General features: G+C 37.7%; 7 protein-coding genes across 8 annotated transcripts; 5 read left to right on the top strand and 2 right to left on the bottom strand.

Moving 5' to 3' along the window:
* The first annotated feature begins 17,230 nt into the window (after positions 1-17,230).
* On the top strand, positions 17,231-34,193 carry SNX16 (sorting nexin 16). Of its 2 annotated transcripts, none has more exons than XM_058176477.1 (8): positions 17,231-17,509; positions 22,040-22,487; positions 23,341-23,427; positions 25,080-25,228; positions 28,403-28,472; positions 31,097-31,233; positions 32,129-32,248; positions 32,747-34,193. In XM_058176477.1, exons 2-8 carry the CDS (start codon positions 22,119-22,121, stop codon positions 32,853-32,855), a joined length of 1,041 nt encoding a protein of 346 aa, XP_058032460.1. In that variant the 5' UTR covers positions 17,231-17,509; positions 22,040-22,118; the 3' UTR covers positions 32,856-34,193. The 2 variants fall into 2 exon arrangements, with proteins under 2 accessions (XP_058032460.1, XP_058032461.1); XM_058176478.1 differs by lacking the exon at positions 17,231-17,509 and adding an exon at positions 17,521-17,910.
* Positions 34,194-49,563: 15,370 nt separating this feature from the next.
* Positions 49,564-77,629, bottom strand: CHMP4C (charged multivesicular body protein 4C). The gene is made up of 5 exons (XM_058176481.1): positions 77,072-77,629; positions 62,180-62,357; positions 60,897-61,005; positions 59,505-59,613; positions 49,564-58,702 (listed from the first exon to the last, which is right to left on the bottom strand). The coding sequence occupies exons 1-5, from the start codon at positions 77,274-77,276 to the stop codon at positions 58,635-58,637; spliced, it is 669 nt and encodes a 222-aa protein (XP_058032464.1). The 5' UTR covers positions 77,277-77,629; the 3' UTR covers positions 49,564-58,634.
* A 1,824-nt stretch (positions 77,630-79,453) lies between these two features.
* ZFAND1 (zinc finger AN1-type containing 1) lies at positions 79,454-86,787 on the top strand. The gene is made up of 8 exons (XM_058176479.1): positions 79,454-79,571; positions 81,067-81,109; positions 81,356-81,395; positions 83,311-83,438; positions 83,523-83,614; positions 84,430-84,551; positions 84,823-84,978; positions 85,061-86,787. Exons 1-8 carry the CDS (start codon positions 79,517-79,519, stop codon positions 85,223-85,225), a joined length of 801 nt encoding a protein of 266 aa, XP_058032462.1. The 5' UTR covers positions 79,454-79,516; the 3' UTR covers positions 85,226-86,787.
* A 419-nt stretch (positions 86,788-87,206) lies between these two features.
* IMPA1 (inositol monophosphatase 1) lies at positions 87,207-101,785 on the top strand. Its single transcript, XM_058176480.1, has 9 exons — positions 87,207-87,349; positions 91,337-91,409; positions 92,144-92,277; positions 93,472-93,576; positions 93,778-93,823; positions 93,946-94,054; positions 96,073-96,181; positions 97,536-97,687; positions 99,246-101,785. Exons 2-9 carry the CDS (start codon positions 91,347-91,349, stop codon positions 99,362-99,364), a joined length of 837 nt encoding a protein of 278 aa, XP_058032463.1. The 5' UTR covers positions 87,207-87,349; positions 91,337-91,346; the 3' UTR covers positions 99,365-101,785.
* A 1,532-nt stretch (positions 101,786-103,317) lies between these two features.
* LOC131194906 (myelin P2 protein-like) lies at positions 103,318-107,957 on the bottom strand. Its single transcript, XM_058176488.1, has 4 exons — positions 107,842-107,957; positions 106,414-106,586; positions 105,896-105,997; positions 103,318-103,440 (listed from the first exon to the last, which is right to left on the bottom strand). Exons 1-4 carry the CDS (start codon positions 107,915-107,917, stop codon positions 103,390-103,392), a joined length of 402 nt encoding a protein of 133 aa, XP_058032471.1. The 5' UTR covers positions 107,918-107,957; the 3' UTR covers positions 103,318-103,389.
* A 14,953-nt stretch (positions 107,958-122,910) lies between these two features.
* Positions 122,911-131,053, top strand: LOC131194903 (fatty acid-binding protein, adipocyte-like). The gene is made up of 4 exons (XM_058176484.1): positions 122,911-123,062; positions 125,765-125,937; positions 129,022-129,123; positions 130,827-131,053. Exons 1-4 carry the CDS (start codon positions 122,990-122,992, stop codon positions 130,875-130,877), a joined length of 399 nt encoding a protein of 132 aa, XP_058032467.1. The 5' UTR covers positions 122,911-122,989; the 3' UTR covers positions 130,878-131,053.
* Positions 131,054-134,785: 3,732 nt separating this feature from the next.
* On the top strand, positions 134,786-140,413 carry LOC131194904 (myelin P2 protein-like). The gene is made up of 4 exons (XM_058176485.1): positions 134,786-135,330; positions 137,403-137,575; positions 138,865-138,966; positions 140,142-140,413. The coding sequence occupies exons 1-4, from the start codon at positions 135,258-135,260 to the stop codon at positions 140,190-140,192; spliced, it is 399 nt and encodes a 132-aa protein (XP_058032468.1). The 5' UTR covers positions 134,786-135,257; the 3' UTR covers positions 140,193-140,413.
* Positions 140,414-144,179: the final 3,766 nt, after the last annotated feature.

Raw genomic sequence — 144,179 nt, forward strand, 5'->3', positions numbered from 1 at the left:
TGTCTACCTGGTGCTACTGCCAGCAGAGACAAGAGGCGTATTCTTAAGATAGTCAAGAATGCCAGTAAGGATTCTGATGTTGATGCTATTATACATCTTGGCACAAATGATCTGTCCCAAAAGGATGTGCTTTCTGTGCAGAATGATTTCCAGAGCTTGGGGTATGAACTTAATAGCATAGGTTGTAGGCTTAACTTTTCAGAGGTTTTACCAGTACATAAGGAACAAAAAGGTAAAGGCCAGCGTGTAGTGGAGTTTAATGTGTGGCTAAAGGAGTGGTGTAAAAGGGAAGGCTTTGGTTTTATTAGTCATGATATCTGCAACTGGTCCAATGAAAAATTGTACAAAAGAGATGGATTGCATCCATCAAAGAAAGGGACTGAGTTACTTAGCAATACATTCACAGATTTTCTGGATAAACATTTAAACTGAACAGTGGGGACAGAGAATTAACTGATACAGAAAATTTCTGTCTCCAGCAATCCAAAACTAAAAGGGTTATCAGTGCATGTAACATAGATGTCTGTATGGGTAAGACTTGCTGCTATCAAGCAAAACCAAACATTTAACAGTGAGTGCCATACCATGTGCACTAAACCAACAGGTGGCAAGAAAGTAAGGGCAGTCAACACAGGTTATGTAGACAGTAAACACAAGGTCAATCCAAATGGACTCAAATGTCTATACACCAATGCACAGAGTATAAGGAATAAACAGGGTGAATTACAAATTCAAGTAAATGAGGGCAGATATGAAATTGTTGCCATTACGAAAACTTGGTGGGATGAAACCCACAAATGGAACATATAGCTAGAGGGATATAAATTATTTAAAAGAAATAGACCAAATAAAAGAGGAGGTGGAGTTGCACTATATATAAGAAATAACTACATCTCTACAGAAATAGAGCACAACAATGATGAAAATCATCTTGAATGTATTTGGGTCAATATAAAAGGGGTGAAAAACGATATTGCCAAAGGTCTATGCTATAGGCCACCCAACCAAACAGAGAAAGTAGATGAACTTTTTGCTAGTCAACTAGCTAAGGTATGTAGGAAGCACATCACAGTAGTAATGGGGGATTTTAACTACCCTGACATCAACTGGGAAACAAACTCTGCACCAAGTGGAAGATCTAACAGGTTCCTAACAAACCTAGCAGACAACTTTGTTTCCCAAAAAGTAGAGAAGGCAACAAGGGGATCAGCCATACTGGACTTAATTCTCACTAACAGAGATGAAATGATAGAAGGTGTTGAAGCTACAGGAATCTTGGGGGCAAGTGACCATGCAATATTGGAATTCGACATTAAGCAAACACAAGTAGTAGAACAAAGTCAAACTAGAGTCTTGGACTTTAAGAGAGCTAATTTCAATAAACTTAGAGAGAGCTTGAGAAGGATTCCATGGATGAGAATCCTCAGGAGGGAAACAACTCAAGAAGCTTGGGAAATTTTGAAAAGTGAGATTATAAAAGCGCAGTCTAACACAATACCAATGAAGAAGAAAAATAATAGATCTCAAAAGAAACCAGCATGGGTGCATAAAGAACTATCTGACAAATTGAAAGACAAAAGGACAAATATAAAAAGTGGAAAGAGGGGCAAATAACTAAGGCAGAATATCAGCAAATAGCCCGAGCCTGTAAAGATGAAGTGAGGAAAGCTAAGGCTCACAATGAACAAAGGCTAGCGACAAAAGTAAAAAATAACAAAAAAAGCTTCTTCCAACATGTTAAAAACAAGAAAAAAGTCAAGGAAACAATTGGCCCATTGCTGGGAGAAAGTGGCAAGAAGATGACAAGCAACAGGGAGAAAGCAGGTCTACTTAACTCATATTTTGCATCTGTCTTTACACAAAAGGAAAAAACAATCCAACCTATCAAAAACAGCACTACAAAAAACAGATTAGAAACACAAGTTAAAATAGTGAAGAAAATGGTAAGTGAACACCTGTCTACCCTAGATGAGTTCAAATCACCAGGACTGGATGGATTACACCCCAAGGTTCTGAAGGAACTGGCAGACGTGATTTCAGAACCACTGAACTATATCTTTCAAAGATCCTGGAGCACAGGGGAGCTGCCAGAGGACTGGAAAAGAGCTGATGTAGTTCCCATCTTCAAAAAAAGAAAAAAAACAGACCCAGGAAACTACAGACCTATCAGCCTGACCTCAATACCAGGGAAGATTCTGGAAAAGATAATCAAGCAACGAATCACAGAATACCTAGAAGCAAACAAAGTAATAACCAAAAGCCAACATGGGTTTGTCAAAAACAGATCATGCCAGACTAATCTTATCGCATTCTTTGACAAAATGACAAAATTAGTAGACCAGAGGAATGCTGTCGATATAATTTACTTGGACTTCAGTAAAGCATTTGATAAAGTAGACCATAACCTACTACTAGATAAAGTAGAAAAATGTGGGTTAGACAGCACCACCACCAGATGGATTCATAACTGGCTGACCAACCGCACTCAATGTGTAGTCCTCAATGGAACTGCATCCACATGGAGGGAAGTATGCAGTGGAGTACCTCAAGGCTCTGTTTTAGGCCCAGTACTCTTCAACATCTTCATCAATGACTTGGACGAGGGGATAGATGGGGAACTCATCAAATTTGCAGATGACACCAAGGGAATAGCCAACACTCCAGAAGATAGGCTCAAGTTACAGAAAGATCTTGACAGACTTGAACATTGGGTGCTATCTAACAAAATGAAATTCAACAGTGAAAAAAGTAAGGTTCTACATTTAGGCCAAAAAAACAAAATGCACCGGTACCGTATATGTGATACCTTGCTCAATAGTAGTACTGTGAGAGGGATCTTGGAGTCCTAGTGGATAACCATTTAGATATGAGCCAGCAGAAGTTGTGAATGCTCCAACACTGGGAATTTTTAAGAAAATGTTGGCTAACCATCTGACTGAGATGGTGTAGGGTTTCCTGCCTGGACAGGGGGTTGGACTAGAAGGCCTCCAAGGTCCCTTCCAACTCTGTTGTTATGTTATGTTAAGGTAAATTGCTGGGAGCAGATTTTTTTTTCTTGTGCTAATCAAACTATGCTGAAAACGAAAATGAAAGTAAAGCAGGCTATTCGCTGTTTGCTGCAATGAGACAAAATTTATTTATTTATTTATTTTATTTTGTTGAATACATACTATTTATTTATTTTATTTATTTATTAATTAAACTTTTATACCGCCCTTCTCCCGAAGGACTCAGGGCGGTGTACAGCCTTCATTTAAAACAGTTAATATACATATTAAAATAACAATTAAAAAACTTATTCAATAAAAGGCCAAGATTAAAACCGTACAATTGACCATATAAAATACCGGCTTCTGGGTGGCGCCACCTTTCTCGTTGGGTGCTAATTTATGGCACTCCGCATTGAATATGGTAAAAGCCGGATTTAACAACTGATCCCGGCTTCATTTCTCTCTCTGGTTGAAAGAGAGAGACAGAGCAAGGGGGAGGAATTGGGTAGATTCCCCTAGGGGCTTTGTTTTTGTAATACAAAGTCCTGAACGGTCGAATCCCCTTATTTACCCCTCCCCCACCTCCAGTATTCTCTGCGCTCCTGAAAAAGCAGGAAAAGAGGAAGGTGTCCACTTCTGCTAGCAATTGATTTCTTTTTGTGGATACGAAAAGCAGGCGGAACGAGTGTGAGGAACAATTATTGGTTTGCAAGTATTTTTGATTTTCTGACTTCCGCCCCCCCTTCAGTTTCGTTTTAGAGAAACTGAAAGCAGAGCGATACATCAAAGGGAGCTTTGCTGTTGAATCGAAACTGAATGGAGATTTTATCTTATTGTGTTTGACTGTGGACTGTTGGATTATATTACGCTGTTTAAGTACTTTATAAGGGGATTCTCAGCAGGAATTTTGTTATGGAGGTTCTTTCAGAAGAATGGATTCGTGACTTTATACAGGACTACACAGAAAGTATGTATTTAATTATTCAAAAATACGAATTGATAAAAAATGGGGACGTTTTGGATGAGAGTTTGGAGCAAATTAACCAGTGCAATTATTCGGAAAATGGAATGGAGGACATACAAATAAAAGTGGATAAATATGAAGATTTGATCGTGAAGAAACAAGGTGATCTAAAGAAGTTTTCTTTAAATAGTTTGGATGAGCTGCCTGAATTTGTGCTACAGGAGATTGTCCCTCAAATGGAAAAGACTCACAAGCTTAATGTTTCCCAAGAGTTCTCTTTTTGGACTGATGGAATATACGGCAGTAATTTTTGGATTTCTGGACATAAGGAATTACTAGGAAATATTGTGATTGACTTTTTAAAAGGAGCAACGAAGGAAAGACAGAGATTAATGTACCAAAAAAAATGGCAAGAGACAAAAGTATTATTTTTGAAACAAGGTTTTTTTAAAATATTAATAGACAAAAATATTAGTGTCCCCGAAAGGCAATTTGTGATTATAAGAGACTAGATATTTGGATATACTGGATTTTGATGAGGAAGGACTAAATTTGAATAGATATTGTAATTAATTAAATAATATTGTAATTTTCTCTATTGAAATTTTATAAATTTTATAATCTGTTGTATTGAATTATAAATAGAATATTCTTGAAAGATCTTATGTAAGAAAGACTTGGGGGGGAAATTATATGGTTATATGGTTATAGAAGCTATAAGAGATATTCTCTGAACTGGATTGGATTTTTATGCTTTAGCTGGTTTTAAATATTTTAGGATTAATTTGTTCTACTGATTTATATATTTTATTACTGTTTATTGTTAATTTTTTGAAGGATTTGGTTATGTAAGGAGGAAGTCAGAGCTAGAGAGGGAGAATTGGTATAATAGTTTTGGGAAAAAAATTTTTTAGCATATGTTTGTTTTATTTTTAACTATACCTTGTGTTTGTTCCGGGAAGCCAGGGGGGGAGGGGGAGGGGGTTTGTGAAGGGAGAGGGGTTGGGGGGAAAGGGGGGGAAAAATTTTCTTTGTAAAACTTTTTGAATAAAAAAAAAATACCCAGTAAAATTACCATTAAAATTTAAAATTTAAAATTTAGAATTTAAAAATCAGGCCAGTCCCGCTTGTATAAATAAATAAGTTTTCAGTTCCCGGCGGAAGGTCCGAAGGTCAGGCAATTGGCGTAAACCGGGGGGAAGTTCGTTCCAGAGAGTAGGTGCTCCCACAGAGAAGGACCTTCCCCTGGGGGCCGCCAGCCGACACTGCTTGGCGGACGGCACCCTGAGAAGACCCTCTCTGTGAGAGCGTACGAGTCGGTGGGAGGCATGTGGAAACAGCAGGTGGTCCCGTAAGTACCCGGGCCCTAAGCCATGGAGCGCTTTGAAGGTGGTAACCAAAACCTTGAAGTGCACCCGGAAGACCACAGGCAGCCAGTGCAGACTGCGCAGGAGTGGTGTTACCCGGGAGCAACGTGGTGCTCCCTCAATCACCCGCGCAGCTGCATTCTGGACTAACTGAAGTCTCCGGGTACACTTCAGGGGTAGCCCCATGTAGAGAGCATTGCAATAATCCAGTCGAGAAGTGACGAGAGCATGAGTGACCGTGCATAAGGCATCCCGGTCAAGAAAGGGGCGCAACTGGCGGACCAGGCGAACCTGGTAAAAAGCTCTCCTGGAGACGGCCGTCAAGTGATCTTCAGCCGTCCATCCAGGAGAACGCCCAAGTTGCGCACCCTTTCCGTTGGGGCCAATGACTCGCCCCCAACAGTCAGCCACGGTTGCAGCTGACTGTACCGGGATGCCGGCATCCACAGCCACTCCGTCTTGGATGGATTGAGTCTGAGTCTGTTTCTCCCCATCCAGACCCGTACGGCCTCCAAACTATATTCAACAAAATAAGTATAAGCATGAATTGAATACATAAAATGAATACAATTAAAGGGAACATTAGGACAGGGATGGTAGGCACACTGGTGCTCTTATGCACGCCCCTTACAAACCTCTTAGGAATGGGGTGAGGTCAACAGTAGGCAGTCTTAGGTTAAAGTTTTGGGGATTTTGGGATGAGACCACAGAGTCTGGTAGTGCATTCCAGGCATCAGCAACTCTGTTACTGAATTCATATTTTCTGCAATCGAGATTGGAGCGGTTCACTTTAAGTTTGAATCTATTGTGTGCTTGTGTATTGTTGTGGTTGAAGCTGAAATAGTCATTGATAGGAAGGACATTGCAGCAGATGATTTTATGAGCTATGCTCAGGTCATACCGAAGGCGGCGTAGTTCTAAATTTTCTAAATCCAGAATTTTAAGTCTGGTGGCATAAGGTATTTTGTTGCGAGCAGAGGAGTGGAGGACTTTTCTTGTGAAATATTTCTGGACGCGCTCAATTGTATTAATGTCCGATATGCAGTGTGGGTTCCAGACAGATGAGCTGGGAGGCAGAGGCAGATTTATTTATTTTTTTCCTCACAAAAATGGGAAGGTAGTATAGTCTGGAACGTCTTATACTTCAAAAAATACAATAGGTCTCCCTGGACCTATCCAGCACCATAATGATCACACACCTTATCTGCCAAGAATTCTCATATGTACCAAATACACATGAAGTTGACTTAATCAACAGAAGCTCATATTTTATTTGAAAGATGAAAGTCTCAGCTACCATCAAAACAATGGTAGTTATTTCATAGATATAGTCCCATATAAATCCCATATGATCTGTTAGTTCTGTGGAAAAGTCTCCACATTCAAAGACAAGCTTTTTCAGGTTAGATCAGAAAAATCTTTATCTAAAACCTTGAGGAAATTCTGAATGACAGGCATGTTTCACACATCATGGTTCATTTAATTTATCAGACTGTAAATTTTAAAGTGTGGTTCACAGTTTACTGTGATATGTAAACAAAGCCAGTTATGGGTTATTGAAGGAAACAGTTAAATAAAACATGGATTAAAATGTATTAATCCATTGTAAACAATTATACTGATTCAGTTGGAATGCTATCGGACTTGGAATAAAGTAAATTCTTCCTATGGAAACACAGAATGGTATTTCTTTTTCCCAGTGGCAATTTGAGCAAAGTTCATTGCAAATAGTCTGAACAATGGATAGATCTTATATTTTTCTTGATGGCATTCTATTTTTATCTCTCTATTTAAAGAAAGAAATATTTATGCTAAGTGACAGGTTTTTGTTTTGTTTTTTGTCTGACAGCCAGAAACAGAAGCTGATTGACAGATTATTTTTAAAAAAATACAACCACATTTTTGTATAAAAGCCAGCAGCAGCCTTTTCATTGTTTGGAAGCTCAAGCTAAAGTCTATGAATAGTAAAATATTTAGAAAGATATATCACTTGTAGAGAACTCAACGTAAAATAATTCTATGGCTATGGAAAGAATGGTTCATACCCTGTTTTCCTCAATACACACAAGGTTTCCTCCAAATTATCAGAGACAAGCAGTAAAGCTATTGACTTTCTTCTGTGTAGATTGCAGAAGATTGCAGCAGATTGCAGTATCATCTTAATGTCTAAGGCCCCGAATAGATATTATGAGGACATGTACTAGTGTTCAGCATGCATATTCCAGTTAATGAATAATTTAAAAACATGGGGGTGGGTGTCATTTCCAAGTACACATGGTTACATGAGATTTCATGCCTTTCTTCTTTAATCTTTCCTCACTTTTACCAGTTCAACCCAACATACCTTAAAAAAAAACTGGTGAGATTTCCACAGCGTACTCAATAAGTAACCCCAGTTCTTCCTCCTGCACCTTCTCATGCATAGTAAACTTCAATACAAAAATCAATTGTTTTATGGTTAGTTACCTTTTATTTAATAGCTGCCATGCCTGTCAAGTGAACATCTGGCATACATCCACATAAGGAGTCTTAATAGTACAAAGTAATTTGTTTACTGATCTTCAGCAAGAAGTTCATCTGCCAGTAAGGAATATAATCAAAACCTTCTCATTGCCTTTTACAAAGTGCAGATGCTCAGGAACTTCCACTGGAAAGAGTGGCCACAAACCAGTAAACAGAAGTGTCCCAAAATCAATAATGCTTATTCTTGGAATTGCCTTCTCAATTGGAATTTGAAACCACCCAAATGCTACGGCTTCTTAAATCAGCAGTAGGTAAAATGAATGACATTTTGTAATTTGTCAGAACATAATGCATAATCTGTTCACAAGGCAATGGAAATAGTTTTTATATCAACTTGTGGCATAGTCGTAATGAATCCTTGTAACCAGCTCTGACGATATATATCCACCCTAATAGGTTACAATTACATACTGTAATAATATGTGAAAGTAATATTACCATATTAATATTTGGAGGAACCATCTTTGGCCTTATAGGATAGTATCAAGTTCTTCAAGACTGGCAAACTCAGGAAACAAGAGCCACTTGGACAGTAGTGGTTTTCACTTCGCTACTGGTTTGGAACTGTGAGCGCACGCTGCTTCTGCGCATGCGCAGAACCTTCTGCACATGTACAGAGCATCCATGATGACATCCGGGTGGGTGGGTGGAGCCTTCCACTGCCGCTGCTACTGGTTCTCCCAAACTGGGACAAACCGGTAGAAACCCACCACTGCACTTGGATTAATGGAAAGATTTTATTGGCATGCTGGAAAGATAATAAGATAATATACCAGAATACTGAAAGCCTACTGAAGTCATTCTCCTATATAAAGTTTGGGTGAAGTTATTCTCTTTCTAATTTTTCCTCTCTCTTCTGGACTCAAGAATCTCTTCTGCAATGGCTCTTTCCAGGTTTATGACAATTTGCCATGGCCACAACCAACTCGCCATGGCAACTCGCCATGGCAACTCACCACAGCCAATTCACCACGGGACATCTCGCCATGGCCAATTTGCCTCAGGACAACTTGTCACGGGACAAGAGTTACGCTAATATCAAAGAGATGGTGGAATACAAACATTAAAGAAAGGATGCAAAAGGAGGAACAAAATGAAATGTGACTGACAAAAATTTAAATTATTTTTAAATTATTTTAAATAATTAAATTGGATTGTTGAATTGTCCTGTGGCAAATTGTCCCCTGGCAAGTTGGCCAAGGCAAACTGGCCACAGCATTTGGTCATGGTGAATTGGCCGTGGTGAGTTGTTCCACTCCACTCTTTCCTCCATTAACTATTTTGCTGTCCCTCTGTGTTCTCATGAACTGTCAGGCATTCCATCATAAGTAGCAGGACAGGGAGACTCTTTAGCCGAGATGGGTAATCTATCAGTAATCTGTCAGTAATCTATTATTGAACTCTAACTTCCAGCAACCCAAGCTCCTCATCAATTATGAGATATGTGCAAAGTTCAGGATCAGCTACAGGGCCACAGATTGCCCATCTCTCCGAAAATAAGAATAAATAGTTCTATATTCACAATAAATAATTGGCGTTCTTTCTAATGAATTAATGATTGTCCTTTAGATAAAGCTATTAGTACATTTTGCAATTGACGGTCCTATGTTGGTTGCTAATGGATTCTGCTAAACAGTCCATTCTGAAGGAACTAAATGAAACTTGTTTTTTTTTTTGAAGGATAAATATTCTTATTTCATGTTTAGCATTAATCTGGTAATAGAAAATATAGGAGATTTTTAAAAATCAGAGATATTTCCTAATCATTTTTTCCTTCTCCTAATTTGATGTCATCTAAATACAGTAAACAAAAACTAGTTTTGATCGTAAAACAATGGTGATGTTAGAATTTTAGAAATATGAAGCTCAACAACTTTTTGAGAGTACTAGAATATGAATATTTTCATGGATATGCATTTTTATATCTGAAAATATAGAATAAGTATACCTGAATAAGTATACATGTCTAACTATGCAGGCAACAGAACAGACGATCAAAGTTGGATACTATAAAAAGACAAATTTTGTAATAAAATTGCATGCTCCAACCTCCATATAGTTACTATCCTTCATTGAAATGTTGTCAGTTCAATAAATTCAGAATTACAGTTCAAAGAGTAGCACTGTAGCTTCAATGCAAGATACATGTTCAAAAGAGAAAGCATATATAATTCCTTGCCATTTCTTTTTGACATGGAGCTCATCAAATCTAATTTAGGCACGATAGAGCAAAATGAAATTTCTCCCTTCTGCAACAAATTACTATACATCAAAGAAATGAATTCTGCCTCTAAAATAATGCTAAAAGTCATAAGCTGGAAAATAATAAAAAAAAATTCCATATCTGAAATTACTACAGACTTCTGAAGAAATAAGTTATTGCTCATCACTCTTTTCAAATTACTCAAACATCATACAGCAGGCCTCTCCAACCTGGGCAACTTTAAGCCTGGAGGACTTCAACTCCCAGAATTCTGGGAGTTGAAGTCCTCCAGGCTTAAATTTGCCCAGGTTGGAGACCCCTATCAAACCGAACAGTACTGAGAAATAAAGAATGGAAATGAGTACATGCCTACTGAGGCAAGGTTTTTTGATACAAGTTGATACAAGTTTTTTTTTTCTAAATGGGAAAAATTTTCCACCGAAAAATGAATTAGCCTACTGTATGAAGTTAGCACCCACCCTCCCCTAGAAAAATGAAATATTTTAGGAAATATTAGAAGGGCAGAATATGTCCCCAAAAAGGGAGGCAGAAATTCAGGCCTCCCATCTTTGTCAGTGGGCCATTAAGGCCTGAGTCAGTCCATTCTACATAACAAAGATAGGATTAACCAGTGGTGGGATTCAAGTAATTTAATAACCGGTTCTCTGCCCTAACGATTTATTCCAACAACCAGTTTGCCAAACTGCTCAGAAAGTTAACAACCGGTTCTCCCGAAGTGGTGCGAACTGGCTGAATCCCACCACTGGGATTAACCCTCTACCCATCTACCAAACTCACTACATGGCACCTGGGAAGATTACATCAGCCAACAAGGCTCAACCAAGCCTGGGAGACAGATAGCCTACAAAGTTAGCTAAGACCCCCGTCCCCTGGGAGTCTGGCCACCAATCAGAGTGCATTTCTTACACAGGAACAGGAAGCTCTATGGTGGGACCCAGAGACGGCATAAAACCAAGGCACTCTCAGCATCTCTGCCCTTTTCTGCTCCGGAATTCAGGCGCTCAGGAAGCCAGGTGATCCTGTTCACCAATAAACCTTCTTTCTAAGCAACTTCCATTAATCCAGTGTCTTTTTCCCCACTTGGAACTGAACCCAGAAGGATACTTCTTCCAATACTACATTTCTTTTTAAACTTCTTCTACTAGGTCATTGCACTGAGTTAGGTTCCAAGTACAGATAGCAGCATATTTGCAGCCAGAGCCATCCCAGTTGATATGTGAAATAAATATTCAGGAAATAGATAAAGATACTAGTAATTTTCCAATATGAAACCCTTTTGTTTTTATTTAATGGATGGATCTACTGTACTCTCATTCCTAATTTTGCAGCAAAATATAACAATTTTGGAAGGAATAGCCCTACCGTACTGTTGTCAACAAAAACAACAAAGAATCTGGTCTCAATTAAAAGCTAACATTTTTAAAATGAAATAAACTTCCATGGAATACAGCCACTTCATCAGTTCCACAGGATATATCCAAAGGGATTATAATATATTCATTCTTGGCTTTGGGAAAAGAAAAAAGAGGAAACGGAGAGGAGGCTTGAAAAGACATATACAAGGGGAAGTGAAATATAGAATATGAAAATTGCCTGTAGATTATGTCATATTATATAAGAAATTCATACAATTTTATTTCTTCTTCTTTGCTTCATGCTGTCCAATCTTATCTGCCACTCAGCCTGAATTCTCTACAGGATCGCTGCAATCATGTACTGCAGACAATCCTCTTATCTCTCCCCCTAACTTCTTCTATAAAGGCATCTTTGTATGTTTGTCAGATAACTATTTGCTTTTAATACAGTTGGATAGACACCAGCATCTTTATTTAAACACCAAAGAAAAAGTTCATACATCTATCGCTTTTTGTAAAAGACATTTGTAGCATGCAGCAATGAATTTAAATAGAGTATTTCTGGAGATAAAATGAATACGAAGACTTTCTCATCTGCATTTGAATATGCAACATATTCATTCAGTCCAGACTTACCTAATAAAAATACTGTTGTATGAACTCTGGAAATAAACCAAAGAGCTCAAATACCAGTTTTAAACAGTTTTCAAACAAAACTAATATCCAAAAGAATTGCATTCCTATTCAAGTTTTAATTCTCTGAATATAGTCATACTTCGTTTATATTATTTCTGATACTGCAAATATCAACATATGTCTGCTGTCTTTATAATTTAGTATGATTGTGCCTGTGGACCTCCTTATTCAATATTCCTATGTTGTAGGATAATGATTCCCTGTATTTGCTAAATATGTGTAGAGTTGTCCCAAGGTATTTTACTGCCTGACATGAACAAAATGATGCTTGCTGTTCATATTGAAAAGCTACTGGACTAATAACTGAATATTGTTTGCACAATGATGATGAGACTTATTTATCTATATAATATATAAGTTCCCATTTTCCAACAACTCTGGGTAAATTAAAATTTAAAAAAATGTAAAAGAAAAAAATGAGTTCATGAAAGCCCCCCCAATCCAAATTTAATTTTAATTTAACTAAAATTTAAAAAAAGTAAAAGAAAAGATGAGATCATGAAAGCCCCTCCCCCAAATCCACATATAATCAAAAAAATGGGAGAGGGGAAGCCGACCATCAGGGACTCAGTTTTCACCCTGCCCCAGAATTTGGGAAAATAGCCATGTCTTTAATAGCTTCGACAATTTGGGTTGTGCAAAATAGACCCTCTCTCAAACTTGCTATTGTGCCATCTTCTTCCAACATCTATAGAATACCTACTGCACATGGCTTGTTTTGGATAATGGTTGTTGTTGTTAGTTGCAAAGTCGTGTCCGACCCATCGCGACCCCATGGACAACATTCCTCCAGGCCTTCCTGTCCTCTACCATCCTCTGGAGTCCATTTAAACTCATGCCTACTGCTTCAGTGACTCGATCCAGCCACCTCGTTCTCTGTCGTCACCTTCTTCTTTTGCCCTCAATCTTTCCCAGCATTAGGCTCTTCTCCAGTGAGTCCTTCTTTCTCATTAGGTGGCCAAAGTATTTCAGTTTCATCTTCAGGATCTGGCCTTCTAAAGAGCAGTCAGGGTTGATCTCCTCTAGAACTGACTTGTTTGTTCGCCTTGCAGTCCAAGGGACTCGCAGGAGTCTTCTCCAGCATCAGAGTTCAAAGGCCTCAATTCTTTGGCGCTCAGCCTTTCTTATGGTCCAACCTTCAAAGCCATACATTGCAACTGGGAAAACCATAGCTTTGACTATATGCACTTTGGTTGGCAGGGTGATGTCTCTGTTTTTTAGTACGCTGTCTAGATTTGCCATAGCTTTCCTCCCCAGGAGCAAGCGTCTTTTAATTTCTTGGCTGCAGTCCCCATCTGCGGTAATCTTGGAGCCCAGGAAAATAAAATCTGTCACTACCTCTCATTTCTTCACCATCTATCTGCCAGGAATTGAAAAGGACGGATGCCATGATTTTAGTTTTCTTAATGTTGAGTTTCAAGCCAACTTTTGCACTCTCCTCCTTCACCCGCATCAAGAGACTCTTTAGTTCCTCTTCGCTTTCTGCCATTAGAGTGGTATCATCTGCATATCTGAGGTTGTTGATATTTCTTCCGGTAATCTTAATTCCAATTTTTGATTAATCTAGCCCCGCCTTTCTCATGATGTGTTCTGCATATAAGTTAAATAGGCAGGGTAATAGTATACAGCCTTGCCGGACTCCTTTCCCAATTTTGAACCAATCAGTGGTTCCGTGTCCAGTTCTCACTGTGGCTTCTTGACCCGCATACAGGTTTCTCAAGAGGCAAATAAGATGATCTGGTACTCCTATCTCTTTAAGAACTTGCACAATTTGTTGTGATCCACACAATCAAAGGCTTTAGCATAGTCAATGAAGCAGAAGTAGATGTTTTTCTGGAACTCCCTAGCTTTCTCCATGATCCAGCGTATGTTGGTAATTTGATCTCTAGTTCCTCTGCCTCTATGAAATCCTGCCTGTACTTCTGGTAGTTCTCGATCCACATATTGCTGGAGTCTAGCTTGTAAGATTTTAAGCATAACCTTACTAGCATGTGAAATGAGTGCAATGGTGTGAAAGTTTGAACATTCTTTGGCATTGCCTTTCTTTGGAATTGGAATGTAAACTGACCTTTTCCAATCCTGTGGCCATTGTTAAGTTTTCCAAATTTGCTGGCAAATTGGGTGTAGCACTTTTACTGCGTCGTCTTTTAAGATTTTGTGGATAATGGTAGGATTGTATAATTAAATAGTAAACATTATGAATGTGCATTCAAGTTAAGTCCTTTTGAAAGCAGATTGACATAAACAGAACATCTTTCTTCAAAGTATTAAAAGCTTCACATGATTGCTTCAAAAAATGTCCTGGGTTTCTCCATGTGCATGATCATACATGTATAGATGAGGACAGCCTCTGAAACAGAAACATGAGTCTTTCAAAGTAGACATCTGCTTTAATTTTTTAGATAGATGTGTTTTATCTAATATATAGTACTTTATGTAGAGGCCTATTATTTATGCTATACAGAGGTCTACTGTTTAACATTTTGGGAAACTTCTACAGGAAGTATCACAACGTAGTAACACAAAGTGAAAACTTCTTAATTCATCAAATGTCCACTTTGCTGAATGCAGCTCCTGTAAATACCCGTTTCTTATGGGTAGTGGTGAGGCCAGAAGAAAAATATCTCTACCTGTTCTCAACCAACTTCCTTTATACCTTGCATATTTTTAAAGGATGAAATTTTAAATCAAAATTTTCATGGGATGTGATTCTGAATTTAATTGGCATTTTGATTAGGATGATTATGTTCTACTCAGTGGTGGAATTCAATATTTTTTACTGCCGGTTCTGTGGGCATGGCTTGGTGGGCGTGGCATGGCTTGGTGGGCGTGGCATGGCTTGGTGGGCGTGGCATGGCTTGGTGGGCGTAGCTTGGTGGGCATGGCAGGGGAAGGATACTGTAAAATCTCCATTCCCTCCCCACTCCAGGGGAAGGTTACTGCAAAATCCCCATTTCCTCCTGATCAGCTGGGACTCGTGAGGCAGAGAATAGATGGGGGCAGGGCCAGTCAGAGGTGGTATTTACCAGTTTTCCGAACTACTCAAAATTTCCACTACCAGTTTCCAGAACTGGTCAGCCTGCTGAATACCGCCTCTGGGTCTACTGAACATTATGGATCTTATTTCTAAATATTTGTGTTTCCAAACAATGTATACATGATACAGTGATTCTGATTCATTCATTAAATTTTATGGAAGAGGTACAGTATGTCCACAATTTATTCCCTGCACAGCTCCTATGTTCCTCACTTCCTTTGCAGTTTCTTCACCACAGAAAATCTATTAAAAAGAAAAATATGTAACAGGAGCCATCAATCTAAATCTCTAAAATAGATGTAGACACTAGAAAAGCATTACCCATTTGTGGATAGAACTTGCAAATTATGAACATAATGTTCATAATAGTTGTAAAATATATTATATGGCCACCAGATGGCTTCATTTTGTTTTGTAGAAAAAGACTATTGCATTTAATCTTCCATTCCCTTTCTCTGCTTACTGTTTAGTAACAGCTCTAGCAAAACAGTTCTCAATGCAACTACTTATGAGCAAAACCACTGGCCAAAATACACGTGTTGTATTTTTTAATGAAGTTGAAGTTCATACATGTTAAAGTCAGTATGATTGAGAAACACTGCACTAGAGCATAGTCACCACACAGGAAAGCCTGCCTACGTTCCCTAGAAATATAACTGTGAAGCCGTATTCTCTGAGCTAGGTTATTTGCTTTTATTATCCAACTAGGTAACATCATCAGTTATCTAACACTGATGATGTTACCTCGTTGGGTAATGAAAAGTCTGCAACCAAACAACCAGGTTCAGAGAACATCTAGGACTATCCAGCTCTGAGCTATATATATTATTTTCTCTTGTTCAATCCAGAATTGAACAATAAATCAATAAACCCCTTTCTTCACAAAGTTAATATGCTTCCCCCCACTCCCTTACTTTGAATCAGAAGCAAAAACCATTGCTATAAAATATGCTGCTGCCCTGGCTTACCAAGAAGTCAAAGTCCTATGAAATGATTTCATAAATGTAGTCCTCAACTTACGATCACAATTGAGCTCAAAATTGCCATTGCTAAACAAGACAGTTGATAAGCGAGTTTTGCCCCATTTTACATCCTTTTTGCCACAGCTTTTAAGTGAATCTTTGCCGTTGTTAAATTAGTAACACAATTGTAAATTGAATCTGAGTTCCCCATTGACTTTGTCAAAAGGTGACTTATATGATCCTCGGACACTGCAACTGTCATAAATATGAACCAGTTGCCAAGCATCCGAATTTTGATCACACGACTATTGGGATGTGAAAAATGGTCATGTTACTTTTTTCAGTCTCTTTGTATATTTGAACAGTCGCTAATGATGATTTATGATTTATATTGATATATTGACCATCATTTGTGTTGTAAATGTTGTACCTTGATGAACGTATCTTTTCTTTTATGTACACTGAGAGCATATGCACCAAGACAAATTCCTTGTGTGTCCAATCACACTTGGCCAATAAAAAAATCTATTCTATTCTTGTAACAGTCGCTAAATGGATGGTTGTAGGTCTCGTACTGCTATTTAGATGCAAGACTATTGCATCTAGACTGGAATCAAAATTTGACATATTATATATTTGTCTCACACGCGTACATATCCCAAAATCTACCTGAATGATTGGAAGAACTGATTTGAGATGCAACTTTGTAAGCAAAATTTGTGTTTCAGATCAGAGACATCTCTGTTCTATTGTGCCTTGAGATCTTTATTTTCTTCCTCCTGAAATCTTTTTGTTAGGCAGAGTCTCTTTCTTCTCCCATCCTAACTCTCCAGCCCATATTTTGTGTTCCTGTGTAGATGTCTGTTTAATTTGCCTTCCCTGGCTAAACATTTCCCAGCAGAGGGCGGGGACATGAGACGCAAGAATTGGATTCCACCTGAACCCAACCTTACCTTTTAATACCTTTCACGCAAATTTTGCTCCGCCCACAGAACTGCAAATCCCAGCAGCCGGCTCTACCCGAAGGGAAAAAAAGTAGGAGGTGTGACTAGCTGTCCAGGCTTTAACTCGAATACGCCGACTCATGCCTTTCTTCGACCGCGATCCCTCTTGGGTTGTGTAGTTTCAAAAAGGCAGCGTTCTCGGATGGGAGCCGTGATGCATCTCGGGAGATGTAGTCGGGACGGCCTGAGAAACCAGTGGCGGCTTCGGGCGGTCAGGGATTGCGCCGCGTCCAAGCAGCCTCCCGCCCCTTGCAACAGGTTTGGCGCGGCCCCTTCCTCGTCGCCTCTTCGGGGGTGGGAAGCGAGCTGCTTCTGGGACTTGCCCGCGAAAGGCGAGACGAAGCAGGGCGAGGCGAGGCGAGCAAGCGGCCAGCTGCTGCCCGCAAGGTAAGGGTGAGCCAGCGTTCGGACGGAGAAGAGGACCTCGCACTGCGGCGGGAGGGTGCGCGTGCCTTTCCCCGCCAGGGATTGTGCGGGATTTTGCCCCGGTCCCTCGCGGTCGTCTGCTTTCGCTTGCTTGCTTTCTTTTTTCCACGGACTTCGCGCTCCCCTCCCAAGAGAGAAACAATTGCTTAACTTACTCAAGTATGGAAAGATTGTCCGGGCACCTTAAGACTGAAGAGCTGTGCGCTGCGGCATAAACTTTCGTGGTTTAGACCGAGCATCATGTGATGCGCTAATCCAGGTTGGAAAAGGTATTCAGGAGGGCTTGGAGTGAAAATCAAAAGTAAAACACCATTTCAACGGCTAAAGGTCTTTTCCGTCTCGTTATAAATGGGATATATATTGTACGTATATCTTTATGTTTTATATATTTATATTTTTCCGAACTAAATATATAAAATCGGATGTATCTGAGGAAATAGGCATTACTGCGGGATAGTCGTACCTGCGCAACTAATTACGGTGTTTGCCACTCTAATGTCACCTGTGGTTCTTTCACTTTTCATGGCTTCCTTGCCCAATTCCCAGTTGCCCATAAATTGCATCTGTTGATGTAATTTGATCTCCCACAGTATTTTGGGACCTTGTTGTCCAGCCTGGATTTGTCCAAAGACATGCATAGTCTTTTTTTAAAAAAAGGTTTTGTGAAACTTATCCAATATATTTATTGGTGAGACTGTCTATCTTTTCTTTCTTTTGACATCAGAGATTTCACTGGCTTCTTTAGACTGTCCCATATGAATTGATGGCTATTTAGTTTGAAGAGAGAAGGAATAAATAATCTTAAATTTTATTTTAAAAATCATGAAATAACTTCTAGGCTTCTAGGTTTTAATTCTATTTATAAACAATTATTTTGACAAGTGTTCTTCCCTTTGGTGTGTTGTATTTTCTGAATTTTCAGATTGAAATGTTCATTTCTCAGCTTAATCCTTTTGATATTTGAATATGTAAGTACTCAAAATTATAAAGCAGCTTGCCCGATTCAGATAATTTAGGAGAGTCTCCTAGCTGCATAGGAACATTTCATAGATAGCTTCTTTTCTTACAATCAATACATACCTTTTTCTCATCTTTCTCTTACAATTGATATTGTTATAACTTTTAGTGTCAGTTTGATAAAGTTATGTTTCATCTTGAAAATTTGAAACATTTTTCAACCTTTGCCACTTGAAGATGCATGGACTTCAACTCCCAGAATTGCTCAGCCAGTTTCTTCAAGTTGCTAAGGTTCGAAAACACTGGGTTGGAAACTCATAGGTAATTTGTGAAGTTCCTGTATTATTGCAATTGCTAACAGAGTACCCTCAGAAAATACTACTTTGGCAGCCACCAAGGCCTTTGATCCAGTTAGTTTTGTTTTTGTTATGGCTGATTCTTTCAGTTAAAAAAGAAGAGACCAAAATAGACATGCTGCAGAGTAAAATAGAATGTTTATTATAAAAGAGACTCTGGTCTTTTATGCATAGTCTTCAAAAACTAAACAATGAGTGCATACACTTGTTTATTTAGAAGACTGTCCACCTAATCAGTGAAAAAGACATACAAGCTAGGGTGGTAGATCACATTCTAAGAAACTGGATAGGGTGAAGAAAAATACAGTCACAAGTTTGCTTTCTCATACCTGGTATTTTGTAACAAGTCACACCCATAGTGACATCCTTCTATTGGCAGTCATTTTACTAATGTCAGCCATGCAAGAGCCTCATGATTGGAGTGACAAAGAAAATAAAGCAGTCACAAAGTGAATAGATAAATTTATTAGATTCCAAATATGTCCACTAGTTCAAAAAATTAAAAATTCACACTTTACTGATTCTAGCAGTTGTGAGCAAAATTCATTGCTTAGTTTTTCTAGGTCCAAGGTATCTTAAAAATAAGATGTATTTTAAAGTTGCCAAGGTGAGATTTTTTTTCCTTTACGGTATTTTTTTAATCTTTAACAGAACTGAAGATAAGGTGCTTTATACATATAATTCTACATTTGCTGAAGTTTGATTTATAACTTTCCTGTAGAAGCTTCTGCTGATTTTCTAGTAGCCTTCAACCCTTGAAATCTACTTCATCCTTGAAAATCTTTCAAGTGTTCAGTACTTTGAAATCAATTCCACAAGACAGTTTGATTCTATGTCCCCAGTTATTTATTGATTATTACATTTCTCTCTTGCCTTCATTTTGTATAAGTCAACGAGGCATACATAATGTTCTTCCTGTTTTTCTCACAAAAACAACCTATGAGGTGAGTTGGGATGAAAGTATACGAGTAGTATCAGCTTTTGTACTTCTAGTGTAATATTGGATAAGGTGAGATAATATGTAGTAAAGAGATGGATTTCCAGGAGGGAGGGGTGCATTCCAGAGGAGTAAAAGGCAGCTTAGTCCTGATATTATGTGTGATAAAAAGGTGAAAACAGCCCTTCTCCAGTATATCTTAAGAAAATATGGTAGATGCAGATACCAGAGTACTCAGTCCGGTAAGATTTTGCCTATAGGTATAAAACAATAAACAACTCAGCTTGAATAAAATTACCATGTGTCATTCTTGATTTTGGGCCAGACAAACACAACTGTACTTTTGGTCTTCTATTCAACAAATTTTATATATGAAGTTGACCACAATTATTATTTTACTCAGTCAGGGTTTTAAAAAGTCTAACCTCAGCATATTTTGTCAGCATTGTCTTCTTGATTGCTACACTGGAATTTAGAGGGGGGGGGTTGGGGGGGGATAAAATGACCAGCTCTGCATCCTCTGATTCTCTTTGCTCAGCATTGGTTTTAGGAGTGATCTATATAGAAGCATACCTGAATTCACTAAGTTCTATCAATAAATTTATCTGAAACATTCAGTACAGTGCTGGAACAATGCATAATCAACTGTAAGGCTTCTTAACAATGCAGTTCTCGTTTTCTATGTTCTTGGTGAATACTTTGGAAAGCAGTATAGGTAATCCACATTTACAACTGCATTTGGGACCAAAATTTCTGTTGCTAAGCAAGGCAGTTGTTTAGGGATTCACAACCATGACCTTTTTGCCATGGCTGTGAAGGAAATTATGGCAGTTGTTAAATGAATCATGGGGTTAAGTGAATCCAGCTTTCCCCATTAGCTTTGTTAGTCAAAGCTGGATGGAAAGATAACAAATGGTGATTACATGACCCCAAAACACTGCAACCATCATAAATACATGCCAGTTGCCAAGCACCTGAATTTTGATCACATGACCTGCAGCAGCCATAAATATGAGGGCCAATCATACGTCACCTCTCTCAATGCATTTTAACTTCGAAAGATTGCTAAATACATGGTTGTAAGTTGAGGACTACCTGTAGGTACACGTTGCAGAGACCAATTTCTTTCTTAAACTGTAACTTTCCTGGATAGCCAAACAGTCTACTCTAAATCAGGAAGCTGTCAAAAATGTATACTCTTATTGTTAGGTATATCCAAACACAGCTGAGAACAGCACATTCTCACTGCTGCATTCCCAGAGTTCCACTTGGTTCTCTTGAAGGAGGCAGACATATGATAGCAATTAAAATGGCAAAGTTAGCACAAATTACTTTTCACACAAAGAGTGAGGGTGCAGAAGAAAGAGGAAGAAGAAGTTAAAAGAAAAGGGAAAATTTATAAAGATCTGGTGCAGTAAAAAAACCTGCAAGATCTGCATTACAGTATGAGAAGGGAGAAGAGACTGAAATGACATGGTTCAAATTATTTTTTTTAATGAAATTTACTTTTAATGGTTTTATTCTCAACTTAGGGAAATATTATTATGTAATTTTGCCTGTAATTAAACAATAGGAGTATTATGAGCACTTCCAGTGTTAGGTGGAGGTGTAGAGTGATCCAGTTTAAAATATTGTTTATAATTTGATAATGCTGACATCCATCCCATATATGTTTCTGAGATGACAATCATGATGGAGAATGTGAGTTCTGAAGTTTTTGTTCTTTTAAAAATATTAGCGTAAGCTTAAAGCATAAAGACATATTAGATAATATTAAATTGTATTGTATTGATATTTTCAAAATCAAAACTTTCTTTTGTACTGGATAGAATAATAGTTCTTACAGTAAATTAGTTTTAGGCAATGGCATTCCATTTCAGATAGTTAATTTTTTTTTTAATGGAAAATTTCTGTATTCATCAGCTGGTTGAAATAACTCTTCTGTCGTTACTTTTTAATATGCTATGGGAATATATTTGGAAAGATAAAGGTATTACATTTTAATATCCCTGTCTGCTTCTCTTTAGATTAGTAAGCTTTGGTTTGAGGTTTCTAGTTTTGATACTTAATTATTAAAATACTTTATGATATTTAATAACCTTAAATTATACTCTGGATTTGTAGAATTATTATTTAATCATACATTTTTATATGTAAGGTTCCATACTTCTTTGTCATTTAATTTGAAATTTTGCTTGAAAGGACAATTGAAATACTTTTAAACTTTCTTCATCCTTCCAGATACCTGTGAAAAAAATTAAAACAAGAAAGAATCATTTAAGCTCAACAATTTGGACATATATAAACTTTCTAATGAAGGATGACTACTCCATATGTTCCTGTTCCAATTCCTATAGGAAGTTCTACTAGTTTTACCATAAATAGAAACCAAAGAAGATCATCTCTTGGGAGTATTTCAGCATGTTCAGATTCTCCAAAGGGACAGTTAGAAGAAGCATCTAAAAGTAACTTTAAAAAAATGAGTGTTCCCGATGAGATTGGTACTACTTCATGTCCTTGCAATAGTCCACTTGTTAGGACTAAAATGTTAGGCTTAAACACCTCTATGGAATATTATATTCAACCACTCGAAACAACTGAGCAAAATACCTTGGAGGACTGGGATGATCGCCCCGGTACTCCTACAATACTTGGTTATGAAGTAATGGAAGAGAGAGCAAAATTCACTGTAAGTTGTGATATTTGTCTTCTGAAAATTGTATTGCATTATTTCATTTAATCCTTCACCTTTTACAAATGTGAATACAGCTTCCCAGCTGTATGGGACAACAGTTTTTATTTTCTAGGGACTCTTAAATTGATTGCTAAACTTCTGCATTTGTATAAAATTTACTGAGTTCTTAAATATCATACATGCTTTAGCTTTGTATATTTTAATCCTGTTCAGTGTTACCTACATGGGTAATTTTATGCATATTTAGATTTACATTAAGTTATATTAATTTTTATAGTCTAAGGTTAAGCTGCTTTTGTAATGGAGATAGTACCTGATACATAGTTTTCATAATAATTTGCAACCTTATTCTCCTTGGAATCAGCCTCACTGAATGCATTTTTGAATAGGCAGAACTTTGCTTTTTTCTTGCCACCTTTATTCGCGAATATAATCAACAAAAGCTACATTTTGAAAAAAACATCTAATGCAAGTTGATGAAATATCCCAGGAAACAAGGGCTATAGTTAAATATCCTTCTGATTAAATATAATTTAAATAAATTGTACCTGTATATGATTTGCAGCAATCTGATGTGCTTATGAAATCAATGTTTAAACGTACTGGCTGAAACTATTAATTAGTTCATCTTTGCTAGTAGAAACCATATCTATCCTAAACTTGTATGAAAAAGTTCTTTTTAAAAGTTCTGTAAACTTCGCCACATCTGTTAATGGTTATTTGGTTCCGTAAACAAAGAACTGTTATGTGAACTATTCAATAATTAGAGTGAAATATGAGAAGCCTGCTACACATGCAGTTTCCTGAAGCTATTTTAATAGGGCTTTGTCTTTTTTGTTTTTAATAGGTTTACAAAATACTTGTGAAGAAAAATCCAGAAGAAAATTGGGTAGTTTTCAGAAGGTATACAGACTTCTCCAGGCTTAATGACAAGGTACATACATTTAAATAGGCCAATCAGTAATTAATATTACAAATTTAATATTATTCCTGTGTTTCATAATTTACTTTGAAAAGTTTAAAATAAAAATGAACACATATGAAAATCAACATAAAAGATGGCATGAAAGTACGTCTATTATTTGCCATAAAGACAATATATAAGTGATTTGAATGCTAATTTGTAAAGATATATTCTATATAATCTGATTGGATGAGAGACAAGCACATATGAATCCAACACTGTGTATTGGCACTTTCAGCTTTTGTACCTAACAGTAAGCAGTTGTTCAAAATTAAAGCAAAGATTCACAGTACCTGTTTAAAAATGTAGTATTTTACAGTTTTTCTAGAGACAGCTATGCAGCCCACTGCTCTTTTCAAATGTTTCCAGTTACAGAAAAGTGCTAACAATTGGTATTCCAGAAACTACAGATAACATTTTTGGTAATTGTCAACAATGCTTACATTTTGATTGCTAAATGATCATGTTTAGGTTATGTTTAAGTGATGCAAACTCCCAAGCACATTGCACTGACACAGAATGTATTTGTGGAAATGAGCTATGGCAATCCTGTGTAATGAGTTAAATGAAATTGAAGCTTGCAGCCTTCAAAGAAAATAAATGTGGATAGGAGTCCTAAATCATTTGCCTGACATGTTTACTGTTGAACCGAATGAATGAAAATTAAATGCCGTTTCTATTTCAATAGTTCACATATAATTATCAAAGTATGTGAAAAGGGTTTGAGAGAAAGTGACTGATTTATAATAGTTTCTATATATATTTTAAATAGGTGTACCACAGGTAGGCTGCAAATATGTGGAAACTACTACTATAGATGGTAAAAAGGAAAGTTTTTGCAGCTTAGATATGTAAAATAGAAGCTAGCCATACCATATCTAAAGATAGGTAACTTACTTGAATATGCATACAGTATTCATAAGATGAATCACTGAGTGTAATAAAGTAGAGCATGAAAAGTTGTCTAATTTGGAGACTGCAACTTCGGAAAATGTTACTAATCTAATGTTAATCCAAATCTGAAATGCAAAGTGCATTTTAGCACCATTGCTAAACTGCTGTAACTCTTTTTGTTTTTTGATGACTGCCTGGATTTTTTTTAAGAAAACCCTCCCCACAGTTTTTTTGGGCAAGATCTTTGAAAGTGGTTTGCCATTCTTCTTTTTCTAAGACTGAGAGAGTGACTAGCCCACAGTCACCTAGCTGACTTCACGTCTAAGACTAGACTAGAATTCATGGTCTCCCAGTTTTTACCATGCTTCCTGCCTGCCTCCTACCCTAGCCTACCTTACCCTACCTACCTATTTATATACTTACCTTACCTTACTTACTACAATACCACTTTTATTATTTTTATAACTAACTTGAGGCATCTAAAATAGTGAATGCTCCTTGCTTCTCCATAACAGTCTTGTGAGGTGGGTTGAGCTGAGAATAACCAGCCCAAAATCACCAGCTGACTTTCATGCCTAAGGCGGGACTAGAACTCACAGATTCCTGGTTTCTAGCCTGATGCCTTAGCCACTGACTTTTTATAACTCTGATAGTATAATGTTACTATTCCCTCTTATCTACAGAAATTATGATTCTGTATACCATAACCTTCTGATATATATTTTCAGCTGAAAGACATGTTTCCTGGTTTTCGACTGGCATTGCCCCCAAAGCGTTGGTTCAAGGATAATTACAATCCTGACTTCCTAGAAGATAGACAGCTAGGACTCCAAGCATTTCTACAGAATTTAGTAGCTCACAAAGACATTGCCAACTGGTATGTAATTTTTTTAAAACTATTCTCATTTTAGCAGATCTTGCAGCTCTCCTTTTCCTCATTTAAATGTCACTGTTACTTTTCCAGAGGGTGTAAATAATTTTCTTCTGTAAACGAAGTATTTAATAAGACAAGAAGAATTTGGCAATGCATTAAATTTTAAATAATTCTGAGACTGCAAAGGTTCAATTTCAGAGGTTTTATTCTTTTTTAATAGTAGAGATTCAGAATAGTGATTGTAACGTCTTGCCAGAGTAGAATGGATAAAAGATATAAGAGTTGAGAGTTGGTTGAGAAAAGTTGTACCTTATGTATTCTTATTGAATAATTCAATACAGAAGCAGGGAGTGTGTGAATGACTGAATGAGAGACAGAACAGTAGTGACAAAAATAGATACCACTTGGTAGACAACCATCAGCTCTGCTACATAAGCACTTGATTTGGATAAACTTAGAGCATATTTGTTGTCTATCCCAGATGTTTCAGCCTTTAATATTGCAGCTGCACAAAGTTCTTTCAGAATACTTTTGTAAAAAAAGTGGTTTGTAAAAAAAGGCTTTATTTTTGCTTAATCGTGGTTTGTTGAATATAAGACAGCGGCTGTGTTTTCAGTGTGCTAAAACGAAACAATAGCAGACAGACACTCTGTGACTTAAATCTAGGAACTTTGCTGCTTTTGTGGATATTAAATATTATTTTTCTTTTAATAATACCTCAAGTATCTGGGGGGAAGAATAATAATTAAAAGTTTGGATCTCACTTCTAAGGAGTAACAATACATGAAGGCATTGTTGATTAGTTATTTGTTTCCAATTGTATCAATTAAGACACTTCTTAATCCTTAAATATGCGTGAATGTTCCACTCTATATTTTTTCTGGTATGCATGAAATATAGTGAAACATACTGTAGTGATTCTATAGTGCTTTATGAGAAACATTTGTGGATGATAATGAATAGGTAGGATTTTATTAGTGAGTTTTGCCCATGTGTGAATATTCAAAACTGAAGAAAACTTAAAGCTATTTAGTTGTCTTCTTGCTTTTCCTTCATTTCCTCAGTCCATCTATATTATTTGCTTGATTCTGCAGGAAAATCTAAAAATGGGATTCAGTGGTTTTTTCCATTTTCAGCATAGTTAGTAAGCAAGATATGAGTACAGCATAAATGTTTTTTACTGCTATAACTACAACTTTTTGTAGAAGACACATAAGTAATATCTGATAATTGTTCTTACTATCTTGTTAATATAGCATATTGCTTATTTACTGTGATCCTTACAGGCTCAAGATTGACTCAGCCTTCCATCCTTCTGAGGTCAATAAAATGAGGACCCAGATTGTGGGGAGCAATATGCTGACATTGTAAACCGCCCAGAGAGGACTGTATATGTCTTAAGTGTAATTACTATTAAATTGTAATCTCAATACAGTAGTTTGTAACGGCTCTCAGGTGTCTTAAAATCTAAAACTAAAATGATCTTCCCTGAAATCCTGCTAACAAAAACCCAAATCAACCAGATTTTAGCCAATTTGCTGGCCAGGTCATATGTTTCTTAGCCAGTTTGCTGGCCACACACAATATATTTAATTAAAGTAGCTTGCTGCATTACATCTTGTTTCAAATAAGAGCTAGTTGGTTCTCTGTACTAAGACTTGAGGGCAAAAGTTCTGTCTGGGTTTCCCCCCCCCCCCATTTATCTAGCACCTCGAAGTATATTGCCATCTGAGGCTTATTTTCAAATGTACTTGTGAGAGAGTTACCAAATTGCACATTTAAGCTGCATTTTTTCTTAATGAAAGCTTTGCTTCTTGTATACATAGAGTGACTACTGTTATATAAGCTATAAGCTGCATCGCTAATGAAATTACCTCTTATTGTAAAGGCAACTGCCATGTTTAGATAACTGCATAGAAATGTACACTTTATTATCATGCTTTGATATTGGCTACTAAATATTCAGTTTTATAGTTATCTATTTTTGGAACTGTTCTTTTAACTTGACAGTTCATTCTGAATGGGTTACAGAACAAGTAAAGTCCAGGAGAAATTGGACAATAATAAGCAGCAGTACTTCATAAAAAAAAGCTTCTGAGATGGCCTTTTGCAGCCCCATCTCACTTCTGTTCAAAACAGCAGTTCAGCTACCGATAAAAATATCCACTGTAACATAGTTATATTTACAAAAGGTGACCTTTTCCAAACATATCAGATGAAGAAAAAGAGTATTGTTTCCATTTTTCTAGGTAGATTTTAGTACCATATTATTTCTCCTCCCCTCTGCCTTACCAAAGTGAAAATTGACAATCTACAGTAGGATCCTACAAATTGGTTAATTTTTTTTTAAAAATTGGGGTGGGTATAATATAAAGTTGCCTCTAGATGACTAAATCAGATGGATGGATGGATGATGGTAAAATAAAATAAAGTACTTTTGTAACTTCATGGTAGGAATTTTGTGTTGACAACCATCAATATTCAGGGTTTTGCTTTGCATTGTTGGAACTTTTCAGATACTATTACCTGTAGTGTATTTTTTTAAAATCAATTTTGATTTTTAAAAAACTTAAACAATTTATTTATAAAAACTATATAAGCTAATACATGGAATAGATATACTGAAATGAATGTCTTCATTCACATTTCTTATAATTTGTGGGGTTTCCCATTTTGATAGTATTTATGCTGTAGCCACAGCTATTTACAGCTTTGATTGGAATCTTAGGATAGACTTCTTAAAAGAAATAATTTTACAAATTAGGTTATATAGCAATCTGTTGGACTTATACTTATCTATAACTGCTGATACTTATATGGAACTTTTTTGGATAAATGTGCATAAATGGAACAAAAAGGCAAGAAGGAAAAGTTTGGTGTATTAAGTAAGCCATTTATGGCATACCAGTACCTTAAATGGTGTTGATTATTTAAAATTTCAATTACGTATGACTTGTTATAAGATTTTTTAATAAGATGTATGCTTACTACAGAGAAAATTATATTCAAACCTTTGTCTCTAATTATGTTTGCATCTGTCTTTATAAATTTTAATAATGCAGCTAATTCCTATTTGGGGAAGCATTACGGTACAACATTTGGCATATTCCCAGTATGCATTCCATATTGTCCTGTATTTTCATGGTCAATTGCTCTTTTTTTCCATTCTTTTCAAAGCCTTGCAGTAAGAGAGTTTCTTTGTTTGGATGACCCTCCAGGACCCTTTGATAGCCTTGAAGAAAGCAGGGTAAGTGCAATAGAGGAATTTGTTTTTACCGCAGAAGAGAAGATTTTAATTGCACAGTGACCTACATTTTATCACATAGTGCTTTTATGTGAATAGCGGCAACTTTTTGTTCTTTCTCTAACTATAAATTACCTGGTCATCATGTAGCAAAATAGATCAAATGAATAATCTATGAACTGTATGTGAACAGAGCTGGGAACCAAATGCAAAGAGATGGATCTAGTAAAAGAGTGAAATTGGAAAGAACAGGAGAATGGGGAAAAGAATTTGGGAAACATAATAATTAACAAATAGCATAAACAGCTTTGTTCATGCTATTTGTATGTTCTATTTTGTTATATCCCGTTTCCCCCAAAATAAAACATCCCCTGATAATAAGCCCAATCGGGCTTTTGAGCGCATGGAATAAGGCCAAGTGCTTATTTCAGGGTTCAAAAAAATATAAGACAGGGTCTTATTTTCAGGGAAAAAGAGAATTTATATTAAATGTGCTTTATTTGTATGTTTGTTTATAGGCATTTAAACCATTTCACTTATGATGTACAATTGAATGGGCCTTTTTTATTCTTTTTCTCTGTATAAATATTAAATATAATGTGTTTTCCTGCCCTGTATATAATTCTAGAATACTAAGCCAGGTACAAAATATTGTAAAAATCTATCACAGGTAGTTGATACATTTGCCTTATCAATAATTTCTTATTTAAATTATGTTACTGTTGTTATTGTAATAAGAGAAAAAAGTATTTGGTCAAATTTTTGTGAATATATTAGAGTCACTAATTTTTTTGACATGGTACAAATAGTATTTTGAAATCCATAAAATTGCTACCATTAAGCAGAAAGGATATAGAATAATGTATCATTTGGGATCATTTCCAGTAAATATGATTGAAACAGCTTAATGTTGACATTACAATGGATTTGTTAACAATCTTAAAAGAATAATAACTTTACATAAGGCTATTGATACTCATTTGGACTTTTCTAAATAAGATTGAATCTATTTTATATCCAATACCAACTTCCAAATATTTTTAACTGTAGCATATAAATAGTATTGTCATACAATTGAAGAATTGGGAGCATATATCTAACAACTTCAGTAGTTAACTGAAAAGGCTAAAATGAGATATCCTACCAAATTAATGATTTCTGGCACTGATAAATTATGAACTGCAAACTTCTCACTGTTAACTATAGATTTGCTTTTAAGAGAGCAATTGTTTATTGGTCAGTGCTCCATCATTCTCTAGTCTACACTAAACAGTTCTATACACATAATATTTTGCTGTAGGGGAAGAATGCTGTACTTCAGAGCTGTATTTACATACAATGAAAATGCAGAACTGCCTTACGATATTTGTCACATATGGATGATAATGGGAGTCTAAGAAAAATTATTTGGTTATCTTAACCAATGTGCATAATTTAAATATTTAATTTACTTCACAAAATGGTGGGTGTAAAAGAAAGGAAAAGGCATTCTCAAGTCTAACTTCATAAAAACACATCTATGCAGTTTTCTCTTTGTCATCTTGCATCTGGTGCATCTTTAATTTCCAACTCTAACTTCCTGATTCATACACTGATGATTTTTCATTGAAGGATTAATCAGACCAGCCCTAATTAGCAATTGAGTACAGACAAGATCATTTAGGTGCTATTATCTGCTAAGGCTACCAGTGCCTTAGCACAGGGGTCTCCAACCTTGGTCCCTTTAAGACTTGTGGACTTCAACTCCCAGAGTTCCTCAGCCAGCAAAGATGGCTGAGGGACTCTGGGAGTTGAAGTCCACAAGTCTTTAAGGGACCAGGGTTGGAGACCCCTGCCTTAGCATTCATGTCAGAGACATTTGTGCATCCTCCTGAATTGCTTTGTTTTTTTTATTGTGGTTAAGGTGTAACCAGGATACCATAATTAGTCTTTCAAAATCTGAATAGTGTGTACACATACATATACACATATATACCCTCTATTTATAAGTAATGTATAGCCCATCTCAGTTTTGATTTTTATCTTTAAATAGAGATGTGTGAGTCGGTTACACAATCTTGTCACCCATTTTTGATGAAGTTAACTGATCAAAACAAAGGTTTATCCAAAAGAAAAATTAATGATTTTGCAGGTTATTAGTTTTCTAGCACAGGAATATCAGTAGAACATTGAAGATAAGGCATGCTGTAGCAAGGTACTGTGTACCTTACTATACACAGTATAAAAAAATTACTTCATCAGATTTAAGTGAGATTCCATTAAAATCACTAATCGTATTAGTAAGAATAAATCTTGGTAGTCAGTGCTACAAGTGTATATCTTATTGTTATAATGGAAGCTTGAAATTCATAATTCAGCAATATGTGATCAGAAGCCAAAAGAAAATCTTGAAGGTGTTACATTTTCATTACAGACTTGTCCAGTAATTAGGGAATGATAGCTTAATCACATTATTACTATATCAGGATATTATTTTCAATAAAAGAAAACGAAATCCAAATGATGTTATTTGTGTACATGTAAAAATAATTCATAACAGTTTGTAGAAGAAGAGCAAGCCAATGTCTGTGTGTTGCTTTTTCCCAAAAAATAAAAACCTACTTTCAAAAATGTAAATTTCCTTTTAGGCTTTTTGTGAAACTTTGGAGGAAACAAACTACCGGCTTCAAAAGGAACTTAATGAAAAACAAAAAGAGATGGAAACTCTGAAAAAGTTATTAAATGAAAAAGAATTGTACATAAATGAAATGGAGAAAAGACTTGGGTAAGACCAAAACAGAGCTGCTCACCACAAAATATCACTCTCATAACTAGTGATATGAATCTATTATTTTAGGATTTCTGAATGCTTCCTTGTATGTATTTATTTTTCAAATTTCTATAGCTGCCCAATTCACAAAAGAAATGACTCTGGGAGGCCTATAACAAAGTTAAAAAAAATAGTTCACAAATAACAATTATAATTATTAAAAGCATTAAAAACTACAAAACACAGCTAAACAAAAATCTACAAAGGGATATTAATAATAACAGGGCCATCTTACTATTGACTAGTTCCCCAGGGGCCCCCAAAAGGCAGGAAATACTTGAGATTGTAATCAAAAAAGAAATTTTAAGTTCTGTCTCTCCACCAAGAACATGTGTGAGAGTTTGTGAGACAACCCATATCATGTCTTATGAAAAAATATGAAAAATATGAATAAATAAATGTCTTAACTTCTTTTTGAAAAGGAGAATAAGAAAATTGCAACACAGCTTGCAGTCTCTTGGGGAATGTTTTTCTGGCAAGAGTCTTTTTCAGAATTAAATATTCCGTTTATATTTAATAATTTCAGAAATGTTCTATTTTACAATCCCAGACACAAGATAAATAGTATCAGAGATGATTTTATTTTAAATGAACATTTTTCATCATACATTCAGAATATACATTCAGTAGAAAGCTGCGCTATAAAATAACAAGTGAAATGTAATTATTCCTAGAAAATTATTCTACGGCTGCAGTTTTATACCCAATTTCTAGGAGCAAACTCCACCGAATGCAATGACTCTTCTAAATACATGTGCATAGTTTTCCCCAATGAAGGAAGCTTTTCTCCAGAGACATTTTTATAATAATTTCCAGATGAAATAAAAGACCTGCCTTGATTTTGTTACAGGGACTTAAATTTAGTGGAAACAAAGTCTTGTAAATTGTCAGGAGAGGGAAGTGAATGCAGTGGAGAAGTGGAGTCATCCGCAACAGAGGCAGATCAAAGAACCTTGGAAGAAGACAGCCGGTAAATGATCATTGAGCAATTTTATTTAAAGTTAAGCTCTGAAATGCAAATCACCTGCAAGCTTAGAACAGTCCTTTGGGTTAACCCGCTACAGACATTTCAGGCATTTTGCTGGAGATACTTTCCATAGGATTGTGCCTTTATTATAATCCAATTTAGTAAATTTTATATTACTTGTCTTCAGGTTTCTATAAAGTATCCACATGTACTTGGGTTTTCCAATGCTTTTCTACCATTCAAAAAGTCATTGGATGAAATTGAAATTCAAAGTCAATTAATTGATGCCAGTAGCTCTCCAGTTGGATGTCTGCTGAAAAAATTGCATGGCATTTTAACTAGTAGGATATGAGTATTACACAAAATATGAGCCCATTAATTTGCAGATAGACAGTGTCCCCAAACTTGTAATTTTAAAACATAGCACATATAAGGACTGAGTGATAGAAAGAGCTTGTTGGCTTACATTTTTATAATAAATATATTGATCTGAATCTGCAGGTCTGAAAAAGAGGATTGGAAAACCTCTTGGAGTGGGTCACTGGTAGAAAACTTTGTGCCAGAAATTGAAGTAGCCGAAGTGGCATATACTGCTGATATAGATATGTAAGCATGACTTGTTTTGCTTTATTTTTTATTATTTTTTTAAGAAGATCTATCTGGAAGTTGTTGAACAAAAGCAGTAGAACAGAAGATGATAGGAATGTTTACATAAATCACTCCGAATACATTTTTGACACAAGAAGAATAATCAGTGCTGCCGCTTTAATTCATTTGTTATATAAGATATATAAATATGTGGAGAACTATATTAATATATAAAAAACTTTGGTTATGTTTATGTTATGCCTAGAATCCTAAGTAATGTGTATAATTTAGCAGTAGATAAAGGTTAAATGTCAATTATCATTTGGCTTGTCATACTTGTTTACTACTATGTGACTATTTTGTATGGGCAGCTTTTGGTATCTGATTTTGCAGATTCTTTATATAGGATATAGTTTTATGCTCTGGAAATGTAATTCTGCCATCAGGCTTCAGAAACAGTATATGATCTCTCATGTTTTTAAAGTGATAAATTTAAATATGTATGTTTTAATGCAATAAACTAGAAAAGCTTATAGTACCAAAATAATATTTCAGAAATAGGAATAAGTTTGGGAGGTTTTTATAATCGGAGAGGGAGAATAATAGCCTAGTTATACTGTAGATAGTCATATACACTTGAAAATAATGTAAAAACTGATTTAACATTGTACTTGTTTTTTCTTTAAATCTTATGATAATTTTGCTACATAATCAATGACTGCCTTATATATATATATATTAAAAAAAACACTACCTCCTACTTTGTTACTTATGCATAAGTGTGCTGTTTAATACCTATTCAATATGCATATGAATGATAATGGCCATTTGTTAAAGCCATACTTCTGCACCGTTAATGAAATCTAGTTGCAGTTTGTATGAAGATACCAGGGATTCTGTAGCTTACATACAAATTGTGTTATGCCCAACAATGCACTTTATTGTAAACAGACACCTTGTGTCAAAATCATTGACATATGCCTACACAGAGACACATATACACATACCCATGCACACCTTTTGATTAAGGAAAGGTGAAGTGATTTGCACAATCATGTCTCTTTCTATTAAGCTTGTTATACATGTTTGCTGTAGTGTGGGTCAGCTTTATGGAATCTTCAGAAACATTTTGCTGAGCGGCTGTTTGCTCAAAGTGCCTTTTGTCTCCTCTTCCTGTGAAAAGAATGCAAGCTTTGTTCTTCTTTCTGCCATTTACTCTTTGTTTGTCTTAATGTTGTTAGCACACGAGTCTCCATGTGCTTAGACTTTTCAATGTTCACTTTGTAATTTTGGGGTCTGAGGAAAACACTCTGTAGAATTGTATAAAGCTGTCTGAAGAAAATAAAGATTTGGGACATAAGATCTTTTGCCGTCTTTTGTGGGAAAAAGTTCAAAAGTCAAAGTAAAGGTAAAGGTTTCCTCATTTTAAAGTTGACTTCAGTGACACATGCACCCAAGTCACACTTGGACATCAAAGTTTCATCTGCATTTTATATATATATATATATTATGAAATATATTCATTGTATGAAAGTATAAGGTGTACTTTGGGTATCATACAGATTTCTCAATTAATGCTTATTCCTACAACTTATACTGCCATCTCCAAATTTATCCATAAAGTCTCTCAATATTTAAATCATTCTTCAGGAATCAAAGAGGTATAATGAATAGTTATTTTCCCCTCATTTATGAACTTTCACTGGACATAGTTCCTTCATGAAGACAGAAGGGCATGGCTGGATCTAGTCCTGTATTATATGTTATTACTTGGCATGTTGATATATTTTTAAATAATTCCTCTGAGTTTTTCTTAGCAAAATCCTACCAAAATCCTAAAACAGGCCTAACCGCAAAATATCTGATGCATCAGATATTTTGTTCATATGCAGATAAACATTTGGGTATGATATTTCCATATACTAGGTATGAAAACTTTAATTGATATTTATTCAGGCTTCCCTACACACACAAAGGCAAATACACAATGTTTAAATTCTTAAATCCCACTATTAAGTATAATCTAGTAGTTGTAAAATACAGTTTCCAGATTTGGAAAAAAAAATTTAAAGGTATATTTTGTACAACAGTTTATATGAGAATTTTATAGGGCTGGTCTTTTAGGTCAATGAAGTAATTATTGAAAAGTTTATTTCAGGCATCTCCACAAAGGAAAGATTCAAAATCATAGATATGAAACAGTGTTGTAGCTTTCACTATACAGTGTTGTTGCCTCCCAAGATGGGACCATTTGAAGAACAAAGTAAATGTCAGATCTTACATGAATCTCTACTCCCATGTTATAACTTAAGGTAAATAGACAGTTGGCGAAATTAACAGTGTATGCCGTACTCTCCTTACTTCTCTTAATCTTACTTTTTTCTTTTCTTGCTTCTTCAAACTACCACTTCCACCACTTCTTGATACTATTGGCTTATATCTAATGTTATTATTCTCAGCTGGGGGAAAAGACATGCAGGAAAAGAATGCAATCTCTTCTTATGTAGAAGAGAATGTAGAAACTAGGTGCAGCAAGTATGAAAAGGAAATGGAGTATAATTGAGCAGACTAGGAAATTATTTTGGAATTGCAATGTCAGGTGAACTGGGACAGGGATGCCAGAGGCAATTAATCTCAGAATTTAAAGGAACTTAAAGTTTCTCCTGTATAATAAAGAAATCTTGGCTGTTAAAATGAAAAAAATCAAATATTCTTTCTCTTAGTAGCCTTACATTAAAAATATCCTTTATTTGATTCCCTAAATAATTATCCAAAGACAGGAGACATTAAAGATCAGAATAGTATCACTCTGGAGAGATCTATTTTACATTCTGGTTTTTGCTGCTATCAATATTTTAAAATACAGAGCTTTTTATATGGATTGCCCTTCATGGTAATTGCACTGTGAGTTTAATTCTAAAAGCATACTATATGCATAGACCTGTTCTACTCTGTTTTGTATGTGCCCATTTGTTTCTGCGGTGTAGACAGAAAACAGGCCATCTTTTTCCCCACTCTGAACTGCATCAAGAACTTTAGCAGAGTAACTTTGTGTAATTTGCAGCAGAAAGCTACAGTACTTTAAAGCAGGGGTCTCCAATCTTGGCAACTTTAAGACTTGTGGACTTCAACTCCCAGAGTTGAAGTCCACAAGTCTTAAAGTTGCCAAGGTTGGAGACCCCTGCTTTAAACATACTTTGTTAAGCTTTAGTGACATATTGTCCATACATATGTATTAACATGCTTTTAATATTGCTGGAAAACTAAAGATAGGGTTACATGAGATTCTAATCCATGTTAATGACTACTCACTTAGAAGAAAGAAAGCCATTGTTTGTAGCCATTAAAAGGTTTTAGAAGTTTAATGTCCCAAAATTCTTAAAATCAACACATGCAGCACATTTGTTTCTGTGACCTCCCATCCTATCATAGAGTAGCAGACATGCAGGTAATTTCAGTACAGTGTGTGTTTTTTGCCCTCTTGATATGTTTGTACAAACAGTTGATAGAGCAATTTGAGAGTGTAAAGCAGTCCTATGCTATGTAATCATCACTACGTAACACTGCAATCATTATCTGTATACACTGTATTTGAATGATTAAAGAATAATAACAAAAACTCCTTTTCTTCATTGGATGTTATGAACAGGTGCTTAAAATCTATTTTTTAATGATTGAATCTGAAATTAAAGCAGTTTAATGGAATTGATCAATTATAAAAGCATGTGCGTTATGAATGTTAAAATATCATTTGTTCTTTGGTCTATCTGCTAATAATACAGAATTCCGATATTTTATTACCTGATTTCCTCTTCTCTGTTATCCAAGAATCCAAGCTCTGTATGTTTTAAGTATGTTTTAAAGAACTTTTCAGGTTTTTGTCTTTTGTAAAACTCAACTAAGTAGAATAACTGTCTTCATTAGAAAACTGCATGTTAGTTTATAAGATTACAGCCTATAAATGTATCAAAAATACATTCCCAAGCTACCATCAATCATTTTTACGAAACTTGCTTATGTTATCCAGGTTTACCAGATTGCTAGTGGGTTGCTTTTTTTTAATGTTTTGTAACTATTATTTTTAAAAGCTAATGTTTATTTTCTGGCAGACATTGTTTAAAGCTCCAAAATGATGTTATTAGTTGCCAGAAAGTTCTATTTTGTATGAAAAAAGAGGAGACGTAGCGGCTGAAAAAAGGAGTGCTGGGATATTAATATGGAAGAAAGGTAGAATCCAATAATTAAGATAGTCTAACGAATAGAAGATGATAAAGATGAGAATGTGGAAAGAGTTTTGAACTTTTGAACTTTGATGCTGGAGAAGACTCTTGGAAATGGCATGCATAATTCAGAAAACAAATCAATTCAGCATTATTGCTTGAGGTACAAATGACCAGACTCTCATATTTTGGAGAAATCATGAGAAGATCAGCTCCCTTGAAAAGTTTCTAATGTGAGAAACTGGAATGATTGAGTTGAATTGAATGACTAGTAGCAAGGTGGATGGACTTGACTGCAGTAGCAAGGAACATGTACAGAGAACAAAACAGCAAAATGGCCAGGTAGACAACAAATCATAATAGAAAAAGACAATGTAGTCACAAAGAATCAACACTGACTTGACTGCACCTATTTGATCAATCAAGAAAAGATTTAAGAAAGCTTTGGAAGTGTAGCAATACATAGTAAGTACTTACAGGAACTGTAAGTAACTGTAACCAAAGAACTGAGGCCTTTGAACTATGGTGCTGGAGAAGACGCCTGCAAGCCCCTTGGACTGCAAGGCGATCAAACCAGTCAGTCCTAGGGGAGATCAACCCTGACTGCTCTTTAGAAGGCCAAATCCTGAAGATGAAACTCAAATACTTTGGCCACCTAATAAGAAAAAAGGATTCACTGGAGAAGAGCCTAGTGCTGGGAACGATTGAGAGCCAAAGAAGAATGGGACGACAGAGAATGAGGTGGCTCGATGGAGTCATTGAAGCAGTAGACGTGAGCTTAAATGGACTTAGTCCAGAGGTTGGTAGAGGACAGCAAGTCCTGGAGGAACATTGTCCATAGGGTCACAATGGGTCAGACACGACTTTGCGACTAACAACAACAACAACAAGGAATTGTAAGTGGAATCTGCACCAAAATATTGCAACAATGCCTTTCTGCAGGAAAAATTTCTAGATCCACCCTGCTTCTTCAAATTTTTGCTAACTGATAGTCATTTTGTGATTGAATGTGATCATTTCATATTGACGTGTTCCTCTTTAAAACTCCATGTCTTCTATATTCTTTTCCTTCCTACATCTCACTCCATTTGCCCAGTCAAGTTAGCTGAGTAGTCCTTGCATTCATTTGTTTGACTTTTTCCTCTTCTTCACAAAAGCATGTTGGTGTAATTTCTATTTTTTTTCCAGTTTTATCTCAATCTGATTTGTTTTTCCAGCTGTTTTATGCTTAGTGGAAATCTCATGCTCCACCCAAGTGTGGTTTGATGGATTGTTTGGGTCACATAATAATTGGTATAAGTCTCAAATTTCACTTTTAATAAGACGTAAATATATATGTTTTTCTTTTTCAGTCTTGCTAACTCTTCAAATCATCTCATTTCTTTGGAAACACCATTCTAATCATTTAGAGCCAGAATAAAATTGTTCTGCTCCTTGAGGAATTAAAGGATAGAAAGGTAATCAAACTGATAAAAGGAAACTGCAAAATTGGGTGTGGATCTTTCCCTATACAATTAATTCCGGGTGCTATGCTTCGCAAACCAATATTACTAGGCTTAACCCTACAGGCATTCAATTTGAAGTCTTATTTCCCCATGTTCCAAATCTTGTTTCCCAGAGATTCCTGGGTGTCAATTACTTGGGAAGTTTACAGTTGGAACAGGAAGCAAAAACCCAGGGCTCTAATTTCCAAAAATTCCTTCTATCTAGTGTTTAAACTAGGGGAGGTAAGAATGCCAATGTGCCAACAGAAAGTATTTGTTTAAGTTTAATTTGCAATGGGGAGTAGGGGAGGAATTTCAAAGCATAAGTGTACAAGTATGTAAGGGAAAGGTAACCTTCTTCCTCTTTCTCCTGTGACCTCTACAAAGCAATTAAGTTTATAAAAAATGTTTTCACTGCCCCCAATTATTTTTTTCAGCTTGATTGCCCATCAGGAAAAAGGATTTGCAACATTTCAACACTCCACTTCCTATGTGCTGTAACATTCCAAATTTCACAGAATCCCTTCTTTGCCCTGTGCTGTACGTCTTTTTTTCCTCTTCTTTTTTTTTTAAAAAAAATAATGCCTTTGGCCCGAGCATTAACAGATGGATATTAAATGTCATATCATTAGCAGTGTCTGCATCTGGGAGCTCTGTTTTGTTCAAACAAAAAGCATTTTACATTGGGACAACAAAATCTCATAGGAGCATATCAGTTTCTTAAATGTGTAGTTTCTTTTCCCAAATAAAATTCAACCTCTCTCCTCTGGAAATGATCATTTGTGCACATTCTTTCCTCTGCTTTGTTTTCTCATTGGAGGATCCTGTCTCATTTGCCGCCAGCTACCCAGTGGATTGTATATTGTTGCAGTGACAGTAATTTGCGCGAATCTAATCTAATCATTATAAATCAAAAATAGCAATAATATATTCAGGGTTAGTCCACTTGAGATAGTGATTTTATTCTATTTCAAAATGACTGGCTTAGTTCAGTGCAATACTTGTTTTGCAGCTGTCTTTCGCAGTACTCTTTTCAAATTTGGGTACTGTCCTCTTTGTAAACAAATTAGCAGTCTACGTGGACAGATTACCTATCTAGAATCTCTAATCTAAGCTCTCCAAGCAGAAATTAGGTGCCCAATTCAGCCATTCCAGCTGCTGTGCCATCAGCCCCCTCTACCACAAAGATCCTGCAGGAAAAGGGCAGTATGGACAACCGTGGGATCTGGCAGGGTGAGAGTTGTGAACCATAAACACAAAGCTTTTACAGTGTCCCAGTATAACAGATATAGTGCCCTTGCTGACCTTAATAGGAACACTAAAATGACAGATCAAGGTAGTTGTGATACTGATAACTCAAACAATCAAGGGATTATGGTCTGAGATGAAGAACTTACTTTGGAAAAGTGTGTATCAAGTTTTACAGATCGGACATACAAGAAGAAACCACCTTCTGATTGGTGATTCAATTGTAAGGGATGTAAATTTAGGAAAGGATATGGAGGTTTTGAAAGAGGTCAGGTGTCTACCTGGCGCTACTGCCAGTAGAGACGAGAGGTGTATTCTTAAGATAGTCAAGAATGCCAGTAAGGATTCTGATGTTGATGCTATTATACATCTTGGCACAAATGATCTGTCCCAAAAGGATGTACTTTCTGTGCAGAATGATTTCCAGAGCTTGGGGTATGAACTTAATAGTATAGGTTATAGGCTTATCTTTTCAGAGGTTTTACCAGTACATAAGGAACAAAAAGGTAAAGGCCAGCGTGTAGTGGAGTTTAATGTGTGGCTAAAGGAGTGGTGTAAAAAGGAAGGCTTTGGTTTTATTAGTCACGATGTCTGCAACTGGTCCAATGAAAAATTGTACAAAAGAGATGGATTGCATCCATCAAAGAAAGGGACTGAGTTACTTAGCAATAAATTCACAGATTTTCTGGATAAACATTTAAACTGAACACTGGGGACAGAGAATTAATTGATACAGAAAATTTCTGTCCCCAGCAATCCAAAACTAAAAGGGTTATCCGTGCGTGTAACATACATGACTGTGTGGGTAAGACTATCAGCCCTGCTATCAAGCAAAACCAAGCATTTAATAGTGAGTGCCATACCAAGTGCACTAAACCAACAGGTGGCAAGAAAGTAGGGGCAGTCAGGCACAACACAGGTTATGTAGACAGTAAACACAAGGTCAATCCAAATGGACTCAAATGTCTATACACCAATGCACAGAGTATGAGGAATAAACAGGGTGAATTAGAAATTCAAATAAATGAGGGCAGATATGAAATTGTTGCCATTACGGAAACTTGGTGGGATGAAACCCACAAATGGAACATACAGCTAGAGGGATATAAATTATTTAAAAGAAATAAACCAAATAAAAGAGGAGGTGGAGTTGCACTATATATAAGAAATAACTACATCTCTACAGAAATAGAGCACAACAATGAAGAAAATCATCTTGAATGTATTTGGGCCAATATAAAAAGGGTGAAAAATGATATTGCCAAAGGTCTATGCTATAGGCACCCAACCAAACAGAGAAAGTAGATGAACTTTTTGCTAGTCAGCTAACTAAGGTATGTAGGAAGCACATCACAGTAGTAATGGGGGATTTTAACTACCCTGACATCAACTGGGAAACAAACTCTGCACCAAGTGGAAGATCTAACAGGTTCCTAACAAACCTAGCAGACAACTTTGTTTCCCAAAAAGTAGAGAAGGCAACAAGGGGATCAGCCATACTGGACTTAATTCTCACTAACAGAGATGAAATGATAGAAGGTGTTGAAGCTACAGGAATCTTGGGGGCAAGTGACCACGCAATATTGGAATTCGACATTAAGCAAACACAAGTAGTAGAACAAAGTCAAACTAGAGTCTTGGACTTTAAGAGAGCTAATTTCAATAAACTTAGAGAGAGCTTGAGAAGGATTCCATCGATGAGAATCCTCAGGGGGAAAACAACTCAAGAAGCTTGGGAAATTTTGAAAAGTGAGATTATAAAAGCGCAGTCTAGCACAATACCAATGAAGAAGAAAAATAATAGATCTCAAAAGAAACCAGCATGGATGCATAAAGAACTATCTGACAAATTGAAAGACAAAAAGGACAAATATAAAAAGTGGAAAGAGGGGCAAATAACTAAGGCAGAATATCAGCAAATAGCCCAAGCCTGTAAAGGTGAAGTGAGGAAAGCTAAGGCTCACAATGAACAAAGGCTAGCGACAAGAGTAAAAAATAACAAAAAAAGCTTCTTCCAACATGTTAAAAACAAGGAAAAAGTCAAGGAAATAATTGGCCCATTGCTGGGAGAAAGTGGCACGAAGGTGACAAGCAACAGGGAGAAAGCAGATCTACTTAACTCATTTTTTGCATCTGTCTTAACACAAAAGGAAAAAACAATCCAACCTATCAAAAACAGCACCACAAAAAACAGATTAGAAACACAAGTTAAAATAGGGAAGAAAATGGTAAGTGAACACCTGTCTACCCTAGACGAGTTCAAATCACCAGGACCGGATGGATTACACCCCAAGGTTCTGAAGGAACTGGCAGACGTGATCTCAGAACCACTGAACTATATCTTTCAAAGATCCTGGAGCACAGGGGAGCTGCCAGAGGACTGGAAAAGAGCTGATGTAGTTCCCATCTTCAAAAAAGGGAAAAAAACAGATCCAGGAAACTACAGACCTATCAGCCTGACCTCAATACCGGGGAAGATTCTGGAAAAGATAATCAAGCAACGAATCATCGAACACCTAGAAGCAAACAAAGTAATAACCAAAAGCCAACATGGGTTTGTCAAAAACAGATCATGCCAGACTAATCTTATTGCGTTCTTTGACAAAGTGACAAAATTAGTAGACCAGAGGAATGCTGTCGATATAATTTACTTGGACTTCAGTAAAGCATTTGATAAAGTAGACCATAACCTACTACTAGATAAAGTAGAAAAATGTGGGTTAGACAGCACCGCCACCAGATGGATTCGTAATTGGCTGACCAACTGCACTCAACGTGTAGTCCTCAACGGAACTACATCCACATGGAGGGAAGTATGCAGTGGAGTACCCCAAAGCTCTGTTTTAGGCCCAGTACTCTTCAACATCTTCATCAATGACTTGGACGAGGGGATAGATGGGGAACTCATCAAATTTGCAGATGACATCAAGCTGGCAGGAATAGCCAACACTCCAGAAGATAGGCTCAAGTTACAGAAAGAACTTGACAGACTTGAACATTGGGCGCTATCTAACAAAATGAAATTCAACAGTGAAAAAAGTAAGGTTCTACATTTAGGCCAAAAAGCCAAAATGCACAGGTACCGTATATGTGGTACCTCGCTCAATAGTAGTATCTGTGAGAGGGATCTTGGAGTCCTAGTGGACAACCATTTAGATATAAGCCAGCAGTGTGCAGATATGAGCCAGCAGTGTGCTGCTAAAAAAGCCAACACAGCTCTGGGCTGCATAAACAGAGGGATAGAATCAAGATCACGTGAAGTGTTAGTGCCACTTTATAATGCCTTGGTAAGGCCACACTTGGAATTCTGCATTCAGTTTTGGTCGCCACCATGTAAAAAGATGTTGAGACTCTAGAAAGAGTGCAGAGAAGAGCAACAAAGATGATTAGGGACTGGAGGCTAAAACATATGAAGAACGGTTGCAGGAACTGGGTATGTCTAGTTTAATAAAAAGAAGGACTAGGGAGACATGATAGCAGTGTCCCAATATCTCAGGGGTTGCCACAAAGAAGAGGGAACCAGGCTGTTCTCCAAAGCACCTGAGGGTAGAACAAGAAGCAATGGGTGGAAACTGATCAAGAAAAGAAGCAACTTAGAACTAAGGAGAAATTTCCTGACAGTTAGAACAATTAAGTGAAACGACTTGCCTGCAGAAGTTGTGAATGCTCCAACACTGGAAATCTTTAAGAAAATGTTGGATAACCATCTGTCTGAGATGGTGTAGGGTTTCCTGCCTGGGCAGGGGGGTTGGACTAGAAGGCCTCCAAGGTCCCTTCCAACTCTGTTGTTATTGTTATTGTTAATTTGGAGCAGGGGTCTCCAACCTTGGCAACTTTAAGACTTGTGGGTTTCATCTCCCAGAATTCTCGGAGTTGAAGTCCACAAGTCTTAAAGTTGCCAAGGTTGAGGACCCCTGATTTGGAGGATCAGCAAATGGGAGGTTTGTTCTGTGGGAGGGACTTGATCTCCCAACAGTTTGCAATATGAAAAGCTTCAATGGGCAAGATTTAAAATCAAATCTATTCTACTACCAATCTATGGAAATACTATTCAAGTTAGTCACTGGTCTTGATTCATTAAGAATTACTATTTTGGTGTTGCAAATTCTCTCATGCTCACTTACTTGGAATATATTTCTGTAGAAAACAATGGGCTATATCAATGGTTGTCAACCTGGTCCCTACCGCCCACTAGTGGGCGTTCCAGCTTTCATGGTGGGTGGTAGGGGTTTTTGTCCAATACTGAAGCACTTTCCTTTTTTTTAAATTTAATTGACTTTTTAAAAAATTTTCATAGCATTATTTAAAAATTTTCATTAGGTTTTCATAAAATTCCCCGTGAATTTAAATTTCTGAAAATATAGTACTTGTATTGCCCATGCATAAGTTTAGTTCACGTTATGTAGGTACCTCAATACCAGGGAAGATTCTGGAAAAGATGATCAAGCAACAAATCCCCAAACACCTAGAAGCAAACAAAGTAATAACCAAAAGCCAACCTGGGTTTGTCAAAACAGATCATGCCAGACTAATCGTATTGCATTCTTTGACAAAGTGACAAAATTAGTAGACCAGAGGAATGCTGTCGATATAATTTACTTGGACTTCAGTAAAGCATTTGATAAAGTAGACCATAACCTACTACTAGATAAAGTAGAAAAATGTGGGTTAGACAGCACCGCCACCAGATGGATTCGTAATTGGCTGACCAACTGCACTCAACGTGTAGTCCTCAACGGAACTACATCCACATGGAGGGAAGTATGCAGTGGAGTACCCCAAAGCTCTGTTTTAGGCCCAGTACTCTTCAACATCTTCATCAATGACTTGGACGAGGGGATAGATGGGGAACTCATCAAATTTGCAGATGACATCAAGCTGGCAGGAATAGCCAACACTCCAGAAGATAGGCTCAAGTTACAGAAAGAACTTGACAGACTTGAACATTGGGCGCTATCTAACAAAATGAAATTCAACAGTGAAAAAAGTAAGGTTCTACATTTAGGCCAAAAAGCCAAAATGCACAGGTACCGTATATGTGGTACCTCGCTCAATAGTAGTATCTGTGAGAGGGATCTTGGAGTCCTAGTGGACAACCATTTAGATATAAGCCAGCAGTGTGCAGATATGAGCCAGCAGTGTGCTGCTAAAAAAGCCAACACAGCTCTGGGCTGCATAAACAGAGGGATAGAATCAAGATCACGTGAAGTGTTAGTGCCACTTTATAATGCCTTGGTAAGGCCACACTTGGAATTCTGCATTCAGTTTTGGTCGCCACCATGTAAAAAAGATGCTGAGACTCTAGAAAGAGTGCAGAGAAGAGCAACAAATATGATTAGGGGACTGGAGGCTAAAACATATGAAGAACGGTTGCATGAACTCGGAATGTCTAGTTTAATAAAAAGAAGGACTAGGGGAGACATAATAGCAGTGTTCCAATATCTCAGGGGTTGCCACAAAGAAGAGGGAATCAGGCTGTTCTCCAAAGCACCTGAGGGTAGAACAAGAAGCAATGGGTGGAAACTGATCAAGAAAAGAAGCAACTTAGAACTAAGGAGAAATTTCCTGACAGTTAGAACAATTAAGTGAAACGACTTGCCTGCAGAAGTTGTGAATGTTCCAACACTGGAAATCTTTAAGAAAATGTTGGATAACCATCTGTCTGAGATGGTGTAGGGTTTCCTGCCTGGGCAGGGGGGTTGGACTAGAAGGCCTCCAAGGTCCCTTCCAACTCTGTTGTTATTGTTATTGTTAATTTGGAGCAGGGGTCTCCAACCTTGGCAACTTTAAGACTTGTGGATTTCATCTCCCAGAATTCTCGGAGTTGAAGTCCACAAGTCTTAAAGTTGCCAAGGTTGAGGACCCCTGATTTGGAGGATCAGCAAATGGGAGGTTTGTTCTGTGGGAGGGACTTGATCTCCCAACAGTTTGCAATATGAAAAGCTTCAATGGGCAAGATTTAAAATCAAATCTATTCTACTACCAATCTATGGAAATACTATTCAAGTTAGTCACTGGTCTTGATTCATTAAGAATTACTATTTTGGTGTTGCAAATTCTCTCATGCTCACTTACTTGGAATATATTTCTGTAGAAAACAATGGGCTATATCAATGGTTGTCAACCTGGTCCCTACCGCCCACTAGTGGGCGTTCCAGCTTTCATGGTGGGTGGTAGGGGTTTTTGTCCAATACTGAAGCACTTTCCTTTTTTTTAAATTTAATTGACTTTTTAAAAAATTTTCATAGCATTATTTAAAAATTTTCATTAGGTTTTCATAAAATTCCCCGTGAATTTAAATTTCTGAAAATATAGTACTTGTATTGCCCATGCATAAGTTTAGTTCACGTTATGTAGGTGAAACTAAACGGCCCTATAGTGCGACCGCAAACAAAAGAGCTTCGTCCCAGAATAGCTCACTCATCTCCCCCCACACCACCCAGCTGTAACAGACAAGCAGAGCTGGTAGCCGGCGCCCCCACCCAAACCCTATCTACGATGCGCAAGAGGCATGCGCAGATGACGATACACGGCGCATTACTGTGGAACCGGTGGGCGGTTAGAAAATTTTACTACTAACAGAGATACAAAAATGGCGGTAGGTATAAAAAGGTTGACTACCCCTGGGCTATATGAATGAATTTCTATAGAATACAATGACTACAATAGTGTTGATACAGTTCCGTAGCCTTTCTAGGATACACTGATACCACGATACAAAATTATGCTGAGCCTAGAAAGTATGCAGAGATGAGCAACGAAAATGATAAAGGATCCGGAAGCCAAATGATGAATGGTTGAGGAAGGCAGGTAAATCTAACCTACCGGAAGAGAAGGATCAAGGGAGACGTGATAACTGTCTTCTGATACTTCCAGTATAGTCATAAAGAAGAGTGGATTGATTTATTTTTCAAAGCACCAGAGGGCAGGACAAAAATAAATGAAACTTGTTAAAGTGAGATCCAGCCTAAAAGTAAGGAGAAATTTTCTGACAGCAACAACAATCAGTGGAAGAGCTTACTGCCCAGAGTTGTAGGTGCTCCATCACTGAAAGTTTTCAAAAATAAGACTGAACAACTATTTGACCCAGGATGTATAAGATTTCATCCTTGAGCATGGGATGTATAAGATTTCATCCTTGAGCATGGGATTGGACTAGAAGAACTCCGAGGTTTCTTTCAGCCTTATGATTCTACATTCAGTGTCTTGTAAATCTCTTCTTGTTTGGGATGGCCTTTTTGTGCAAATACTATTACCATAGCTGTACAATATATTGCACACCTAGCAGAAAGCACTTCTTTAGCACATTTCTAGGTTTTAAAACACGTTAAGTACGGTTTCTCAAAAATCTTTCCAACCAGTCTTCAAAAATTGGTATCATTCTTTCAGATGAAGCTGTGAGAGTGTGCTCAGTCCATTATTGAGATCTGAAAATCCCGTTGGAATTGCATATTTTGTCACCCTTATGTAAGTTGTTTATTGAAGTAGAACTTAAGGTAACTCAGAGGAAGGTGAAGGAGAGAGAAGCAAGAGCTTCGTCCATATTAGAATGCAGAAAGCACTCTGTGGAATGTCCAGGAATTGCAACTGACCATCAAAGGAATTTCAGAAATCAAAAGAATTGAATTCTGAAAGAGAATGAGACTGTTCTGACAGGGCATCTATCAAATATAATATTTTGATACAATATCAGAGGAGAGTTTGCTAGGAGACTGCTAAATCTGAATGCCAATCAAGCTGGAAAGATGATTAATTAAAGGAAATCTTCATTTAGAATCTTTCCAGCCTTCAGAGACTCCCTTGGCCTTAACTCTTGCCAAAAACTTTCTTTCTATGGTGCAAAACTTGTAATCATTGAGCTAACTCACAAATAGTACTTTTAAAAAGGCACATCTTCTTATTAAATACTATTTTTCATGCTCAAAAAAATAGATTTATTTCAGAAAGGAGTCCTTCAGTGGCTCTGAGGAAGAAACTTGGCTAATTTAAATGGTGCAGTGCGAGATGTTAAAGTGAGAATAAAGCTCTGAGAGGTAGCTATTTTCTCACTTAATAATGCTCAAGTCTCTTGTTCAGGGAGGCATAAAAATTTCAGTACTGCAAGTTCAAAGAAGTGTGTTTGAACACAGTGGCCATTTCACAAAGGAACAAAAGAGACCTTAAGAAGTAAAAAGAAGAACTACTGATCCGAGGGAGGTAATAGTGGCTATGACAACTCTTTCAATTCTTGGACTGCCCAACCAGACAGATGCTTACACTTGGTATACTTGCATCCTCGCCAATAAATTAGCAAGTACAAATTTCTACACGGCAAATTGTTTTGGTCCTTTCAGTGTTTAATAGTGGTTTTGTTAAAACTCGATGTGGTTACAGTGTGGATTCAGAAAATGCACTTAATAATGAGATAAAATTGGTTTGAAAAATACTTGAAGTCCCATTGACTTGATGGAGAGTTAATATGTGCTTAAACATAATGGAGCTTAAGGCTACTTGGCTCTAGTAATATAATACCTCTGGCTGTTTAAACTATAGATAAATGTGGTAGAAATATAGAAGTAAATCCCCTAAGAAGTTTAATATTAAAATTAATACTATGTTTCTGTGTCTGGCAGAATATGTTTATAATCCAGCAGCTATTGTAACTGCTAGAATAAATCTATATAACATTGGCAGAGAGGTAGTCAATTACTTATGTTGCAGCAAGACCCTCTCTTTAATTGACATTTCGCTGACAGGCCGAGTTAAAAATAATCAATCCCTATTTGAGTTGTTCAAGTATAATCAGGAATTCTTTTTAACTTAAATCTATCAGTTGTTTGAGACATTAGTAAAAATACCAAACTGTTAACACCTTTGTTTTCCCTTTCACAGTTCTGCACCGATTTTTTTCCTAAACCCTCAAATTCATTAACAGCTAGCTTTTTAACAATGAAACGCATATTTCTTGTTTATATTTCTTGATAATTAATGTTTTTGCATTGTCTTTCTGCAAAAGGGCAATTAAGGCATATTTAAGAAATATAAAAATAAAAGGATGAATTAAAATTGAACAGCAATATAACTAAAAACATTTTTTCTCCAAAGAGTACAATGGGCTGGTCCTTACAGAAAGTATGCAAAGCATTTTGTCTGTTCAGGCACTTGAGGCCATTGTGAAAATTCCAATTTATTAGTAGAGTTATTAGTATGAGTGTTCTCCCTTGCCTCCAAAAATGTTTCCTTGTGCAAGCACAGAATTCAGTGCTGCCTGTGCCAACTCTTGTCTGTATGGTCTTGGTGAGCTACTATTCTGTGACATAGTTGGCAGAGCGAAGATGATACAATAGATGGAGTAAGGATTTTTCCTAATAGAAATAATAATTTTTATTACCTTTGAATATCAACTGAAAGGTATGTTCAGTGGTTAAAGCAGCCTTCCTTATTCTGAGGCCTTCCAGAAGTGTTGATGACAATACCAATACATCTTGATCCTACATCAACTATACCACAATTCCTATCATTCCTAGCACAGAGAGACTAGCTTCTTCTCAGCCATGAAACTGTCCATGATTTTGAGCCAGTAATACTAAACTATCTCAGAAAAACGCTTGTGAGATAAATAGGCCTGAAGCATGAACAATGCTTTGCATGCACTTCCAATCTCCTTGGAGAAGAAGATGGATGTCATTTTTAAAAGTCCAAACTTTTCTCTGTACACTGTTTCCAAAGTAATGTCACCCGCTTGGTAAATTGCTTGTGGTTTCTGTGCTTATATATTTTAACAAAGAATATAAAGAAGTTCAGAAAATGGTCCCTTTATTCATCTGAACAGATTCTAGGAAATGAAAACAAGTTTTTATTTTTACTTCTTTTTTGTGCTGCTGAAATTCAACAACTGCATTAAAGGCCACAAGGTAGGTGGAGTGGAGATTTATCGCTACAGCAGTTTTTATACAGCCAATTCAAATAGATTTCACAAAGCAATGACCCTGCCAAAACAGTAAATACTATTTACATATCCTCAAAGATTTCCAGGGCTATGGATTTTCTCATAGGAGAAACATAGCATGAAATAGTAGGTATTTTAGTAGATTTTGTCAAACAAGTTACAGAATATTATTGAATCCACAGCTCCATCTAGAGACCACAAAATAGCTTGAGTGTTGTTCTGGCCTGCATTTTAAAAGATTGTTTGAATAAATAATAAATAACATAATAGCTGACTCAGTTTCATTGGAATTCTAGGAATGCTACTGAGGGCTTCTTCCTTCACTCAAAGCAATATAAGACTTCCCATTATGAAATGCTAAGTAAATATCTAAAAATGCTTAAAAGAAGATAATTAAGAGTTTGAAAATATAAAGTAAGTCAAGTGAGGATTATATTAAGAACAGCTCACAATGATTTGATTATTTATATAAGAATAAATGAATTTTCATTTCTGACAGATGTCTTCCTTTGATTTGTGAAGTAAATTTAAATGTGGGAATTAAGTCTTCAATATCTACATAAATGACCTAGATGAGGAGACTGAAGGCACTCATCAAATTTGTGGATGACACAAAGCTGGGATGAATTGATATCACTTTGGAAGATAGCTTCAGAATTCAGAAAGATATTACCCAATGAGATGCCATTCAGCAGTGTGAAAAGTAAGAGCCTTCACATAGGCAAGAAAAAACAGATGCATGAGTATAGGACGGGCAGTACCTGGCTCAACAGTAGTATCTGTGAGAGGGCTTTAGGTGTCCTGGTGGATCACCACTTAAGTATGAGTCAGCAGTGTTCTACAGCTGCCAAAAAAGCCAACATAATCCTAAACTGCATCAACAGGATAGCATAAGTTCACAGGACATGATCATTCTGTTGGAATATTGTGTCCAGTTCTGATCATGATATAAAAAAGAATCCAAGATCCTAGAATGAGTGCAGAGAAGAACAACAAAGATGATAAGGGGTCTGGAGACTACATCGTATGATAAATGGCCAAGGAAGCAAGTATATTTAGCCTAATGAAGAGAAGGCTTAAGGGAAACCTAATAGTTTTCCAATATTTGAAGTGCTGTCACAGGGAAGTGGGTATTGACTTCTTTTCCATAGTACCTGAGAGAAGGACAAGAAGCAATAGGTGAAAATTCATCAGAAGAAATAAGGAATTTCCTGACAGAGTGATTAATCAGTAGAACAGCTTGTCTCCTGGAGTTGTGGGCACTCCAACACTGTAAGTTTTTAAGAAGAGATTGGACAAGCATTTGTTTGAAATGGTATAAATGGCATAGGGCCGTGATGGCGAACCTATTGCACACGTGCCACAAGTGGCACACAGAGCCCTCTCTGCAGGCACGCCAGCCGTTGCCCCAGCCCAGCTCCACCATGCATGCACACATGCCTCCTGCCAACCAGCAGTTTTCAGGCCTCTGCTGCACATGTGCGGGGGGCAGAACGCATGCAGGGAATGTGTGTGCATGTGGGGGGTGGGTCACATGCACGTGGGTCGCATGCACGGGGAATACACGGGGAGTACAGCCCCAAAATAGGGCACTGAGGGGCTGTGCGAGGGCCCTCCCTGCTTCATTTTGGGCCTGGAGAGCCACCTGCACCAACCTGGAAGCCAAAGAGGGTGCAGGGGAGCATCTGCATGGGAGGTGGGGCACATGTGCGGGGGGCGCACACATGCATGAGGATGCGTATACATGCAGGGGGAGCTCGCATTGCATTTGGGGGGTTTGGGCACACGTGTGCATTAGCATGCACACAGGCTTTGGGCACTCGGCATCAAAAAGATTAACTATCAGTGGTATAGAGTTTCCTGTCTGCACAGTGGGTTGGACTAGAAGTCCTCCAAGATCCCTTCCAACTCTGTTATTCTTTTATAAGCACTCCTGCCTTGGGCAAGGGGTTGGACTAAAAAAAACCTACAAGTTCCCTTCAGGTCCTATGATTCTATATACAATAAGGTCTAGAATTAGATCTAAGTTTATTCATACTCAGAGTAGGCCCATTGATTATGGTGGCATAAGCAAATACTCAGTTTAACAGAGCAATTTAGCATACTTCAGATATAATGGACAAACTGCATACATAAACTGTCCATAAACTGCAGACAAAAAAATAATTTCTATAAGCAGGAGAAGAGTACGGCTAGCTAGTATTCTTGCTGCTATTTTTTAAAGGATGGCTATGGATGCTTATATATTGTATATAGTGGATTGGGCTGAGAAAGTGGCCTTCTTGCCTAAAGTGGGATTAGAACTAACTAACTATTTATTTATTTATTTTATTATAATTTGTCAAACAAAAACCCCTTCCTTGACCGGGATGCCTTATGCATGGTCACTCACGCTCTTGTCACTTCTCGTCTGGATTATTGCAATGCTCTCTACATGGGGCTACCCCTGAAGTGCACTCGGAGGCTTCAGTTAGTTCAGAATGCAGCTGCGCGGGTGATTGAGGGAGCCTCACGCTGCTCCCACGTAACACCGCTCTTGCGCAGTCTGCACTGGTTACCTGTGGTCTTTCGGGTGCGCTTCAAGGTGTTGGTTACCACCTTTAAAGTGCTCCATAGCTTAGGGCCCGGGTACTTACGGGACCGCCTGCTGTTACCTTATGCCTCCCACCGACCTGTACGCTCACACAGAGAGGGTCTTCTCAAGGTGCCGTCCGCCAAGCAATGTCGGCTGGTGGCCCCCAGGGGAAGGGCCTTCTCTGTTGGAGCACCTACCCTCTGGAACGAACTTCCCCCTGGTTTGCGTCAATTACCTGACCTTCGGACCTTTCGCCGTGAATTGAAAACGCACTTGTTTATCCAAGCGGGACTGGCTTAATTTTTTTAACTTTTGAATTTTAATAATTTTAATTGGGGTATTTTATGAATTTTATGGGTCAAATTTGACGGTTTTAAATTTTCGGCCATTTATAGAATATGTTATTTTAATTTTTGTTTTAATTTGTATATTGTACTGTTTTTTAATCTGGCTGTACACCGCCCTGAGTCCTTCGGGAGAAGGGTGGTATAAAAATCTAAATAATAAATAAATAAATAAATAATAAAACAAAAAGAACAAGAATAAAAGAAAAAAAGAAAAAAATACAATGACAGGGATGATAGGCACGATTGTGCACTTATGCACACCTCCTCTACTGACCACTTAAATATGAAGTAAGATCCACAGAAGTTAATTTGAACTAAAACTATAAAAATTTGTAGCTGAGACAACTGGATCAGGTAGAGCATTCCAGACTTTGACAATTCTATTACAGAAATCATATTTTTTACAGTCAAGTTTAGAACGATATACACGGAGTTTAAAGCAGTTGTTCGCGCACATATTATTGCTATTAAAACAAAAAAAGTCACTTACAGGTAAAGCATTACTACGTATAATTTTGTATGCAATACTTAGGTCTGAACCGAGAATTTCGAGCCTAGTAGGGAATTCTATTGTGTACAAAAGAGTACAAAACTCTGAGATCCAAAACTAGGAAGTGACAAAGATATTTGGTATTGTGTTGGTTTTCCTTATTCTCTTTCGTATGATATTCTGATTATTCTTGACCCTTCCTTATTGTGTAAGATTGAAACTTAGCTACTTCGTATCACCTGCTTGCCATATGGCTGTTGTATGTGTTTAAAATTTTGAGTAAAATTCTTATCATGTATAAGAAAAATGAAAATTTACCATACCTGATATGTATTTGCATAAATTTTTTTTGACCAATAAAAACTTTTTATAACAAAAAGAGTACAAAACTTTTCTCGTGAAAAATCTGAACCCTTGATTAAACTGATGTCAGATATATGGCGGGGTTTCCAAACAGTTGAACAATACTCTAAGATTGGTCTACCATAATTTTTATAAGCTCTAATTAGCAATACAATGTTTCCAGAAAAAAAGCTCCATAAAATTAAATTTATAACTCTTAATGCTTTTTTAGCAACGCTGTTACAATGAACTTGGAACATAAGTCATCAGAAATAAGTACACCTAGGTCCTTGACAAAGTGAGGGTCATCTGCTAGATCAATACTACCTAGCTTATATTTGACATTCTGATTATGTTTACCAATATGTAAGAGAGAACATTTATTAATCGAAATTTGAAATTGCCCGATAGATGACCATTCAGACAGATAGTCAAGATCATTTTGCAAAACAACAGAATTATCTGTAGTATTAAGTTGATCACATAAGTCGTTGATATAGAGCAAGAAAAGCATGGGACCTAAAACGCTGCCTTGTGGAACACTAGTTATCTGATTCAGGATTAGACACTGAGTTCCCTATTTTGACTTTCTGCAGTCTATTAGGCAGGAAAGCAGCAATCCACTTGTGCAAAGGTCCAGAAATGCTGTAAGAGTTTAATTTCAACAGCAGTTTATCATGTACTACTGTATCAAAAACTATGTAAATTGCATCTACAGCTTTACCTTGATCAAGACGTGTAGTCCAGATGTTTTTACAGTGCAAAAGTTGTAAAAAACAGGACAAGTTTTTCCTAAAGCTAAACTGTTTGTCAGATAGCAAGTTGTTTGATTCTAACTTGTGAACAATGGATTGGTTTATAATCGATTCCATAACTTTGCATGTAAGCACAGAGAGATTGGTCTATAATTTTCTACTGAACTAGGGTCACCCTTTTAAAAGATTGGTATAACTAAAGCTGATGACCATAGATCAGTCAGAGAACTATTTTGAAATGATACTTCAAAAAATGTACACAAAAATTGTACACAATCTCCCAGTTTCTTGCATTAACCACTAGATTAATTTCTGTTTCCAGTGACTGCTGGCTTGGGGTAATGACAGTTGTAGTCTGAGTCATTTGAAGAGCAACGTATTGAAAAAGACTGCAGTAGGCAATTACTACCATTATTTTTCAACAGAGGTGTCATCACGAGCTCTAGAAAAGGGAAGAATTTTCAGATGCATCTGTACTCTTTGTGGACCATTTTTTATTGTTGTAATTTAAAGAGAGAGAGAGAAAAAGGAAAAGAACTATCCAGTAGCAGTTTAAGTTGATGATGAGTTCCACAACACATATTGATGAAAATATTTCCATTGTCATAACAATACTAGCAGATTTAAGAACTATGTATTAATCCAATTTATTTTTAAAAATAAAAAGTCTGTATTTGATCAAGTCTTGTTTCAAAAGTTTCATCTGAATCCATGTGAAGGAACAGATTCAGGAGGAACTCAGTAAGGATGAGCTACTATTACAATAACAGGCCCTCTTGCACCAAAGTAGTTCAGACATCTTTGGCTGAGATAATCTGAATATTTTGGTCACAAGCTGGGGATTCTCTTAGTTTCAAAACTTTCTATGAAAACAGAATGTGTTTCATGGTAAGATGAATCTTTGCCTACGTCCAATTGCTCCACCAGTAGTGAATTTTCTTGGACTAGTAGTCATGGCAGTGGTGACTTATCTTCATCAGTTCCTAGTTTAAATACCTATAATTCAATCTACATGGAACTATTCTTGAAGATTACTTGGAAATTACAGTTGGCATAGAATGAAATTGCCCATGTTTTTGTGTTGATTTAGTTGGTGTATTGGTTATAATTGGTTATAATACAAGCCATCTAAAGTAGGTTGACTTAAAATTTTAAATGAACAACTTACATCAACATCAATGGCTTTTTCTCTTACAATTATAAAATCGTTATTGAATCGTTATTGTATCATTATATTAGTAATATAATATTATAAGACACTTCTCTTTTTATAAAACCAGATAGGTGCTAGATGGATAATCAGGAATCATATTACCTGAAAACTGCATGACAGAGTCACAGTCAGTTCTTTTGGCATCAGTATTAAGAAAGTTGTATAGTCAGCAGGTTCTTTAGAAGCTATCAAAATCACAGCTATTTAAGGCTCACTAGCAGAGGCTAGAAAAAATGTTTTTCAAGAAAAGTATTATAAATTAATACTTCCAATTATACTGGAATTTCTGTGTATATGTATGTATGTAATAGTCAATGTGATAAGTCATCAGGCTTAGAACTTTTCCTGTTTTCATAGATGTAATAGTATCACTAATTATTGGTTAAATTGGAATTATTAAATATTTTATCCCAACGTCTTTGATAATAGAAATATTGGTTTAACTGCATTTATCAAGGGACCAGTAGTTTATTGGGTCTTTCTTCTCACTACCAATATAGGTATTAAGTGCACAGAGGGAATTAATTCCATGTCCTACACTCCAAAAACCTTTATGTAATATAAGTGCATATCTTTGCATACAGAATTTTTTTTTCTTCTTTTTCTCAAAATTTCTGCTTTAATTTTTTCATGAATCATAATAATACAACCATGATGTTTTAAAGGTGTATCAAATAGTCACTAGATTATAAACTACTGAATCTAGGGAGAAAATTTTAAAGCATGTTTATCCATCCATTCATCTTAACACCAAAATACTAAAAAATAATTGAATTGGGAACATATCTGGAGTTTAATATGATCCTGCTATGGTGAACTTAAAAGCTGCTATCCCTATATTAAATTCTAATATAAAAACATGCAAAATTTTCCATTTCGAGAATTAAATTTAGGTGGGATAATATTGCGATTTAATAAAGGAACTATCTGATCTCCTATACTAAAGTAAAAAGATGTTAAAACTCCTGTGCGATATATCTGGATAATCCTTAGACCCTAAAGTTCAGTACATGTAGCGCATTATTTAATGACCATTGTTAAAAATTGTTCTGGCTCACTTATTGTTTTATGATTAGAGCAGTAAATCACAGACCCTATAGACTTAGTAAATGTTGAATTTCCACAAAGTTACACAATAATAAATGTCCTGCATATATATTTCCTTGTGGAATATGTTTCTTGTAAAAAAGCAATGTCAGATTTTAAATTGCACAATTTAATACTTATTAGAATATTTAAATCTTTTATATTCCATGAAAGTAACAGTAATGTCATTTAAATTAAAATTCAAAAGGGAGAGGGGCTAGAAAAAAAAGTTGCATATGCAGAGACTAATTTCAGGGATGAAAAAAAAAAAGCTGACATCCATAATAATTTTGAAACCTGCCTACTATTTGGGGAAATTTAAAAAATTTTCTTCATATGATCTGTTTCCCAGATTTAAAAAAAAGATAGCTCAAAGAAGATACATAAACATCATATAAATTATTGTATTGAAATATTTAAAGAGAACTATACTATCCAAACCAAAAAAATGAAGAAATAGAATAAGGTTCGTTTAAAAACTACAATCATAAGGTATTATAACTTTTCTGCCTGACAAGATACTGCAATGTCTTTCTGCCCTCAAGAAAATATATATGAATCCAGTACACAATTACTTTAATGTAATCCATCTGATTTACTGAATTATGACCTCCTATTTTTAAAAAGGCTGATAAACTCAATTATGACTTGCTGATCACTCAGCCAAAATAATTCATTCTACTTTTTTCCCTTTTATAAAACCAAATTAATCTAATTTACATAAAAATCAGTAAAAGTTTGTGCTACTAAATTTGAATAAACCAAATCATATCCCCAGTATTTTAGACTGCATAGTGCATCATAGTTTCCCTGGATGCATTAGATTGAATGTCTCTATCACCTTTTATACTCAGTGATTAAGTAGGTTCTTGATAAAATATGAATATTCTAGATTAGTTTTAAGTGCATTTGGGATAAGACAGAAGTGATGGACTCTAAGTGTTTTAATGACTTATGCAGGCAGGGAAAACCTTTTTTAAAAAAACCAACCATGGTATAACATAGTTCAGAATCACTAATTCCCAATCCATTAAACATGGAGTAGGACAATCAATTACTCCAGCTCTTAGATGGGTAGTGGACTCTTATCCCTGAGACTGCTCAGGATTATAAACAACCTGAAAGTCAATCAATCCAAAGCTCTTTTCTAAACTACCCCTGGGATATCCAATTTCAAGGCATGCCAATCATCTAAACACAGCTGGTAATGGATCTATAGCACTCTTCCTTCTATGATGATCTCTCACAGAACAGAACTGGAAGGATCTTAAGAGGTTATCTATTCAATGCAAGATCTGCTAGATGTTCACCCATCTCCACTGAAGAACTTCACTGGAAAAAAACCTCATAAAACTTCTATAACAGCTTTTTCTACAGTCTCTGTTATTGTAGATGACAGCTCATACAGTCAGAACGGTCCTCCTGATGTCTACCTTGAACCCACTTCTTCTAGTTTTAATCCACTTATTTTGGTCCTGTCTTCTGCATAGAGAATATGCATCCACCCTCTCTTTCGACAGAGATCCATTTTCATCATCTTAGTTTTTAAGGTACAAATTCTTCATTTTTGCTTTGAACAAGCCATTGGCATTATAGAAGAATCACAGAAAACAAAGAACTTGGTGCAAAATTGCTACAGGATTTCTCTAGTCAACCTAAGGACCATGAGTTTTAATAATTTTGTTTAGAAAAATATTTGGAAACAAGATTCCAAAATCAAGCCAATTTTAATTCTCTTTCAAATCACTATACTACTTGCTATTGCACCAATAGGTTTTCCAACCTACACATGTTCTGTGCATTAAAAGAGTATCAGCTAAGAAGAATAACATTAATTAAAATTCAGTCTTGCTTGTTATCTGGTTTCGTTAGCATAAAAATGGTATGTCTGGATATACCGAAAGGAGAAAGTTCATACTTGAGAATGCTGGCTTTTTTAAAAAACAAAATAATATATACAAGACTATATAAAATATATACACATATTCCACCAAAGACCAATTTTGGCCAAAATTCCACACAGCTACACTCTGTATAAAACATAAGCACTATTCCATGAAGTCCTTCCATGATATTCCCGTATTATTCCCTTGAAGCCAGTGAGAAATTGCTGTTAAGTTGCCCATGCTGTCAGTTGCTGCATATCTTCATCATCATCTTCCACCCTCTTCTTTGAAGATGCTATAACAAAAGATAATAATTGTTCAACATACTGGAACAACAAAGATAAAGTTTTGCTGTCTCTGGAAAGACTTAGTATTTGGATTAGAGGCATTGTGGCTCAAAAATGAGGAGACATACTTTACAAAACACATCTTGTAAAGGGATGACTTCAGTAGATTTATTCAATAAGAATTGCTTGCATAGCTTTACATCAGATCGCAAGACTTGAATCCAGGTGACCAAATCCAAGTTCAGCCTTGGCTATCAAATCCAAGTTCAGCCTTGCAATGTATTTTTTCACCAAAGTGCAATTACTATTAGTAGTCCCCTCTTACCAATAGTAATTGGAACGGAGAAGGCCATCGCTAAGCAAGGAAGGCACATCATGTGACTGTACCCACTTATGATAGCAGTTCCAGTTACCATTATTGGGCAAACCCCATGCAATAGCAGTATTCTGTAGTCAAGTGATCACCAAACTTTCTACCAGCTGCCCCACTGACTTTGCTTGTTGAAAGCTGGGAGTGAAGTTTGCAAATGGTAATTACATGACACAGGATGCTGTGATGTCATAATTGTGGGCTGGTTGTCAGATGTCCAAATTGGGACCAGGTGACCATGGGAACACTGCATCAACAAAAATTATGAGGACCAGTCATAAGTATTCCTCATTCACATCAAGAACTTGTATCACTCTTACATATTAAGATAGCTACTATTATATCCAGGTATGTTAAATTTCTATGATTGTTCCTTTTCTCTTCAATATTTCTATAGCCTACTTTCATAACAGACTAATTAATATAAGAAAACAATTTACCAGGATGAGAAGGCAATGGGGTTGCTGGGACACTTGGTAAATGAACATTTTTCATCTTATTATTGAGTTCCTCTTGCTCCAGTTCTTCTAATTCTGCCAACAGTTCATCCTGAAATTTTAAAATTTGGCAGGTTATATTTCAATAAACAATGCCTAATGTCAAAAGAACCTCTAATTACAACAGTTTCACAATTGTAGCCAACCAAGTATAGTTCCCTATACAAACTTTTAAAAAACTTTATTTTGGGTTTTCAGCATGCCAGGGCCCTATATAAATGGATATTTTTAGGACAAATAAATTTTATTGAAAATCTGTTAGAACAGCAGGCAGAGCTGGTGGGCACAATTGCACCTAACAAAAATCTCAACCAAACATTTTAATTAGCTATTGGTTGATTAGAATAAAATGAAATTACATCAAAAATATCAATTACATTATGGTAATTGACTAAAAATATAGTTGAATACAAAATATGGTTGAATAAAAAAAAGGCTACAAGTGTAAAAAAAAGAGTTGCTCTATTTTGTGGTCATTCTACTACCTAAAAATGGCTCAATGGCTTCAGTCTTTCTGGTTTTATAAAAGGAGCAGGTATGGTGTATACTGAAATTGCTTCAGTTTACTGGTAGATTACTCAATTTAAATGATATTAACGAATTCCATACCAAATAGCTCAATGCATACTGAGTATGCTTACTAAATGTGTTCCTAATGAAAGCAAAAACAGAAAAGTAGGGAAAGAAGGATGGAACAAGACCTCTTGAGGTGTGCCAATAGTTATTCATCACAAGATACAAAGAAGAGGAGTCCATCTTGTATTCCACCTTTCATTACCTTCTTCAGGGGCTAAAATAGGGAGTTTCTATTTTCTGGCTTGAATCACAACCTATAGATGTGGCCCTCAAAACAGAAGTGCTGGTCTGCAAGTGTGGTGCAAATGGAAATAGAGACAAATATAGTAGCTTGACTGTAATCTTCCCTCCTTGCATGTGATGGTACACAGCTTCTCTGAATCCCAGGTGACGACAATGGAGTGTACTAGAAGAAGGCATGACTGACCAGCTAGGATAAAATTAGGAATGTATCACACACTGCTACTACCTGTGCAGATTCCATTTGATATGTCAGAAATCCAATCATTTTGTCATAGCAAAAGGGGTTATGCATTTGCATTGTTTTGACATAGCAATTTGCATTCTCTTTTGAATACTTTCAAGACAGTACAGTCTCTAATTTTGAACAAGTGTCTCTTTAATCATCTGAGAATTCAAGTGCATTTAAGGAAAAATGTTAAAGCGCTTAGAAAAGAGCTAGACAACAAATAGTAAATTTAAAATTAGCAGTAATATTAAAGTCAGGGCAATTTTTTGTTCTTATATGTCAAAACATACCTCATCAAAGTCATCGCCAACTCTTCTTGTGAGAGCCTCTGTGATTTCTTGGGCAATATCTTGTTGCTCAGTGATATCTTGCATCATGTCATCAATTTTGTCCAAATCCCTAAGGATACAAGGAAAGAAGGAATTCCTTACTCAATTTGTATATAGATAGGATAGCATAGTGGATTCCAGTAAAATTCTGAGGTTTTCATAAAAATCAATAATCATTAAAACAAAAAGCAACAGCAAAATAGAGATTTAAATTTTGGGGAGAGGAATATTGTAAGTCTGAGAAAATAGCAAAGATATATTAAGTTATCTACCTTAATAAAACACTTCAATAAAATGAAGTATAATTAATAAACTCCCACTCCCACACCATTATCCTGGCTTATTAGGGCATTTAAAGGGCCATCAAAGACAAATTTAGTTTGTGATAACGTTACAGGAAAATTCCTTCTGGTATTCAAGTTCCAAATTCCATAAGGGCTTTAAATTCTATAAAAGCCCTTGAACTGCTTACAAACAGTAGTGAATAGAATAATAGGATAATATAAGCAAATATAAGCAAAACAGATATGTATATAAGGAACAATCCCAATTGGTTTTCAAGCAGTTTGCATATTAGAGATTTGGGGCATTCTATTTGGGAACTTAAACATGGGGTCCTAGAGAGGGTCAAGCCATAAAACAATTCTGTTTCATGCACAGAACATCATGAACCATTTCTGGTTTTGAGGATTAACTTAAGGAAAGTCACTGTGCTAATTTTGGAATGGCTAAACTGGCAAGGTTTACAGAAGGACCCAAACTTTCAGAAGATTTCTGGAAGATTCTATTTCTCCAGAGTAAGATTCTATTTTTTCCAGATGTACAAACTTCAACTCACATAATTCTAAGGAATTATCGTCATAGCAGAAAAATTTTGGAATTTGAAGTCTGTTTAACTTCTGGTATATTTAATTTGGAGAAAGGCAGTATAAAAGGAAAAAGGATGCCTACTGAAAGAGTCATGTAGAAATTTCAGTTGAAGCAATATGTACAGCTTGCAGTGATCAATGGTTCAGGCCATGCTAATCTTACTTGCTGCAGGACAGGTAAATCCAAGAAAAGAATTTAATTTTAGATTGAAGTGTAACAGCAAAATCCTAGCAACTTTATCTATACCTGAAGATAAACCTTAGCATTATATACAAGAATGGAACATCTCTATTCTTATGCAAGAAAGAAATCCACCAAATAGGTGTAAATGTAAGAGTTATTTTCCCTGGGGTTCGACAACATTTTCCACTTACATGTTTTCATGTACTTTTTTCATGGCCTGAGCAGCATAGCCCATATTCTTGAACACTTCTGTATTTGTGTGGGAATTTTCAAGAGCCTCGCGCTGGAATTCAATAGTGGAAAGAGTCCCATCAATTTGGCTCAACTGTTTTTCATACCTCTTTTTTCTTTTCAGTGCCTGCAGTGCAGCTGGTGAAGTAAGAACAGGGAAAAGTATCTCATAAGCCAATGCAAAAGATACCTATATGGCGGCTTTAGTTCTTAACATAAATCAGAGACAGATTGCCACATTTACTGAAAGAGCAAATTCAGTGAAGCTAAATAAACAGTTGGGAAATCTTATCAGGACACCCAACGGGAGGACACCCAGGTTAAGGAAAGCTATACTAAACTCCAAACCATTTTCTCAGCTTACTACAATAGCAAAAGAATTTGGTGATTCAAAACAGGTTAATTGTTCTTCCTTCTGAAAGGCACTGTATTATATTATTAACTTTGTTTCCCATTTAACAATAAAATTACTGGTATAATATCGTTGGCTGTACAAGGTAAACATTAAGAGATGTGGTCTCCACCATATATTTTAGAATAGAGGTCCAATGTAATACCTTCCCATTGGCTACAGTGGCTCACGGCACCAGGTTACCTTTAAAACAAATGGAGGGGAGGAAGAATCCAGAATAACTTTGGATAGCAAGACGGGTAGTATATAAATTTAATACTGAAAAATAAATAAATGTCCTTATTGGGGCTGAATGGAATTTTGTTAATCAACATAACAAATTTAGTAACATCCCCCCTCTCAATTTAAAGAAAAAGATTGTTCCGTGATAATGGCCATGGATGGATACTGAAGCATATAGAGCCAGCAAGAAGAAATAACACAGAAGCAGTTTGTAACAGAGACTGAGATATAAAGGAGCAGCTAGTTAAACGCTTAAAATATCTTGGATAAGTATTAGATGCACAGTTTCTCTATGGAACAGCTTCTCTTTGCCACAAGGTTATTTTGATTTTTTTTTCTCTGTCCTATAAAAGTGACCATAGAACTCTTCCTCCAAAAGAAGCTGTTGTGGTTGCCAGCAGCCTGCGGAGCTGGCAACGGAGTCTGACAGCCATGAGGCTGAGGAAGAGCGTGGGCCAGTCCTGGAGGCTGGGGAAGGTCTGGATGAGGGCTCTGCTTCGGAGGCTGAGGTGGGGCCGGGGCCATCTGGGAGTGGGGTGTGGACTCCAGAGCCTCCAGAGACTGACAGTGGTGGGGCAGAGGAACAGGAGGAGCCTGTTCCTAATGCACGCATGAGAAGAGCTGCCAGAAGGCAAGAGCAGTTCAATCAAAGAGGATGACTCGGGAGTAGGGCCAAGAGATGATTGGCCTCTCCCATAAGGCTTAAAAAAGACCCACAATGGCATTTGGCATTTGCCGGAAAACAACATTGGTAGCTTCGTCTTCTTGCATTTATGTCTTCTGAACATTTGCCAAGAAAGGCCTTTGGCAGTTTGTCTAATTGGACCAAGGCTTGTGATAGGACTGTGGAATTTGTGTTGGGAGGAATTTACTTTAATTCAGTTGAACTACGGTGAGAATGAAGTACTTCTCAGCTGTTTGAATAAAGTTTGTTTGTTTTTTCACTGACTGAGTTTCCTACTACCTACTTGGGCCTGGGTTACAACAGAAGCCAACTCTAGCATCCTTGAACATCTCCTTGTGGGGGGAGGGAGATGTTCGGAACATACTGGTTGGAAAAATACAACAGTTTATGACAACAATTGGTGTGCAGAAATATTGCCTCCATTCACATTTAAAAACTGGAAAGATGAGTCAAATGTGACTACAACCATAACTCCCCCCACCGAAAAAATGAAGAATCAATGGAACTCCTAGGTTTATAGGGCCCGAAGTATGAAAATTCCAAACTTCAAGAGTTTTTTAGTCCTGTTGGACCAGGTAAAGAACTACCACATGTCCTGAGATCACGTCACATTTTTCCAAAGCATTACAGTACTTAATTTGTGACTTCAAAATATTTAGAAATAAATGGTTGATTACTTTAACTTGAACACAACTGTAGTTCTTTTTAGGACAGACAACATTCCCTGATCTCACATATTAGCTCCTCAGCTATTCAGTCAAAACTGAATAGTCAGAGTTACATGACAATGAGATGGGAAACCTATAAATTTAATAAATAAATAAAATATTAAATAAATTCCTAATCATCAAACTGAATGAGATTTTGGTAATTTTGTCATAAAATGTATGTTACTGGAAATAAATTGTTCACCATGATTTGTGTAAATTAAACTTTAGAAATTGTAATTGGACCACATATCATTTGTGAGAAACACAGGAGTGCCATTCTGCCACTCCCTGTTCTGAACGATAAATGGATAAGAATATACAACTATTTTGCTTCTATGCAATAAGTACTATCCTCAAGGTTTCCAAAGTTTAATACCAGCTAATGAACAAATTAGCATTGCAAAGTCAAAAACTGAACTGTTGAATTCAGAGTCACTATAAGTAAGATCTGACAGCAATGTAGATAATGGTTTACAAAGGCAATGATTCTGAACTTCAGCAACTTTCAAATGTGTGGACTTCAATTCCCATCTGAAAGTTGCTGATATGAAGAAACACTAGTCTTAAGAATTTTGACAATACTACTACTTTATTTTTATGGTAAATGTGCATGTCTTGTTTATTGGACTAGCAACATATCCAAGTCTAACCCCTAGATTTGACAGTACTGGAAATAAACTTACATCAGAGAAACTCTGAGACTGGAAAAAGAAGATCCCCCACTCCAAACAGTCAGAAAAAGTAGAAAGCCAGATAAGGAGAATCAGAGACTAATCTGAAATAAACATAATGCCACAGGTCATAATTCTACATAATTTTGTTTAAAAACAATGCTTTGTGACCTTCTGAAAATCTTTAACTTTTATAAAGATTATACAATTATAAAATGTATAAGATTATGATTTACATTATAAAATTTAAAGATTTTCATACTGCATGTGTGTGTGTATATATATTTTCTGACATCAACTTTTTCCTTAAAAAATGAGTATCAAGCAAAGACAGGATTTACTGTAGAGATGTATTTATAGACATTTTGGGTACTTCTCCAGTTAAGAAAATGAGATCAATGGAGTTTTTTTCCCCACAATTAATTCCATACGTTAAAACTACAATTATAACTATAACCAATGCTTTGTTCATGACATAATAGAAAGCAGATGCCAGGAAAGATATATAAAAATTCAGAATTTCATTAATTTCTGCAAACATGGCAAAACTTCCTAAATCCCCATACTTAATTACCCTTATTTCTTTAGTACTATAGGCTGCTTTAACTACAAATACTCTAAATAACGTACATTTTGAATTGATGAGATTTAAAACAACAAAAACAAAATATAATAACATAAAAGAAAAACAAATAACCATAATAGTCTTCACCCAGATTACAGTGAAAATATTCTTTCCCACAATAAAATCCATACTGCAGAGTGAGAAACTACCTTATGTCAATCCCCAGGAAATGGCGCACTTATCAACTATTCTGGGAGGACTGCCAAGACACAGCAACAGGTTTTTTAGAGAGAAAGGACAAAAAGCTCCTTTAGATAAACAGACCTGGAATTCATTAATATTTGCAAGTTTAAATTACATTTATTTCATGCTTTCCTAAAACTAACTACGGTAAACAGAATACTGGACATTAATGAACAGTTTTTAATTCTACCTGTGAAAATATTTATTCTCATGATGCTTGTGTTGTGAGTGTCTCATATGTGCCCCATGCACAGGCTGCTATTCAGTTAGTTTACAAGATTATTAGTGATTTAAAGATAGCTCCAACAAAGGGAAACTAAGATGATCATGATTTAAATCATAGTTCATCCATAACCCAAAAGTTTTTATGTTTTCAATTATCACCAAACTAAAAAGAACTGGACTTACTATTTATTTACTTACTTATTTATTTATTATCAATAAAATAAAATAAAATAAAATAAATAAATAAGACATTTTGCTTCTTATCCAAGAAGCAAGCTTCTTTGTCTGTGACTGGATGGTAGGGAATGGAAGGATTTATACTCCTTGCAGACAAGTGGTCATTTGCATTCTTTTTAGAGAGTCATTGAGACCACTTGGAGGTTTATCTGTGTCCTCAGGATCACCTGAGAAGTGCAAATGGTTGTGGAGTCTGCTTAGAACTGCTGAAAGGTTTGTGTTGTAGACTGGAGATAGATGATGTCCACATTTTGGACACAGGAGGCCGCTGGTTTAAAAGAGGGGTCAAAGAGTCCATCTATGTTAAAGCTGAACAGCCCTCTCTCAACAGATGGGGAGGGATACAACATTATTTACTTCCAATCTACAACACAGTCCTTTCAGCAATTGCAAGAAGGCCTGAATGATTCTCTAAAAAGAATGCAAACAACCAGTTGTCTGCAAGGAGTATAAATCCTTCCATTCCCCACCATCCAATCAGAGCTGAAGAAACTTCTTGGATGAGAAGCAAAACATCTTCAAAAAAAAAAAAAGCACCAGGAAAGTTCAGTTGCCTCTTTAAAAAGCACCTTTGGGACAACCATGATCTGATGACTGAGAATCTCCATAGATAGTAATAAACAATACGTTCATTTTAGTTTCTTTCTTGCTAGAACTGGAAATATAATTATGAAAAAAATATATTTAAGGTATTTATATTACCAGCCGATTTCTAGAATTTCTAGGCAAAGTAGAGCAAAACTGAATATAATAAAAAAATTAAAAAGAACATGGAAGCTAAAACAAAACAGTGTAATAGGAAGCTGCTAGATTCCAAAAGCATTTGAATAGAAGGTTGGCAAGCTGAAGGAAATAGCAGCAGTTAGCAGATAGACTTATACAAATAATTCTCAATTAAAACCATTCATTCATTTAGTGACCATTCAAACATACGACGCCACTGAATAGTGACATATTACTGGTCTTTGCACATACAAGAGTCGCACAGTCCCTGCAGTCACATTAACCACAATTTAGGTATTTGTTCTGTGTTCCTAACTAAAGTTGTCCTTTCTCAAAAAGTAGAAAACAAAAGATTCCTGTTAATATTTATCCATTTTTGCCCTGGATGACAAATGCTAGAAAGGATGTGGGAGTTTATCAAAGCCAAATGTTGTACCACTGTTATAATGATCCAAAGCTGAATCTCCCACATAAGCAAATGAGAGTCAGCAGTTAACAAGACTTTTATGTGAAAGTACATAAAAATCTATTTATGTATCTTCATCTTAGATTGAAATTAGACTTTGTACATCAATAATATAAATGAGAGGGAAGTTATGCCTTTTATAATAAGGATTCAATAAAGTATTTTCTTTGTTCACATTTTTAAAGTGTGCAAATTGACTGGAAAAATTAGGAGAAAAGTGGCAATTAGAAATATTTTGCTACAGAGTTTTCTACTCTGCAATCTCTGCTTGTTAACATGCAGCCAGGCTTGTTCTGTAGTTATTTATTTATTTATCAAATTTATATACCGCCCTATCTCCCGAAGGACTCAGGGCGGTGTACAGGCATTTAAAACACATAAATACAATGTAAGAAATATAAAAACAGTTAAAAAACTTATTCTAAACGCCTATTAATTTAAAATTAAAAATATAAAATAAAAGCCAATTTAAAAACCAGTAATTTAAAATTTAAAATTTAGCTCAGCCCTGCACAATTAAATAAATGTGTTTTAAGCCCGCGGCGGAAGGTCCGGAGGTCCGAAAGCGGACGAAGACCGGGGGGTAGTTCATTCCAGAGGGTGGGGGCCCCCACAGAGAAGGCCCTTCCCCTGGGCGTCGCCAGACGACATTGCCGCGCTGACGGCACCCTGAGGAGACCCTCTCTGTGAGAGCGCACGGGTCGGTGAGAGATATTCGGTAGCAGTAGGCGGTCCCGTAAGTAACCCGGCCCAATGCCATGGAGCGCTTTAAAGGTGGTCACCAACACCTTGAAGCGCACCCGGAAAGCCACAGGTAGCCAGTGCAGCCTGCGCAGGATGGGTGTTATACGGGAGCCACGGGGGGCTCCATCTATCACCCGCGCAGCCGCATTCTGGACTAACTGCAGCCTCCGGATGCCCTTCAAGGGGAGCCCCATGTAGAGAGCATTGCAGTAATCCAGGCGCGACGTCACGAGTGCGTGAGTGACCGTGCATAGGGCATCCCGGTCCAGAAAGGGGCGCAACTGGCGTACCAGGCGAACCTGGTAGAACGCTCCCCTGGAGACGGCCGTCAAATGATCTTCTAGAGACAGCCGTTCATCCAGGAGGACGCCTAAGTTGCGGACCCTTTCCATCGGGGCCAATGACTCGCCACCGATGGTCAGCCGCGGATTTAGCTGACTGTACCGGGATGCCGGCATCCACAGCCACTCTGTCTTGGAGGGATTGAGCTTGAGCCTATTTCTCCCCATCCAGACCCGTACGGCCTCCAGGCACCGGGACAGCACTTCGAAAGCTTCGTTGGGGTGGTCCGGTGTAGAAAAGTACAGCTGGGTGTCATCCGCATACAGCTGGTACTTCACACCGAAACCACTGATGATCTCACCCAGCGGCTTCATGTAGATGTTGAACAGGAGGGGCGAGAGGATCGACCCCTGCGGCACCCCACAAGTGAGGCGCCTCGGGGCCGACCTCTGCCCCCCCGTCAACACCGACTGCGACCGGTCGGAGAGATAGGAGGAGAACCACCGATAAACGGTGCCTCCCACTCCCAATCCCTCCAACCGGCGCAGCAGGATACCATGGTCGATGGTATCGAAAGCCGCTGAGAGGTCTAATAGGACCAGGGCAGAGGAGCAACCCCTATCCCTGGCCCTCCAGAGATCATCCACCAACGCGACCAAAGCCGTCTCCGTGCTGTAGCCGGGCCGAAAACCGGACTGGAACGGGTCTAGATAGACAGTTTCATCCAGGTGCAAGGGAAATTGATATGCCACCATACTCTCTACAACCTTCGCCGCGAAGCGAGGGTTGGAGACCGGACGATAATTACCTAAAACAGCCGGGTCCAGGGACGGCTTCTTAAGGAGGGGCCTCACCACCGCCTCTTTCAAGGCAGGCGGGAAGACACCCTCCACCAAAGAAGCGGTCGTAATCGCCTGGAGCCAGCCTCGTGTCACCTCTCGGGTGGCCAGCACCAGCCAAGAGAGGCACGGGTCCAGTAAACACGTGGTGGCATTCAACCTACCCAACAACCTGTCCATGTCCTCGGGAGCCACAGGGTCAAACTCATCCCAAACAATGTCACCAAGACCGCCCTCGAGCATCTCACCCGCATCACCGCAATCTTGGTCCAGACCATCCCGAAGCTGAACGATTTTATCGTATAGATAACCGTTAAACTCCTCAGCACGACCCTGCAGCGGGTCGTCCGCTCCCCTGGTGTAGGAGGGAGCGAGTCACCCAAACAGGGCGGCTGGGCGGTTATCTGCCGATGCAATGAGGGAGGCGTAGCTACGCCTCGCTTCCTCAATGCCACTAGGTAAGTCCTAGTATAGGACTTCACTAGTGTCGATCAGCTTCGAGCGGCTAGACCTCCAGGAACTCTCTAGGCGTCTTCTCCGGCGTTTCATCCTCTCAGCTCCTCGGAGAACCAAGGGCGGTTGGGACCTGCGCCGGGTCAGAGGCCGCAAAGGCACGACCCGGTCTAAGGCCCCCGCCGCCGCCCGTTCCCAGGCCGCAACAAGTTCCTCAGCCGAGCCGTGAGCCAGACCCTCAGGAAATGGCCCAAGCTCCGTCCGGAACCCATCCGGGTCCATCAGGCGCCTGGGCGGAACCAACGATCGGCTCCGCCTCCCTGCGGTGGTGAATGGCGGTCAGAAAGTCCAGGCGAAGAAGAGTGATCTGACCATGACAAAGGTTCAATGACTATTTCCTTTAAGTCCAGATCTCTCAACCACTGACTAGAGAGAAAAATCAAATCCAGAGTGCCACCCCCAATGTGAGTAGGGCCATCAACTACTTGAGTCAGGTCCAAGGCCGTCATGGAAGCCATGAACTCCCGAGCTGCCGTCGATGACGAGCCGGAAGATGGCAAGTTAAAGTCCCCCATGACTAAAAGTCTGGGGGTCTCAACTACCACCCAGCCAGCATCTCCAGAAGCTCGGGCAGGGCGGCTGTCACGCAGCAAGGAGCCAGGTACGTGATCAGCAAACCCATCTGACACCTACGACCCCATCTCACAAAGAGGGATTCGCACCCGGCAATCTGAGGTACAGTGGTCTCCCTCGGCTCTAGACTCTCTCTAATCACAACCGCCACCCCCCCACCCCTACCCTGGGCCCTCGGCTGATGGAACGCACGGAAACCCGGTGGGCACATCTCAATAAGGGGCACGCCCCCTTCAGTGCCCAACCAGGTCTCCGTAATGCCCATAAGGTCCGCGGAACCCCCCTGTATAAGATCACAGACAAGGGGGGCTTTGTTCACCACGGACCGGGCATTGCACAACATCAACCGAAGGCCCGAGCTCTGAGGATCCTGACCATCCGGGGAACGGGAAAAGTCCAAGGGGTCGGAGCGCGTGATCGCTTTCAAACATCGAGCACGCGCTCCCGGAACTTGATATGACCCCTCGCTTCCGCCATGCCTGCCTCTCCCACTTACCGTGTCAATAGAACCACCCTCACAGATAGGAACAGATAGTAACTTGAAACTCCTCTCTTGTTACTCAACTTCAATAGTAACAAGTCACAGCAGTGTCATCATACACTTGGATGCTAATAATCATCAAGGGGTTTGCAATACATTCACTCATAGCTATCTTGCCACCGGAGCATTTTCCTGAATTTACCAAAAGCAATTTACTATACCTCTTTGGGACAAATTTGTTGATAGTATTCAGGAGAAACACAATAATTATCCTATAAGAGCACATTTTCCTGGATTTCAAAAGCATCTAAATTCTCTTTAGATATTCAAATCTTTGGAAGTATGGAGTGTTGTCAAGATATATTAAGGCTCTGTCCATTTCACTCACAACCTCTGTGTGTTTGACACAAATGGAAATTTAACTTTTTGTATGAATGTGGGGTCAGGATTCTCAGATTGCAGGTTGGCAACAGCAATTGTGGCTGAGACTGGGCTGGGGTGTTGTGGCATCCTAGGGCAAAGGTGTAGGCTTGCAAAGGGCAAAAATGGAGGGAGTTAGGTGCAGTGCAGGATTTGGACTCAGTCCTTTACCTTACTAAGGCTCAGGGCTGGAATGGCTTGATTAAAGTAGGTAGTTACTTACCTACTTACTTACTTACTTAATAACTCACAAATCTAGCTTAAAAGGGCAATAAGGATTGCTGAAATTGTTAAATGATGCAGTCGTTTAATATCTTGCTTTATCGTAGCATTGGCTTAGTGATGGAAGTTCCAATCCAAACTGTGGTTGTAATTCAAGGACTACCTACATTTTGGGTTTTCCCGCATTCTTCTGTTCACTGATGCGTTAGTTTCAATAGACAGAAAAGAAAAACGAAAAATACATACATAGAATGAAGTGAAATGTTGGGGAGAGCATGATTATTTTGCCCTTGATCTGTCTGAGACTTAAGATGCTATATTTCATTTTCCACATATTTATCTCATGCTATACCACTCTCGTTTAAGAATGCTCACGTAACACAGAGACACATCTAGGTAATTCCAAATAATTGGAATTATGAATGAGCATTACAATCACCTTCACCAAATGCTGTAACAAAGCTACCCTAGCATCACTGTAGTTACAGTATATGGAGCAACATATTCAATAATCACTGAAATAGTAACTGCAGGAATATTATACAAATGCTGTTGGGGCAAAATTTACAGAATCCAAAATATTATGCTATTTGTGTGGCAACTATGAAATGGAATTAAGGGTGGTTAGTTTTCATGCTTCCCAGAATAATGTCACATTGTATGCTTTTTCTGGCCCCTTTATATCAGAAACCAGTAACTTCCCTATCCACAACTTGCATACAATGCTAGATTTCCTTTATCTATTTCCCAAAAAGAAAAACATAAACAAAACTGAACAAAAACCTGGGAGATTTAGTGTCCTTTTCATGGCCCACAAAGTATATTCTCTTCTTGGTTTATGGTTGAAGCAAAAAGTACTGTACCAATACAGTTTTTAATATAGTTTGTACATATAAATACATTCACACAAGTAAATATTGTTTTTCTTGGATCTATGTTTACCCACTCAGCCTTTCCTTTGTAATTATAACATAATCTACCAGTAATAATAACAATCTTGTCTTCAAACTGCAGCACTTTCTCAAACATTTAAAATTTTCTTGGGGTTGTAATCAATGTCTGTTCACTATTTAATGTTCACTATTACATTAAATAAGTGACAGATCCGGGACCTGTTTAACACAGATACTATGGTTTTAAAACTATGGTTCATGAAGTAACACAAAGTGTGAACTTAGCTATAGTAAAGCAATAGTCAAACAGTGAGGAGCAAATATAAACAGAATCATTATCTTCTTAATCAAATTTTACAACCAATTGTTTCAACTAATAATTCTCAAGCTTCCATTAGGATTCTTATTATAACTACAAGAATCTGCTGTATCAGAAATGCAGCTGGATATGTAACAGAATAAGAGTTGGAAGGAAGCTTGGAGGTCTTCAAGTACAACCCCCTGCTCAAGCAGGAGACTGAATACCAGGGCTGTCAAACTCGCAGCCCACGGGCCGGATGGGTCACGCACTGGCCATGGTCACACCCAGTTTAGCAAAGGGGGGGGAGTCCTGATATGTTACGTGACACTGCTGTGATGACGCGAGTTTGACATCCCTGCCCTATACCATTCAGACAATGCTTGTTCAATCTTTTCTTTAAAATCTCCAGTAATAGAGCACCCACAACTTCTGGAAACAAGCCATTCCACTGGTTAATTGTTCTCACTATCAGGAAATTCCTCCTTAGTTCTAGGTTGCTTCTCTCCATTGCTTCTTGTTCTGCCTTATGTTATATTATCCATTATTTAGGGCAGGATTTTCCAAAGTGGTCAATATCAACCTGCAAAGGTTGATGGGACTATCCATTATTGTTATTATGGTTCACTGCACAGTCAATCAGATGTTCAGATTGGATTTGACATTTTTGTCCGCCTATTGAGTCTTTCACAAAGACCTGGGATAGGAGGAGATGTGGATGTTTGATGATATTAAAGGTAAGGTTGAACATGTAAGCTGTTCCAAGTAAAGCTGGAAATAAGTTATGGGAGTTGGGACTCTGTCTGCACCATATTTAGAACTGAACAGAATGGAACCAAATTTCATGTGGAGAGAAAATCAGCAAAACATTGGGCTTTGGAAAAAGACAAAATAATCCTGAAAAATTTTCCTATAGGAGACACAATTGGGCTGTGACTCAGAAAGATGGTCCCTGCATCATTCTAAGCCTTCCCCATTCTTCCCTCCAGGTCATGTAGCCAGTGGTGGGATTCAGTCAGTTCGCACCTATTTAGAACAACCGGTTGCTAACTTTCTAAGCAGTTCAGAGAACCGGTTGTTGGAAGAAATCTCCTGTTTTTTTCCACTTTACAGAGCTAATCCTGTAAGGAAGGCAGGAAGGAAACATTCTGGTGTTATTTCTAGCCTAACCTTTATTGTCCTGCTTACAGAAACTGCCTCTCTGGTTAACCCTTATTACATTGTAACAGCTAAGGCAAAGCGCCCATCGCCGTGAGTGATGTTGAGTTGGCCACATTCACATGGTCACATGATCACCAAGCCACACCTACCCAGCTGGTCATTAGGGCAGTGAACCAATTGTTAAATTATTTGAATCCCACCACAGCATGTGACCCAGTGAAGTTTATATGTAGTGCACCCATCGTTTTCCACTATATACATACACAGAAATGCATATAGACATAACACAAAGTGATAACTGAAAAACACATACACAGATACATTATTTTGTTACACACACAGCTAACAAGGCCAATGCTGGTAAAGATGTCTGAAAGAAACAATGTTCTGCATACTTTTCCTACCTTTCTTTTTTTTAAAAATCCTGCTGTAGCTTTATTATGGTTTTCTCATCTTATATGGCAGGAAACCATATGCTTAGATTTTGGTTATCTTGATTGAAGTGGGTTTTAGAGCTCAAAAAAACAATCACCCCAAATCACTCAAAAGGAATGAAGGAAACTGGGAAGTCTTGAATCCAAGACTTTGCTCTCTTGCCCTGCCCAATCCCAGAAGATTCTCTTTAAAGTTTTTAAAGCCAGGCCTTTCTGAATTACCACCACGAGCTGTATGAGGAACATCTCAGACTTCCCACTATTCCCTCTATTTTCCCTCTATTCCCTCTATTCTTGGAAGACAAACAATCAATTTATTTTATTTGTCGATGCAGGTACCATCTATCTTTCTGTCTGAATGACTCTGGGCAGTGTACAGTTAAAAACCAACCAAACCTGCATGTTAAAATTAAATTGATTACCATTTTGTAATATACAGTGTCACATAGTTTCTGCTTTCAGTTGGGTTGAAATGTAATCTAAAATTAGAACTCTACAGCTGCTTTTTCTATGCTTGCAGATCCATTCTTGCTAGCCAATAAAAATAGTTTCAGGAAGTGTGTTCTAAATTTATATAATTGTATATTATAAAAATGGCTTGCGACAATGCTCTGCTAGCTACCTTCAATATAACAAAAGCATTGATTCCACTTTAACGAGAAGCTAAATAAATCTATTTTTAATTAAAAACTGTACACTTACAACCATTTGTTTAATGACTGTTTGAACTTACAACATCAGTGAAATGACCATTTTTCATCCTTATGATCACTGCAGCATCCCCATACTGCCCTGGGAACCATAATATTGCACCCTTACACGACTACTTTAGTAGCATGATGTAAAAACAATGACTTATTTCAAAACATAACTATTTCATGTTTTTTCCTAACTGCACCTAACCACAATATTAATATACCCTGATGATTTTTTTTCTTTCCTGCCCCAATGACTTTGCCATCAGCCCATGAGTGAGACAATCCAACATCATCCTTAATCATACCCGCATTAAATCAGTGCTTTTTTCCCCAATTTCAACATTATCTTCAAGTTTTTTTTAAATGTTAGGCTTTGCAACTCTTTATTTTAAAAGAAAATTGATGAAAGCAGCAGGGGTCAAAAATAAATCCATATACGGTAGAATGGGAGGTATGCAAATAAAGCCTCACTCCTTTTTCTATATATTACACATGCATTTTTTTACATTCATCACATGTACAAAATACACCGTTTCAATCTTGTGATGGCAACTGCTATTTTGACTTTTTTGATATACCCAACTCCCACAGATGCCTTGTCTTGAAGGGAGTTATTTAACTCCAGTGATTTGAAACAGAAAAAGGGAGGTGGTCATGATATATTTATTTACTGATATAATTGTATAATTGTATATAAATTACTTACCTACATTATTTAATTCTCACACAAGTGACATGTTAAGCATGCATGTAAAATTTCACACCTGAATCCTGAAAATCTTGGTGTTCTATTACTTCCACTTTGTTTATACCATGAATAAATGTTATTTAGAAAGAATGTTGGAATACCTGAAAGGCCAGTTAAGGACAGATCATGAGTTGGAAATATATCTATGTCGACACCAGGAGTCAAAAACAACTCAATGGCACATAATCAATTTAGTTAAGGCACAACTATCCTTACATAAGGATCCTTAACAAAGGCAGCATTAGCAATGCCCTAAACAAGATCAAAACAAACTTAGATGTGGTAATTGGTAGATAACCTTAAAAGCTTTATTCACAAAGCAAGACCTCATTCTGAATACCATTAAACAGAGAGGAGTTATATTACGGTAATTGCTTAAGTCAACTTATTCAACCATCCACAATCAAAACTTCCTAGCAGGTATTAAGTTCAGATACAAATCAATCTGGAAAGAGATACCGGTAGAAGCATTCAAAATTGCTCAGGGGAAAGCTTGCAGAAGTTTCTATTCCTGGGAAATAAATTTATGGGGGAACAACAAAGGAAGGATTTCTGACAATAAAGCCCTCAGGGTAGCATTTGAAAGTGGCATCCACTGAAACCCATCTGAAAGCAAATATCTTTTAATGAAGGGATGATTACCTTTAGAATTAAGCACAACAATGGGTCTTAAAATATAAGAGGGCACACATGACTTTTAAGCTCAGCGTTTAAATGTATTTCACTTAGGCTGATATCCCCTATGAGATGTGAAAACAAGAAAGGAAACATTATACAAGGAATGTTATACAAGGAAAGAAAGCATTTTCCTCCTGGGTAGAGCCACACATTATGATTGTCAAAAGGGAGGGTGAGCTTCAAATATAGCAATAGCCAAATTCGGACTCACTGACACAAAAACAACCAACTCCAGCACTCAAATTATAACTTTGTTCAGTCATGTGAACAACAAAGACAATTCTTGCTGTGACACAAATATCTTTCAACAACTGCAGCCAAATTTTAAAACAAAATACAAGCAATGCCATTCAAGTGCCAGAATTTAAAACGACAGTGACCAACTTCTAAAGTGTATAAAAAGAAACCACTGAACCAAATAGTAAAAAGTTAAAAGTCTCTCGCCTAGTTAAGGAAACGACTCTCGAGGCAAGATTTTGCAATACGAAGTCACTTTCTGCCCTTCCCCATACCAACTCAATAACGATAATTTTCAAAGTCGTGGACAACTCTCTCAAACCAAGAGTTCGAACGATAAATTGATCCGATGAAGCTTTGTACTCTGCTCACGCTCAGGGGCCTCGTTTCCTAAAGCCCATCCGTCTCAGCGATGTACTCTTTTATCACCTTGATTTGCCAGATTAAGGCCTGCTTCCTCGAGAAAACCCACCTCGCTTGTCTCGGGTGCCGTATTTCTTAGCCAGGGCCAATTCCTTGGCGACCCTGGCTTCCAGGTATTCCTGCTTTTTGGTCAGCATTTCTTCCGTCTCCCGCAACCGCGCTAAAGCCTCTTGCGGGGTGGGGCCTCCTTTCCCCTTGCCCTTGGAGTAGCCAGACCCGCCGCCGCCCTTGAAAAACTTCTGGATCTTGCTCATCTTCGCTCCGCCGAATCGCCACCGTCTTAATGGAAGGCGGCCTGAATACCTCTCCCTCCTTCAGGGTTTTTCTTTTTCTTTTTTGGTTTGTTTTGTTTTCCCCGAGAACTAACGAGCGACGGCCAACTCTATCCGCATTCCCTAATCCGGTCCGGTCACGCAAGCGGAGAACCGCCTGAAAGGAAGGAAGCTGGCGCGGCTCCCGAAGACCGACGGCAGAGCCACGTGACCCACGCGCACCTGCGACAGGTGCTGCCAGCGGGGATGTGGCTCACCCTTTCTCCAGCGGCGTCCGCAACCGCGGAAACCCTTGCTCGGGAAGGAAGCAGCGCGCCCAGTTAAAAAGGAGAAATGGTGACTTTGAAAAGTGAAAAAAATTGGACTTGCTCCCCCCACTGGAACATGCCGTCCCGAGCTGTAACCAAACTCCCGTTCCTGAAGTTTGCATAAATAGTAATGTATTTTCAGCCTAGGAGGAGAAACATGTTATTCCAGAGTTAAGCAATACTTAGAGAGTTTGTAGTAGTGTATATTGGAGGTGGTGACCCTTGAGAGCTGTGTGCAATGAAATTTCATTTTAATGTATGCCGATTAGTGTACATTCAAAGTGACTATATAATAGAGTTATTCTAAATCTAAGTCTTTGCTGTGATTCCCAGCAATTACAGTCATGTTTCAAACTCCATTATTGCTTCATTTTTACTTTGAAACATTGAACATGGGGTAAAAGTCCAACACACATTGTAACTAAAAGTAAAACCTGATTGCCATTGGGATAAAAGAGGTTAAAGCATTAACCTCAGTCTTCCTTGAAATGCTAACTGAAAAGTTAAAGATTTATAATGGGTATAACTTTCTTCATCAGTAGACTGGTAATATAGTCTCTGTAGATCCCACACAGGTAGCCATGTTGAATCGCTTGTGCAAAAACTACTACACACTTTAACATTGTCTAATACATAGCAAAGTCCATGAAAGACTCTTTGAAGTAATGTGTTTTAAAATGCAAAAAAAATTATAACATTTTATAAGAAGTGTAGCAGTGGAAGACATTTTAAGAATTCAAACTGAATCATTCCAGACAGATGGCTGTCCAGCTTCTGTTTGAATACATGCACAAAAGGGAACTCACAATTACCAAGGGTATTTTTCTGCTGTCACAATTACCGAAGTTATTTTTGTCTCTCTAATACTCAACTGGAATGTTCCTATAAGTTTAATCTATTATTCCATATTATATGTTTTACAATAATGAAAAACAGCTTCTGATGTTCTGTACACACTTTGGAAAATGTGTTCTATAGTTTTCATTAGATATTACCTCTCCTGGACATTAAAACAGAGGAATGTATTTCAATGACATTACACTGCTTTAAAGTGCCACTTGAAGGAGTTGGGTCATAATGCAGTTCTTCAAAGCAGCAACATATGTTTAGGCTCCTTTAATGCAAAATAGAGAGCTGAACAAGAAAAATGAACATTTTTTCTAAATTATTTTCAAAGACTACAGGTTCTAAAATGTATCCAGTTTTATATCACTTTCTAGTCCACCGATCCTCTACTTTTGCGCCTTTCTACTTATTTCAGTAACTTCTGTAACTCTTTCTAAAAAATATGGTATATATAGAATGCAATATTGTGTTGAGCTGAAAATTGACTAGTACATAATGTAGTAGAACTCTTCCCACTTTTTACAAACTACATTTTGTCAAGGCAGCCAGACTTTGCTGATTATTATATTGATATTAAATTGTGATCAACCACAATCCCAATTTCTCCCGATTCCCAGTCTGGAATATGATGTTACCAAGGCAGTTGTCTGCTTATTAACAGAAGAAACAAAAACATGCACTTCTAAGGGTTTCTGAATGTCTATTAAATTTTAATTTTTTAGCTCACAAAATAGAAACAATCCGTAGGGCAATGGATTCCTGTTGCATCACAAGTTCATTTCATAGTTTGTCAGAACGAGAGACTTCTAAGAAATCCTAAACTGAAGTCTAGAATGGGAAGCCGAAAACTCTCCAGAAACAAACACAAAATCAGTTCGCTGTTGTTGCTGGGATAATTCCATGGATTATTGTCACCGCACAAGCTCCACCCCTCTGTTGACGCCAGGGGCATGCCCGCCTTCTATTAGGTTTCAAGCAATGGGGAAGGAAGAAGGAAAAAGGTGTGGGATAAAGTCCTCAAGTATACCCGGAAGAAGGTGGCGCCGCGCACATGCGCTGTTGGGAAACATGGCGGAATTGGAAATCGGGCAGCATTGTGGGGTTGAAGAGTGTAAACAGCTCGGTAAGAGCATTTTGTTGGGAGGTTCAGGTTAGGAGACGGTCTGTAAAGAGTGATCGGCCAGGGAGCAGCTTGGGGAGGGAGTCGGACGCACATAAGTATTTCGACGGCTTGCAATTTTTACCGCGAAACATTTGTGCCTCTGAATTGGCTGGTTGTCACCGTGGGAATTTCAGCGTCAAACGATTCCCACACTTGGCTTGCTGTTTCTGCCTTTCCCACGAGAGGTATTCGAATGCAAACCAGGGTGCAGGGCTGCAGGCAAGAATAGGTGATCGAAAAGAGGAGGGTGAATGCCGAGGGTTCTTTCTATGAATCTGCCTGCCTGCCTGCTGGTTAGATGCAGCTGAATAGGGTTTGTGGTTATGAATGTAATAAAAAGCAAAAAAAAATTTTAACTTACAGGAGCGACCACACGTTGTATGACTTGATCTCTTTTATATTTAATGTTTTAAAAACTCCTTAAGAAAGAAGAATTAAGTACAAAGTGAAATCTGCCTATCTTTAGTAGTCCCAAAGGAGGCCTTTTTAGCAGAGATGTGCTCACCAGTCTACGATTAAAATTTCACTTTGCTTCCATCTCTAGCTTAATTTAGGAGGTGTCAAAAATCCATTTTTTCTACCTATTGCTAACGATAACTGATCTATTGAAAATCAGCCCAGTCATTCACGAACAAAGCACTTGTGGGCCAGAGGTTTTATGAAAATTGGAGAAAAAGAGAAGATTTTTTATTCACACTTGTATATTTGGCGTTGTAATACTGCCTTTCTGCAAAACGTTCCAAACTTAGGTTACATTTATCATCATGTATTGTTCATTAGTATTATTTGTTAGTGTTAGTATTTGTTTAGTGTTGTTTTGTTTCAATATGCACTTTTATATTATTGAAAATTCTCTTGGTATCTTAACCCGCATGTTCTTCAAGAAAGTTATACAACGCTCCCCACAACAACTACAACCCTGTGAGAATTCAACACAGGGATTATACAGCTATTGAAAAATTATATTGCTGTAACTGTAAAAAGATAAAATTAGGAAACAAAAAGTCAGAGAAATTGTTTTCTTACCATGACTCTTATTAAACCATGCAATATAGAAACACCACCTACCTTTCATTTTTTTGTTATTGAAAGTTCTAAAGACAAAATCACAATCCACTGCAGTTAAATTAGTAAATTGTATTTCATACATGTCATTGTATTATATTCTATTACATTTTTTTCTATTTTATTACTGAAATTTTTTCAATTTGATTTACAAATGCTGGTATACTGCTCAGAATTTATGACTGAAACCTCTTTAAATCCAACAAATTAAAAACAACGTGTCTAAGAATACTAGTTAATTCTGCAGTTTGGCCTCAACTTTATTCCATTTAGCATACAAATCGGCTAGTAATATGTTCATATAGAATAGATCTTCCAATTTACCTTTTATCAGTATGACAATTTTACCTATCAAAGTATAAATATAATTACAATATTTCTTTTATATTAGATTTCCTCCCTTTTGTCTGTGATGGCTGCTCAGGAGTTTTCTGGTAATTATATTAATTATTAAGGTATAGTCTAGCAATATAGACTATTTTTAGAGATTTGGGACAGAATTATAAAGAATGATAGAGAAAATAATATGAAATGAGAAAGAAAAGAATACATTTTAAGTAGTAAATATTACATGCTACTGTTTCATTTTAAGCTGAGGTTAAGACAAAGTCACTCTTTTTCATAAAATCCTGTATTACACATATTGATGGCTTTTTTTGTTTCTGTAAAACTTTTTTAAGCATTCAGCACAGAAGTCTGTCTGCTCATGGTTGTTCTGAGGTAAGCTAATAATTCATAATTTGTTGCAAGTTACATTGATCAACATTTTACCTAATAAGAGAAATTTATATTCTTTACATTTGTTTGGAATATTTTTGCAAGCAAAACTTTCTTATCCAGGTTGTCTTATTGCCAAATTATGCTTACAAAAAAGGCTCTCTTTTAGATTATATAGTTTAGAAGGGCTGTCCAAGTGAGGACCTTATTGTGAATTAGACTGATTGTGAACACAGTTTGTTTGCAATGAAAGAAAAAAATTTTTTCTTTCATTGCAGAAGTTGAAAACAGTTTTCAGCTAAGCCTCAAAATATTGAGTGGTGCAGTGGTTAGAGTGCAGTACTGCAGGCTACTTCTGCTGATTGCCAGCTGCCTGAAATTTGGCAGTTCAAATCTCACCAGACTCAAGGTTGACTCAGCCTTCCATCCTTATGTGGTGGGTAAAATGAGGACCCAAATTGTTGTGGGCAATATGCTGACTCTATAAACCACTTAGAGAGGGGTGTAAAGCACTGTAAAGTGGTATATAAGTCTAAGTGCTATTGCTATTTTTCTGATGCTCTGTGACTAAGCCTATCTTTGGGAAGAACAAATAGGTTGGCGGTTGACTATTAGCTGGCTTCTTTTATACTTTCCTGTTGACCAGTTGAGGGAGTTCTAGCTAACAATTTGGATAGACAGAGCACCATAGGGAGACCAATTGCCAAAGTCAGGGAATTGCTCCAAAAAGTAAGAGGGTAAAACCAAAGACTTCAGGTAAACAACAGTAACAGCAGCAGATTTATGTATCAATCCATAGTGTTTTACAGCACCTCTGAACAGTTTACAGAGTCAGCATATTGCCTCCAACAGTCTAGGTCCATGATGGCGAACCTATGGCATTTGTGCCCAAAGTGCCACATGAAGCCATGCTGCCCGACACGCGCGGCCTTGCCTGTTTGTCTTCCAGGTTTCTGGCGTGCATGTGCGTGCGATCAGCTGTCTGCGCATGCGGCAGTGCAGAAAACCAGCATGCACATGTGCGCTGGCCAGCTGATTGTCGGGTGCGCATGCATGCCAGAACCCGGAAGTTTGGTTTTTTCAGAGCGTGGGCCGACGAGCGCACATGTGCGTGCACCACGTCCACGCGCAATGTTTCCGTGCAAAGGTTTGCCATCACTGGTCTAGGTCCTCATTTTACCAACCTTGGAAGAATGAATCCATCTTGAGCCCCGTCAGGATCGAACTTCAGGCTGTGGCAGTGTGCTTGCTGTACTGCATTCTAATCACTGTGCTACCAGGATTTGCAAAAGATGGTTTTGCTATGTAGCAAGAGATCTGTTTTGCTATGTAGTCTAGTTATGGCTTGTGTCTACCCTGGAAAGAGCTGTTAAGTCAAGTTGTACTCCAGGTTTGTAGGACAGTCTGCAAATTATTTTGTTGGCTCTTATATATCTAGGAGTTCACATGGAGAGAAGGAGCATCTAAGCAAAGGATTAACTCTTATAGTTTGGCATTATACCTAATTTTTTTTTTTTTACATTTATATCCCGCCCTTCTCCGAAGACTCAGGGCGGCTTACATTGTGTAAGGCAATAGTCTCATCCTATTTGTATATTTATATACAAAGTCAACTTATTGCCCCTCCAACAATCTGGGTCCTCATTTTACCTACCTTATAAAGGATGGAAGGCTGAGTCAACCTTGGGCCTGGTGGGACTAGAACCTGCAGTAATTGCAGGCAGTTGTGTTTAATAACAGGCTTCTTACAGCCTGAGCCACACCGCGGCCCATTTGAACTAGCTACTTCCTCTCAGGTTGTCACCACCAGATAGTTTAAACAGTGTACATTTACCTTAAACTATGAACTTTAATAATTTCAATATATAATTTGATTTTTGAAATAAGATTTTAAATTGTATTTTTTTTATTCACTTAGGCAAATCTAAAAAACAAAAATATGAAATTGGATTCTCACAAATCATTTCCATGCATGTATAAAGATTGTGATGGAAGAGAACTTGTACCCGTCTTATGTGCTTATTGTGAAAAACAATTTTGCTTAAGGTGAGCAAAGGCAATGATGTAACAAATGTTATCCTATTGTTCTGTAAAGTACATAGTGAATATTTGGCAATCTCTTATTTCCAGGCACCGTCATCAGTCAGACCATGAGTGTGAGAAACTGGAAATCCCTCAGGCTCGTATGACTGTCACTCGGCAACTGATTAAAGATATTGTAGGTAAGTGCAGAAGGATTTTTTAAAAATATTGTTTCCTCTAATAGAGTGTTCAGAACACCATGTTAGAATAGAGCACGTATCCAGTGATCCATGCACTTAAATTGAATAAATCCTGCTTTGAAAGAATTGCAGAGATTAAGCTGTACCCTCTAAGCTCGGTTGATTATAATGAGAATTTGAAGTCTTTCTTCTGAACTGAATGGCATACAGTAACAAAGCAGTACTCTATACTTCATACTCCAGTGTTTACTTTTTTCCAACGTATACCCAGAGTTATAATCCCCATATAGTATTTACAATATAAACAAGGATGACATTGGAGGCTGAAATTTGTTCTGCAGCATGGCAATTTCCCACTTACTTAAAAAACTTTAAAAATGAAAAGAAACACATGGATTGTTGAGCCTGGCATGCAGCAAGACAGATCACCTCTGGGAATTTGAGCGTCCATGAACATCATGCTCCCTGTCTTTGCTACATATTGAAATCTGCAAGAATAGATCGAAGTATAACTCAAAGCCTTTTTCAATAACAATACTGCTGTTCCACAGTGTTTTATATTAAAATAATTATATGGTACCATAAAGCTTCTTTTCTCATACTAAGCATCTCTTCCTTTAGATTTCACTGCTGTTATTTCTCAGTCAGACATGTTGAATATTGGGAACTGTCAGTATTTAAAGTTCAGGGAAGAGACAGCATCTTAAACACACAAGCGGGGAGAGGCAGCACGTTTTTCCAAGATAACTGCGCTCAGCATTTAGAAAAAAAGAGGGATAGGTAATTCAACCCAGTGAATGTCTGTATATTTTTAGATTCTAAAAAAGAAGCCACAGCAATTAAAAAATGCAGAGGAGCCAAGAACCCCGAAACAGCTGCGAAAGTGGCCCTGATGAAACTAAAAATGCATGCATGTGGGGAGAAGTCTGTACCGCAGGTAAATCATGCTTATGGATTAGACAAATACAGCATTTTTTTTTCTAATCCCACAAATTTGTTTCAAGGGTCGTAAGGGGCACTGTTGCTTATATGTAGATTTGCTGAAGTGAAGGACGAAGGTGGAATTTGTCTTAAAATTATAGTTTCGGGGTGAGAAATGTATGCACTGATGGAGAAATGCAAAAGGTCCTTTTAAAACAATAAAGTAAATGGAATGTGCAACTAGGAACTATTTTAACATTGCACCTTGTTTTTTTTTTCTCTTATAGACAAACAGAATCTATTTCCAAGTATTTTTACCCAAAGGAAGCAAGAATAAAAGTATACCCATGTACTTTTGCAGCAAATGGAGCATTGGCAAAGCGATAGATTCTGCAGCCCGCTTAGCAAGCCTTAAAAATGACAACAACAAAACCACAGCCAAGGTAAATCAATTGAAGCAATATTGTGGGAATTCCCAAAATTTGGATTTAAGAGTGATTAACTTCCTCCCCTTCCAATTTTCAGAAATTAAGACTTTGCCACACAGCATCTGGAGAAGCCCTGCCTTTGGATCACACAGTAGAATCGTGGATAAACTCTAAAGAATCGCCGCTATATAATGGGGGAAATGTGATCCTGGAATATCTTGATGACATTGAACTTTTAGCAGATACAGATTCTTATCTATAGTAATTATGGAAAATACTGTTTTTGTATTTATTGTATCACATTGAACATGAGAAGACTTTCTGTTTTGCTAGCTCTATGGTACAAGAGTGATTTTTCCTAAGAAATGGGAATTCAATTTAAAAAGAAATCTGTATTTAGTCTTTTGTTTTCCCAAGTGGGCAAATACATTTGTCATACATGTCATCCCATATACCGAAAATTGAGTTCAGATTGACATACTCAACTGAAAAGTCTACCTGTGGTGCTTAATACATGTGGGTTATTATAAACTTAGTATTCAAGTACAGCAGGTGATTGTGTTATTTGCCTGCTATTTTCTGAACCAATTAAAATAAATGAAGTTGAAATAAAATCCAAAAATAGAGTTGGTTTATTAAACATAATGGAAGATTATTCTATTTTATTTCACAAAATTTTGTCTTTTGCTACTAATGGTCCTGAAAAAGAGATTTTAGGCACCACTCAGAGTTGCGTGAAAGATGGTCCACTATATAAATAGTTTAAATAAATGTTTTTTATCAAATAATGATAGGGACTAAAATATCTCCAGCAAGAATGGAAATACCGTACATGATAGTTTTGGTTAAAATGATTATTTCAATAAGCATTGCTCATTCTACTCCTATGATCCAACTATTCATAGATGCTCTTTTGGAATTTTAATATTTATTTTGAAAACCATACTGTATTTACAGTTCACTTGCATATTTAATTTTGATGTTAGCTGGATTTGGGATCAATTAAATGGTTCAAATGTCAATAGAACATTATGACGTGTCTTACAGTTGTATCAACTATGAACGATTTAATCTTTTTCAACCCTGACTTTTATTTGTCAAAAATATTTGAAGTAATGTAATTAATATTGTCAGATAAGTGCCCTACTGGAGAAAGTGACACCATTACTGTCAATTTGCAACTCTATCAGCTACAGAAGCAGAAATATTTGTGTGAGAAGCTGTGTGTGGTCATACAAAAACCTGTAACAACCAAGCCATTTTTTTTCTTATAAATTATAATGTGTATTTTATAAATTATATATCATGTTACAATATTCCAATATATTTCTCTTTATGAAAAAGGCGATTTGGAATTTGATTTGGTGATAGGCGATATTGTAGATTAGTACATTTGGCTAATCTAATACACAATATAAACATTTCAATGTTTCTCAAAGAAGGAAAACCAATGAATGACAATATCCAGCGTGGGACATATACCTGCATGTTCAAAGTATCTTTTAAACATTAAAATACTAATTGCTTGTGGGCAATTTGGAAAGACACCGTGTTGAAATACATTGATAAGAAAAGTTAACTACTTTGGGTTTTATATTTATGAAAGTAATATAAGACTGGGGAAGGAAATCATGGCAAGTGTGTCCAGAAGCCCTTTTTTAAGGCGAGACAATGCCCAATACTATTTTGTTGTAACATCTTAAATGAAATATTTTTTGCAATCAAAGAATACCGTTCTCTCCTTTTCACCGCCATTTATCTCCATTCCTTAATACAAGGTAATGTTGTACCTTGATGAACGTATCTTTTATGTACACTGAGAGCATATGCACCAAGACAAATTCCTTGTGTGTCCAATCACACTTGGCCAATAAAAAATTCTATTCTATTCTACACTCAGCGCAAATTGATTTTTTTTAAAAAAACACAGACCTCTGTATCATAACTGCTTTTATTTTTCCCTTCGTATTTGCAAGCAATGATCTATTCGCCTAGTTGCTATGCCCGATTCAGGCTGATATGCACGTGCGAATTCGAAACATAAACATGCCCGAATTTTGTTCAGGTACGCCGAGCCCCAGGTTAAATACGCGTAGGAAGAAAGGTTCCTTTTCCCGGGAAAGCGCCGTGGAATTTCGCCGCGCCCCCACGAACATCCGAACTCTCGGCAACCAATGAAAGCACGATTCTTGGCACGAGCCGGGCCTCGCTCTTTCAGGCTCGCACTGCCTGCAAAGCTCAGTCAATTTGCAATGGCAACGCAGGAGCAGAGGGGACGGCGTAAGTCTTTGCAGCGCCTGCGCAGTGGGTGCTGATGAGGCGGTGCCTAGTCAACCGGCTTTGCCAGTACCCGGTAGCTGCTGCAAAAAAAATTGGCCTGCTAACGGTAAGTCCCAGGTGGCGAGATTGCCTGTTCTAAGCGGTGATCTAATTTAATTCTAGGGTTTCTTTGTTCTTTCTCCCAACTGTTTCTATTGTTTTGACACAGCAGCTCGTAGGGTTCAGAGTCGACTGCACTCCAACACGTTAACAACTCCCTTATCACGGTGTCATGTATGTTAAGGTCGAGCTTTGGGTCATAGAAAATGGCTTTAATGGAAGCAGGAAAATGTAGGGTTTTTTTTCCGGACAGATCCATTACATATGCAAGGCCGGTACTTTCAAAAAGCATAATTGCAGCCCTGTTCTGTGTTGTGTATTCTTGTTTAAACAGCAGCCAAACAAAACAGGAAGTGACAATCCTACTCCCCTTTTTTTAATTCTCAAAAGCTACAAATGTCCTTGTTGGATGCTGGAAACTTATTTAGCATAGATGCCCCACCATTCCTTGTATAAATGTCTCCTAAAAGCCTGGGTACATTTATTTAGAAATAAATGTAAGGACTGTTTTGATGTGCCACTTCTACTTTGAAGAAAATGTACACTAGGCTAGATCAGGCAGTCAGTAAATGACATTCAAGGGCACAAAGGACCCTCCTCAGCCAGGATTTATCTTTCCAAGACCACTTCCTCTGCTGTAAAGGAAGATCAAATAGTATTGAAAGAAGAGAATCATTACTCCAGTTCCATCCTCTTGCTGACCTTATGTGGGCAATGAGATGTGGAAGATTCCCAGGGGAAGGGGAAGACCTAAATGGTCGGACATGGTTAGTACTTGGATGAGAGGCCACCAGGAGATCCCAGGGCTTTATGCTAAAATGGGCAATGCAGAAAATGTCATTCTGAGAAAGGAAATGGCTAGCTATTTTATACTGTTGCCTAGAAAAAAGTAAAGAAGCCTGTGCCCTTTGACAACCTAGCCACTCCCATCCTGTTGCACCATGCCATCCCCTCATTTCCTGGTGGCTTTCCTCTGCTTGGAACAGCAGGATGGATGAGGAAAAGCAGACATATCTCAGAACCACTAGGATATGGGGAAGCTAGAAAAGGAGAATAAGGGCAGAAAGAAGTCATGAAAAGCTGTCTGCAAACTTGGCTGGAGGAGGAATATGCCTCCTGACATAGCAGGAATCATCTCTGCTTGAAGATAGGAAAAAGTGCTCCAGGGAAGCTAAGGTGAAAAAGCACCATCTTCCCAGAGATGCTCTTTTGCCATTTGGTGTTTTCTAATTATAATTAAGGAGGAAGTAGACAGGTACTCCCTAGCAATACTGGATAGAAGCTAACCAGCCTGAAGCAGAAAGAGACGACCTTTTCTGATGCACATAATCTACTGAGTGCTAGGAAGGGGTCAGACCAGTGCTTCCCTAGGGCCACTATCAAGGTTCCTCTGCTGGCAAAGAATAAGGAAGAGCCTGCAAAGATAAAGTAATAAGGAGCCCTCAGATAAGCAGATTGGATCTAACGGCGTCCGAATTGTGTTCTGGAGGCAGAATTGTGCTCTCAGTAGGTGCTGTCTCAAAGGATGCTGAAAAGATGATAACTTAGATTCCCCATTTCAGAAAATGTTCATGCTATGTCCATCCTATACTGAATTCACAAATTGCTTGGCCGGGAGAAAAACAAAGAAAACAGCTGGATATAATTGAGTTGTTATATTAGCTAACACAAGTTAATCAAAATCTAATTGGTAGTAGCAATTAGTAGTAACTAGCAGAGAAAGAGAATTTGAGTGGGATTTGTTTGTTTTTTGGAAAGTAACAGAGAATTCAACAGTGGGCTCAACCCCTACATCCCTTCACTATGTTCCTAGTTGGCCCTCCATGTGTGTAGGATAAATTTGCTTTCTGTCAGTCCAGAGCAATGTTTCATTTTATAATAATTAAGCTATACCATAAGTTGCATTTTCTCGTTGTTAATCTGCTTAATTATTTTAGTCATTAAATTTTCCCTAGATTTGGGGGTAGGGTTTTCCTCATTTTTGCAATAATAATAATAATAATAATAATAATAATAATAATAATAATAATAATAATAATAATAATAATAATAATAATATTTTAATTTTTATATCGCCCTTCTCCCGAAGGACTCAGGGCAGTGAACAGCCAGATAAAATACAGTACAATATACTACAATAAAATCACTATTTAAAAAAACTTATTCAATATGGCCTATAAATTAAAATATAAAATACATAATATAATATAAAACCCCATTTAAAATCCAATTTAAAAAAAAAACCATTTTATGCCAGCCCTGCTCGGAAGAATAAATACGTCGTCAGCTTGCGGCGAAAGGTCCGGAGTTCCGGAAGTTGTCGAAGTCCTGGGGGAAGCTCGTTCCAGAGGGTAGGTGCCCCCACAGAGAAGGCTCTCCCCCTGGGGGTCGCCAGCCGACACTGTTTGGCTGATGGCACCCTGAGGAGACCCTCTCTATGGGAACGCACCAGTCGGTGGGAGGCATGTGGTAACAGAAGGCGGTCCCGAAGATATCCCAGTCCTAAGCCATGAAGCGCTTTAAAAGTGGTAACCAGCACCTTGAACTGCACCCGGAAGACCACAGGCAGCCAGTGCAGCCTGCGCAGGATAGGTGTTATATGAGAGCCACGAGTGGCTCCCTCTATCACCCGCGCAGCTGCGTTCTGGACCAACTGGAGCCTCCGGGTGCTCCTCAAGGGGAGCCCCATGTAGAGAGCATTGCAGTAATCCAGGCGAGAAGTGACGAGGGCATGAGTGACCGTGCATAAGGAATCCCAGTCTAGAAAGGGGCGCAACTATAAATAATTCACCATTATTTATTTATTTATTAAATTTATGTGAGACCGATTTCACTATCAAGAAATCTGGGCAGATTTCTGTCCCAAATTACATTCAAATCCTGTTTGTAAAAAATCCAATTAATTGCATCTGCCTACACTATCTATTCATTGTAAATATCACCTGTATTGGATGATAATAAAAAAATTGAAGACTGGACAAAGATATTTTTTATTCATCAACCTGTTAAAGACTATTTATATAATTCTTCTAGACTTGTATCTTTAAGCATAAATAAAAAAACGTCATATTCAATAGAATTTACTTCCAAGCAAATACATGTATATTTTTAGCTGTGATACCAAAATTCTGGAACAAAACAATGCTTAAAAGCAAACAAAATCCCTAAGTTTTTTAATCAAAGAAATTTCTAAGGAAGATACCAGAACACTAATGTTAATCTTTATTTGTGTATCATTTACAGTCGTGATGGTGAACCTGTGGCACAGGTGCCACAGGTGGCACGTGGAGCCATATCTGGGCACACGAGCGTTGCCCTAGCTCAACTCCAGCGTGCATACATGCACCAGCCAGCTGATTTTCAGGCCTTCTGGGCCCACCAGAAGTTGGAAAACAGGCTTTTTCCGGCCTCCGGAAGTCCTCCAGGGGGATGGGGAAAGTGGTTTTCCCCCTCCCCAAGTGGGGAGGGCGAAAACAATCTTCCCCACCCCCCTGGAGGCCCTCCAGAGGTCAGAAATGGCCCATTTCCCAACTTCCAGTGGCCCCAGAAGGCCTGTTTTTTGCCCTCCCCAGGCTCCTAGAAAGCTTCTGGAGCCTGGGGATATCCTAGAAAGCCTCTACATCCTCTACATCCTAGAAAGCCTCTAGAGCCTGGGGAGGGCGAAAAACGGGTCTTCTGGGCCCACCGTGCCATTGCGTGCCAAAAGCATGGGGACCGTGGTGGAGGTCGCATGCGCATGCACGAGGGGAAGGGCACATTGAATTATAGGTGTGGGCATGCACGTGACACACACCCCACGCTCCTCCCGCTTTGGCCACACAATAGCAAAAAGGTTAGCCATCACTGATCTATAGTAAGTGAGTATAAAATCTGAAAAAGGAAAATCCAGAGTAATTAGACTGAAGACAAAGATTCTGGAAAGAATTTTTTTTTCTCAGCATCAATACTGTATGGTATTTTACAAGTTAAAAGAAACTAAAATGTTATATTCTAGGTAGTTCAAGATGGCTGATCCTTGGGAAGAATGCATGAACCATGCAGTTGCTTTAGCAAGAAAAGCTGGAGAGGTATGAATAATTTACTTTCTATTGGGATTAGAGAAACATTTTAAAATATTCTCAAAAATGGTTTAAATGTTTAAGTACTGATTTTAAATTTAGCCTTCACAGCTTGGAAATTGTGGCTAGTTACCAATAATGAATAACTGTATTAACATATTTCAGTACTGCTGTAAAAACTACAAAAATAATGAATTGAGGGACACTTGTGTCAGCTAGGCCCTAAGCTGCCATCTCTGATTAAGAATATTAACTTTTCTGACAAGTTGTACGTGTTCAAGAACCTGACTTGTATTTCTGTCTATTATCTAAGCAATACAAAGAAAAGAGGGTTTTACAGAGCAAACAAGAAATCACATATACTTTAAAATATGAAAATAAGTATAAAATTTAGAATCATAGTCAATTTATAAAAACTAAATCATGGTCAACTTATAAAAACAATTAACCAATTTGTTTATAAAATTGTGTACTTCCTATAGTGCCCCCATATGTATTAGTTAATGCATGGCACCTGAACACAAACTGAAAGGGTTCTTCCATTTTCTACATTTTTATTCATTACAAATGTTTGTACCTTGTAAAATAAGAATTGAATCGGAGTCTTTTAGTATAATTTTTCTTGCTACTTCTATGCCTTGCCCCACAGACAAGTTTTAACTTAAGTCTTACTGATAATTAAGAACGTTATTTATACAGTTGCCCTGTTTTCAAAATAATCATATAAAGATTTTTCTGCACAGGTAATCCGGGAGGCATTGAAAGAGGAAGTAACTGTCATGATTAAAAGTTCTCCAGCAGATCTAGTCACAGTCACTGATCAAAAAGTGGAAAATATGATTATATCTTCTATAAAAGAAAAATATCCATCACACAGGTACAGCATGTTTTATGATGTTAATTGCAAAAGAGAATGTCTCTAAGGTACCCATGAGTGGGATCTTGGACTTATCATCAATTAACTAATTGAATTTTGTGATAATGTGAAGTGGCTGTGCAGAAGGCAAACTCAATTTAGGCCATGTTAATAGAAGCAATAATAGAATAAATAGATTCCAAATCAGGGAAAGATATAATTCCACTATGTGCTACATTGGTCTTGAGTCCATGTTGAAACCTTGAGATTCCATTTAAGAAAGATTCAGAGAAAAATCTTACAGAGTAGCAGCAATAATAACTGAATGGCTATAAATCAAGTGTTACAAGAGAAATATAAGGAAACTGGATATAGGTGGTCTTTAACTTAAAACTGGTCGCTTAGCAAAGTTATGACAGACACCTCCACCCACAAAAGATCCCGTTTTGATATTATGACCATTACACTGCCCCCATGGTAATTCACCCTGATAACCAAGCTCAGGGAGGTTCCAATGCCTCCACCTATCTCCCCCCATCCCACCTCCCCAAGTCCCCATAGGCCTTGGACTACTTCCCCTCCCAGTGAGTTCCTATAGGGCTTGCTTTCCACCCCCCACCCCCCATTACCCATCAAATACTTAACTTTTGGAGATATCTAGAGCTCCATACCTCACCTTGGGGAAGGAGGGCAGGTTACTCCATGGCTCAGGATCCTTGGATCCATGCAACTGCATCCCAGAAGCAGCTGCCATTTTCTGAACAGCCTCAAGGAATTCTGACTACTCCAAAATGGCGTTCTGTTCAGGGATGTTTATTGATTAGCAATGGAAATTCTAGTCCCAGTTGCTGTTGTACCTCAAGGACTGCCTGTATTGTTTCCCAATTACATTGACTAGGAATTACAGTATTGGCTGTTGTGATCTTAACACATCTGGAGATATTAGAGTGAAAAAAGCTGCAGCAGACTATATACTTCTAAGTACAGAAGTATTAACTACATGGACCAATTACTCGGTTGTTCAGGAAATAAGTTTGTAACCATTCAACTTTGTATTGATTAAGACTGATGGTCTTTAAAAAATTAAAATGACCTAAAAGTAGTTTACTGGATGAGTTATGGCTTTTGAAGATGTAGTGTTACTTTATGATACATGTATATTAAATACGGATTTACAATCTGTTGTCTGTCTTTGTATATTGTTGTTCATTCTAGCTTTATCGGAGAAGAATCTGTTGCAGCTGGTGCAGGAAGTATTTTGACAGATAATCCCACATGGATTATTGATCCTATAGATGGAACAACTAATTTTGTGCATAGGTACTTTTTCAGCTATCACTACATATTACTTAGAGGATGGTCTTTGTTTCTGTTTTGATATGAAAATGTTAGAACATGTTTTTCAGTATTTTATTTAGGGGTGTCTAGAATAATTTTTCTAAATTTTACTTTTCTAATTTATAGTTGTTGCTTCTGTCCTCATCTTACAAAGGCAATATATTTCTCTTTTTGATCTTCAAGGTTTCCCTTTGTAGCCGTTTCAATTGGCTTTGTAGTAAAGAAACAGGTAACCGATTTTTCGATTTATTTTAACTTCTAATAGGAAAAAATGTTTTCATTGGAACCTCTTCCTATAATGTAAAGTTAGACTGTTAAAGATCTATAGGTGTTGCATTTCTCTTATAACAGATGGAATTTGGAATTGTGTATAGCTGTGTAGAAGACAAGATGTATACTGCTCGAAAAGGAAAAGGAGCCTTTTGCAATGGACACAAACTCCAAGTGTCAAAACAACGAGGTAAAACTTTGCCGTTTCTGGTTTCTATGCACTAGGGTGAGAATTCATTTCACAGAGCTCCATAAACTTCAGGAAGCAGAGGACTGCATTAGCCTATTTCACACCGATTATGCAATGATTACCGTATCCTGTTTAACAGCTCTGCACCTTTTTAGTTTGGAATTCCTTTGCCCTGTTATTCTTTGAAGGTTTTTTCCTACTTAGCTCCTTTGCCAAGGAAATTTTTTTCATACTTAAGGCTTGGAACTGTCTCTCAGCCCAACTCACTTCACAAGGTGGTTGTTGTGAAGAAAATAGGGGAAAGGTATGTTGGATATCTTAGCTGCCTTGAGTTATTTGTAATAGAATAAAAAATAAAGGCTTTGCTTGTTTACATTTCCACATCCCCTTGTTGCTGATATCAATCTGCAGTTGAGAAAGGTTCTTTACACTTTTTTCACCTTTTCACCTTTTCTCATTCTATAGGGCAAGTTCTCTCCTTTGAAGTTTGTTTGTTTTTATACTGGCCTTGCTATATCTTGACCTTTTCCATTGACTTTCACTTTTCAAATTTCTTTCTATTCTAAAATTGTATGGTCACCATAACCCTTTGTTGGCTTTCTTCCTAAAATCTTCTTTTTCTTCCAATAATTAGTTTGGTGTAATGGTAAAGGTGGAAACCATAAGAGTTCAGCCAGCCCTAGGCAAAAATCTGGCTGGGTGACTTTGGATCAACCCTTCTCTAAGCCTTCACAAGGTGGTGGTTGTGGAGAAAATAGAAGGAGGAAGGTGTATTAAGTATGTTCACCGCCTTGAGTTATATGCATATAAAAGAGCAGGATAAAAATATAATAATGTCTTCCAGAAATCTGCAAAGGCTTTTTTTGTTCTTATATTAAATTGAGAAATTGCCTTGAGGGATGTAAATACCTAAATGTACTTCCGTAATTTACATTGCAAATCATTTACAACAGGGATGAGCTCATCTGATGGCAGTCATCCAAAGAAGTATATGAAGAGTGAAATGTTTCTATTTGACCTATAACTGCCCCACTTAGTGCAAAAAGATTGATCAAACGCCCTTGGAAATGGAGCTTACTCTGTATGTGTTCTCAGCACAGGGGTGTCAAACTCAAAGTCTGTGTGCTGAATCCAGCTTGCGATGTGGCTGGAACTGGCCCATGGGGCCATCCTTTGAAAATGTAAGGACTGCGCCCTGTTGCTTCAGCCCAGTCTACCCGCATCGCTTTGGCCCAGCCTACCCAATGCGAGTAGGAAACATTCCAGCAGTTTGGGGACTGGTGTCAAGCTGGCCACGCCCACCCAGTCGGCCACGCCCACCCAGTCGGCCACGCCCACCCGGGCCCCTGAGGTCAACCACAGCCCTGATGCAGCCCTCAGTGAAATTGAGTTTGACACCCCTGTCTTAGCGCATAGTTACTATTGCTTCTGTGCTAACTGGCAATAGGTGTGCTATTCAAGCAATCTGCTTGATACCTCCATGCCATTTCAGACAATTTGTCTGCCTTTTTTTTTATTTTTTGAAGCATTGCCAAGGTGTTCTGTGCCTGTTTGCCATTGAATTAAAATTTTCATTAAAAGAAGGTGAATTTGTGGGAAACAGTACAGAGGATATCTGACTTGGACAAGCAACAGGAAAATCAATTTGGAGAATACCATATATCTGAATAAAATGCAACCTCATTGTTCATGTAATATCTGTAGGGTACCCAGGCTCAATTGTCAGGGCCAGAGGATCGCTCAGAACTTTGTGGGACATAATTACTTGGATTCTTTAACAAAGATTTACACAATATAATTTTGTTTTCTTCTTCATATTCAGGTCATACATATCTGAGTAAGCATTAAGTGAGCTTGGGGGCAGACACTGCCTTTTTCCTCACCCTTCTAGGCATTAGATACAAAATAAGTAACAATGTGTTTTAAACAATATTTTATATTAAAATTGTTGATTTTGCCTTTTTTAACAGCACTGATCAAATGTAAATTAATGGATGCAATTTTGTTTTATTTTGCAGAAATTACAAAAGCACTCTTAGTATCAGAATTGGGATCCGACCGTAATCCAGAAGTTATAAAAACAGTTCTTTCTAATATGCAAAAGCTCCTTAGCATTCCTATTCATGGGTATGGTATCTTTTTATTTTGATTTATTTGCATTTATTTGTCATGGAACATCACTACAATGCAGATATTTCCAAAGAGATGAAAATGTCCCCATTATCCTCTCCGTCCACGCAAAAATCCAAATAAGGACCTCTGTTTCAATATATTGTCTCAAATGATATAAGCAGAAAGCAGGCTCTGTATAGTAAAGTAAAGTAATAAGAATGTTGATTGTAAACCTCACCCTACTCTTTATGACCAAGGAACTATCTGACTTTGTATGCTAAGTATGAGTGGCAGTGCTGGAGAAAAAAAAATTTAGGCTAGGAGTGACGAAGAATAGAAGTTAATCATTGTGCAGAGGTGTGCCTGTTTGCGGCAATGCAAAAGCTTATTTGCCAATTTTGAGATTTGTGGGCCAAATGTCACTGATTTCCAAATGCACTGACAAATTACCATTTAATGTATTATCTTTATTAAAGAATCTGTACGCAATCATAAAATATATAATGTGCAAAGTCTCAGAAGGTGATTGCTGAAGGCAAGGAAGATAGTTTACTTTATTGTCATTGCACCTCATACAACGAAATTAAATGCCTTCTTCAGCGTACATTATAATTATAAAAATAAAACACAACTACACATCCATCACATTCTATACTATTGAATGTAATTGAATTTTATACAATAGTATAAAAGGGAAAGTGTTAATGTAAATGTTTCTAAGGCGTTGGAAAGGAAGATAGCTTTAATTCAACAGGAGCAATCTGTTTAAAAATAATTTAATCTTGACCTATCTTTCCTGGTAGTGGGTTTAAATTTTCAATCTCAGCCGCCTAGAGTTACCTTGAGGTAAGATAGGTAGCCTATAAATTTTATAAATAAATAAATTGTTGAATGCCATCAGTTCAGAGGTACTAGCTAGAAATAAGGACCCAAGTCCACTGAATAATGGAAAGAGATGTTTGGATGTTGCACTTGATTTTCAACATCCGGAAGAGTTTGTTTTTTTACCTCTAATTGATGTATGTCGCTGATTTCCAAATGCACTGACAAATTACCATTTAATGTATTATCTTTATTAAAAGAATCTGTACACAGTAATAAAAATATATAATGTGCAGTCACAATTCTAGCTGATTGAAAAAGGCACATATTGAATAATTAAGATAGAACAATGTCGTAGAGTGCTATTATGAAGACTAATATCCTGATATTGGCTACATCCAGATTCAGGTATGTGCACTTAATTCTGCTAAGTTCCACTCAGCTCCCCAATTCAGAGTTTGTTCCTGTGCTTCAGTAGTCCAAATGATTAGTCATTAACTTCAATGGCTAAATAATAGGTTACCTGTTATTCTGTTACCTGTTTTAGGATTAGAGCAGTAGGGACAGCAGCTATTAATATGTGCCTGGTGGCCACAGGAGGAGCAGATGCCTATTATGAGATGGGAATTCACTGCTGGGACATGGCAGGAGCTGGAATTATCATTCTTGAAGCAGGGGGAGTGCTGCTCGACATCTCAGGTAAAATATCTTGACAACAAAGTAAAGCCAGTTTTGTACAGTTAACAGTTTGTGACTAAGACTGTTAAAGAACTTGACTGGTTAAGTATTTTCCACTCAGGGATACATACCTGAGAATTTTCTTGTAGAGAGGGTGAGAATAACAAAATGTTCAGGATACATATCATCATGCAAATGTTGCAACTTCCATATTTGTGTCAAATATCAGGAACTAGGTAAATCACAACAGCATTTGCATGACAACATCACAAGGGTTTGATGCAATGCTGTTAATTTCTACTGTGTTGTACCCTGCTCGGAATCATAAAATAAGAATTATCCTGATTTATGTTTTTCCTTTGTAACATGCAAACTCTATCTCAGTTCAAAATATTAAATGACCCACCACTGCTTTGCTAAGGAACAAAACAAAATGGGAATTAAGAAATTGCATGCACAGTAATACATCTTCCACAACAAGGAAGAACTTTCTAGAAGCTAGGCCACGTGAATATGGCTACTGTGTGATTGACATGTAAGATTTTTCCACTTTTAATTTGTAAAGCTAGTTCTTCCACTAGGATTCAGTGCCTACATAGAAACTTGATGTTGCTAACATTTCATACAAGACTGAAAATGTATTTGATCATCGTTTGTTCTGTGCTGCAGGATTTGAAAACTGTACATGAGGCTGTTCCTTGTCTTGATTAATTGGACTAGTCCGAGAATCATTATTGTATAGTAGAAAGTATTGGACTACGGTCAAGGAGTCCAATTAAACATTTGGAGAGCCAAATTAATCGACTGTCAGCCATGGAAGCATTATTTTGGGCCAGAATAATTATTGGGGAAAAGACATGAATGCTGTTTTGAATTTGAATATAATTTGAAATAACAGGCAAATATACCATATTTTTCAGACTATAAGATGCACCTGACTATAAGACACACTAAATTTAGAAGAAGAAAACAACAACAAAAAGTTTTTGGCCTCCCTTTTTTCAGTCCTTTTCCAGCTTTTTTTTTTTTTTTTGGCCCATTTTTGAGGGTTTTTCCAGCCGTTTTCAAGGGTTTTTATGGCCCATTTGGGGGGGGGAAGGGCCAAAATAAATCTCGAAAATGGGCTGAAAAAGGCCTCAAAAATGGGCCAAAAAAAGCATAAAAAATGGGCCAATAAAAGCCTCGAAATGGAACAATAAAAGCCTTGAAAATGGGCCAAAAAAGCCTCAAAAACAGGCCAGAAAAAAACTCAAAATGGGCTGAAAAAACCCTTGAAAATGGGCTCGAAAAAGGCCTGAAAACGGGGTGTGAAGATGCCAAAAAATGGCTGGTGGATGGGCGGGGCTTTGGCAATATTCGGTCTCTAAGATGCACAGACATTGTCACCTCCTTTTGGGAGACAAAAAAGTGTGTCTTATAGTCCAAAAAATACAGTAGTTTAGGAAAATAAAATTTAATTCCTGAAACAATATTCCGTTTGCATCTCTGCTGATTTAGGTCACTTTATCAATGAATTAGTAGAAATAAGTCAGATATATAGACTTGTGTGTTCAATAGACATATCTGTTTGTTTTTCTAGGAGGACCATTTGATTTGATGTCAAGAAGGATCATTGCTGCAAATTGTCAAGCAATAGCAGAGCGGATAGCAAAAGAGATTCAGACCATTCCTTTTCAAAGGGATGATGCAGTGAATTAAATAACCTAACACATGACCTCTATTTCATTAAGAATTTCTTTGATGCTCATCCATTGTACCGGAGTAAATATAGACTCAGTTATTCATCTTGATATGTCAAAACCTGCTGCTGAAATCCTTCCCCTCTCCAATGTTTTAAACATTTCTTTTATTATTTATCATGTGTGCGGCACATTTTTAAATGTCATGCTTTCTTGTCTCTGACAAGAAAATAAATGGGATATGGTGCAAAAGAGGATGGAGTAATTCATCTATATAATTAACAGTACCGAACAAGTTTGACTGTCCGCAATTCCATGTGACATTTTTTTCCTTTGTATATTATAAGGGAAAAGAATAAAATCCCTAGCAAAATGCTTTTTCCTCTTTCCCCTTGCAGTTGCTATGATTAGACTGTTCTTTCTCCACCAACTTGATTCCCTTGCTTAGTAATGGATGTACTGTTTTAAATATATGTGGAACAACATGCTTTGAAAATTGATTGCTTGAAAAATCTTCCCCGCTGATACTTCCTAAGCGAAAGAATGCCTTCTGTTAACTTTCCTTTTACATATTTTATTCATATTTTATATAAGAGTTTCCATAAACTGCAATAGTAATTATTGAGTATTGTACGCAGTATATACCAAACACAATAGCAGAACAGAAGGTATGACCAAACTAAAACTAAAAATCTTACTTATCGTAGATAATACAACAGTATTTTATATCAGTTTAAGCCACCATAAGTGTGTTTTGGCAACAATCAAATAAGTGGTGTGTTTTTTTAATATTGAACTTTTATTGGATTAGGCATTTTTGTTTTATTTGGGTATGTGAACATATGTGTAGTTTAATCATTTATTTCCAGTTTTCATAAACTGGATGATTTGAAGTAGATATTTAATCCAGAGTTGGATTCATTCTTAGAAATACTAGGTAAATAAGTATTTCAGGTGCAGCAGTTTGCCTTGCAATGTACTTAAAATGGATAATTCGATATGTTCTATAAACCTGCATGTATCAGTGACATAATATGGGCCTTGACCCATAAAAGTGTGATCTATTTATTTGCCTTTAAGGTCCCACAAGATGTTGCATTTTCTAATAAACTAACAAACTAGTTCTTCAGGGATTATTCTGTAAGAGTGTTCAAAGTACAGTTGAGTGGTTTACTGTAAATCACTTCATAAGTGCTATATCCATTAGTAGGGGAAAATTATAATTGAAGATGTGAAGAAGCTTTACAAAGCTTTATAACATTTAGAAGGTTGGAATCATATATTGATGCTTGTGATGTGCAGGACTCAAATCTAACCATAACTTTGACACAAAGATTTGCATGACAGAATAATTCTGATGTACTAATGATATATTCCCAAATTGATGATAAATCATAAATATAAGATTTCAATCTATTTTTTCCAGAGTTAGCAATGGAATGTGAACAGGCATCAACCATCCAGATGTCCCGATGTCCCTGAAATGAAGTAAAAAAAATTTAAAAATCCAAATAGCCCAAACAGTTTACAGCTGTTTTCAATTGTTGGGGATGCCTTTCTGACAAGTTCATACAATGCTATCAAGCCCAGAAAATTTTTGATTTTTTTCCATGCGTATTTTTTATCTTCTTGTATTTTGGGTTAAAAACTTTATTATGTTAGTACTCTCACGTTAGCTATACTTATGCAAGCTTTGGCATATTGGAAGAATGATTTGTTCCAAAGTAGTGATAAGTATACATATAATTTTCACTGATAAGTTTTTTTCCCCTAGCTCATTTCCTTTCAAATTGTATGAGTTTAGCCTCATGTAGAAATAAACTGTTCTTAGCCTAATCTTCATTTCCTGTTGATTTTACTTGCGTATCAATCTCTGGCTGAACTCTGGGTATCTTGGAATCCACTTTCGTGAATTGTTGTGTGGAAACAAGATTTGGTAAAGAACAGGCCAAATAGGAATACCTGGACTTCTGCAAAATATCTGAGTTTAGAATACAACAATAAATTGATTTATATTGTAAAATGTAAATTGTTTTAAAATGTGAGGTCATAATATGTTTAAAATAAATATCAGTTTTGTCAGTTATAAATTATCTCTTTAAATGTTTTTTCTCCTGTTCTTTTCAGAAATCTACAAGCTGCAGCTTCTATCTAGCAATTTATCAATCTTTTTAAAAAATCATTTCAATGGTTTTCTTAAACTATTCCTGAAACTCTTCCATCTTGTCCCATCTTCTAAATATATTGCTGGAAACAGCACTACCATTATACAATTTACACTGTTGCCTTTTTTTTTAAAGTATTAAGTTTACGGACAATGCAAAAAAAAAAAAAGATTTACAAAATGGCAAGACAAGAATGAGAAAGGAAAAAAGGAAGAAATTGATAGCTCTCCTTATTTCATTTTAAAAATATGTTTTCATTGATTTATTAAATTGGTTCCCCAAAATGCACGGAACTGGACCTACTTAAATCTGCCAGTAGAGGGACTCGTATCCCTCATTTCAAATACTTCTCTTTGCTTTCCTGATGAATACAGTTGTCCTATTTATAATACACTGAAGTATGTCTTCTGCTTTTCAGTTTGCTATTCTTCTCAACTGACAATGATGGCTGCTGTCTTGCCTAGCTAGTTTATGATTTTGGATAGACTAAACTGAAATATCTGCCACTTCTGGTTGATTGTGAGTTGTAACAGTAACAGAGTTAGAAGGGACCTTGGAGGTCATCTAGTCCAACCCCCTGCTCACGCAGGAAACCTATACTAGGGATTTGAACCACCGAACTGCCTACCTTTCTGATCGACAAGCTCAGCGTCTTCACCACTGAGCCATCTAGCCAGGCCTGTGGGGGGCTGTAACTAGCAGAGCAATTATAAAGTAGATAGAGAAAGATCTTTTTTCTTAGTTTTACGAGATTAGATTTTTCCCCCACTTAGGGGACTTACACAACAGTCTCTGTATATTTCATGCCACAGAATTATGGAAAAATCATGCAATCAATTATGGGGCAATTAGAATTCTGGGGGTGGGATCACAAACAGGTTTCCACTTTTGCAGTATAGCAACAATCCCAAAAGTTTCCTAATCCCCACACAAATTCTCAAATTCCACATACCATGTGGAATTTTATCAGACTGTTTAACTGAATTTCAAAATGGAGAATTTATTATCAAGCTTTATTTTTAAAAAAAGTGTGTGTGTGTGTCACACTCTGTCTGATCTATTCAGTAAAGTTTTTGTGCAATCACTAATGCATGGCTTCTCATGGTGATCTTTCCATTCTATTTCTACTTTAGTATCATACCTGAAGGGACACGGTGGCTCAGGGGCTAGGACGTTGAGCTTGTCGATCGAAAGGTCAGCAGCTCAGCGGTTTGAATCCCTACTGCTGCCGTGTAACGGGGTGAGCTCCCGTTACATGTCCCAGCTTCTGCCAACCTAGCAGTTTCGAAAGCACGTAAAAATGCAAGTAGAAAAAATAGGGACCACCTTTGGTGGGAAGGTAACAGCATTCCGTGCGCCTTTGGCATTGAGTCATGCCAGCCACATGACCACGGAGATGTCTTCAGACAGCGCTGGCTCTTCAGCTTTGAAACGGAGATGAGCACTGCCCCCTAGAGTCAGCGACTAGCACGTATGTGCAAGGGGAACCTTTACCTTTATCATACCTGAATCAGTAGTGTAATGGAACTTCAAAGACTGGTGTGATTCTAACTTATGGTAACAGAGCCTTAATTTTCAGCTAAAAAATCCCCAGCAGTTTTACTTTATTCTGTATTGGTTTGATTTCAACTTGCATAGTAGGTCCCAATGCAGATGCTAGCTTTAAGAAGAATATCAGAATCAGTTCAATGACTATGATCACTGAGAAAATAGTAATCCTATGATAAATAACATTGTGATTAAGATGTTGGACTTATTTCTCTTTAATCTTATTTCAGTATGGAATTCTTTATTTCTTCCTGCATGCGAGCACCACAGTTAACATTGACATCACTTGAAGGATAAGAAGCAGGAAAACGTAACCTGGGAAAGAATTGTCTTATACTCTTTTGTAGACCCTGGTACAAATCACATCATTCAAGATGTATTCCTGGAAGAAGAGAAAAAGATGCTAGTAGGAATTTCATGTACTCAGAAATTCCTAGTAAATGTACTATACTTAACATCCATTTAAATGTACTATAATTAACATCCATTTAGAATTTTTCATCTGCTTCCCATCACAAGTATTTCCAGAATAGACCACAATAAAGCAAAAAAATTCCAAAACCTGAAACTAAACCTGACAGGAATTGTGCTGACCCTACAAAATGAGAAGCAGATACTGAGCCAGGTCTGCATTGCCATTATGTTTGCAACGGTAATACCAAAAGGTCAAGACTACAAAATTAGGGATGTAGTTATTTATTTAAAATGTTTGTATAATCACCCATCTTATATCAAACTGAGGGTGGCTCCCAATCACCAATTAAAACAACATTGATGGAAACAATACAGTACACATATCAATTAAATAAAAACCTGGCACCAAAGTTAAGCTTTCACATATAGTCCCTTGCTAAATCTTCTCGTGTACCTTACCCTACTCAAGAACTTGAGGGAAAAGCGGGGATTTCAGTGCTTTTAGTAAAGCTCAGAGGATAGAGGCCTGTTGAACTTCAAGGGGGAAAGCGTTCCATAGGATATGGGCTACCACGGAAAAGTCATATTTCCTAAATCTCATAAGATGGCAATGTTTAAGGTAAGGGAATAGGAGCATGCCCATTCTATCTGATCTGGTAGGATGTGTAAATGTCCTTAGGAAAAGTCAGTCCTGCACAGTGGTGGGTGTCAAAATTTTTTACTACAGGTTCTGTGGGTGTGGCTTGGTGGACGTGGCATGGCTTAGTGGGAGTGGCTTAGTGGGAGTGGCAGGGGAAGGATACTGTAAAATCTCCATTCCCTCCCTAATCCAGGGGAAGATTACTGCAAAATCCCCATTTCTTCCCGATCAGCTGGGATTTGGGAGGCAAAGAATAGATGGGGCAGGACCAGGCAAATTTTTTACTACCAGTTCTCCAAACTACTCAGAATTTCTGCTACCAGTTCTCCATAACTGGTCAGAATCTGCTGAAACCCACCTCTGGTCCTGCAGATAACCAGGCCTTGTTCCATGTAAAGCTTTAAATACCCTGAATTGCATCCAGAAGGAAACTAGTGCAGTGCAGCTTGCACAACAGAGGTGTTTCATGGATAAAATTAGGGACACCCGTCACTGCACATGATGCCATATTCTGGACAAGCTGTAGCTTCTCAGTGGTCTTCAACAGCAGGCCCAGGTAGAACACATTGCAGCAATCCAAAAAGATTGTGCACTTTTGGAAGGACAACGCTTTTTTTCTTTTAAACTGTGCTAATGCTATTTTGCAGTTTACACTATAGCTTTCAAGGGCTTCTTATCTTAAAGTAACAGAAAACCAAGGTGTGATTTTCAATAATAATGGTCAGAAAAACTGTAGGGCCTTCCAAAAGGAGGTTGGAGCTGCATGTTGGGGTCAAGCTTTCTTCCACATTGCATTATACTGGGTTGCATAGCAGCCTGCCAATCTCCATGTGCTTTAGTTGCTATCCACTTACACAAAAAGGTATACTGATAGTCCATGACTTACAACCATTCATTAACAACTGTTCAAAGTTACAAGGCAGTGAGAAAAATGACCTATGACCAGTCCTCACAATTACAACTGTAACTATATCCCTTTGGCCACATGATCAGAATTCAGGCACTTGGCAACCAGCATGAATTGCAGCATCTGTGGTCACCTGATTGCCATTTGTGACTTTCCCAGCCAGATTCCAAAAGGTAAAAACGAAGGAAGCCAAATTCACTTAACAACAATTCATTAACAATTACAGTGATTTGCTTAACAACCTTAGCAAAAAAAGGATTGTAAAATCAGGTGGAACTCACTTAACAAAGCCTTGCTTAACAAAGTAAAGTCCAGCTCCAATTGTGGTTGTAAATCGAGGACTATCTGTAGTTTTCCTCCTCCAAACTAGCAAATTATTCTCGAAATCTTTTAAGTAGAATAGATTACTTCAAATATATGAGTGACTTTGAAGTTACAGTTTGAAGAAAATGCTCCTTATCCCTCTTCCCCAGAGTTGTCATTTTTTAATTCTAAAAATAGTTGAGTCCAGTTCATAAAGTGAAAAAGAAGTAAAAAAGCATTAAAGGATTGAATTCACACAAATATAATTCACAGCTTATACTGCCTGAGTTCAGCATTGAACAATTTCTGCAGGTATAGCTGAAGAAACCCCAAATCTTCTTGGTAGCTGTTAGGGTATTCTGAGCATCCCCCAATTCCCAACATATTAATGTGGATTTAATAATTAACAAAATAATACTAATAGAAAATGAGAACAATTGAAATGTTATGTTGCTAGCTAGGAATGCCATAGAAACAATGAGGTACATGTTAGTTCCTCTAAAATCAAGTCTTTGTGGGGCTTTATATAGAATTAAATAAATTAAAAGGCAGGGTAGACTGAAGAAAACTTACCAACACCATATTTCCGTCTACTATTTTTCTTTTGATAGTAGTATGGTTGCCATTCCATTTCTGTATATGAATGAGGGTGTCATTATCCTTTGTTACAATGCTCTAAAAATACATAGGAAGTTATGGGGAAGATACTTTCTTCAACCTTGTTATATGACTCCCTTCTTTCCTTCCCCATACATCCCATTTTCCATTAGCTGACATTTATTTACTGGTATCCTGCCTTCATCACTTTTACAAATAACTCAAGGCAGCAAATATTTCCAACATACATTTCCTTCTTCCTCCTATTTTCTCTATAACAACAACCCCTTGGGTGAGTTGGGCTGAGAGAGAATGACTGGTCCAAAGTCCCCCATCATCCTTGCATGACTAAGGCAAAATTTGAACACACAATCTTCTGCTTTCTGGTCTGGTACCTTAACCACTAGAACAACGTTCTAATAATGATTCTGTTATATGGCAAGTTATTCTATCTCTTCTTCTTAAACATGGGAATAAAACCTAGAAATATTTACCTTGGCCAGCCTGTTATCTATTGTTCTTTCCTCAAACTCTTCATCCAGTTGGAAGGAGATCTCATTAACTGTAAAGATAGTTTCTGTTCTGATGGTGATGACATCTTTGTCCGTAGTGATGATTACTTTGGGTTTAGCTAGAGAACCCAAGTGTCTTTGGGCAAAGCTTATTCCTGCAGAATGCAAAATATGAAATATCATCCAGTATTTTTAAGGCCTTGTTAGAAATAACTCAGGTTAGAAAATGGCAATTTTTGTTTTTTTTAGCATTTCTTATTTCTTTGGTTTATATGCTACCTTTTTTCTAAGAAAGAATACCTATCTTATAGAAAAACAACAGATAAAGTAAAAATAAATCCAAAAAAATATTTAAAAGATAAATTAAAACTTACTGAAAATAAAATGAAATGACACATTGCTCACTGGTGTAGTTTCTAATTTTTCATTAACATACTTCAGTGAACCATAAAATTCCATTTTATTTTCATCCTGGTAACAGGGTTAAATCTTCATATTTTCCAAATCAGGTATGGGACTGCAGGTCTGGTTAAATAAAACTTAAAAAAAAACAACCCACAAGATGTTCTACTTCAAACAGTGTGTAGAAGGAGGAATTTAGACAATCAAGATTTGGATTTTAGGATAATTTTATTTTGTTTTGTGGATTTGATTAGGAATCTTCCAATGCAAGCCAAGATAAAATATCCAAGACACATCGTATTCTTCAGCCTGATAGGTGTCAAATATGTTGATCTACAAGTCCTAATTATACCTGTAAGATCTAGTCAAAAATACTCCCGAAAAGTACCGAATTGGAAAAGGCAATGACAATTTCAATTAAGGATGATGGATACTGCAATCCAATTTATCAAGGAGCATCAGATTGTAAATTGCCATTTTAGGGAGTCTTAAAAGTAATTATTATAGCTCTGTTTGGTTTCAAACATGTTTTGAAGAAATACTTTAGACCTCCTTATGTAAGTGCAGGCCTAACACCTCCCAGCCTATCAAGAGAGAACAAGTCAACTCTCTTTTTTAATGGTAAAGACTGCTATCATGCTTCTTCTTTTTTGCAGTTTAAATATACCTCATTCTTTTACTGTATCTCATAGTATTTGTTCCAAAGTTCGGAAACAAAAATATCTGATATTCCTTTGTAGGCAACACACTTTAAAAAGGTAGTGATTAAAAAGTTGGCCTGACCCTAGGAACACCCAAAGTTGCAAGTTCACTGACTGTGGATCAGTTACTCATTCTCACTCCTTGTCCATCCAACATACTTCACATTTTTATAGAGAAAAATGGGAGAATGGTACATCATATATGCTACTTTTTGCTGTTCGATAAAAAGCAGGCTATAAATCTAAGAAACAAGTAAATCTGGTTATCTCTAAAAATTTAGGTTTTTCCTGCAGTGTGCTTGCTTACCGAGTTCTTTCATGTAGTCATCAAAGTTTTCACTCAAGGTTAGTTTCCAGGTTCCCAAGAATTGCTCCACCATCATTTAATTATGATGTAGGGAAAAAAAACTGGGAATAGATCTGTGGATTAATATGACAGAATCACTTTTGATAGATTTTCACAATACTAGCTGCATCATGGATTCGCGTGAAGTTATGTTATTTGAATTTCTCCAAGGAACGTCCCACTTTTGTACTATAATGGACTAGAAGCAGGGAGAAATCAGTTAGGAACTAAGGCCAACACAAGACAGAAAACCCCACTCCATTACTAAGATGTATAGTACTTCTTAGTTTACAATGGACAAATTACTGTACATTCATATCCCATTTCTTTCCCAATATATTCCAGGGTGTGGCTATGAGCCCTAACACTTCATTGGTCAGTATTTCTAGCAAGAATCCTGGCTATTTAAGTGGGCTTTTTGATACTGGTGAAACTGGTTAAGAGTAGAGTAAAAACAAAAAGTATTTAATATTTTTTAAAAAGAGTAGAGTAAAAATATGTCATTTTTCACTCTAGCTTTCTCAGTAATCCAGAATGGCTGGGCAACTGTACTAAACCAAACAAAATGTTTAGAGTCTGCTCACTGTTCTTTCCTAAACTATGCATGGCAATGCTGATGATTATTTTAATGTTGGCTTCAAATATTTTCCTGCCACTGTAGTGTTTTATTTTACAGTTATTTTTGGTAGTTCTGCTTTCATTCACATTTAAATGTTTATTATTTCTTAGTGCCTTGGAAAACATTGTTTGAGAGAACCCTTGAAGAATGAAATGAAATGAAAATAGCACCTACAGAAGTTATGTTATAACTTGTGACAGGACAAATAGAAGTTCATACCACACCACAGTCAGGTTTTATTCCAATTTGTTGAAAGATTTATAATGGCTTAATATTATTCACAAAGCAGGCTAACGCCTATTTTTAGCAGTAGGACTTTCCATTACTTTGGTAGACTCAGGAAGTAAGTTCAACACAAACAGGATATTGCATTGCATTGGCGTCTTATCTGTTAAGTAATTTGAGTCACCTAAGAGACTACAATTTAAAGCAAACAGATTTCAATAGCCTTCATTTACTTTTAAGAGTTGCATAGCAGACAGCAATTCAGAATGGCAGGATGTTCCCATCCCTACATTTCAGGCAAAGCATTTTGCCTGGATTTCTAAATAATGCTTCCTTATCAGAAATGGAATGTGACTGTCCTAGGCCAAAAGAACAAAGGTATCCTAGAAAAGGCCGAAAAAAATCAAGATGGCAGCTCTAACCCAAGCCCTAACCCTTTTGGCACACACTGATGCATGTAAAGGAAAAGAGCTTGAATCATGGGTTTGTGGCTCCCATCTTGACTTTAACCGCACCCCGTTGCCATCCCTGCAAAAAGAAAGCAGAAAGAAGGAAGAATAAGAATATTTATAGGTAGGTGGGTGGAAGCCAGTTCTATGCAACAGAACAAAAATATATTTATTTTTCTCCAACTTACCTTGCAAATCTCACAGTGCTTCCCTTTTGGATAGAGAGATTAAATTGAAGGCCTCTAGTTGTTTTGTTTTTTTACTGAACTGTACATCCAAAAGAGGCCACAAGACCTTTGGATTTCCAGGATGTAATATATTAAAAATGTAAAATATTTAAAAATGTACCCTATCCCATAGACCAAGAACAGACTAACTGCCTGTCAATAAATTTCTTTAAGTCTGAAATTTTCTTTCTTTCTTTAAGTCTGAAATTGTTCACCATGATGGTATTTTGACCTTATTTTTAAAACTTTCTTCCTTCTTCCCACCCTGCCCCGAGATAATTGGTACGCTCCTTCAAGGCAGAGCAGAGACATTCTTAGAGAACATGGCCATCAAATGTGAAAGTGCTCTACGTACTTTGGCGGGAGATGATGGTGGCCCAGAGGGCCTGCTCATGACCTGCAAATGGTATCTGGTCAGAGAATACTGTACTGGTTCAAGGGGCCAATAGTTTGGCCAGCCCAACTCTTATATTCTCCTGAAAGAAAGATTTCTGATTGGAAACAAGAACATCTTGGCATTTGCTGTATGAAATAATCGAATGCAAATACACAGCAAAAGGGGAAGAAAGGGTAACACGTTTTTGTTATCCCTGCATGTCACTATGATTCAGGTAATCAATTAGCAAAATTGTTATGAAAGTTTAGAGAGTGTAATCAGACGTTTATGCTTGTCACCCAGACCAGCAGGGGGTGTCTTTGTATTTTCACAGAATGAAACAGCTAGGATTATATTTGACAAGTAGAACTAAGGTCATAATACAGTGTGCAAAAAGGAAGCTAGAGTTCAATTTATAAAGCTGACCGGCTTGTCTGAAGACATAGCAAAGAAATGTGTGAGTTTCTTTAATGATTTATCATTGTTGGTGTTTCTAAATTTGTTACAATTTTTTTAAAAATGTCAAGCAAATGTAATGAGTATATAAATGAAACACTTCATCATGATTGCTAGCTCTTTGGTGAATTAACAGGTTTAAAACTCAAACAGAAATCAAGCTACTCCAAAAAGATCTGCATACTGTAAACTGGGAGCACACTGTTTTGAATAAAGAAATGCAGCAACATGGATCCATGAGAGGAAAACAGCACATTATTGTGGCATTATTATTAGGAAAACCAAATGATTTTAAAAAGTATGCAGATTTCAGGTTTTTCAGAATTCTTCATCAAATAATGTTCATTTTTAAAATGTGGGATGGAAAGAAGCAGAAACCCCAAAAATCAGGGCTAATGCTTTACTTGCATAGTTTGCTATTTCAAATCAAGTTTAAGATGCATAAATACCTTGATATTGCAAAATAACAAGTTTTACCTTTGGCATGGAAAACTACTATTCTTTCAGGTTCAGGGTATTTATTTTTACAGTTTATAAATATGCTACCTGTGTTTCCCCGAAAATAAGACTCTGTCTTATATTTTTTTTGAACTCCAAAATAAGTTCTTGGCTCTATTTTCGAGGAGATCTTATTATTTGGGGGGGGGAGCAAGACGGGGCTCCTCTTGCCATCTTACCTGATTTCCAGCTCTGTCTCCCTAAACCTAACCAGAGGAAATGGCAGGGACCGGCTGCACATGTGTTTAAATATTTTCGGGGTGGGCTTATTTTGGTGGGGAGACTTATTTTAGCGCATGCGCTCAAAAGCCTGATTGGGGATTATTATCAGAGGAAGTCTTATTTTCGAGGAAACAGGGTATCAATAAAACCTTGAAATATTTAAATCACCTCTGTATACCTATTTATTCAGTAAGTTCTCAACAAGTGCGCATAATAACAACTTAAGCCTGGGGCAAGTTATTAAATCCCTTACCTCAAAAAAAGCCTATAAAATGAATGTGAACATGGAATGAACATGATTAATATTAATTCAGTCGAGTCCAACATTGTTTTGTAAAGTACAGAAAGTAAGATGTTTAGGACAGTGGTGGAATTTTATTTTTTTTACTACTAATTCTGTGGGCGTGGCTTGGTGGGCATGGCAGGGGAAGGATACTGCAGAATCTCCATTTCCACCAGTGGTGGGTTGCTTCCGGTTCTGTCCGGTTCCATAGAACTGGTAGTAAAACTGGCGGGACGCTCCGCCCACCCGCTCCAACGTCATCAAGGGGCTTATGCGCAGAAGCGCGCGTGCGCGCTCCCATTGCAAACCGGTAGTAAAGGTAAGTAGAACCCACCCGATTCCTACCTCACTCCAGGGGAAGGATACTGAAAAATCTCAATTCCCACCCCACTCCAGGGGAAGGATACTGCAAAGTCCCCGTTCCTTCCCTATTCCTAGGGGAAGGATATTGCAAAATCTCCATTTCCACCCCACTCTGGGGCCAGCCAGAAGTGGTATTTGCTGGTTCTCCGAACTACTCAAAATTTCCGCTACCAGTTCTCCAGCATCTGTCAGAACCTGCTGAATAGCACCCCTGTTTAGGATTGTGGAGTTTCTGAAATTCAGTCTCCAAGAGATCCTTCAGAGCACACAGAAGCATGAATGTAACATTTTTTTCTGGAACTTTGTAAAACTGCATTTTTTTCCTTGGATCTTTGGTAGCTGCAGAGGACTGCTATGCATTCCTTAGAAAAGATGCAGCTGTTTTGAAGAGCTGCAGACGGGTATATTTAGGCTTTTAATTAATTCTTCCAAGTTATTTCCAAACCTCTGCTCAGTTATATTAATTATATGATACAGTTTTAAAATGCGTAATGATTTCAGAGAAAACCGTTCAAATCTTTCCAACAATACAGCAATCGTAACTATCAACTGGAAACTGCAGTCCTCCAGATTCGTAACACAACTCCCAATAGCCCATGCCAGTATAACCAAATTGATTCTGGGACCCATCTTTCAGCAACACAGTTAGGTACATTGAGATGCAGACACTAAAATAAATTTCTACTTTTTTGTGCTGGCTGCTTTGTCCTTAACAAAGCTCCTAACTCTTGAAAAGTACATTTTTCAGCAGTTAACAGAAAAAGAGCAGGAAAGTACATTGTACTCAAGGGAAACCTGTCATTATTCTTCCAGCCAATAAATAAGAAACAAACAAAAGAGTGAAAGAAGTAAGCTTTTATCTTATGTACACATTATGTGTGTACGCAGGCATCTTGGAATCAATCCTGACTCCTGGTGACTGCCTAGATTAGAGTAATCCCTGCAGTTTTCTTGGCAAGATTTCAGAAGTGGTTTGCCACTGTCTCCTTCTTAGGGCTGAGGGAAAATGATTGTCCCAAGGTCACTCAGCTGGCTTTATGTCTAAAACAAGACTAGAATTCATACTTTCCAGCTTTTTATCCAGATGCCATAACCATTACACCCACCTTGCTCTAATATGTCCACCTATACCTGATATGTAATAAAAATGTTTGGATTAGTTGGCAGAAGTAAAAAAAAAGTTTTCATTAATACTTTGATCTATGCCTTTCTGCTAAAAAGCAGGGCACTGGAAATCATAACAGCACAAGGTGCCCTGCATCTCCAATTTTCTCACTGCAGGCTTCTTGACATCATTCATCTGGTTCAGTGATTATGAACCACAAATTGCTGATGACTGAGGCAGCAACAATCATGGGGCATTAATCTGGAAGAATGCATGGCAAGATGATTCATTCATTTAGGAGCTTCAAAGGAAGTCTGCAACAATGTTGCCTTTCCTCCTAATTATTTTTAATTAAAAACAGTGTCAGATACAAAACTGCTTTAGCATAAAATCATTGTAGCTAGGAAAATGGAAACACCTGAGTTGGTGTTATGCTTCAGGCCTAAATCAAAATGGTGGAATTTACTTTTGCCATATATTTCTGCTGTTTTACCAGCTTTTCTAAAATCAAGGTCATTCCTGTTGAAAACTTGTAATGTATCTTTAAGAGTTTTGGAGGGAAAACTGAGCGGGAAAAAGCACGTTGCTGATTGGTTGAAGCCTCCGGCTAAACTGTATATAAAGAGAGGTTTTTCCCAGCACGGGCTGCTGGGTTCACCATATAGTAAAGAGCTGTTGTCACTATCCTGGTCTCCTGCCTCGTTATTGCCCGAATCTAACACTGGCGACGAAGGTGGGATCTCGAGGCTAGGAGCGCCAGGAAAAAAGCTGAATTCACCAGGAAGACGCGAACCCAGCAAACAAGGGGCGGAAAGCAGCGATGTCCAGCTACACACCGCCAGCGCCATTCGACCCAGCTAAGGAAAAATGGGGGTCATACATGGCTCGTTTCGAGTGTTTCCTCGAGGCGAACGAACTCCAAGGAGTCTCAGACAACAGGAAGCGAGCGTATTTCCTGAGCCACTGCGGTCCAGAGGTTTTCGACACCGCAGAATCGTTGGCGGAGCCAACGCCGGTACAATCGGTGCCGTGGCAGACTCTACAGACCGTATTGAAAGCCCATTATGCACCAACGCCGTCCAAGTATGTGCAACGGTACGAATTCAGGGAGCGTAGGCAGCAAGAGGGCGAGTCCATCAGCGTATACATGGCAGCCCTGAGGAAAGCCACGAACCATTGCGAGTACCGAGACTTGGAAGAGGCATTGCTGGAGCAACTCATTCGTGGGGTCAGGGACATCCGTTTGCGACGGCGGCTGCTGTCCAAAAGCAACTTGACGCTGGCAAACGCCTTGGATGAAGCCAGGGCTCATGAGATGTCTACCCAAGCGGCGGAAACCCTACAAAAGCAGGTCGCACCAACGGCTGGTGCGAAATCAACCCCGGTCCACAATGAAGAGGTCCAGGCCGAGTCGGACGGTGAGGAGGAGGAAGGAGTCTTCCACACCGGGAGGCCGGAGAAAGAAGACCGGGGTGACTGCGCGAGTTGTGGAGGGCAACACCAACGACAACAATGCAAATTCAAGGATGCGATTTGTCGGCGGTGCGAAAGGAAGGGGCACATAGCACAGGCGTGTCGAGCACCCCAACCTTCCCGCCAAAAATTCAAACCAACCAATCAGAGCGCGGGAACGGCGAAGCGGCCCGTGATTGGTCAATTCAAAAAAGGCGCGAAGTTGAATCAGACTGTCGTGAGACAGTCAACACGCGTAGAAAAGAAAATCTTCACGAAAACGAAGATTGAGGGGGTGCCGTGCCGATTGGAGGTGGACACCGGCTCATCGATCACGATCATGTCCTGGGACACTCTCGTGAGAGCCTTACCCGCCATCGCAAAGCGCAAGCTAAAGCCACAGAAATTAAAGGTACAAGACTACCAAGGGAATCGCATCCCTGTTCGAGGGGTAACGTCCGTCCACGTCGAGTATGGACAACACAAGAAAACTCTGCCCATCACCATCGTTGATGGGACCCTGCCAAGCTTGTTGGGACTGGACTGGTTCCGACCATTGGGCATGGGAGTGACTGGAATCTTCAGGAACGAAGTCGACCTCAAAGACACACTCATGAAGGAGTTTGAGGACGTGTTCAAAGACTGCCTGGGCAAGTACACGGGGACCCCTATCTCTTTTAACTTAGACCCACAGGTTGCCCCTATTCGTTTAAAGGCTAGGAGGGTCCCGTTTGCCCTAAAGCCCAGGATTGACCGGGAACTGGACAAACTAGTAAACCAGGGAATTCTAGTGCCAGTCGACCATGCTAAGTGGGAGACCCCTATAGTCACCCCAGTCAAACCGGACGGGTCGGTCCGGATTTGCGCTGACTACAAGGCAACGCTTAACAAAGCATTGCAAAAGAGTGCTTACCCCGTTCCGGTGATACAGCACCTACTACACTCATTGGGGCAAGGGCAGGTTTTTGCCAAGCTAGACTTGGCCCAAGCCTATCAACAGTTACCCGTAGATAGCAGCACAGCCGAAGCGCAGACAATTGTGACTCACAGGGGGGCTTTTAAGTGCACCCGGTTACAGTTCGGGGTTAGTGTGGCCCCAGGGTTATTTCAGAACCTAATGGAGCGGCTGTTGCAGGGACTACCAGGGGTGGTACCATACTTCGACGATGTATTGGTATCCGCTGAGAATCTAGAGGAATTAGGGGTGAGACTGCGAAAAGTTTTAGGTATTTTCCGGTCTGCCGGCCTCAGAGTTAAACTGAACAAATGCCAGATCGGGGTTGAATCTGTGGAATTCCTGGGCTACCGGATAGACAGGGAAGGGATTCACCCCACTGAAAGCAAGGTACGGGCCATCAGGAAGGCCCCAGTCCCAAAGAACAAAACGGAGTTGCAGGCATTCTTAGGTCTGGTCAATTTCTACGCGGTATTTTTAAGAAATAAGGCAACAGTAGCCGAGCCGCTTCATAAGTTACTAGCAAAGACGGCTGCATGGTCTTGGGGAAAGGCGGAAGCTAGGGCATTCGAAGGGATAAAGAACCTCCTATCGAGTGATAGCCTCCTTATCCAATACAATGGCACGCTGCCATTAGTGTTAAGCTGCGATGCATCTCCCTATGGGGTGGGGGCTGTGCTCAGCCACAGGTTGCCAAATGGCACAGAAGCCCCTATTGCATATTACTCCCGAACCATGTCATCAGCTGAAAGGAATTATAGCCAGCTTGATAGGGAAGCCTTGGCTATAGTTTCCGGAGTAAAGAAATTCCACGAATATGTATTTGGTCGTGATTTCGAAATCATCACGGACCATAGACCCTTGCTAGGCCTGTTGGCAGGCGACCGCCCAACGCCTGTGGCACTTTCGCCCAGACTGACCAGATGGACTATCTTCCTAGCAGCGTATTCTTACAAATTACTACACCGGCCAGGGAAGGAATTAGGGCATGCAGACGCCCTGAGCAGATGCCCGTTACCAGAGACTATCGAAGACCCCACTCCGGGGACACCAGTTCTGCTAATTGACTCTTTGGACTCTGGCCCAGTCACATCCAAAGAGGTGGCTCGGGCTTCGTACAAGGACATTACAATAAGGACTGTAATTGGTTGGGTACAAAGAGGTTGGCCCGCTGCGCCGGGCGAGCGTTTTAAAGAATTTGTAAAAAAACGTGGGGAACTCTCAGCTCAAGGGGGGTGCCTGCTATGGGGGGATCGAGTGGTGATCCCGGAGAAATTGAGGAAAAGGTATTGGAGCTCCTTCACGAAGGCCACCCAGGGATCGTGAGAATGAAGGGTCTAGCGAGAAGCTATGTGTGGTGGCCCTTAATGGACACGGAAATTGCTGAAAGGGTAGGGAAATGCCAGGCCTGCCAGGAGTCCAGACCACTACCCCCAACGGCCCCGATTCGGGAATGGGAGAGACCCCAGGGCCCTTGGTCTAGGATCCATATCGATTTTGCCGGCCCCTTCCACGGCCAAACCTTTCTGGTAGTAGTCGATGCCTACTCCAAATGGCTGGAAATCATTCTCATGAGATCCATGACAGCCGAGGCCGTGATTTCAGTCCTACGGCACCTATTTGTAACCCACGGGTTGCCCGACACTTTAGTCTCCGATAACGGCCCGCAATTCACGGCAACCCAGTTTGAGGGGTACTTGGCAGAGGAGGGCATCCGGCATGTCCTCTCGGCGCCTTTCCACCCTGCGACGAACGGCCTTGCAGAACGTTTCGTTCGGAGCGCAAAGGAAGCGTTGTCCAGAATCAGGCCAGGCGACTGGCAAACAAAAATCGATACTTTCCTAGCTGTCCAACACAAAACCCCCTGTGTAACAACTGGCTGCAGCCCGGCAGAGCTATTAATGGGCCGGAAGCTTAGGTGCCCACTAGACCGTTTAAACCCAAACTACACACCAGACGGGTATAAAGGGGCACACGGGAAAACAAGAGAGATGGCAGTAGGCGACTTAGTGTGGGCACACAACTAAAGCGAGGGCCCGACCTGGGTAAAAGGAAAAATCCTAGAGATAACAGGACCAAAATCATATCTAGTAGAGATAGAGGACGGCCGGGTATGGAAGCGCCACATAGACCAGACAAGGAAAAGAATAACCAGCAGGTTAGACTCAGACGAAACAGGCCCTGACTACCCAATGTTTGAATCCACAACTAACTCAAACCCGGGGCAAACGCGGGACTTATCTGAGTTCCAGGGGGTCCAGCGACACCAACAGGCTCCTCCTGAAGACAGCAGGGACGACTCTGCAAATAATCCAGGGCCGGATGGCCTAGAGGAGGAGCTGAGAGGAACAAACAGTCCCTCCGGTCAGCTCTATTAATTATATGATACAGTTTTAAAATGCGTAATGATTTCAGAGAAAACCGTTCAAATCTTTCCAACAATACAGCAATCGTAACTATCAACTGGAAACTGCAGTCCTCCAGATTCGTAACACAACTCCCAATAGCCCATGCCAGTATAACCAAATTGATTCTGGGACCCATCTTTCAGCAACACAGTTAGGTACATTGAGATGCAGACACTAAAATAAATTTCTACTTTTTTGTGCTGGCTGCTTTGTCCTTAACAAAGCTCCTAACTCCTGAAAAGTACATTTTTCAGCAGTTAACAGAAAAAGAGCAGGAAAGTACATTGTACTCAAGGGAAACCTGTCATTATTCTTCCAGCCAATAAATAAGATATGAACAAAAGAGTGAAAGAAGTAAGCTTTTATCTTATGTACACATTGTGTGTGTACGCAGGCGTCTTGGAATCAATCCTGACTCCTGGTGACTGCCTAGATTAGAGTAGTCCCTGCAGTTTTCTTGGCAAGATTTCAGAAGTGGTTTGCCACTGTCTCCTTCTTAGGCCTGAGGGAAAATGATTGTCCCAAGGTCACTCAGCTGGCTTTATGTCTAAAACAAGACTAGAATTCATATTTTCCAGCTTTTTATCCAGATGCCATAACCATTACACCTACCTTGCTCTAATATGTCCACCTATACCTGATATGTAATAAAAATGTTTGGATTATTTGGCAGAAGTAAAAAAAAGTTTTCATTAATACTTTGATCTATGCCTTTCTGCTAAAAAGCAGGGCACTGGAAATCATAACAGCACAAGGTGCCCTGCATCTCCAATTTTCTCACTGCAGGCTTCTTGACATCATTCATCTGGTTCAGTGATTATGAACCACAAATTTCTGATGACTGAGGCAGCAACAATCATGGGGCATTAATCTGGAAGAATGCATGGCAAGATGATTCATTCATTTAGGAGCTTCAAAGGAAGTCTGCAACAATGTTGCCTTTCCTCCTAATTATTTTTAATTAAAAACAGTGTCAGATACAAAACTGCTTTAGCATAAAATCATTGTAGCTAGGAAAATGGAAACACCTGAGTTGGTGTTATGCTTCAAGCCTAAATCAAAATGGTGGAATTTACTTTTGCCATATATTTCTGCTGTTTTACCAGCTTTTCTAAAATCAAGGTCATTCCTGTTGAAAACTTGTTCAAGATGTACAATGTTGCAGGATTCTTAATCTCAGATATTATGGAAACATGAGTCATTATTTCTGCAGAAATAATGAACAGGTTATGCAGCAGATAGATTTCAAGAACTCTCTTCCTCTCTCTTATTTTGAGCTATTAACAGTAGTTAACTACAATTCATGTCGGTCAAATATGGATAAGCTCTGGTTTGTGGCAAGTAAAAATAAAAATATTTGAAACAACAAGCAAAACCCCTCTCCAACAAGCACAGATTCGGTGATTTCACAGAAAAGTTAAATTAATAAGCATTGAAGTCTGTTTTCTCATACAGTAAATTGGCCACTATAGTACTTGCTTCTTTGTCCCCCAAACTCCACATTACAACTCAAGATCTATATCTATATCAAGCAGAGCCAGAATTGGGAATTTGTGGCTCTCTACCAGATATTTTCAGGGTGGCGATAAATCATCATATGAAAACAGTAAAATCATATAATAGCAGCAACAACAAAGAAAGCAGAGGGGGAAAAACAGTGGTCAGGATAATTATATCACTTAAAACGTCTGGGAAAACAAAAAAGTTCCAAAACTACTTCATCAGCACAAGATGCATCTCCATCAATTGGTGTGTCTACCTATTACCAGGGACATAGGAAGCACCCTTATTTATTTATATGTCTGCATTTATATGACATGCAAGGGAAATGCCCTGTGTGCTGGATTTCCACTCCCTGAGCATATCTGCTTATCCTATCTGATTAGGTAGAGTAACCATGCTCCAGGTCACTTCCCTGAAATGTTAGTATCTAAGTACTTCAAAAGTGTACCTTTTCCATGCCTTTTCCTACCATATGCACATCCTATCCCAGGCAATCCAGTAGCCCCTCACCAACCTTTTAATCTTCCAGAAAGCCCTTAAGACCTGGCTTTTTATCTAGGTGTTAGAGTAGAGTGAGGGTGCTTGGGGTTAGCAGTTGGTGCATCCCAGGTAGATGGCAGATGCATTGAGTTTTGGTTGTGTTTTACAGTTTTATGGGTTTTACAGCTTGGGGGGTTTGTTGTAGTTGTGAGCAGCCAGAATTGTTTTAAGATGGGTAGCAATACAACTTTTAAGTAAATAAACAAATGATTCCTTTTTTATGTATAGCAGCAGTGTGCTTAGACATTCATGGTGCAACAATCCAGATTGTTGCAGTCTAGGTATGATGGCCCTGGAATATTTTCAGGACTTTTGGCAAAAAACTTATATTTTATAATAACTTAATGAAGAATAATAGGATAAGTACCAGTAGTTTCTATTAAAGTGTAGCTGAAAAATGAAATCTTGTTTCCCTTGTAGGGAAAAAAGAGCAAGCAATAGTTCAAGCTAGGAGCCAGAAAGAGGAAAAAATTTATGAACAAAGTTCATTTCTTTTCTAAAAATAAATATGGTTTCATGAATATAGTTCCCAAAATAGTATTTTTACTAAAGGTCAGCCGACTTGAAATTCTCCACATACTGTTCAATCACATTTGGAAAGGGCCAATTTGATTTAGGTTTTCATGACATTTTACACAAAAGTGAACTTTTGATATTCATTTTTTAGTAATCACATAAAATGCATAATTCCCAAATCGGTAGAATTTATCTTCAAAATAATAAAGACACTGAAACATTTATTTTAGAAAGGGGTATGAGAACATAACTGGCAAAAAGGCATTCCATGAACCCTATACATATTAGCAGAAATCCACATAAATCCTCCTAAGTATGCATGATCAAATATTTGTAATTTCCAGGGATATTCACAAGATCTTAAGAAAGCTTAGTGAGCTTGAGCTAAAATGTATGGCTCTGTCATGGTATGCCTTTATGGTGATACAATAGGAAAGGGATTAACGCATCTCTACAATTTCCAAGGTAGTTGGAACAATTTATTGTATTTGGGATGTAACTCCTGAGGCAAACAAGCATGTTCCCTTTTCTTCATTGGATGCTTTAAATTTTTGAACAATAAAAATATTTACCAGTCTGCCTTTGAAATAACAAATTTTGTCAAAACCACATGTCCCACATCAGCAGTTATGATGCTCATAACTGTATCAAAACTAAACAAATATTTTTAAAGTTAGTACTAAAGGACATTTATGGCTCATGAATTAAAGAATTGAAACACATCAAAGCTTGTAGTTCTTCAAAATATTAAAGCTGCTTCTGTGGATATAAAATTAAAATGGATTCATTTCAACTGTACTGGACACCCCAAATTTTAAAGGATTTGAAGGATTAATATATGTTGGTGATATAAAAAAAATTGAGGGAGTCATTGACTAATGATTTGGTCCTGGGAATCACTAAAATCTTTTTACAGTAACAGAGTAATAAACATAGAGTTGAGGAATTTTTAGTCTAGAATGGTGATGTTAAATTATGTTCTGAAACTTTGGAAGGTAACTATTTTTGAACAGTTATTAAGTTTGAAAAATAGTAATATTTCTGAGATTAAGGATTGGATTCAAGAGATCTATGATTTCTGTTTTTGAAAAGATAGTCTTATTCACTAATCAAAAAATGACTGTGTTTTTCAGTGGCATAGGTTTCGATACTTTGTAATCTTCCTCCCTTTTTTGTCTTTTGTTTGTTTAGTTTTTCATTTATTTTATTTTCTAGTGCTTCGTGTATTTTTTCCTATTTCTTTCCCTAAAACTTAGACTAAAATTTACTGTACTTCCAAATAGGCATGTATAGCTTTTATTTATATTTATTTAACAATGCAAAGGCTCAGAATGTGTGAATGCAATCCTGAAACAACTTTCTCATGAGTTGGCCCATCAATAGTAGTAACCCAGATACATTCATAAGGAAGTTTGTTTGAATCCTTACAGAGCTGGAAGGGATGATGGAAGTCTTCTAGTCCAACCCACTGCTTAAGCAGGAAACCTTATCATTCCAGACAAGTGGCTGTCCAGTCTCTTCTTAAAAGCCTACAGTGATAGAGTGCCCATAACCTCTGAAGGCAAGCCATTCCAGTGGTTAATTGTTCTCACTGTTAGGAAATTTCTACGCTTCTCTCCTTCATTAGTTTCCATCCATTATTTCTTGTCTTGCATTCTGGCCTTGGAATATAAATTAATCCCCTCTTCTTTCAAAACTATCCTTCTTGAAAGAGAATTTTGGTGATGCAACTCCTACAATTTAATTTCCTTGCAAAGATTTGTTTCTTAATGTTAGGAATCAACATATTTGTATTTTGTTTCTGCAATATATGGCAGTGTTTAAGAAAGTAGGAAAATATTCCCTAAGATTATAATTTTAAAATTTGACTTTAGTTATAATTCAATTTTCCCTAACTATGTTATTAACATCCCAACCAATGAGGAAATCCATTATAATTGGATTGTATGACTTTTGGAAAAGTTTGTACTAATTATTTCATTTATTGGGTTCACATAACACACTGCATAAACCATGCTTGACAAACCACAATGACTGTTTACACAATATTCTAAACCAAAACCAAATAAAACATAAATTATGATTGTTTCAGAAGAAATGCTTCAAACCTCACATAAGCACAGTGCCTTTTTTCTACTCATTAAAAAAACCCCACTCATTAAAATGAATGCAACCACACTTTTCTTTCTTCTGAATAAAATGTTAAGCCCTTTGTTGTGTCAAACAGTTGACTGAATATCTGTGCTCTTTCAGAATTAGGCCAATTTATAATTCACAAAAAGATAATTAAAATACCTACAGCAAATCTAAGGATCCTATTATCATCACAATCAAGCTAAATAGTGATAGGAAGCATATTAGTTTGACTTGTTCACTGCATACATAAAACTTAAAAAGACTTCTGAAAACTTTAAGACACAAAGAGTTCTCCAAAGTTATGTGGAAATAAATCCCATTGAAGTAAATCCCAGTGGAATTGACAGCTGAACAGACATGCATAGGACCTTGCTATTCATTGTATGTAATTATAATTTTGCAGCAAATAGTTAATTGCTAGATCAGTGCAGAGGTCAGTGCTTTTTATGCAGCAGATTAGTCATACTAAATACAGTATAACTTGGGGAGGGGGAGAAAAAGTAGCAGAAATCACTACTGCAGCTAGAACAAAACATAATAGTTTAGGTGCTGGTAATGCTTTGTCCTAATGGCTAATAGCACTATGACCCACTAAGAAAAAAAAATGTTAAATCAGAGCCATTGATTGCCTGTGTGACTATTGGCTAATAGCAGAAAATCACATGGTCAAAGCTTCTTTTTAAAGGCATGAGTGAAGTTAGTTAACAGAAGTGGTGATTACATCGAGATTTGCAGGAAGGTGTTTTAGAGTGTGTTAGAAAACTTAGTCCTTCATAATGTGTGAACCATTTTTGGGAACTTGGAAACTAATTTCAAGTGAAAAGTTTGATGACTACATGAAGGAGCTGGGTAAGAATTATTTATTGAATTTAGTAAAAAGCTTTGTTTTTGCTGGAGAATGTGGTTATGCAGAATTTTTATTAGGTATGTAATTAGTGGACTTCTTTTACTATAAACTTAACCTGTGACAATATAGCTCTTTTTTCTTCATTGTTAATAGTAATGTAAGGGAAAAACTCTTGCTTACATTGTTAGCTATGCTGGATTCCAGAGTAATCCATGTTATACTGTATGTCTGTTAAGTAAAATGCATTTTGTTTGCATTTTATCTGGCTGCCTACTAATTTTTGAATGTACAAATTCAGTTAATATAGCATAGATTGTAGAATGTTACCCTGGAATTGTTTTATTAAATATTAGAAAAGCATGAAATCATATTTTAAGTTTTGTATAGCATTTGTATCCAGGATACTTACCACAGGAGTGTGAAAGGCTCTTGCTACTTGTTTATTTAAATGTTTATTGTCTGATATTTTCTCAACATACATTAACACTGATACAAATGTTAACAAATTGCCTCAAACAGAAGAAGCTCTGATCAGATGCTCCCTTATATGAAAGCTTATGGTTTGTTTTTTCTTCTGGTCCAATGTGAACAAGGTTTATGATGCTTGGTAATGGCTGGCTGTGAGCTTTGAACTAGCGGTAATGTTCTTATCAAGACATGCCTGCTTTATGTTAATGATGCTTCAAAGAATTGGCCTGAAGCTTTGCATTGTTTATCCACCACACTTTTTTCAGTAGAATGCTGGCCCCTTGTTTAATTGTGGTGAAACTAATGTATGCAAATAGCCTACTTCCAATATCAATATATATAGGGCATAGGAATAAAGATACCTCTAAACCTGTTAAACTCTCTTTTCTTGGACCTTCAAGTTCAAGAAGGGCCATAGTTTTATCCTGGAATACTTGCATTTTTATTTTTTGTTTGTCAAACATGTACAAGGTAGCAAGTATAAGTATGAACATAAATATGAACGAAGAAAGTAAATACAGATAATGGGGACAGTAGGACAGGGACAGTAGGCATGCTAGTGCGCTTATGCACGCCCCCTTTACAGACCTCTTAGGAATGGGGTGAGGTCCACGGTAGACAGTTTAAGGTTGAAGCTGCATTATCTGCAGAAATTTTACACTTCATTTTCTGGCTAATGGAACCTCTAGCAGTAAGTGATATGGAAGACTTCTGAGACTGCTGTTAACTTGGAATAGATAATATGGCAATAAAGAGGTAGTTTTCTGCATCTCTTTGCACCCTTCTAGTGACTGTATTTTTGCATTTTTTTTCAGTCAGCAGGCTTCACTTAAATGAACATATCTCAGTACGATGTAAGAACTAAGTTTCTCCCTAGGTGAAGGTAGCTTCCCAGGTGCCTCTGCTGCTACTGCTTAACAACCTGGGGGACAATCTTCTACTTAAATTTTTGTAGAGATCAGCCATTACAAATATTTCTTCAGTTGAAATGCAGATATATCTGGATTATAGCAAATTATGTAGAGTAAGGAATTTAGTTCATATAATACTTATTTCAAGAAATTATATTTGCCTCCAATCTTTTGAAAAGAACATTCAGTGGAAATGGGCATTAAAATGAAGGTAATATTTGGTAAATAAGCCATTGAGTAAAGTCTTTGTTTTTAAAAAATGATTATGTTCTGGATAAACATAGAAAAAGCTTTTCTAACCCCTTAGAATGGAGGACCCCACCTAAATTGTCCCATCACCATGGAAGCCCTTTGATGTGTTCTTGCTAGCAATCATAACTAGTAATCATGCTATGCACCAGTTAAACTTCTTGATGTTGAACAGTATAATTTGCTATCATGGTAGTTGCCATCACTTTATCGTATAATTCAGGTCTATATTACTTTAAGAATCAGAAAGGCAGCTTCCCCTGAATGCCAGTTTGGGGAGAAAGGTAACAGCCTGACTTCTGATCTGAATACTTCTCACTAATGTATGGCTGCCCAGTGTAGAAAACAGGATGCTGAATAGGACCAACCAGATTCTGATATTTCTTTTTCCCATGGTTTCTGGGAAATTATCTTTCTCAATCTGTGACAGCCTGGAGTAAATATTGCTCTGGATAGAAGGAGGGCTTTTAGTATTCCTCTCAATAGTTTATAGTTTGATTCATTTAAATGTTTATGTTGATGGCTTTGAGTAATTGTAATAAATAGTGATGTTGCCTTAAAGGAAAAGCCACCTTATGCTATTTGTTAGCTAGATCAAATGAAATCAGCCTGGATATTTATGAAAACACATATTAAAGCTAATTGATGGAAACTACTTCGGATTTCGTATACAAAATATACCAAATAGTTGGGGGAGAGCAGAGATTGGATTGGACTGTTGCTTTATTATTTTCAGCCTAGTTTATGGCAGACAACAGAGTCACCTAACTCAATACACAATTCATATTGGTCCCCAGATCAAATATCCAGCTTGTACACCATGCCTTAAAACTTTTCTTACCTCCAGCTCAATTTTTATACAGAGAAGCTCTAATCAAAGGCAAACCCCATCAAGATAAAAATGACTGTAGGAAAAGAACTTTGTGTTTAAACTCTTTACTCTCTCATTCTGTAAGGGTTTGGCTTTAACCCATCTTGAATCAAGTCTTTATAAGTAGGTGGGGTTTTTTTCATTTCAGTCTTCAAGATCAAAACATTTGTGATAAGAAATTCATGATTTTTGGTTTGGTTTGTAGGTGTGGGCTTTGCCACTAGGAAAATAGCTGGAGTGGCCAAGCCCAATATAATTATCACCTGCACTGGGGGTGTTATAACCATTAAGACTGAAAGCAGTTTCAAAAACACCGAGATTTCCTTCAAACTAGAAGAAGAATTTGATGAGACCACAGCAGATGACAGAAAAGTAAAGGTGAGTTCCCTACTTTCCCTTAAATCATTTTGGTTGAGTACATTTAGACTCTTGAAAAGGTATTGTGAATCTTCTTGGAAATGACAATATAGGAACTTCCTCGTTTATAAAATGATGACCATGTGGAATATGCATACCAAACTTAATGACTTGGCTAAGAATTCTAGCAAGCTTAAGTTGGGAAACAAGGGTTTTAACTCTTTCATCCTACAAGATGTTCCTGTTTTGCTGATTTCTGGGCAGGTGACATCCAAGTCAAACAATGGGCTGCAGCCACATGTTCTTGTTAATTAAGAAGAATAGGAAGGCCATTGGGAGATCTAAAGCACTGATGAAAGTAAACTGTAAAGTGATGTTTCACAACCTTGGCAACTTGAAGATGTGTGAACTTCACTCCGAGAATTCCCCAGCTAGCCATGTAGCATCCCCGTTTCCTGAAGATTAAACTCATAGTTTTAGATCTAAAATTTGGACACAGCGTGAAGCTTGGTGGATGCCAACAAAGGTACAGGTAGTCCTCGACTTACAACAGTTCATTTAGTGACCAGTCAAAAGTTACAATGGCACTGAAAAAAGTGACTTATAACCATTTTTTATAACCATTGTAGCATCCCCATGGTCCCAAGATCAAAATTCAGATGCTTGGCAACTGACTCATACTTGCAAAAGTAACAGTGTTCCAGTGTAATATGATATTTTGTGACAGACAAAATCAATGGGGAAGCCAGATTCACTTAACAATTGTGTTATTAACTTACCAATTACAGTGATTCATTTAACAACTGTATTGCTTAGCAACAGAAATTTGGGGCTCAGTTGTGGTCGTAAGTTGAGGACTACCTATATCCATATATATATATATATATATATATATTGAGCCAATTTGGTCTTTTGATTAAGGCCCCAGGCTAGAAGTCCTGCCTTAGGCATGAAAGCCAGGGGACAGTCACTCTGTCTCAGCCCAACCCACCTCACAGGGTAGTTGTTTTTGGGGAAACTAGGAGAAAGAATTATTAAGTACAAGTACTTTAACAGTTCATTTAGTGACAAGTTACAATGCCACTGAAATAAGTGACTCATTAACATTTTTCACATTTACGATCATTGGAGCATCCCCATAGTCATGGGATCAAAATTGGACACTTGGCAACTGGCATGTGTTTATGACGTTGCGTATCCCAAGATCATGTGATCCATCTTTTGCAACCTTCTGACAAGCAAAGTCAATGGGGAAGCCAGATTCACTTAACAACTGTGTTATTAACATCTGCAGTGATTACTTAACAACTGTGGCAAAAAAGGTCCTAAAATGGAGGAAAACACGTTAAACAAACGTACTGCTTTAGCAGCAAAAATATTGGGCTCAGTTGTGGTCGTACATTGAGGACCGTACCTGTATGTTCGCCTCCTTGAGTTATTTATAGAAAAGAAAGGTGAAATTAAAATAAATTGGTGCCTCAGATCATGGTGGCCCCAGATTTCAAGCGTTTTAAGGAAAATTATATACTTCAAATACATCTGATCAGATTGAGAAAGCTTCTCTCACATCAGCTCTCCAAGGCTGACTAGATTAGGAAACTAATTCCTAATAGACCAGAATATACTTTACTGAGATAGGTTATCGCAGGGGTGAAATCTAAAAATTTTCCCTACCAGTTCTGTGGGCGTGGCTTAATTGGTGGGCATGGCCAATAACAATAAATAATAAAAATAATAAAATATAAAAAACAATAAGAGGTACCAAAAACTAACTTTCACACTTTACATACACGCAACAGAACACAACACAACTGACATACACACACATACACACAAAATGCCACATACAGCTTTGTGAGATTTTGTGTGTTTGTGTAGTTAGAGTGAAACACTACAGAAACACCAAATCTCAGAAAGTTGCACAAATATTAAAATATTTTATTTTATTTATATTTTTTAGATCAGGGGTCTCCAACCTTAGTAACTTTAAGGTTTGTGGACTTCAATTCCCAGAGTTCCTCAGCCAGCAAAGCAGGCAGTCAGTTGCTAGCAGATTCAGCAGATAGATTTTACATAGACATAATCAGTTGCTAGTTAATGCTTTGCCAGTCCAAAAGGAGCAGGAATAAGGTAAGTGGGGAAGGGGCAGTTGGGTGGGCATGGGCTGTTGTAAGAGGTTGTTACAAATGATTTCAAAAGCCTGTGATAATGAGGCAACTCCTCTGGGATCGCCAGAGGAAAAAAAGGTTTTTAAAAGGCTCCTCTGACGATCCCATGGCAGCCCAGAACCTCTTAAAAGGAGGTTTTCTACAAGGTCTTCAGCTGAGGAGCATGTAGAAAACATGTTTTTTAAGGTTCTGGTGATGAGGAACTAAGGTGAGATCGCCAGAGGAGCCTTTTAAAACTTTTTTTAAAAAAGAGTTTAAAGGCTCTGCTGATCTCAGCTTAGCAGCGGGATCCTCAAAGGCTTTTTTTTACTTTTAAAGGCATGTTTCCGGCTGAAGAAAAACTGCTTTTAAAAGTAAAAAAAAAAACCTCTGCTGATGGTGCGGCTCAGCAGAGGCAGGGGGGGCGGGGCCAGGGATTTTTGCCACTGGTTCTCCGAACCAGCAGCCGCCATCGCTACCGGATCGGGTGAGCCGGTCCAAACCGGGAGCATTTCACCCCCGGGTTATCATAACAAAATCTGCTTGTCTTTTACCTTGTTTCCCACTGATACCCAGTAAAGACAAAGGAGCCAGCCAAAGCCTCTTCCTGATACTTTCCCCTTTCCTAGAGTGGAAAGAATACTTCTGTAGCAGCTTCTGAATCTTCTGTTCAAGCCATCTACATAACTCCATACTTATACGAGTAGATATTAGGTATTCCAGGCTATATATATGTTGTTCGTATCTGTGATTATTTTCTTGCAGTGAGCAGAACTTTCACTATGCTAGTAATTTCATTCTAAAAAAAACCCTATTGAATGCTGATTATTGTCTTACTTAGATGCACATTGTGCATAGTTTGAGAACTGTGTTGTTTTGCCTAAATTGATTCACATATTTCAAATGCTGCCTTTTCTTCACTAGGTTGTAAAACTAACCAGATGATTTTTCTTGGCAGAGTATTGTGACACTAGACAATGGCTCACTCAGTCAGGTGCAGAAATGGGATGGCAAAGAGACAACAATAAAAAGAAAAATAGTGGATGGTAAAATGGTTGTGGTAAGTTCATTTTTGGTTATAAACATTCGAGATGTTTTCCAGCAATAGAAATTGCAGGTTTATGAGTGAACATTTTTCAAAGGGGAAAGAGTAAAACAAAGATATTCTCTTTTTACTATCCTATAGAAGAAAGATGTGTCTTATTTTGGTTGGTGAGTCAAGAATTCCTTGAAGTTAATTTATTTTATTTATTTATTTATTTATTTATTTATTTATTTATTTATTTATTTGATTTTTATACCGCCCTTCTCCCGAAGGACTCAGGGCGGTGTACAGGCAGCAGTAAAAAATAACAATACAATGTACAATTTAAAATAGAAATTAAGAAACTTATTATAATTAGCCTAGCATTTTAAAAATTTATAAAACTAATAATAAGCAAGTTAATACAGAAGGGAAATATTAAGCTATTTTGAAAGTAGAACAGTATATCTTGTGGGTTTTTTTTAAAGTATTTAAAGCAAATCTCACTTTGAGAACACTATTTTAGACAACCATTCTCCGATTCTCAATCTGAGAATGCATCAGATTGGCTGAAATTAAAGTAAATTTGCAACAAACATCCTTTTTAGTGTAGAACAATTTCAAAATGAAGCAGGTTTTAAATATTACGATTCAGTAGCAGACCCTAGCACTGAGTTGATTTGAAATGAATGGCCCTACTTATGGCCAAATGGTGATTCTCATATTTATACACTTATAATCTATAATTTTTACAAGAGCAGAGTAATGGATCAGATTGAAAAGTGATATTGATGGATGTTGTAATCTCTAATGGGACATGCAGGGAAACTCCACTCTTTTGATATTTAAAACCTTTTCCATAGGCACCACCTACATGCTTCCAAAAAGACAAATGAAAAGAAAATCCTAGTAATTGAAATGGTGTCTTGATTTTAGCAAAGAAAAAGCATTCTAGCAGACAGTTTCTCACTGAAAAGTAATCGGAAATACTCTTCTAACTAGAAAAGGTAATGCCAACCTGCCATGTATGAGCTGTGGCAAGAGCAGTTTCAGGAAAATGAGAAGTCATTCAGATTTCAGGATGAAGTTGGTGTGCAGGCACATGTGCAAACAAGACAATTGAATTAACTGATCGTTTGTGACATCATCAAGGGAAGGGCCTTAAGCAAATGTGTTTTCAACAAAAATGTCTAAACACGTTGCCAGTAAGGCGTTATGTCAATTTGCACAACCTATGAACTGTAGAAACTCGATGGTATCTTTAAAACCCTTGCTTAAATATTCTGAATATTTCTCAGTGTTTTATGCAAGCATAATTAAAATTATTTAAAAACCTAATATTCCGTCCATTGTTAAACAGCAAAGTAAGTCAAATTCTCTTCAAGCAAGCCAAAAGAGCAATTTTCAAATATTGGAAGTTGTTTTTCTGGCCTTTTTGGAGAGAATTTGTCTAATGCATTTTTCAGTGGTCAAGGATATAAGCACATATAAGCAGACTTAAGCAATTTGAGTCTTATTTCCTTGGATATGATTTTTTTTAATAACGCACCATTGCCTGAGGTTATGCAATACACTAAGCCAAAATTGGCTTAGCGTGTTGCATCAATCCAAGTTTTGTTGGCTTCCTTGATAGTCTCATACTTCATTTGGATAAAGGGACACTTGATCCACTTACTGGAAATAACTGTATTGCTGATATGATATAATGGTGATATTCTTGTGCTTTTTTTCTCTTCTAGGAGTGTGTAATGAACAAAACTGTCTCCACTAGAGTGTATGAGAAAGCATGAAAAATCCATGTTGTACAAATTTAGAAGTGTCTCAAAGCAAAATATGAAGTTTGATTCACGGAGCAGAGCCTTCAGCTCTGCCGAAGTTGAATTTGACAGACCAACTCCCAATTACTTTTGTACCTAATTCAGAACATTTTGGTAATTCAATAAAGTATTTACCTTGAAATGAAAAAGTTTCTGGGTCAATTGTGGAAACTGAATAAGGATCAGTCCAAACTAGATTTTCAGGTTCTGTTTATTGGATCAACTTAGCCTCATTACTCCTCACTTATTTAAATATTTTTTAAAAAATCTGACTGTAGTAAATAATGAAATAGGCTAAGGTGTAATCGTCCTGCTCCAGCTATTCTTTTACACTGTGTACATTGAAAAGTTCATTGTTTCTCTACTACTGTATTTGCTGCTTTACTTCCTATAGAAAAATCAATTTAAAAATATAATAATAATGCTGGTATAACTATACAGTCCAGGGCTCCCTTCCAGTGGGTGGTTTTAGGAATCATCTTTTTGGAGCCATAATTTGTTAGAACAAATTTCTAGGATTCTTCCTGAGAATAAATTAATGTCTTTGGGGAAAATAGGAAGGCCAGACGTTGTTTGTTGCGCTATCTGGAGCATAGTTCCAAGAATTGCCCATATTGGCTATTGTAAAAAATGTTTAAAGCAGGATTTCTAAAATCTGCAAATTATATTTGAAAGTTATGCTGTGGACTTGGCATAAAGTGATTTGCCATAATAGACATGGCCAGCATGACTATATTCATTTACCAGGACATTAGATTGATTCCTAAATTCCACAGTTCTCCACCATCCTGGTTTACCTTTCTCTGAGTTGAGATGCCAACTTCCTAAGAAAGCATTGGCTGTGTAGCTTCTCGCTCTTCTTTCCCTGATTTAAGAATGCTTAGGGATTCCAGAAACAGTCAAAAATAAAAGATGAAGTTGTTGTTTAACTTACAAGAATAAGCTTCCCCTTCAAGTATTTTGAGTATAGAAAGGGAGAAGGGGAAAGGAAACACACCAGGAACTGAGACAAATAAAAGAAGGCTCCTTAATGGAAGGTCCAAGTGGGGATAGCATTCCATTTTTGTAAAAAAAAAATTTAAATCATTTTCAAGTTATTAGGAAACACACTTTGTAAAGCAACCTGTGAAGCAATGATTTTATCTCTTACTTGGGGCAGAGATCATGCTGCAAATGAACACATATTTAGAGCATTACAACAAAATGACTCAGCTTCTCCAGCCAACATTATCCCTATCAAATAAGTGCAAATACTAGGACTTACCCAGCTTTCATCAAATACAGGAAGCAATATTTATATTCAGAGAATTTATAAGTATTTATCCTTTTTTTGGCACCCAGCTACCTTCCCTTCCAACTACCAACTTCTTTCTTTTATTCTTTGTACTGTATCAGCATCAGTGTGGGAGGATTATCATTTAAAGCACGGGTGTCAAACTCGCTGTGTCATGTTTCATGATGTTTTACCCATTTGCAGAGCTGGGATGGGCATGGCCTACACGTGGCACATCCTGCCTGCAGGCCGCCAGTTTGACACCCCTGATTTAGAGCATCATATAAATACAAAAAACCAGATGATCCTGACTTAGGGCTTAATTGTTTTGCTCAATGTTTGTTCCATTTAAAGGTCTGTCTAATCATGTACCTCTTAATACAGATTGTTGTGAATATATTGGTTTAGATGTGGGGAAAGACTAAATATCTAGGTTTGTTGCAGAATCTGTTCCCACATTGGCATCATTGTCAATACTATACTTTCTCAGATGGTAGATCCATACTTGCATATTGACAATACTTAATCAAAACAAATTTTCACAAGTACCAAGAAACAACAGAGCAATGATGCCATCATAAAAGAATTAATGGACACTAGTTTAATATCATGGAGGAAGGAGTTGAAATTTGGAAAGAGATTTCTTAGGATAGCCTCATTTTGAACCTCTTTATGCACAAGTTTGGTCTAGTAGTTAAGACACAGGCTAGAAAGCAAGAGATTGAATTTATTTATTTATTTATTTATTATTTAAATTTTTATACCACCCTTCTCCGAGGACTCAGGGCGGTGTACAGCATAAATAAAAGATAAATAACGAAAGATTTTAAAATACAATATTCAATTAAAAATCTAATTCAATACGCTGCATGTTAAAATTGTTGAATAAAAAGTAATAAATAAATTAAAACCCCTTAAAAACCCCTCTAAAAACCCTCAATATTAAAATTAATCATTAGTTCAATTAATTCAAGTCCTGTCTTAGCCATGAAAGCCAGCTGGGTGATTCTGGGCCAGTCACTCTGCCCAACTCACCTCACAGGGTTGTGGATGTGGGGAAAATAGGAGGAAGGTGTGTTGAATATGTTTGCTGCCTTGATTTATTTATATAACAATATGGTTATAATAATTTATATAAATAATAAAAAACAACTGGAGGCCACCATGGAGAAGAATCTATAGTAGCGTTTCTCACTCTTGACAACTTCAAAAGGTGTATATTTCAACTCCCAGAATTTCCAAGCCAGCTTGCTAAGGGTGAGAAACATTGATATATAGTGTATAGAAAATCAATGGAGGAATCAGATATATATTTCTTGGTTACATCTTAATATTGATAGGGCACTACTTGGACCACCATCCAGGGCAGGCAAAACAGGGAAAGTGAATGTCATATCTTCTTTAGCAGGTAAAACCTTCATACTTAATAAGTAAATTCTGGACCTTACTTCTGAAATATGAATTTCATACCTTTGTCATTTTAAAAGATAAAAGACTTGGACCAGTACATAGAGAAGGGGTTTGGTATCTTAGTAGATCATAAACTGAATGCAAGCCAAAACTATATACACATACATACCTAATCTCCCATCCTAACCTATGTTAATAAAAGCAAAGTCCAGATCACTGGAATAGACAGCTGTTATTCTAAATTAGTCAGGTTGCTTTTGGGGTCCTGTGTTGTGTTAGACATTATATCTTATGAATAATGTTGACAAAAAAAGAATATATGCGAGAGTAGGTGATTGGGATGATCGGGCAAAAACAAATCTGCTAAATAATTGCTAACTCTAACATACTTAGCAATGCTTAACACAATCTTCAAATAACTGAAAAGGTATCTTGAAGAAGCTGATCCCTTGTGTTCCACATAACAAGACTGCAACCAACTTCCTCCCAGAGATGAAATCAAAGGACTGACTAAGGTGGAGGTGTCAAACTCGCAGCATCATGGTGGTGTCACGTGACATATCACAACTTTTTTCTCCTTTGCTAAACCGGATGTGAGAGTGGCCAGCGCATGATGCATCCGGCCCGTGGGCCACAAGTTTAACAGTCCTGGACTAGGAGGAAGGAGCTTTTGAGCAGAATCCTCTTCCATTTTTTAGAATCATAGAAGGAAGCCTCAGAAGTGAGCTAAAGCAAAATAACATAACTGCTTCACTTTGCTTTTAGAAGTGGGGGGGGAACATGTTACTTCACAAAGCATAAAACTTGTAAACGATACTTCAAATATTCTTTCAATGAAGCAAGATATTGTGCCTTCAGGGTTTTGCACAAGTCTACTGAATATTGGGATAAACTTCTTAGCAGCAAAGAAGATGGTCATAAATATAATGGAATTTCCTTTGGTTGAAATAGAAACAGAAGTTAGAAAAGCATCTCTTGTAGTTCCTACATTCCTAGCTGTACACAGGGTTGGGCTGAAATACCTCTAAGGCCATACTATGATCTGTGTTATTAGCCTTTTAGATTATTGTGGTGCCAGGAGAATGTGTCAATATTATGTACAATATAGCACTATACTTTCAACGTTCTGAAATATCTTGACTTTAAGACCTCCTAGTACGTTGACATTCTGATGATGAACACAGTGCAAGGAATTTTGGAATTGGTTTCTTGCCTATAGTACACAACCTTTTCTATCCTAAACACTATTTCATCTGTATTTATTTCCTTAATGGCTACATTAAATTTATTCCTCATCCTCATAAGACAGTGTCATAAGACTTTCCTGAAAATCAAATGCTGTCTTCCCAAGAGCACTGTGTTGCATCTGTGCTCCAGCACAATAGTAGCAAGCTCACGCCCATCACCCTTCCTCTTTGTATTACTGTGGAGGAGTTGGTGGCAGGCAAATGCTGCTGGTCTTGGTACTAGCATGAATGGTATGGCACAAGGGCCCATTGTTTGGCCTCTGACATTGCCCTTCTGCATTGGGAGGTGCTGAGCCCTGCATGTCCTAGGTCTCTCTTTAAAAGATGTGGCTGGGATATTACCATTCATATAATCCATCTGCCTCTTCCTAAGAATTGCTCCTGTCGTTGCCCTTCTCCCAAGGATAACCAACCAGCAAAACTATGTGCAACAAATTTGTGGGAAGCTGGAAACTCATCTCTAGTGAAAATTTTGATGATTACATGAAAGAATTGGGTGAGATTTATCTCGATTTGATTTTTAAAATGTTGCAGATTGCCCATTGTTGATTTCTCATCAGAGTTTTGCTATTAGATCATGAAACATTTAACTTAATTCTCTTCAAAATAAATATTAGAAAACATAAGAATTTTAAAATTTCTTCTTTGGTAGTAAACTTCATAGAATTTATTACTTAGCTTTTATTGTAGTATTAGATGAATAAGTTATTTGTTGTTACTTCCAAGTCATTATTCATGATGGAATAATGAAAAACTTCATCTGAGTCCATTGGAGCTCGGTAGCTAATCAATTTAAATAAATAATCCTAAATTTCCTGATAGCCAGTTTTTACCGTAAATAAAATTATTTGTTGTACAGAAATTGTAGGCATTACTCTATTCGCAGAATTACTCCATCTGATGAAGTCAGATATCTCTGGAATATAAATTTAGTTGTTTATTTTATCCATAGAACTAGGCATATTTTAAGGAAGCTTAATTGGATTAAATATGAAAGTTTGCTATATATATATATTTAAATAAAACTGTATTGCATTGTTTTTGAACATGAAGTAAAACATGAAAAAAGAAAAAGCTATGTGACTTATAATTTGTTTTACTAGAGAATGTTAATTTGGTTTGTTGTAAGATCAGTATAGTTAAGAAGATGTGCTTTCAGACTACTTTTTTAATCTATGAAAATGCATCTTTGAAAAAACAAAAAAGGAGATTTTGTGTGATGAGGTTATTATCCGGACTGCAAACATCCACATGGCTAATAAATGGCAGTTGAGCAATAGAGTTTCCTATATCTCTTTGGTGCCATCAGATAGTCATCTGGATTTGTATAGCCCACACATGCTTTATTTCTACATCATCAAGAAGTACCGGTCATACCGAGCAATCATTCATCTCTGTAAATGCATCATCAGATATCAAACATCAAAAGAAAGAATATGGTTATCACACTTGGAGGTAATATGTAAAATGCACTAAATTTCTCCCATGTGCATACGCACTGTACACATTCAGATGCATGCATCTGGTGCCGAAGATTCAATAACTAAAATCAGATCTTGCATGTTGATTTAATGGTAGGTGAAAGTGACTTTACGACAGAGGTGGGTTTCAGCAGGTTCTGACCAGTTCTGGAGAACTGGTAGCGGAAACTTTGAGTAGTTCAGAGAACCGGTAGTAAAAATTCTGACTGGCCGCGGCCCCATCTATTCTCTGCCTCCCAAGTCCCAGCTGATTGGGAGGGAATGGAGATTTTGCAGTAATCTTCCCCTTAATTGGGGAGGGAATGGAGATTTTACAGTATCCTTCCCCTGCCATGCCCACCAAGCCACACCCAAGCTATGCCATGCCCACCAAGCTACACCCACAGAACCTGTAGTAAAAATTTTTGAAACCCACCACTGGTTTACAAGATAGGTGCAGACTGCACAAGCAGCATGTGGAAGATGCTTCAGCCCCATACAGAAGGAGGGAGAGTGTGGGAAATGTTTCAAATGGGACTCTAGTTTTCTGGACAGTAAAAGTAAAAGAGGAGAGGCATACTTTCAATATTGCAAAACTCTGTTAATGTGCAATAAAGGTACAGTTAGTACTCCTGGTTGTGCTTCCTCACAGGACTAAAATTTCTTCTGGAAACCGACTCTTCATGTAGAAAATATATCACAGAAAAGCAGTTTCTTTCTACTTTGGCTTCCATTTCTTATTTATTTAATTTTATTATTCATTTGATGCTACTATTTTAGCTTTTCTCAACCAGGCATTCTATAGACTTATTGGAGCACAATTCCCATTGTCCCCTGCCAGCTGTTCCTTATCATCACTGTGGAATATGGAAATTCTACCCTTAGGGAGGGTATTGGGCTGTGACTGTGTGGTTCACAGCAATGCATGTTTATCCTACTAGGAACACAAATAAATGCTGTTATTTAAATACGAATTTAAATATGAGTAAAGGTACGTCATATGTAAGAGATAATTGGTGTAAAGGATTGCATAATACAACCCCCCCACCCATGTACACTTTTTGTCAAATGAGTAATGAATGACTACTTTTCTCTTGGTGTTCCATAGGAGTGGGATTAGCCACTAGGAAACTTGGTAACTTGGCAAAACCTAAAACCATCATCAGCATGAAGGGTGATGAGGTCACAATCAGAACAGAAAGTACCTTTAAAAATACACAGATCACATTTAAGTTGGGTCAAGAATTTCAAGAAACCACAGCAGATGGCAGAAAAACCAAGGTGAATAAGCTTTTTTCTTTCTTTCTTTCTTTTACATCTAATCTGAGGTATTTTGATGATTTTAGGAACAGTGTAAGAGTTTCCAATCACAGAGGAAATTAATAAGTGAGTCATTCGGATAACAGTTGATTACCGTCTACCATATTTCCTCAGAGTTCAGTCCTGATGTGGGAAATTCTCATTAGTGTTGGATATGTTTAAGATGTATTTTGAAAGAAAAGGAAGAAAAATGTCTTTTAATTGATAATCTTTGTAACTTCCTTTTTACTATAAAAGAACCACTGTATGTTGGCTGCAAAAATTCAGATGACTACAAGAGGGTTGTATAGAGGTAGAGAAAAGGGACTTTGCCACCAAATAGTGAGGCCCTGGATTTTCCACCTCAGGTTAGGCAGACTTACATAGAACTATGGCTTTGATACAAACAAGACAGAATCAAGAAGGGCCCCAAGGATTATACAAACACAAATAATAATTCAAAGGAGACAAAGCAAACAAGGCCCAAACTAAAACAGGCATGTGAGAACTGAGCATAAATCATGTGGAAGATAAAGCAGAAATACAGGAAGAGGAACAATCAAGAGGAAAATATACTATAATATATATTGAAGGTCATTTGTTTGTGATTCAATAGCAGAAAAACAATTGGCACCTTATTGCTAATAAAACTGTAGCTATTTAATATACAGTAGCAAAGCTCAAGGTTGCAAGTGACTATGATGGAACAATACATGTGCATGATTCAGAAATAGCAAAATGGATATAGGGAACAGCTTGCCTGGTGACTTCATAGACTCATCTCTATTGTTTTTATATCTACAGTACAAAAGTAGTTTGCTCTGGCTTTTTTCCAGGGTGCATTTGGACTTCTTGGTTGAGTCTCTTGCTCTGCTGTCTCTTGGCAGTCCATCATCCAAGTTCTGTTTAGTTTTTTCAAGATCAACCACCACTGTCTGCTAAGTACTGCTATCCAGTGTGACAAGCAGGACATATGTGTCTCTTTTTCTCTCTCTCAGCTGATTTTTCCTAAGTGCTAGATGACGACGACGATGACGATGATGATGAATGGATGGATATCTACCCTGTTTCCCCCAAAATAAGACATCCCTTGATAATAAGCTTAATCCGGGCTTTTGAGTGCATGGCAATAGGGAGGGAGGAAGGAAGGGAGAGAGAGAGAAAGATGCATAGTCTTTACACATGGGAATGGTTTAATAGTACTTCACATTTTTATTGTATCCAATCTGTGTCAAAATGATAACTTTTAGAATTACTATTTGGATCTACAGACTGTTGTAACCTTAGAAAAAGGAGCGCTGGTTCAAGTGCAGAAATGGAATGGAAAGGAATCAACAATAAGGAGGAAATTAATTGATGGAAGAATGGTGGTGGTAAGTAGTTCTTCTTAATCAGGAAAACTACAGGATGTGCATTTGTTTAATTTGTTTATTGCAATCTTTTGAATGGCAAGGTATATATTTTGATCACAGCTGTATATATGAAAAGGGTACCCTGTTGAAAATACACATTAAACATTAAAGAATAAAAATGTGTGGCTTAGGAGGAGGTGCATTTTTATCTGCTCAGAGAACAGTTCATGAATGGATGGATTTGAATATGTCCTTCCATAATTGTCCAGTTTAAAGCAGATTTTGATTTTGGGATGATGTTCATCAGTGAAAACATACATGTGAGCCAATTTGATTAAAATCAAGACTACTTTCAAAGGGCCCTAGTGAGTAATGGTATTTTCATCTTTTTACATTAGGAAGAAATAGCAAATGAAGAAGAAAATTACAGAAGAAAATTATGCATGTTAGGGAAATTTTCTCAAACTGTAGATATAAATACAGTGAAGCTGAATAGTAAGAGGGTTAAATCTGATTAAAGGAAGCTGACAGGTAGAATTTGGTACCCCATGATTTAGCAATGGTCGATAATTTGAATGGTTATAAAAGCAAATGAAAAGATTATTTGTAGTTATTACTCACCATAACTACATAATACTTACAAAAACAGTAAGTTCCTTAGCATTATTTCCTAATAAATGCAGTTCAGGGGAACATTGTGTTCCTATCCTGCTTTTTGGCTTTCCTAGTGTAGACTAGATAAACATTTGATTCGTTCATCAAGCTGTGTTCCACCCTCTCCTAAAGCTAAAATTAAGACTGCTTCACTTGTTATAGATTAAAATTATACATACATGTGCAAGGTTTAAGTGACTGGGAGAATCAGTTTCACGTCTTGATCATTAGCATTCAGAGAAAGTTCTAGGTACATGCTGACTTACTTGTTCTTTATTAAATCTTGTGTTACTTAGAATTAAACAAAAGCATCTTGGATTTTGGTCATTGACTTTTGATATACAGTACCAAGAAGGCTGGAAAAGAAACCAAAATCAAAACCAATAAAAACTTGCTAGCTACAATGTTTAACACAAGCTTTTATTATTCATTTTTAATTTTTTAAAAAAAATATGAATTCTCATCTTACATTTGTATAAATATATTGTATAATCGTGTGATTATGACTTGTCTTATATCTCAAATTATGTTCCCCTTTTTAGGAATGCATCATGAAAGGCGCCCTGTGTACAAGAGTTTATGAGAAAATGTGACAAAACTTGAAGTTTATACCAGATGAGACCAATCTCCACATCATGTCCTTGAGTGGCCAAGGAATTGCCATTTCTGTTCATCTTTTTCCCTTTTACTGGAGAGCAACTAAACTATAAGTATTCATTAAAAAAATTAAGAAAGTAGATCACATTTGAGACTAAATAAATGCTTACCATTGTATAAATGTGTAATTTCAGTGAAATTAAACAGCTGCATCTAGCCTTCCTGAACATTTTTTTAATGAGTTGTTCTTATTCCATAGTGATACACTCTTGCACTACTGAATTTATAGACATTTTACACAGAAACAGGCATATTCATAATTTCTTTAAATGATATGTTATACAGTCCAGGTATGCTGCTCTGGGGTCCTTGACATTATAAAATAAAATATTCACCATCTCTTAATGAAAGGCAAGAGTTTATTTATTTTCTCCTAAAGCTGTGCTGTGAATCTGAGATCTCACATTAGGCTAAAGTAATTGTCGTGTCCCACTCCTCCGCTGATGGCCGGGTCAGGGAAATCCGAATCAGGCTTGCCTCTGCAGCTCTGCCCAAAGTCCTAGCAAAGTCCTCAGAGCAGGCAGGAGACCAGAAAGTGACTTCAGCAAGATAAGTTCGACTTTGCCTGACTCAGAGACTGCCAGAAAGCAGATCCTTTATATAGGCCATGGGGTGTGGCTCCATGACTCAGCACTCATTAAGGCCTGCCCCTCCCTTCCTTCTGTTGCCTCCACCTATCCAGTCTTCTGATGCGAGGGTCACTCCAATCAGCAGCTGTTGGAAATAAACTTTCCTCAGGCTCACATGCTGTGGAGGAGGGGGAGGGGTCTAGCTGCTCCGTGGAGCCAGGGCTGGGGCCGGGGGGTGCTCCCTCCTCTGCAGCCTGCTTGGGCATGGAGCCAGGGCTGGGGCCGGGAGATACCCCTTCCTCAGCCTGTCTGGGCATGGAGCCAGGGCTGGGGCCGGGAGGACATTCTTCAGCGTTCGGAAGCAGATAAGCAGACCCCGGCTGTGGTGAGAGCGGGCAAGACACAACAGTAGTTCTCAGCTTAGTTCAACATATTTCATCCTGACTATGCACAGCAGATAGGAAACATGGTGAGATAAGCTAATTCTGCTTTATTACAAACTACATTAATAGAATCTTGCAAGTCTCTTCCCTCCTCTTATCTTTACAGCCCAATAGATAGGGAGGATCCCTTCAGGAGCCTCTTGCTCCACCCATTATGCATCTGTGGGCTATGCTCCCTCTTATCAGTCAATTCTCTAGGCAGCATCTCTTCACCAGGTCTCTCAAGGTCATTACCACGTACCAATAAAAAAGTAGATCACATTTTTGTGTCACTTTCCTGATTATCAGCTTCACAGCAGAAAGGGAAGTGAGAGTCAGTGTCGTCATCCCCACCCAAATGAAAGGCTTCACACTTTTTGGTCCTTGGTCCTACCTACCAACTCATTCAACTTCATTCAACATTGGCAGTGGGTGCCCAACCAGGTAGGTTTGGGTGGGGTAGGTGTGTGGATGTGTTAAAAAAAATCATGGCACCTCCGATTATGGACACCATTTTTTTTAATCCCTGAATTCAGATTTCACTGTCACAAATCAATTTAATCTTCTTTAGCTTGGTACCTTCTCGATGTGTTGGAATAAAGTTCACAACTTTACAATACCTCCAATGCATCTGGAAGTGAGCAGATTAAATAAGGTTTTAAAGAATATAAGGTTCGGTGATAAAGTTTTCTTACACCTGATCAGAATTGATGTTTTTCCTCTCAGAATTCAACCTATACAAGAGGAGATTTTAGTGCTGCTGTTCAAAGCCTTAAAAAGGTTTACTTCATTTTGTTTGTTCATACCTAAATTACTGGCCTAGTATGCTTTATTAAGAGAGAGAAAGAGAGAAATGCAGCTGCTCAGCTCTGCAACAGATCTGCCTGGCACTTTCTCTATAGAAAAATAACCATTAGCAGCTGTGTCATGGGAATTAAGAGTTTTTCCAGAACAGGAAAAGTGCAACTGTGCTGATAGCACAGAAAAAAATAAATAAATAGATGAGGTAGATGGTACATCCTATTGATGAATAGGCAACATGCAATCAAATTCTAAGCCTTTGTTTTAGCAGGCACTCAAGTGGGTGGAGGGGCCCTGAAACTGCTCCAATCTTTCTAAAAATGATCAGAGTACATCCTGTGCTTCAATTTAATATAATTTAGACATACCAGACATAACTGAAGATACACATAGGATACAACTCCAGCCACTTGTCCATTCACCACTTCTTTTCGTTTAGCTTATAACTTGAATGATTGAAATTTTATTTATGATTGTCTCATAACATTGTCCCGTTTCATAGACAAGTGTCAGCATATAATAATGAAACTCGGGTCTTTTTTTTCACTCTGCTAAGTAGGAATTATGCACCCTTATTGTGCTATTAATAATAAGATAAGAATACTATAATGATTAATAGCAGAAGTAAATATTACAATCAGATTATATTGAAGGCAGCAATATAATTGGCTTGTTACCTCAAGCCAATATTTGTCAAGTCAATAACATAACATAACATAATAACAGAGCTGGAAGGGACCTTGGAGGTCTTCTAGTCCAACCCCCTGCCCAGACAGGAAACCCTACACCATTTCAGACTATCCAATGGCTATCCAACATTTTCTTAAAAATTTCCAGTGTTGGAGCATTCAGAACTTCTGCAGGCAAGTTGTTCCACTTATTGATTGCTCTAACTGTCAGGAAATTTCTCCTTAGTTCTAAGTTGCTTCTCTCCTTGATTAGTTTCCACCCATTGCTTCTTGTTCTATCCTCAGGTGCTTTGGAGAATAGTTTGACTCCCTCTTCTTTGTGGCAACCCCTGAGATATTGGAACACTGCTATCATGTCTCCCCAAGTCCTTCTTTTCATTAAACTAGACTAGACAGTTTATCTATTTTCTATTTTAACTATTATCTATTTTAACTATTAACAGCTTCGTAAGATCAAAAATGGAAATACTTTACTTGCTATTTGGTTACTTACACTGGAGAAGTCACAGCTCCAGTTCTCATAACATGTTTGGACATCAGATTTACTTAACTGCAATTACCATAGCTACATTCATATTTTATGCTAAACTTTGGTGCACATATAATATTAAGCCAAAACCAGGGCTTAATAAGGCTTAGTATGGTCGTTCTGAACCTTGTTCAGTATGGTCGTTCTGAACATACCTCCATATGTATTGCCAAGGTTGCCTGGAAATCTGCATATTTAGAAGATGCTAAAATGGAGAAGGTTGGCTTAGCAGAGTATGAAAACAAGGCTGGGTTTTATTATAATATTATGACAGTTGTCTGTGAAAGGGAATAATGTTATGAGGCATTCCTAAGCAGAAATTGATCAATTAAGATTCTCATTAAAGACTAAATATCTGCAGTGGTCTTCTTGCACTCACAGTTCTTGAGGTTTTTATTCATGATTCTCAGTTCCACAGGAACACTATGTAGCAGTGGTGAAATCCAAAAATTTTTATTACCGGTTCTGTGGGCGTGGCTTGGTGGGTGTGGTGTGGCTTGGTGGGCATGGCAGGGAAAGGACACTGCAAAATCTTTATTCCCACCCCAGTCTAGGGGAAGGATATTGCAAAATCTCCATTCCCACCCCACTCTGGGGCCTGTTGGAGATAATGAATAAAAGTGTGTAAACTGTACAGTGAGTTAAGTCTACTTCCACAATTACACTCAGATCCACAAATGATACCTTCTAATTGGGTTTCCATTTGACAAACTGGCTAAAATTACAGTGTTTAGTTATCCTTGACAATTCATGGTATTAATTCCCATGTTTATTAAGAAGGAAATGGTGCATCTTGCTACTTAAGAAACCCTGCACTGGGTAATAGGCCATTGTACTTCAGATGGAAAAATAACTTCCTGAAAATAATAGTAACAAAATTTGGATTAAAGTTCAAAACATCATTAGAAAATAA

This window comes from Ahaetulla prasina, chromosome 3 (assembly GCF_028640845.1).
Source record: "Ahaetulla prasina isolate Xishuangbanna chromosome 3, ASM2864084v1, whole genome shotgun sequence".
Taxonomy (NCBI): domain Eukaryota; kingdom Metazoa; phylum Chordata; class Lepidosauria; order Squamata; family Colubridae; genus Ahaetulla; species Ahaetulla prasina.

Bases quoted from the DNA above. Each gene is read 5' to 3' on its own strand.
- LOC131194906 (XM_058176488.1), bottom strand. From the start codon at position 107,917: ATGATGGTGGAGCAATTCTTGGGAACCTGGAAACTAACCTTGAGTGAA. The intron at 106,587-107,841 runs GTAAGCAAGCAC...TGCATTCTGCAG, and splicing joins TGACTACATGAAAGAACTCG to GAATAAGCTTTGCCCAAAGA. The intron at 105,998-106,413 runs GTAAATATTTCT...ATGTATTTTTAG, and splicing joins TAGATAACAGGCTGGCCAAG to AGCATTGTAACAAAGGATAA.
- ZFAND1 (XM_058176479.1), top strand. From the start codon at position 79,517: ATGGCGGAATTGGAAATCGGGCAGCATTGTGGGGTTGAAGAGTGTAAA. The intron at 81,110-81,355 runs GTAATTATATTA...AACTTTTTTAAG, and splicing joins GGCTGCTCAGGAGTTTTCTG to CATTCAGCACAGAAGTCTGT. The intron at 81,396-83,310 runs GTAAGCTAATAA...TTATTCACTTAG, and splicing joins CTGCTCATGGTTGTTCTGAG to GCAAATCTAAAAAACAAAAA.
- SNX16 (XM_058176477.1), top strand. From the start codon at position 22,119: ATGACTACTCCATATGTTCCTGTTCCAATTCCTATAGGAAGTTCTACT. The intron at 25,229-28,402 runs GTATGTAATTTT...TTCTTTTCAAAG, and splicing joins CACAAAGACATTGCCAACTG to CCTTGCAGTAAGAGAGTTTC. The intron at 28,473-31,096 runs GTAAGTGCAATA...ATTTCCTTTTAG, and splicing joins ATAGCCTTGAAGAAAGCAGG to GCTTTTTGTGAAACTTTGGA.
- IMPA1 (XM_058176480.1), top strand. From the start codon at position 91,347: ATGGCTGATCCTTGGGAAGAATGCATGAACCATGCAGTTGCTTTAGCA. The intron at 92,278-93,471 runs GTACAGCATGTT...TGTTCATTCTAG, and splicing joins GAAAAATATCCATCACACAG to CTTTATCGGAGAAGAATCTG. The intron at 93,577-93,777 runs GTACTTTTTCAG...TTGATCTTCAAG, and splicing joins ACAACTAATTTTGTGCATAG to GTTTCCCTTTGTAGCCGTTT.
- CHMP4C (XM_058176481.1), bottom strand. From the start codon at position 77,276: ATGAGCAAGATCCAGAAGTTTTTCAAGGGCGGCGGCGGGTCTGGCTAC. The intron at 62,358-77,071 runs GTGGGTTTTCTC...TTACTTCACCAG, and splicing joins CGGCACCCGAGACAAGCGAG to CTGCACTGCAGGCACTGAAA. The intron at 59,614-60,896 runs GTATGTTTTGAC...TTAAAATTTCAG, and splicing joins TTGGCGATGACTTTGATGAG to GATGAACTGTTGGCAGAATT.
- LOC131194904 (XM_058176485.1), top strand. From the start codon at position 135,258: ATGTGCAACAAATTTGTGGGAAGCTGGAAACTCATCTCTAGTGAAAAT. The intron at 135,331-137,402 runs GTGAGATTTATC...GGTGTTCCATAG, and splicing joins TGATTACATGAAAGAATTGG to GAGTGGGATTAGCCACTAGG. The intron at 137,576-138,864 runs GTGAATAAGCTT...TTGGATCTACAG, and splicing joins CAGATGGCAGAAAAACCAAG to ACTGTTGTAACCTTAGAAAA.
- LOC131194903 (XM_058176484.1), top strand. From the start codon at position 122,990: ATGTGTGAACCATTTTTGGGAACTTGGAAACTAATTTCAAGTGAAAAG. The intron at 123,063-125,764 runs GTAAGAATTATT...TTTGGTTTGTAG, and splicing joins TGACTACATGAAGGAGCTGG to GTGTGGGCTTTGCCACTAGG. The intron at 125,938-129,021 runs GTGAGTTCCCTA...TTTTCTTGGCAG, and splicing joins CAGATGACAGAAAAGTAAAG to AGTATTGTGACACTAGACAA.